The following is a 117,770-nucleotide window of genomic DNA, read 5'->3' on the forward strand; positions in this document are numbered from 1 at the left end:
TGCTTTCACTAATTCTATTATTCTGCAGTCGAGGAGTCGCAAGAAGAATCTGTAATCACCCGCGCCCCCTGTCATGAGGCAGGAGAACTGTGTGCCTCACCTATACAGTTTTGATAAAAATAAAATAAAATAAACACTAGTACAGTGTTTATAATGTACAGTGACTGTACATTATATACACCACTACTACTTTATACTAAAAGCTTTTGAACACCTTAATAGCGATATGCAGAGGGACAGCAATGCGGTCTCACTGCAGAGCAAGCCAGCACAGTTAGCATAGTCATTGCGCAATCCATAGTGAGGCTCAGCCGGCTGCTGTCTCTACTTGGTATTTGAACGTAAATGTGAAAATTCAGAATTTTGAAAAAACATCCCAAAATGGTGAAGTTAAAGGACAACCGATGTCTCCGGAAAAGTTGTGTCCATAATTTGTAAAATGGCTTCAAATGACTTCTACTGAGCGTATTTTACAAAGATTCCACCGCATATAGCTATATTTTACGTTTTAAGACTCACGCTGAATATTCAGGAAGTCTTGTTTTTGAGTTGGTGACGAGTCCGTACGTGACCCCCCTTGACCGTAAAAAAGACGCATTGTAGTGGTCCTTCCATCACGTCAATGTATTTTGCTGTACTTGTTTGGTCTGGGGACCTCGTGTTGCACCCAAAAGCCGCCAGAAGAGGGCGTCCAAGCGCCATATAAGGAATTTATCAGCCTGTGTAAACGGAGGTGGCCACAGGATGTCGCCATTTTGTGCCTCTTTATTTGGGTGAGAGATTTTCCCCAATGTTGCCTCAAAATGGCACAAATAAATTCTTTATTCGATTGCAAGCATGTATGCTTTCCTCTTCAGAACTATTTGAATCATATTCATAACTGGATGTATAACAAGAAAGCATATTCTCCGAATCTGAAGCCATTGTTTTGATTCACTGGCAATGCAAGACGTCTTGGCGTGACGTCATGAACTTGCGGCGGGACTTTCTGAAAATGCCCAATTCGCAGCTCAATTTTTTGCAGATTTTGGACACTTTAAGTCATTTTTATTGGTGTTTTGCATTTGAATAAAAATATCACACTTTGTGTTTTGGGTATTTTAGATGCTGTAAAACGTTTTTCTGGTGTCAGTTAAAAAACAAAAAAGTGATGTCGGTTGTCTTTTAAATGGAAAAGAATGTTAAAGTACAAATCACTAAATAAATATAACTGTGTAATTTATTTTGTCATTTGATATTTCCATGATGACAGGTGAGGCACAGCCTCACCTGCCTCCCCTGACTGCACGTCACTGCACCATACCTGCTGAGAACGATTTTAACACCTTTGAATAAGGATGTGTTTTGCAAGTACACAAAATTAAGTATGTCATCAAGCACGTTCGTTCAACAACTGTCAACAGTTCTTGTGGAAATCAGCAGCTGGCTGGAATCCATCACGTGCACTTCAATTCATTCAAGACCAGGGAGTATGTGCAGTCTTGCTTATTTTCCACTCCACACAATTGTGGATGGGGTGGCAATGTGGTCGACAGGTTAGCACGTTCGCCTCACGGTGTAGAGGTCATGGGTTTGTATCCGGCCCTGGCATATGTTTTCCTCATGCCTGCATGGGTTTTTCCGGTACTCTGTTTTTTTCCCACATTCCAAAAACATGCTTGGCAGTCTGATTGAACACGTTAAATTGTCCCTAGGTGTGAGTGTGAATACCAATGGTTGTTCGTCACTGTTTTGTTCTGCGATTGGCTTGCAACTGGTGCTGGGTGTCCCCCTCCTACTGCCTGAAGATAATTGGGATAGGCTCCAGTAGGCTCCATGACCCATGTGAGGATGATGTGGATCAGAAAATGGTGGATATATAAAACCCTTTTATGTACGTTGACTGGCATTTAGCCTTTTGCATAAATATTTTTAAATGGATACTCCTAGAAGAGTAAAGTGCCTCACTTTTTTATTCCAAATTAGTGTCTTTTTACTTTCCTTTGTTGTCTTTATCTTACTTACATTGGGTGAAATTATGAGTATTGCTTAAGCTTTGATCAGGCATCTATGTTGTGGTGATTTGGAGTGGACGACTTAGATGATCGAGGTTTTGAGAAGGTTGGCTTCTTGTGACTAACTGAGCAATGAGGCCTTTGCATGCGAAGGTGGAGAAGTAGAGATATGGGGGAGCTGCAGCCAAAACAAACACAAGGCTCTCGGATTTTCGTTCTGGCCCCAGTTACTGATTGCTTCCAGCAAGTGTGAAAGAATGCTACTGTTGAGAAGCCAGCAGTTATGTCCCCCACCTCCCCAAGTCATACCCCTCCTCTGGTGAACTTGCCTACCTCATTATCCCTCAAGAGTCACGACACCACCTCAATCGTCTCAATGTGCCTTCTCTCCTCCCTCTTAGGTGAAAGGACCCAAGGTTGCTCACTCATGTTATGATAATAAAAAAAGGACTCACAGGAAAATGAGATTTATGTTCACTTTTTTCCCTTTCTGGGAAACTTGAAGCCAAGAAGCATTTGTCGACATTTTATTGAAATATCTCTCTTTTGTCCATGCAAAAAAAAAGTCTCTCTTTCACTTATCCTTTCTCATGTTAATTTTCTTGCCACTTCCCAAGTTTGTCAGCTACTTTTATCATCACTCACACCACCTCCGTGAGCCAAAAGTGCATCCCCTCTTGGTGAAATTATGGTGTTCTCCCTTGCTTTTGTGTCACAAGGAAGGAATGCAAATCTGGACATCTTGTGGACTGCAGAGGTTGTTGTTTTTTTGCCATTTTCCACTGCTCAGTACTTTCCATGTGGAACTGCTCCAAAGTGGCCACCATAAAGAAGGAATTCCCAACCAAGGGCGTTAAGGTGTTGACAGATTCCAGATTGCTCATCTGATCGCACTGCCTCAGTTTTAGATCATAAATTGATGGGATCATCACAGATCAAGGTTTTAGCTATTACAGTAGTTAATGTTACCATACTCACACATTTGAACTGCTTGGTCACGTAACATGTTTTTTCAAATTTGAAAACAATAAAAGTGTAAACCGCTGTGTACAGTAGTCTGCATCAGTCTTGATTGAAGTGCTGACTCGAGTGCTCGGAAAAGAACAAACCAGACAACACGGGCGATTTCTTAAGATTTTCAATGCCCCTGCCTTTGTCAGTTTGAATCAGATGTCATTTAAGATTAGTTGTGTCACTGCTTGTTAACCAACCAACCTCTGACATTTAGTACAGTGTACCTTCGATTTTGCGAGACCTTATTACCATGAAGCACAGAGGGACCCAACTGATTGAAAGTGAACTGTCGCGCCCCAATTTTATTTTTTCAAGAAACATTAGTTCCCAATTGGTATGTGTTATGTTAACTCACCAGGTGTGTGGGTGGGAGTTGCCATCTCAGTGTGCAGCAGGTCTGACAATGACCATACATAAAACTGTAGACCGGTTGAGTCGTATAATTTATTTGATGAAAGACCCTCTCAGATTAGACTATGCATCCCAATAGCTTTTGGAAACAATAATTTATGATATTTTAGGGATCAACTCTAACTGTAAAGCGTAGTACTAAAGAGAGTGAGATTTCAAGTTCTTGCCTAATTACTCTCTGCATACATGATTGCTCATACAGCCCGTTGTCACCAGTCTTTAGTTTGATTTAATAAAACACACACAAATCCCCCGCCCCTACCACTAGCACCACACCACATTTATCTGAAAAAAAAAGTTTATTTTTCCTTTTAAAAGCTTGAAGCGCAGCATATTTGCCCCCATGCTTACACGCGCTTCATGTCACATCCTTAAAAGTGCAATGCGCAAAATGGTACCTAATGCAATGACCCAATTTTGAAGTGCATGGATTATCAAACGTGCACTATTGTGCCTTGGAGTGACATCACGAATTAATATTAGTATTCCCTCCTTTTAGTTGCGAAGTAACGTATTGGTACTCGGGCTATAGTTTTTTTGATGCAGCAATTTTGTGATTTGCTGATTGCCTTTACATTATTATTATTATTATTATTATTATTATTATTATTATTATTATTATTATTATTATTATTATTATTATTATTAATTACAGTGAGACCTCAGCTTACGAAGACCTTATCTTATGAACTTTTTGTCTTACGAACGTCAAATTTATGAAAATTAAACCTTGAAATACGCACGACTTTTCGCGATACGCACCCACCAGGGCTGGCGGAGTGCTCTTCGGATCTTACGGAGTGCTCTTCGGATCTGGCGAAGTGATCTTCGGCGGAAGCAGACGACCGAACAGCGCTGCAGCCGGCGCTACTTTCCACACCCCCTCTCTCTGAATTCACACGTCGATCACCTCTGAGGAACTTTTTGCAGATAATTTTACCATTATGGGACCGAAAAAAAACCACCACAGGCTCGTGTTCAGCCGGCGAAGACACAAAAAATAAAATCACCGCCAAGGAGAAGGAGATCATTGAGAAACACGAACGAGGTGTGCCTTTCGATGAGAAGGTTTCTTCAGCCGTCATCTGTACAAATTTGAAGGTTTCGGACGTTTCGCCTCCTATCCAAGAGGCTTTGTCAGCGAACTAAAGTCTGACTGGTCGTATCGGCCCTGTTTATATATCCGTAATGTCACATTAGAGGTGTGCCTTTGTAGCGTCACATGCTCACACCGCGGCTGTCATGTGAATAATAATAATAATAATAATAATAATAATAATAATAATAATAATAATAATACATTTTATTTCAAGCGCCTTTCAAAACACCCAAGGACACTTTACAATAAAAACAGTAAAACAAAGCACATAACAATAAAACCATAAGTAAAATGATACATACTAAAATAGCAGATAGAACTAAACATTGAAAGCAATTTTAAACAAGTGGGTTTTGAGGTGAGCCTTGAAAATAGGGAGGGAGTCAATATTGCGGATGTTGGGTGGAAGAGAATTCCAGAGTTTGGGAGCAGAGCGGCTGAAAGCTCTGCTTCCCATCGTGGTGAGACGGGCAGAGGGCACATAGAGGTGAAGGGAGGACGAGGATCTGAGGGACCGAGAGGGAACAGAGATTTGAAGCAGGTCAGAAAGATAGGGAGGGGCAAGGTTATGGATGGCTTTGTATGTAAACAGAAGTATTTTGAATTCGATACGATGTTTAACAGGTAGCCAAATCTCAGCCTGACACATCTCTCACTGGCACCCTGTGTGTCACTTCCCTGAGAGTAACATTCTCCATTTCCACCATTACCACCATCCTTTGCCTAAAATCTTTACAGTGTAAAGCTTCAGCGACTCGTTGAAATGAAATGAAATTGAAGTGTCGCGAGCGGCGGCGCTGCCCCAGCTGTCAACTCGCACGTGACAATTTCGGTGTCATTAGTCACGTGAAAGCATCGATTAAATAACGCCTTTGTGTAAATTTTACACAACACTGTAAAGCTTTTAGGCGAAGGATGGTGGCAATGGTGGAAATGAAGAATGTTACTCTCAAGGAAGTGACACACAGCGTGAGAGATGTGTCAGGCTGAGATTCACATGACAGCCACGGTGTGCAAATTTGACGCCACAAACGCATACCTCGTTCATGTTTCTCACATCGACTAAATAACGCCTTTGTGTAAAACGTCTGTGTAAGCTCTCAGTCGTACAGGAGTGGTCCATCGATGAGAAGGTTTCTTCAGCCGTCATCTGTACAATTTTGAAGGTTTCGGACGTTTCGCCTCCTATCCAAGAGGCTTCGTCAGCGAACTAAAGTCGTATCGGCCCTATTTATATATCCTTAATGTCCAGGCATGGCGGCGCCGGACACAGCTATGATAGGTCACTACTCTCAGGTTGGGGGGAGCAGAGGACCCCTCCCTGTTGCCCCACTGATTGTTCCTACATTCCTGACTAACGACTGGCCTATTTCCCCCACTCCCACCGGTATCACCTCATCAGCATAATGAATGTTGCCTAACCTGTTTTGCCTAAGCAGGCTATTTTATGAACGATCCAAATTGAACCTCACCCCACCAGACCGGTTTAAAGAAGAATTTTGTTGTTGCCTTCACATTATTATTATTATTATTATTATTATTATTATTATTATTATTATTATTATTATTATTATTATTATTAATTAGAATCGCTTCTTTTACCCCCCTTTCAAACCATCTATGTTCAATAGGACATTTATTATACATAGAATACTGTATGCTGTGTGTAGTTTTAAAGCTTATTTAGTTGAAAAGTATATTTTATGGAAACCTGGGAATGGATTATTCCCATTTTAATGGTTACCTTTGGGAAAAAAAATGTTTGTGTACACACTTTTTTGGCTTACACACTGTCTGGGAACCAATTAAGTTCGTAAGCTGAGGTCTCACTGTATTATTATTATATATCTGGAACAGAAATATGGCAGTGAAACATTTCGGCCTCCTGTTGCTTGCAACCCGTGTAATATAATTTGCATAATGAATGGGATTTATCACTTATGTTTGTCTATCTTGGCCCGTTGATTGTTACACAAATGAATGAATGCATTCATTTTGTTTGGAGGGGTATTTCAATGCCAGGTGGCGCAATTACTTGATGTTGTAGAGCACAGAGAAGAAGGAAGCGGAAGATGAAGATAGAGGGAAAGAGATTGGGGAAGACATCTGTCAAACGAGAATTCCCGAACCCAGTAAAAAATAAATAATTACATTAAATTTACTACAATCCTGGCTGTCCTCCAGCGCTACGCCCTTTTCCTAAAAAGTATACCTCATCAACCCACTTTGCAGTCTCTGGGGCCATCGTGCCATACAAAAATCATTAAAGCACTGTTTTAGCTTAGCTCATCACAATCGAAGTAATTCAATTTACCCTTTCCTCTTGCCTGAGGATATGCATTTATAGACAGCAAGGCAATGTTAACAAAGCTTTAAAACTTTCTTTGTTTATTAGGTTTAGGCTATGTCGAATAAACACGCCTAAATGGGTTTTACGTTGTTTGCATTTTGGAATCCGATTTGTTCTGCAGCGCAGAACAGATTTTTATTTTTATGCATCTTTTTAGAAAGTAACCATATATTTTGAACAATCCAAAGGCTGTTCAAATGGGAACCTGAACAAAGTGGGGGTGCAGGTTACTGCTTGCAACTTGCATGAAGCAGCTGCTTCCTGACATCGCTGATTCACTTGCTAATGGAGACTTTGATTCTCTACTCTTTCGTCTCAAACCGCTTCGAACAAAAAGGCATATGTGCGAATGATCAAAGTAAGATTTCAATGTTAACAGTCAAACTTTATTTTCCATTTGTGTTGACATTAACATTAACACAGGGCAAAAACACTTTTGATTCGTGATGACATGTTAGGTTTATTGCTTTAGTAATCGGGGAGTGTTAATTTGTTTTTACACTTGCATCATTAAGAATGTTACTAAGAGTTAAAGATTTTATGAATGTGAAAGTTTGACCCTGGAATTGATACATTTGGTTTTCATTATTTTGTGAGGTTGGGGGAAATTCCAGCATCCCAGAATGGAATGTTCAATGTTAAAGAAAACACAGTTTGACCATAGTCACTGCCATTCATCTCACTTTGGACATATTCATCAGTCCATACCACTAGAAAGTCGGGATGTAATGATAACAGCAACATTGTGATGTTAAAACTGCCACAATACCGTCTGCATCATGTCATGACCTTTAAAAATAACACAAATAAGAGCTCATAGTATTTAAATGACTTGCCAATCTTTTTCTTTGTCACTTGCTGTTATTTATTTTGAAAACACTTTTTTTCTCTCAATATGAGTTTTTTCCCCACAATATTAAGATTTTTATACAGCAACTTTTACTCCAGTGTATCACCGGGCTTGCCCCCTGTAGAGGGTTCACAGATACAAAATTATACCGGTGTCACTCCTGAAAAAAAGCTTAAACCAGAGCAAATTTAATCCTGCTCAGGAGGTGGTTTAAAAATTTACTCCCCAGATGAAAGAAGAGAGTCTAAGGTTTCCTTCACTGCATTGAAAGTTTGTCTTCTTTTCCTTTCGGCTTTTCCCCTCAGGGGTCGCCACAGCGAATCAATGTCCTCCATCTATCCCGGTTTTGTGCATCCTCTTCTCTCACACCAGCTACCTTCATGTCCTCTTTGACCACATCCATAAACCTCCTCTTCGGTCTTCCTCTCGGTCTCCTGCCTGGCAGTTCAAGACTCAGCATCCTTCTTCCGATATAGTCCCCCTCTCTCCTCTGGACATGTCCAAACCATCTCAGTCTGGCATTGAAAGTTTATGTAGTCCTAAAACTCAATATTCTGTGGGCCCTGCAACTTCAAAGAAAAAGACAAAATCCCTGGCACTGGAGTGGATATATATTGTATTCGCACATTATCTGGCAGTGAATGAGTTAAAATGAAAGAGAGACATTTTATGATAAGGTCAGGTAACATAGTTTTAACACAAAATTGCCCCTGCCATTGTGAATGCCACATGCAGTGTAGAAAATTGATAGACCGTCAATGGATTTTGTGTGAAGGAGACTAACACTAACCTATGAAAGGCCTTTTGTGCTTACACGCGGACCACTAAACAACTCAAAATTGGGTTTGTTTCAGTTTACTATATTTTATCATGACACCAGTAGTAGTAGTAGCAGGAACCTACTCCAAATTGTCCCGAGGTGTGAGTGTAAGAGTGAATGTTGTACGTCTTTGTGTGCCCTACGATTGGCTGGCAACCAATTCAGGGTGTCCCCCGCCTCATGCCCGAAGACGGCTGGGATAGGCTCCAGCAGCCCCCGTGACCCTTATGAGGAATAAGAGGTATGGAAAATGGATGGATGGATGGATGGATGGATGGATGGATGGATGGATGGATGGATGGATGGATGGATGGATGGATGGATGGACCAGAAGTAGGTATTGTTAGGAATGTTTTGTGTGTGTGTGTGTGTGTGTGTGTGTGTGTGTGTGTGTGTGTGTGTGTGCGTGCGTGCGTGCGTGCGTGCGTGCGTGCGTGCGTGTGTGTGCGTGTGTGCGTGTGAGCGTGTGTGCGTGTGTGCGTGTGTGTGTGTGTGCGTACGTGCGTGCGTGCGTCCGTACTGCTGCGTGACCACAATCATCCACTGATACATTTACCTGCGATTGGAATAGCAGCTGCTAGCATTCACTGAAGGAAAGAGGCCCGCTGACTCGAGGACTTGCGGGGGCTGCCATTTTTTTCTATGTTTTGGGCACATGCTGCTAAAGTACTCAGGGTGACTGAAAGTCTTTCAATTTATTGAACCGTGTGAGCCTATATTTGACACGGTTCAAATCACTGTTCCCAGAAAAAACCTTTACGAAACCGTGAGCAGGAAACCACTTCTGGATAAACGCTAACCCCTCCAATCACAATATGCCCCTCCCGAGCCTTGCTTGTTTTGAAGAGGGATCACAGAAGTTTTGTCCTATTAACATGATTAAATCATGAAGTCCGGCAATGATTTTTTTCCGCTGCTTCTCTTTTCCAGTTCACAAATGTCTACTGCCTGATAGTCAAAGCATGGAACCTGATCACTGCAGAAAATCGAATTTGATGTATCTTATTGTTTCCAATCTATGCACCCGACACTCACACTGATTCAATTTGGGCCTTTCAGAGGGTTTCGACATCACAGAGACATTGCCACTTCTTTGAAGTTGAAACAACTACCGTGAGTAGACGCCATGTGTTGGCCCACATCCAACATACATATTATTCTAACTTTCTCTTGCCATTTGACTGTGGCTCCTCTGTGCTTTGAGAGTCTGAAGATGGGGCTCCAGCTCATTCACATCGACCATCATTTTAACTCTTGTCCCAGCTGAGCAGCCAATAAAAAGGGCTCTTTATTAAACATTGATTTTACTTTGGGCCCATTGCGCAATATGCTACCATGACAGAGAGGAGGGGGTACAATTTGACCATCCTTAAGATTGCAATAGCAGCTAATGTATGTTCTGTACACAGTTCTTGCAATCTGTTTAGGTATGTTTGAGTAAAGTACAAAAATCTCCACTACTCCATAGAGAAAAAAAAAGTATACCCGGCACTAAGTGTTCTCCTCCTGCATCTGCTTGCCATTTTAACAAATGTGATGGATCTACTGCAAGCAACAACTTTGCCATATACTGAATAATATGTGCAAAATTAATTAGTTTTTTTAAATACAGAATGTGCTTTCTGTGGGCGGCTCGGTAGGCGAGTAGTTAGCAAATTAACTTCACAGTGCAGTGGTACCAGGTTCAATTTCAGCTCCAGCCTCCCTGTTGTGAGTTTGCATGTTCCCGGGGCTTTCTCCGGGTCCTTCAGTTTCCTCCCACATTCCAAAAACATGCATGGCAGGCTAATTGAATACACCAAATTTACCATAGGTCTGAGTGTGAGCGCCACTAGTTGCTCTTTCTGTGCCCTGTGATTGGTTTGCAACCATTTCAGGGTGTCCCCAACAGGTGCCCAAAGCCAGTTGGGATTGGCTCCGGCACCCTCCGCGACTATTAAGCGTTTCAGATAATGAAGGATGTGGCTTCTGTTTTGCTATCGTTTTCCATAATTTCTGCAAAACACAAGGCCAGCGGTTATGAACACCAATGGCTGGACAAGTTCACCTGGTTCAGACTTATTGAGGAAGGAATCCTTTGTAATAAAAGATGCCAGATCCATTGTGGCCCAATGCAGGAGAGCTGCTACTCTAGTGAGAAAGCTAGCTGCAAACTAAATATAATCATCGCGATCATGGCATATACATGACTAGTATTAACTCATTTTTAAATGGTTAATTGGTATAGGATTCAACCCCCAGCCTAAAGTAAAAAAAAACATGAAGTAGGACTCCCCTGACCCCTTCACAGACAGGACAAAAGGTTTGTGTTGGTGGCTTCACAGGTGGCTGTCACTTGACTCGAAGTTTTCGAGGCACTGACAGTGTAGCTGAGGTTTTTAATTGGAGAAAAACATGATGATGGTTAGCGCCAAGACGTTAATCTTCTCTTGTTATTCGTCTTTTTTTTTTAAAGCAAAGTGAATAAAACTGAGCAAGCTGACAGTTTCGGTTGTCATTTCAGCCTTCGCCTGAGCTGTCAGTGCTTCCTTGTGATAGCTCTAAAATCAGGCTGACTGGGTCAGGAAACCTTCAAAATAAGGCTCCCATGTCAACGCTGCGAACCAAGTACCTGTCACCACGATTCAAACAATGTGTCCCTGTTAATGGTCTATGAAGAGAGGGCTGACACATTCATACAAAACTGGAATGAATTGCTTCTACGACGGCAAATGATTGAAACGCAACTTAACGAAACAAAAAAAAGTTATTGCTTAGACAAATTAAGTGATTTCAAACACAACATTAAGATACAAAACCAACAGACTGGCAATGATTCCCAGCCAATCAGATCATGGGATAAACCGGCTAATACTCTCATTACTAACAATGATAGCAACTGATTTGGCCCAAATTACATATTTGTGAGTGAATTGAGACCTCATTATGATGTCACTATATTTCACAACGTACATTTTAGCCTGGTGGTGTGATTTTTAATCATAGAAATATTCCTTCATTCAATAAAGGTTAGGAAACATTGCTCTTTGCCCGTCCGTCTGTTTTTCCCATCAAGCCTGTTAAAGAAATCGACTCCTGTTTATTTTCACCCAAACCCAAATTTCATTTCTTTAACGAGACAGAATGTGAAGAGCAGGTCAGTGACCCATTCTTCCATTGTGATGAAAATTCTACACGTGTACACACCCCGCCTTTATAGTGGGTCACTTTAAGCATTTCTAAAGGCGAACATGGAACAGCAAGCCACTTCTTATTTGAAGATGTTTTTGTCTTTGACCAAAAGTGGTCATCTGACAAAGGAAAAGGGTGGGTGGCTTGACCCATGATCGTCTGCTTGTCTGACTCCGAGGTACTCTTAAACCACAACAGGGTGACTTATGCCCACTGAGGCTTGTCATGATGCTTTGGCTGAATAGTAGGAACATTTATACATAGTGCATGTACCATTGGAAAGCACGTCGAAGTCATTTGTCGACATTTGAAGAGAGACATATGACAGCATTGACGATCGCTTCTGGTGTTTGCCACGAACCATGAAAGAGTCTGTCCCACAAGCTGTCATTGAAAACAAAGTTTGCTGACGCTGATCATTTTTCTTCAATTAAAAAGATAAGATGACATCACCATAGGCTTAGGAGACACATGACGGCCGATGGTCAGTCGATGAGCGTGTATAGACCGGATGCAGTAGTAAAAAATGTGTGCAGCTGCGAAATGACAGAACACTTTTCACACTCTTTTCTTTGAGCCCTGTATTCCATCGTGTTTGTTTCCATACCATCTCGTCTATATCTCTTCTTTTCCTTTTGGCTTTTCCCTTCAGAGGTCGCCACAGCGAATCAGTGTCCAATTGTGTAATTCCTTGATTGATCAAATACATTATTAAAGGCCGTCATCCAAGAAGTTGAAAAAGAATGCACTTGAAAAAAAACATACTTGTTTCTTTGACACTGAATGGTTTATGTACAAATATGAAACACTTAAAAAAAGGAGTCTTGTTAAGTCACTCCAAATACAACCATAAAATGTAGACATTGGCAATGCGTTGTATCATGTTTACTCTCAACACTTAAAAAACTAAATTTTCTAAATCATTCGGATAGGGATTTAAACATTCACAGAAATCACTGAGGGTAGGACCTATTGAGTTTAATGTCACTAAAGCCACGGAAATAAGTACACCCATAAAAATGACAAGTGGGAAAAGGTATCTTTTGGCCCCACCCATAACCTTTTTAACATAGCAAGAACTACCACTTGTGGTACGAATTTGATGGTATTTTGGCGGCACCTCATGAACTTGTTTATTTGTCGTTGGTTCTCGAAGGCAGTCATCCGAGAGATCATCTTCAGTTGATGTCACGATGAGAGCCGGATTCACAAGATCCCCCCCAGTCTCTGTGAGAGCCACATCAACAGGATTGTCCACAATGGCTGTCTCAATGAGGCCCTTTTCAAGATGAGCCACCTCCATTGTTGGCTTTTCAAGATAATCTTCAAAATAAGCCTCCACCTTAGGTGGCTCTATATGGCCCATATCAACAAGGACCGCATAAGTAGACTCTTCCATTTCAGGCTCTAAAAGACCCTCAAGAACAGGATCCTCTTCCGTTTTGGTCCCTAGAAAACCCTCAACAAAGGAATACTTGTCAGTTTTGGGCTCTGGAAGGCCCTCCTCAGCAGGATCCTTCTCAGTCGCTGGCGCAGGATGGACTCTATCAAGAGAATCCTTATTTTCAGTCCCAGGAGGGTCCACATCAACAAGATCCTCCTCTTTTCTTGGCTCTAATACAACTGCATCAACAGAGTCCTTCTCGGTGTCTGTCTTCAGAAGGCCCTCACACACACCATTCTCCTTGGTTTCTATCTCCAGTGGGCCATCATCAAGAGAATCACTTTTAGTTCTTGGGTCGAGAAGGATAGCATCGACAGACTCCTCCTCACTTTCTGTGTACAGGAGTCGCTCATCAACAGAATCCTTTTCAGCACCTGGCTCTAGAAGACAGTCATCAACAGAATTCTCCTCAGTTTCTGGCTCTTTGAGTGCCTCATAAATAGAATCCTCTTCAGTTCTTAGCCCTAGAATTCCCTCATCAACAGGCTCCTTCTCAGTTTGCGGCTTGAGAAGCCCCTCACCAACAGAATCCTCCTCAGTTCCTGGCTCCAGGAAGCCATCATCAACAGGATCCTCTTCAGTTTCTGGCTCCAGAAGTCCCTCATCAACAGAATAGTCTTCAGTTCCTGACTCCAGGAAGCCATCATCAACATAATGCTCTTCAGTTCGTGGCTTCGGGGAGCCATCATCAACAGGATCCTCCTCAGTACTTGGCTCTCCAAGGAACCAGTTAACATGATCATATGGAATCTTCCTCCAAGCTGCAGCAAACATTACATCCTTGATACTTGCCCCCAATTGTCCTGCAAGAGCAAAATTTGATTGCGTCAACCGAATCATGAGATGTGTCATTTCTGTGATCTCGTGTTGGGAAACGTGTTCCCTTTTTTGCTCACCTTCACAGTCGTGTTGATATTGTTCTTCGTCAATAGGAAACGTTGGGTCTTTGATGACTATCTTTGGGTCAGAAAACGGCTGCTCTCGAAGGCATGTGTTTTGTTCATAAAAGCCAAGTAATTTATTTCTGGACCTTTCATTCTCTGTTTGTGTTTTTTCCATGAAGGACTTGCTGTCGTGCATACTACTTGAGAGGTCCTGACATTCTTGTAATGCAGAATTGAGGTTCTGCGCTTCTGTTGGAAGATGACAGCTGTCTGTATTATAAAGGGCCTCTTGAAATTTTCTGCATACCAAACTGTCGTTGGAGGTCTGTGTCGTTTCATATCTGTTTCTGCTCTTTTCATTTTCTGCGCTCAATCCTGCCTCCGTCTTTACATCCCAACATTTTACACTCTTGCTTTCTTGTATGTTCAGGTCTTCATCATCTGCATCCATTTTCAATTTCAGACAAGGTTCAATCTGAGTGCCTTTGTGTCGTTGAGGATTATTAATTTGTGCCCTCAAGTTTTTATTGTCATTTTTCATTTTTGCTTCCAACTGCCCTTTGTCAAAGTTTTCCGTTTCATATGTTTTCTCAAAGCGACGTAATTCTTGGTGGATGTTTTGTGTCAATGTAGTATTGGAAGTGTCAATGTCCTCTGAGACTTTTTGTTGATCAATTATTTCCCACTCAGACGGGATTAAAACGTCATCACTGCTCAACTCGGGATCTCGAGAAGACGTTTTTAGATTCTGTTGATTTTGGGCAGTTTTATATTCTTCGAGCTCTTCTCTAAACATGACATTCTCTTTTAAGAGGTTGCTCTTTTCCAGGCCATGTAGCTCATTGCACAACTTCTCATTTTCTGCCCATCCCTTCCCTTCGTCGTCTACCCCCCATGTGATTTCATTTTGATCATTCAATTCGGGTTTGAGGCGCTGAACCTCCATTCTCATACAATATATTTCTCTTTGGTTCGTGTCTTTCTGCGATTCAGCATGTGACGAGTCAGCAAGCCAAGTCCCCCGGCTCTTGTTTTTCATGTCATTTTTTGTGAGCATGTTCTCTTGAGTTGCAGATGTCTCATTTTGTTTGTCGATCCTTACATTCTGGGTTTCAACATCAGCCAGCACATCTGGGAATGTTTTCAGATACTTAATTTTATCCATGAAGCTGTTCTTTGTGACTTCGAGACCTTTAATGTGTGCCTTCACATCTTCGTTCTCTGTCTCCATCTTCAAATTCGGTGATTCATACAGCACTGTAGTCAAATTGAAAAGTCTGTTCTGCTCACTCAGAATGTCATGCTGAGGATCTTTCATTTGTTCTTTAAAGTCCATCCCCTCGATGATGTTCGGTTCAAGTTTACATTTATCGCTATCAAAGGGTTCCCCTATGGATGTTTTTTTCAATAAACACTCGTATTTTTTTGTAACAAATAACTCTTCCATCTCCTCCAGCTGATGTTGAAGATCCCGTTTTCTTTGTCTCAAACTCTTGATGAGGGTATGAAGCTCCTCTGTGACTTCTCGTTGATCAGCTATCTCCCGTTTTTGCTTTGCGATCATGTGATCTTTATTGTAGACGAGAAACTGAACTTGCTCGCTGGAGAGTTCGTGGTCTTTTAAAGCTGACCTGAGATGTGCAATTTGCTGACTCTGTTGACTTTGAAGTGATTTGTTTTTTTCCAACTCATCTCTGATAATCTCGTTCTGCTTTTTTAAAAAGGTATTGTTCTCATCAAGGTCAATCAGTTTGTTGCTCAAATTTTTGTTTTCCACAAATCCATTCTTCATGAGAGTTTCAGCTTCATCAATCCTTCTGATTAAGTCGTCTTGATCTTGTAGCATGTACCGAACTGTCTGCAACTCTGTTTTCAGACGATGAATTTCTGTTTGATTTTGGTCACTCTGAGTCTCAATTTGATACAAGTCGGAAATTAGATTCTCTGTGCTTTCAATAATGGTGACAACATTCTTTTTCAAAACTTTTGCTACCGCACAAAGATTTTCATTTTGTTTTCCAATCCTCACACTCTGATTTTGCAGACATGCAGATGCATGATGGAAAAATGCATTCTCCTTCAAAAGACCGTGATTGTTTTCTTGAAAATACTTGACTTGTTCCTCCAGATGTCCATTCTCTGTATCCATCTTCAATTTCTGGCATTCCAGCAGTGCTTCATTGAGGAACCCGTTTTGCTCATCGAGAACACTCTTGATTTCTTCAAGAACTTGAAGTTGTCCCTTCAGGTCTATTTTCCCCTTTTCCATCGTCATGCCATATAATTGAAGACAGGGTAGCTCCTTCCTGAGAAATCTATTCTTTTCAGTTGCCATGGCCTTATCTCCTCACCCTCTAACTTTTTTTTGCCCACTATCGTCTCTGTTGCGGTTCAATCTTGATTGCCTTGCTTAAACCAGGATCTATTACTTGCGCATCTAATTGTCCGGTCGCTGTTCCCCATCTTGAATCCGTCTGTGATCCAAATAGCACAGAATTCTGATCAAATTATTTCTCCCCAGAGTATTCTGAGTAAATCCGCAATGTGACAAGGCATAGTTTAAAGGTGGTCTTTATGATGTCATCAGAGATAATGTGTGACTTTGGTCTATGGTGTCATCAAACTGACAAGTGAAATACAATGTGTATTGTTACTTCATGATCATTGAAAAATGGGCGAGGAACCCAAAAGTGCTTTCACAACTTTCTTCTTATTCACATCCTGACCACTGCATTGGAAGCAACTGGTGTTGAGCTCCTTAAATCCACAAGGGCTTAGGGTCAAGGCCCACGCGATCATCTGGTTCGGAGATGACCACTCCACCACTTGGTCACGCCACCCTTCATGTTGATGCAGGACCTGTACACCACTCTTTACCAACCTGTACGAGCTTGACAGAAAGTCAATAAATACTAATTCTGAAGAAATGAAACGTTGCAAGGCAGCGTCAACTTCTGCTACAACCACCACCACCACACTGCATCTAAAATTGAGGCGGGTCTACAATGGTAAATCAATATGAATTTGAAATTTTAAATGCACTTTGTCAGAGCCACAATATTCCAGAATTAATTGTGAACCTCAGTCTTAGAGACAGCAATTGAAAAGGTCATTAAAATTTGGATAGCAAATTCAGATTTTGACCCTTACTGAAACGGAAAACAGTTATTTTCAGAACACAATTGTAAATATGGGATTAAATAGACTTCTTTGGGTAGTCAAACAAGACCAGGTTTTTCATCAAAATCCTGCTTTTTTTAAGTGTACAAATAGATCTGGTGTACAGTACTCAGTCTTTACGAGCACTGTCATGTAGCATGCCGCATACACGAAGAATGCTCCAAAGCTTGTTCCCATATAGGTTGGCAACATTTTTCTTCAAGTCCAGAAAATTGCCTACATAATTGGCACTTATTTCCTAATCTTAATTGCATGTCCCAAATCTGAAGGACGATTCTACAGAGCCCTAAGGCTAGAATGTCAAACTCATTTCTAGCTGCGGGCCACATTGTAGTTGTTTTCCTCTTGAGGGCCGTTATGAACTCAAATGTTTCATAACCTCCACATATTACATACAGAGAGCACAACAAATTGATGAATGGCTAGTTTTCAAATCAGAAGTCAAGAATAATTACTGTTGTTGTGGTTTACATATGAGAAATTGAAATTTTGGTTCGTACTTTAGCAAACATCAGGGAACTTGACTTGCTTTCGGGGGCCGAATAATGTGGCGGGCCAGATTTGGCCCCCGGGCCTTGACTTTCACACCAGTGCCCTAAGGGATCATGGAAGGAAAAAAAATGCATTGAAAGGCAATTTTTTTCCCCTTCCATGTCCCCTAGGGACAGTCGCTGGCGACAGGAATATTTCACAACATACCTGCCGCTTTCTTGGGGCCAGAATAATACATGACTTTGGGAAAACAATGTCATTGAGAAGTTTGGAAATAAAAAACTTGTACGGACAAAATTAACATCTCCGGTCAACCTTGTCCCTCCTTCTATTAACATAATCGGAACAAAAGTCCTTATTTTTTTAATTCATCCTCAATTCTTCAGAACACTGATAAAACTTCCTTCGCAACAATTTGTAACTGGTCAAATGTTATAATTCATTATCTTCAATGACAGATTTCATCAATTTGAATTCCCAGTGATTATTTGGAATTCATTATTAGGAAGGCCAATGCATTCATTGATTCCTTTACAAAGATAGAGACTTGAAGTTCAAGTAATCAGTCATGTGCATACATGTTTTATTTTTAAAATGATATATTTTATTTATAAGTGGCTTTCAAAACTCTCAAGGACACTTCAGTCACCAGATAAGTTTTTTATGTGAGTGAGCAGAGGCAGCCAGACGCACCAGCATAATCAGTCATGTACATACATGTTGCTGCAAATAACAATCCACAAAGAAGTTAAACTCATTGAAATTTTTATTCACATTTTTACATCTGTAGTCTGAATTTTTGAAGTTTGTTTCAATGTGACAGGTTGAATCATTCTGGCAACATCCAACATTTTTAATGTATTCCACAATATCAAATCTTGTTTCATTGATAATGTAACAGAGCCAATGTGTGGCGAGGTGCAAACATGAAAAGTGGTGCTGAATCAAACACATGGCTCTATTTTTATAATTTACCAACCCAGAATTTGTCGTGAAAAAGACACACGTCCGAATAGATGGCATTTGCAACCAGCCCTTGACAAGAGTGACGTACTTACCTGGTCTAGACTGCCCACTAGTGTATACAAGTTAAATGGCAGTCTCTTGAGAGGAACCAATTAAAATTTGACACACATGGTCTCTGTATTATTTAGTAAATATTACATTTCTGTAATATACATATTATGAGTAATTTGTAGTTACGTTGATCCAAAATGTTTTATTCATGATACTTTGATTTTTTTTATCTTCTATGTGACCTTGAACAAAAGGACAGTGATATTAATCAAAACATTTACAATCCCATTTTGGGTGTCTCTTTTTTGCAATCATATCGGAGATGGGGGTGGAACCCTCAGTAGGCATATAGAGAGACGTCTGCACCATAAAAGCAGTTTAAAGTCAGTGGTGCAGCAATGGTGCATTTGAGTGTGTTGGATAGATTGGCCTGCAAATGGTGCGCACAAGCTCCCCATGAAAAACATGTGCCAATCCAGAAAGCTCAAAAATAGCCTGGGAAGAGACACTGGAGGAGCAGGACAATTCCCACCGCCACCAGTCCACAGAAGAACATCACCAACCAGATGGGAAATGTTCCTTAAGAGAATAAGACAGTTAAGTCCATATGGAAACATGTCTAATTTGAAAAACTCAAATAATACATGGCCAGTTCTAATGAAGTTGGAACTTTGTGTTGAATATAAAGAAAAAAAGGATACATTGATTTCCAAATCACTTTCAACTTACATTCAATTGAATACACAACAAAGACAAGATCATGTTATGTTCAAAATGATTAACTTGAGTGTTTAGCAAAAATTCATGACCTTTGAATTTTATGGTTGCTACACGTTCCAAAAAAGCTGGGTCGAGGTCATGTATACCAGTGTTTGATCACCTTTCCTTTTACAATACAAAATAAGAATTTGGGAAGGGAGGACACGAATCGTTGAAGCTTTGCAGGAATTCTTTAAGATTTCTTCTTGATGTAGAGTTGAAGATGCTCAACAGACGAGGTTCTCCGTCATATTTTCCACACATTTTCAATTGGTCTGGACTGCAGGCAGGCCAGTCTCATATATGCACTGTTTTAATGCAAAACTAGAGTGATGTGACGCATGCATAAGGTGGTTTGGCATTCTTACTGAAATAAGCAGATGAGTCCATGAAAAAGACCTACATTTGTCCAAAACCTGGATGAATCTTTCTACATTAATGGTGCCTTCACAGATGTGTAAATTACCCATTCCAGTAGCATGAATATGGCGCCAGACCATCACATATTCTGCTAAATGAACTCTGCGTGATGTCAGTTTTTGATGTAACGGCCTGATTGATTGAAAAGTCACGAGCATTCAATTTATACATGCAGTGATTTTGTCCATATTCTCTTAACCTTTTCATATTATTGGTTGGAGATGATGAAATCCCCAAATTCTTGAAAGTGTACGTTGAGGAACACTGTCCTTCAATTAACTGGCTATTTTCTCATGCAATTGTTTACAAAGTCACGAACATCACTCCATCTTTCCTTGTGAAAGACCGAGAAATTCAAGCAAGCTCTTTAAAGCCTGTCTTGGTGCCACCCGGCTAGCCTGTTCATCTGCGGAGTGTTCCAAACAGGTGTTTGATTCCTCAACTTTCTGTGTCTTTTTGCGTTTTGGCCACTTGGCCCAGCTTATTTGGAACTGGTTGCAGCCAGTTTATTATTTGCAGGAAAAAAAATCTTCATTAGTTTGAACATGACTTAATCTTGCCTGTCCTTTGCACTGTGTTCAATATTGGATGCACATGATGTATGTTTTATTTATGTTTAACACAACAGGCCAACTTCATCTGAACTGGGCTTGTAAAATTGATGGGAGTGCAGGACATACTTCTGTTGTGGACAGCATGTAGCTGACAGCGGCTGTCGACAGCCACACTAAACATGACAGTTTCATTGTTTCCTTTGATATTTTGGCCCTTGAATGCGTCGGGAAGGAATGCCAGATCTGTCACAACAATTGCATGGGATTCCTTCACATAATACATTCTCTGCACATACATATACACACAAAAGACAAAGTCACCAAGAGAGAGCAGAGCAGTTCTAATCGTTCAAGTCTTTCAACAACGCGACAGACTACCTGAAGGGAGAAAGCAATGTAGATTCCTACTGATCCTGTTACGGTCCCCAGTCCAAGAAATGTTCCAGAGTCACTGTTGGGAGACACAATCGGTTGAACCGGACCATCTGGAACAGATGCCACGACCCAAGGGCACTCCGAACACTGCGTGGAATTCAACCTTACCTGACAGCAAGGCTTGAGATGACCTCTGCCCCGCAGGGAGCTGTCAACATGGGCAGGAAGCTTTTGCCGTCCCACTTAGTGAGGTAACACGGTGGAGGTTTTCGGTCTCGTTTATGCGGGATTTGAACTGTGTAAAGCCTCAGTGCATCTTTTTGGTCTTCTACCTTTCCAAATCTGGAATACACAACACATTCATGTTGACTTCATTGGCGTACATATGCCAATCATATCAGCGTACCTGATATGAACAAGATGGTGATGATGAATAGAAAAATGTTTTTTTTTTACCTGCAAGCCATATACCGATATGTCTTTTTAGCTATCTGAGGCATGGTTTCATGCCATTTAAGACCCATAACTTGTTGGTTGTTGCGCCATACACTGCAAGCAAAATCCCTGCCAACAGTTACCAGGTGCTGCATGGAAACAATAGATATTGTAACAAAGAACTAAACCTGATTTTTTTTGTCACATTGCTACAATATGACAAAGAGGCTTTTGTGCACAACCTTGTTTCCTGAGCTCAGATCCAGGTCTTCTATCTCCTCTTCATGCGCTTTGAAGTCAAGCTTTTTCTTTAGGGATGGAAACTGGTTGGGAAATATGTTTTGGATTTAACTGATTTCATCAACTTCAAGCAATTGGATACAGAAAATTGACATCTACTGAAGTTATCCCGAAATGATGACGACATTGTAATCATTACCTCCCAAACTCTGATGTGTCCATCTGTGCCTCCTGTCAGGAGCAAGCTCAGGTCATGACTAAATCTGACCACCTTTTGGAGCGGGTCCACAGGGTTCAGATCTGACTGCAATTCAGCCAGTTCTGTCACAGAGATGTGCGTTGTCTCATCCTTGGTATCAGACCCAGAGACAGCAGCCGTGTCCTTTCCATCTTGGTTTCTCTTCCCACCTCGTTGCCTGACATTAGCTTGTTGCGCGTTGTTTTCTACATAGAAGACACATATTTTGCAGGATGTAGGTATTTTGCACAGATAAGTACAAGACTCATACAAACTGCAGGATAATGAACGAATAGCCTTTACATATTTCAGTTAAAGATTTTGAGAAGGATGTCACCAAAGAGTTTTGCGTCAGAATTCTGAGATAAACTATTGCCCTTTCTGGAATAGAAGTAGAGGGCCAGATCAAAGTTGCACAACGTACCATCGTTAGCCACAGCCTTGCCTTCACTTTTCTTTGTGCAGTCATCAAATTTCATCAAAGAGCATGTTCCATCTTGACCTGCAGCTATCACCCCATCACCTAACGCCAAATTCATGGTAGCACGTGTGTCAGTGTCATGTGAGTGAAGCAGGCTGGCACTGTAGTGGTTTTCTCCAACCAACTGCAGCTCCAGGAAATGCTGCAATACAGTCATAAATCACGTGGGCACAAGACATGTAAGTTGATTAACATGCATGCATAACTTGCACTATGCTTACCAAACTATTCTTGATGCCAGTATTGGAAGGCCCCCCTCCACCGGCTATCACCACTAGTCCTGCTTTAGGGTCAACTTTTATGGAGTACAGAGGAAATGGGGCTCTGTAGAGGTCGGGCACCTTGCGTTTGCCCATTGCTGGCCTACAATTCACTCACAGTTCTTCATAAAAGTTCTACATTCAAGGCCACCTCTAGTAAAACATATGAGCGATGGTTTCTTTTTGCCCACCCACCACCTCTGCCTTTTTTATTTGTGAGCAGAGCCTCAAATGTGTCACCTAGTGGATGGTGTGCTTTGAAAGGTCTGGAAAATAATACAGAAAATGAAGTAAATGATAGACATATGTTTGGCATTATTTCAAAACGATTTACCAAAACAAACCATTCCGCACAAGGGGAGGAAGAGACATTGTTTTTATTTATAACATGACTGTTTCATAAAGTAGAATAATACAATTGGTTTAACATTACTCATGTCATAATAGAGCTGCACAACAGGAACTGTATGATAATGGTAACATAACTTCATGGTGTCTACCACATTTATTAACATTGGATAGTTTATCAACAGAAACATTTCTATTATTGTGGTGCTGATAAGAATTGTTCAATACTTTCACAAAACATGTATTACTGGTTTTCACCATACTTTTACTTGAGTATATTTGTATATGGGTTTGCTGTGTTTATCAGTTTAATTCGGACGTAAGGTGTTTGAGTCTGACACATGGTTTTCGCTATTCAGTGAACCCTCGTTTATCGCGGGAGATACGTCCCAAAAATAGCCCGCGATAGGTGAAATCTGCAAAGTACAATGTAGTCAGCTTTTTTTGTAATTTTATTTTACAATGCAAAACTGTACATACTGCAGAATGAAACAAAAAATAAAACCTCTTTTCGAATAGTTTAAAGAACGGTGTTGTAAAACAATATTTTGCTGCTGCGCCTATTCGCCCTGACTCCGCTGCGCTGTAGGCTCTTTTTCTACTGAAGGAGTCTTTCTCCGAGAGAAGAACATTGTCATCGGTAGTTGTTGGCACTCTCTTTTTTTTTGTCTTTCTTTTTTTTAGAATAGAGAACAGCTCATGGAGCAGAATGCTCTTCAAAGCCAGTGTGTTTGATTTTATTCTGCTTTGTTTGTAGTGTTGTTTATTTTACTTTGTTTGTTTGCAGATTTGCAAGCCATTAATAAAATAACATTAAAAAAAAAACGTTTTCCCCTGAAAAAAAATCCGCGATGCACTGAACCTGCGATAAGTGAACCACAAAGTAGCGAGGGGTCACTGTATTGGCAGTGAGGCAGATATTCTTCAGCGCAGTTCACGCGAGATATTTTCATTTTTCATTTTGTGAAGTTGTTGTGATATCTTTTGGGGATATAGGTCGATATTTTGTTTCGTTTTCACAAACGTGCTCAAGGTGACGTAAATGTTTGAAAGTTATCAAGGATGTGTCATTTTGCCTTGTAAGCAAAAATGGTTCAGTCCTCTCAAAGCGCCAGCGCAAAATAAACAGTATCACCTGTGTCGCGTAATACGGGATTGTTGATTTGTATTTTTTTCCATTGGCAATAGTTAGAGGCTTGTTTTACGCAGTTAATGTAACACGATGACGTTCGCGTGAATATAATTGTTACATGTCAATTGGTGCAATTACACAATTCCCGATCGAAACATCCATTTATTTTTAAACACTTGAAACGGCTAATTTTTGGAATGACAGTACATTAGTCTCATTTATACGTCGGTGTAGAGTGATATACAAATAAGCACAACACTTCACTGGGAAGCATTATTTGAAGAAGAGTGAATGAACTGTTATGTCACCAATTGTGCATTTTCGTTCAATAGCTAAAGGTTAGCACAACTCGTTGCAAGGACGCCGTCATGTTTGAGTATTACATTTGAGGTTGCCTACCTGTGCAAATGGTTCCGTAACCCTCTTGTGAACATTTAATCGGGGGTTACAAGCCGATTATTTCATTATAACTACTTTGGATCACAGGCTTGTGATGTGTAAAATGGCCGACACCTCCATGATGCAACGCGAAGTGACGACACGTTGAGATAGCACAATCCACTTCCCGAACACGTCAGCAGCCACCGCCGACGTACACTACGCCTTGACGTTGCCACAATATCGCTCATATTTTTTAACGCTACAAATACATATCATTTTAAAAATAAACAGTTATTTGCGTTGTGTATGCCAAATTATAGCTTCACGTGATGGCAAATGAAAAATAATCATGAAAAGAATTAGTGTCATGAATGAAACTGCTTGTTTTACCTTGGATATGTGCAATAAAGCCTGAGCTAATCCTTAAAGAACAACCGACGTCTCCGGACAAATTGTGTCCATATTGTAAAATGACTTCAAATGACTTCTACTGAGCGTATTTTAAAAAGATTCCACCGCGTATAGCTATATTTTATGTTTTAAGACTCGCGCTGAATATTCAGGAAGTCTTATTTTTGAGTTGGTGACGAGTCCGTACGTGACGTCACTAAAGGAACGCCCCACACCGAAAAAAAAAGACACATTGTAGCAGTCCTTCCATCAAGTCAATGTATTTTGCTGTATTGTTTGGTCTGAAAACCTTGTGTGTTGCATCCAAAAGCCTCCAGAAGAGGGTGTCCAAGCTCCATATAAGGAATTTATCAGCCTGTGGAAACGGAGGTGGCCACAGGACGTCGCCATTTTGTGCCTCTTTTCTGGTGATCGTTTCTCCCCAATGTTGCCTCAAAATGGCATGGAATAAATTCTTTAATCGATTGCAAACATGTATGCTTTCCTCTTCAGAACTACTTGAATCATATTCATAACTGGAGGTGTAACAAGAAATCGATGAGAAGGTTTCTTCAGCCGTCATCTGTACAAATTTGAAGGTTTTGGACGTTTCGCCTCCTATCCAAGAGGCTTCGTCAGCGAACTAAAGTCTGACTGGTCGTATCGGCCTTATTTATATATCCCTAATGTCCAGCCATGGCGGCGCCGGACACAGCTATGATAGGTCCCTACTCTCAGGTTGGGGGGAGCAGAGGACCACTCCCTGTGGCCCCACTGATTGTACCTACATTCCTGACTAACGATTGGCCCATTTCCCCCACTCCCACTGGTATCACCTCATTAGCATTACGAATGTTGCCTAACCTGTTTTGCCTCAGCAGGCTATTCTATGAGCGATCCAAATTGAACCTCACCCCACCAGACCGGTTTAATGAAGGATTTTGTTGTTTTATAAGAATCGCTTCTTTTACCCCCCTTTCAAACCATCTATGTTTTTTCGCTAATATTTTGGATTGGATTGGATTGGATTGGATATGCCTTTATTAGTCTCACAGTGGAGAAATTTACATTTCACAGCAGCAAAGTGATGAAAGGAATGAAAGTAGAAAAACGAAATACATGAGCTGCTGGAAAGGCAGCCACTCTCGCGGCGCCGTCTTGAAGTCAAAAGAACAAAAAAAAAAAAAACTAAATAACAAATAATATGACAGCATAGAGACAATATGACAAAACAAAGACACAGAGAGACATTCATTCTTCAGGACTTGCTGTACCCTCTTTGTGATGACATGAAACAGTTCTAGATGAAAGAGGAGAGGATCAAAGCGTCTTTCCACCAGTGGATCAGGGACATCATGGTGGAATGTGCACGTCGACTACAAGCTAAATGTTGAAAGCAAACACGCAGCTGTAGCATCCATTGACGAAAAGAGATTGTCTCACATCTCCTGTTCCACATAAATCTGCTTCAATTCCAAGCCGCAACAGTTCCACATACGCATCGGCGCTCTGCGCTGACGCTCCTTTCTTCTTATTGCGGGTTCCTCCAGCCATGCATCCATCCAGCCGCAGACCGTCCAACGGCACTGACCTTTCCGCTAAACAAAGCGGGGCTGTGAAGATGCTGCCCATTACGGGCGCAAAAAAAGCACAATGGCCCCTTTGGTGTCCAGCGATGGCAGTCGAATGGCTCCGACATTCCTCCCATTCAAAAACAGTACTGGCATATTCATGCTGCCGAAAAGGCGCAACCGCTCAGCACAGTCTCCTCCTTGATGAATGTCGTGGTCAAAAATGCTGAAAAACAATCTGTATCCGTTCCACACGATGTACAACAACACAAAGTGACAAAAGAAAACACAAGACAAGACAAAAACAACCAAAAAAAGCAAGGCTCATGAGAGCACTTGCTGAGGCTGCCTACTCGGGCGCCATCTTGGACTTCAACCTCATTGTCGTCAAATGAGTGGTTGCTAGCTTTTAGCTGCAAATGTACTGCCGATTGAGGCCCACTTGTATTATCCCTGCGATGTTGATAAAGTCTTTTTTTGAGAATTTGTTGAGTCTCCCCAATGTACTGCTCTTTACAATTTTCATTCTTACAATGTATGGAATAAACTACATTACTTTGTTTTTCATTTGGTAGCCTATCTTTTGGATGCACTAATTTTTGCCTTAACGTGTTTATCGGTTTGAAATAAGTAGGAATTTTGTGTTGCCAAAGGACTCGTTCGTCTGTGTAAGCTCTCAGTCGTACAGGAGTGGTCCATCGATGAGAAGGTTTCTTCAGCCGTCATCTGTACAAAAGTGAAGGTAGGAACAATCAGTGGGGCCACAGGGGGGGGTCCCGCCTCCCCCAACCTGAGAGTAGGGACCTATCATAGCTGTGTCCGGCGCCACCAGGTCTGGACATTAGGGATATATAAATGGGGCCGATACGACCAGTCAGACTTTAGTTCGCTGACGAAGCCTCTTGGATAGGAGGCGAAACGTCCGAAACCTTCACTTTTGTACAGATGACGGCTGAAGAAACCTTCTCATCAAAGGACTCGTTGTAATTTTTCAAAAACTCCTGCAATGTAAGGTACTGCTACTCCTCTCCTTTTTGTATCTTGAGAATTATTGGAGAGGTGAGGAGTAGCAGTAGTAGTATAAGGAGAGGAGTAGCCTTTTGTTGCGCCCGAAGAGGGCGTCCAAGCTCCATGTGAGGAATTTATCAGCCTGTGGAAACGGGCTGATTCATTCCTCACAACAGCTCGGTGGCTATCTTGTGCATTTTCTGGGACGCTACATTGCAGTCCTGACAGCCCGAATTGATACACAAGTACTTCTTTAATCAATTGCAAACATATATGCTTTCCTCTTCAGAACTATTTGAATCATATTCATAACTGGATGTGTAACAAGAAAGCATAGTCTCCGAATCTGAAGTCATTGTTTTGATTCTCCAGCAATGCGTGACGTCACGAACTGGGGGTGGGACTTTCTGAAAATGCCCAGTTCACAGCTCAATTTTTTGCAGATTTTGGACACTAAGTCATTTTCATTGGTGTATTGCATTTGAATAAAAATATCATACTGTGTGTTTTGGGTATTTTAGATGCTATAAAACGTTTTTCTGATGTCAGTTAGCAAATAAAAATGTGATGTCAGTTGTCCTTTAAAATAATGAACCTTCGGCCGTATGCGATATGGAAATAGTGGTGTAAAATTGCAAGTTAGCTGTGCCCATGTTTGTGGTGCCTGGACAAACCGACGACATAATTGTTAGCTGCAATGCCATGAAGAAAATCCTTCACCTGATGCAGAAGACTGAAGGCTACTGGCGGCTCATGTCATAGCCCGGTAGTACTATTGATGATGACTCTAACCACTTTTTCTCACTGCTTTCCAACACAGAGAAATGGAGGGGTGGAACTATACCTGACAAAGTCGGCACGCTGAAGTTGCGGCAGTGTGTGATGTTGCAACTAGAGAGTGAACATCTTGTTTGGGCTATGCTTCCCGCCTCCGCACCGATGTCAGTTGGCAGCACAGTCGCAGTTGAATCAACCCAAGCAAGGTGCAGATCCAGGAAGATTCTGGTTGGCAGGATTATCACACCAATGTGGGCCGATGGATGGCTCCCAGTGAGGGTCCCCTCGACTCAAAAAGTGGTGTTCAGAAGAAACACAAAGCTGGCAGATGTATTTCGCTGCATGGCTGCAGAAGACTTGTCTGAACCTCACAACATCCAAATTTTGTCCCAATCTGATAAGAATGCCACCGCAAGGCCAAGGTCCAAAGAAGACATCAAAATAGCACTGGACAAGCTTGGGCGACATGATCTGGATTTGGATGCATGTGCTGTCTCCGATATGTGGAGGGACAGACTTTTCCAAATCATTGAGAGGTATGAAGAAGTGTTTTCACGGAACAGGATGGACTGCGGAGAGGCCTCTGAATTTGTACACAAGATACACCTCGTGGACGAGAGACCTGAGTAGGCAGCCATCAGCGAGTGCTCTCACGAGCCTTGCTTTTTGTTGTTGTTTTTGTCTTGTTATTGTGTTTTCTTTTGTCACTTTATGTTGTTGTGCGTCACGTGGAACGGATACAGATTATTTTTCAGCATTTTTGGCCACGACAATCATCAAGGAGGAGACTGTGCTGAGCGGTTGCGCCTTTCGGCAGCATTAATATGCCAGTACTGTTTTTGAATGGGAGGAATGTCGGAGCCATTTGACTGCCATCGCTGGACAGCTCTGGGGCCACTTTTTTTGCGCCTGTAATGGGCAGCACCTTCACAGCCCCGCTTTATTCAGCGGATAGGTCAGTGCTGTTGGAAAGTCTGCGGTTGGATGGATGCATGGCTTGAGGAGCCCGTTATAAGAAGAAAGCAGCGTCAGCGCAGAGCGCCGATGCGTATGTGGAACTGTCGCGGCTTGGAATTGAAGAGGATTTATGTGGGACAGTAAATGTGAGATAATGTCTTTTCGTCAATGGATGCTACAGCTTCGTGTTTGCTTTCAACATTTAGCTTGTAGTAGACGTACAAATTCCACCATGACGTCCCTGATCCACTGCTGACATGGATGCTTTGATCCTCTCCTCTTTCAACTCGAACTGCTTCATGTCATCACAAAGAGGGTACAGCAAGTCCTGAAGAATGAATGACTGTGTCTTTGTGTTGTCATATTTGTTATTTTTAAAAATTTTTTTACCAAGATGGCGTCGCGTGAACGCGCAGCGGCTCCCCTCTCCCGGCAAATTGGCGTTTTCATGATTATGTTTGTTAAAGTAATTATAAGTGCCTTGCATGCTGGGTCAGAGAGGACAGTAATTTCATCTGTGCTGTATGTCATGCATATTAGCATATTTGACAATAAAGCTGACTTTGACTTTTGATAGATAGACAGATAGATGGATGGATGGATGGATGGTTGGATAGATAGATAGATAGATAGATAGATAGATAGATAGATAGATAGATAGATAGATAGATAGATAGATAGATAGATAGATAGATAGATAGATAGATAGATAGATAGATAGATAGATAGATAGATAGATAGATAGATAGATAGATAGATAGATAGATGAATATGTCCAGAATTTTAAAAAAGCAGGATGGGGGCTGCTATCTACAGAACAGCACTTCGGTGATTTCGTTCAGGGGCGGATACAGAAAATGTGCAGAGTGTAAAGAGAAATGTAGTATTAGGGCGGCCACTAGGACCAGGCATCTCACCCAGCAGGTGCAGGGGAGGGGGGAGTTCATGTTGCATGTATTGCACTGCTTTTGCTGTTCAGTTGGGATCCACTTGTTAGCCGTTGGAATAAACACGTCTCCACATTTAGTCGTGTGTGCTCATTCCTCAACGGCTACCAGTATCATTATGGAAGTGAAGTAGCTTTCCCTTCAAAACAAGAGCTAACTTTGTTTTCATCGCCGATGGCAGATGTTTCAATTTAATTCCCTAAAAATACTCAAAAGGAACAATCTTTCATCCGTTTATTTTATGAATGAATGTGTTTCCTGTTTTTTGCTTTAATTGTGGTTATGATAATTGTATGTTTAAATTTTATGTTAGGTTCTGGACTGTAAACCCATTTTTTAAAATTGAAAAAGAAAACCCTGCAGTTACGCTTCTCACACACCACTGCACCTAATCATCTGAACATCAAACGTTTCACTTTGGAAACAACTTTAAAACAACCTACCAGTATGATTACTTTTCACCATTTTGTACGTGTACTGTTGTTGCTGAAATAATTTCTTCAATGTGTAATTTATGTCCTCATAAATTTGAGTTTTAACACGTTTTATTTCACCATGAAGTACCGGAAATTCTCCTCGATGTGTTTACAGCTCACGACAAAACGGTGTAGTCCGCGGAAAACCCCTAAGCAGCGGAAAACACACGCACACGTAGCAAACCAGGCTAATTTTTCTACTTCTTTACCATCTGCAAACTGGGACTCAAAATATCAATGCTGTTGTGATTCCTTCAAGTGACAACCGTGTCTGTATTTCAGGAGTAATGATAGCCCACGAAATCTGGTTCCACGTTCAGGTAGGTAAATGCATCAGTGAACAATTTCACATCTGGGAGAATGGTCCCATCATATCAGCTTTCCGCGTTTCAAGGAAATAAAATTAGCTAATTAAATCACTAACTCGGGATAGCAAAGTGCAACGTATACATTGCCATCATATACAAATAGTCTATACATTCTCGATCCCCCAAATGCTAAAACATCAACGGAAATATGATTTCTATTAACCAAAGATAGATTCCGTCCCTGGTAAGACTTGATTAAAATCAGTTACACGTACATTATTGTGGCGATGCTCAATGTTTGAACAACGTGTAGAAAGTAAAAGTGTTTTTATGAACTGTCCATCCATGTGGCTCCACGCAACACGTAGTCGGCCAGTCAGTCAGGTAGGCCCGCAGCACAGGGCCTGGACTTCAAATGATGACAAAACGACCGATGATTTACTCTTCTGTTTTGCCGTTGGTACAGAGCCGAAAATGATCCAAAACACCAACTAAACTAAAATGTTCATAATCAGTTGTATCAATACATATCCAGCAACAGCTTATTTAACAGCGTGGCCTGTCTTGACAAGAACCATCATGGTCATACTAAGATCACACATCCATCGCAATCCTCATGACTGTGACAACTTGTAGTATTTAATTGTGACTCTCCTCTGTCTTGCCCTTCATTTAGGATATATGAGTTATGACACTACAGGGCCAACATGCAAAATACAGTCCATGCCTGTGGAATGATGGCGATTGGAGCTTGTGCAAACATTTGCCAAAGGGATGTCAACTTCAGTTCAGCCACTCAGACTGTGTGTATTACTGTGGAGAGCCTCAATGGAAATGAGACCGTAAAGCAGTCATATTACTGATGCTGAATGAGAAAAAAAGACAATCTCTGCATCATGTTGCTGAGGAGGCGTGCCCAGTTTGTGGATCGGACACAGGACTGAGCCAAACGACGGCATTTGATGGAGTGAGCACATATGCAGCGATGTAAGCGGATGCCTGTCTTGTGTCAGTCCTACAAGACAATCAACACACGGAAGGGATTTAATACACACGTGTGGATTCAGAGGGGAAGGAGGGGCAATCTGGGGAAGCATTCAATAACTTGATCATCTGTGTGAAAAGCATCGGGTCTCAAGTTAAAGAGGAGACAACAGAGCAGACAGGAAGCTAAAACACTCAATGCCCATTATGCCTCGGAATCGAGCGTTTTCAGAGCCCGAGTACTCTGCTGAGTATTCCGCAGACTGTTCCGTGACTCTGCCCTCTGACCCTGGGCAGGCTGTTGGGCGAACACACGAGGTCACAGTGAGGAGCTCGGGATGCTGCCTTTGCCTACCTCGTTTCATGCGCCTCGCCTTTGCGCCAGAGTCCCTGGAGAACCTCTACCAGACCTACTTCAGGCGTCAAAGACACGAAACCTTACTGGTGCTGGTTGTGTTTGCGGCTCTCTTTGATAGCTACATCATTGTCATGTGTGCGGTGGTCTACACCAGTGACAAGCTGCCATCTGTCCTGGTGGCGTCTGTGGGTCTGCTAGCAGACATCCTCCTATACCTGCTGTGCCGCTTCGGGCTGCTGCCAGATCGCATCTCAAGGCGGGTGGTGCCCTACACCCTGTGGGTGCTTATAGCGGCCCAAATATTCTGCTACCTGGGTTTGAATTATGCCCGCTTCCACCAGGCCAGCGACACAGTGGGCTGGCAGGCTTTCTTCAGCTTCTCCTTTTTCCTTACACTGCCTTTGAGGTTGACTCCCATCGTGCTTATCACAACTGTCACCTGCGGAGTTCACACCCTGGTTCTGGGTGTCACCATCGCCCAGCAGCAACAGGAGGAGATCCAGGGAGCAGCACTTGGCAGGCAGGTGAGACTTGGCAAGGGAAGAAAAATATGAATCATGCTACTCTTGGAATACTTAGAGCAATATGTTTAATACTTATTCAAAACAAACAGATTGGTAAGACTGGCATATTTAAACGAAAAATATCTTTTATGTCCACTGCCGATTGGATTAGCCTTTATTGGTTTTGCAGTGGAGAGATTTACATTTCACAGCTTTATTCTGTACATTTACTCGAATAAGAGTTTTGCCCAATGCACCACCACAATAGAACTACAGTCAAACCTCGGTTTTCGAACGTCTCGGTTCTCATCCCATTCTGTTTTTAACCAAAAATGTCATATTTTTTATACCCCTGTATGCAACCGAAATTTGGTTCTCAACCAAACAGAGATTTTTTACATTGATTTTAATGGAAAGTGCTGTTTCGGTTTTTGAACAAATCGGTTTTCGAACAGGTTTCTGAAACGGATTATGGTCGAAAACCGAGGTATCACTGTAGTTGAAATACAACAGTTAGGATGTCATTGACTCTGTTTAAAAAAACAACAAGAACAAAAAAAAGGCACAAATACAATCTCGATATACCTACAATATGTGTGTCTCCGGCTTCTTTTTACAAGAGGCTAATAAACAAACATGTTGATTTCACTACTCTTTCTTTTGGCAATATGGAAACCTAATAGGCATTTCCTTGCAATGTTTCTTTAGAAATGTTTTGACTCCACGGTCATGCTGACTTTTCAGCAATGTTGACTTGATGTTGTCATCATTGAACGAGTCAGTTGAAGAAATAACTCATCACACATTTTATTGTCTTCTAAATGATAATTATTCATTGATGTCTCATATTTATTGATATTTCAACATAAAATTAATATATATATACAGTAAAGTCTCGTTATATCGATATTCAAGGGAGTCCGAAAAAATATCGATATAACCGGGACTATCGATATATCCGACCCTGTTTGCATGTAATTTTCTCCGTGCGTGCATAGAAATAGTATCGATATAACCGGGACTATCGATATAGCCGATATCGATATAACGAGACTTTACTGTATTTCCAATGATACTTGTTTTTTAAAACAGAAGTCTCAAACAAATTCTGACACAATCACAAGTTAAATGTTTTTAGTCAATTGAGTTTTTTGTTGATATTTATAAGGTAGACCCACATAGTGCATCAATAACTAATGCATTAAGTAAGGAAAGAGGATACACCTAGTACGATCAAACCAACTGCACTTGATTACGTAAATGTGATCATTTTATTTGCAATGCCATCATTGAAAAGTAAAATTAGATTATATACTACATTGCTCCTTCTTTTCTATATAATACAACAGCGTCACTGCACTTTATTTTGTTGTTGTTTTTTCCTGCACAACTGTGGGCATATAAAAAAAACAGTGAGCTGATGATGCAAGTAATGACACGGCAAACAAATGTTGTAGATATATTTTTTGTCTTGTAATGCATTATATATATATATATATATATATATATATATATATATATATATATATATATATATATACACACACACACACACACACACACACACACACACACACACACACACACACACACACAACCACTTATAATGTGAGTTCTTCACATGCACATTTTCAGCTTGTTCGTACTAGGGTTGAGGCATCTGGATTTTTTTATCAAGACTCATGCCGATATTTGTCAGAAAAAAAATAATATAACAGATTAAATGGCTGATAAATTTAGAAAGTACAGAATGAATCAAATGCCTTTGTTTAAGGGCTAAAAGAACAGCAATTTGAATTATAGGGAAAATATCTGTTTTATAATAATTTTTCCTTAAGCTTTGACTGATTAATACATACCATTTAAACTAGCAGTGGCTTCTGGAGGAGTCAAAAACAATTGTTTCATGAAGCAACATTTAAGATTGATTTTACCATCATTACAAGTCTTTCTTGATTGTCAGTTCAACACCTGTAAACAAGTCACCAACTCAACAAGCATTCACCGTCATCCAACCCTTTTTGCCCAGTCCCGGGAGCTATTGGAAGTGGAAAAACTGGTTGTGTTGTTTACCTTACGCCAGTCTGGTCCCATGTTGTGACAGTGGAAATATGCTGCTAGAAAAGCTCAATTTGTGTCGGATCAAGTAGGATTACAATTTCCATGTTCTTTGACACAGAAACGGGAATAATGTCGCATTGAAAAGTTGGTCTGTCGCAATTCTGTTTCTTTGAGTGTAATTCTTTGACTTGTGTAAGGTAATCTCAAAGCTACAAGTACAGTACAGCCAGTGAGTTGAATGTTCAATCAGGGCGGTGTTATTTTTAGAACATGCCGTTGGCCAATAATGATAATGGAAAAAAAAAAAAATAGGCGGATGGCTCGATGGCCTGTCAATAAACCTTCGTCAGAGGCCTGTTACAGAAAAACATTCATGCAAACTGTGTCCTTGTTGTTGTTGTTGTTGTTGTTTTGTTTTGTTTTTTCAGCTCCTGGCCAACATTGTGATCTATGTTTGTGCTATTACTGTGGGCGTCATGTCATACTACATGGCAGACCGGAAGCACAGAAAGGCATTTCTTGAGGCAAGACAATCACTCGAGGTCAAACTCAACCTGGAGGAACAAAGCCAGCAACAGGTCAGAGGTTATATAATACAACATGTCTGTGTTTGAAGGCAACTTTATTATATCAACTAACTTTAAGTAACAGTCAAAAGGCATTTGAAGCCTTTTCGACGCGATTGTCGCTGCTCGAATGTAACGCGGTGCTCTCAAGACATGGACAACTCAGCTGCCATCTCTTGGTTTGATTTGTAAGACTTTGTGAATATTCAACCTTGCTCCTTCTGATTGGTCCGAACGGTGAAGAATGAAAAACAACAATTGTTTCTACACGCGTTTCAATCAGGAATGTGCTCACCAATTATCCTCCATATCATGTTGATGTGTCAAATTGTTGTCAGCCATAATGCTTCGAAATACGACTCGAAAATGAAATACGAAAATGTGCCTGACTGAGACTCGAGACATTTCAAGGGATCTTTGTTCTCTCAACTTGTATCAGGCTTAATTGCAGTACGGCATCTTCAGAATGGGATGCTTAGACTGCTGGCAGATGAGCGTCACCAACCAATCAAGGATGGAGTATGTTGTACTCTCTGTTATCATGACAATTAGCCTCCAAAAGTGATATATGTCTAATCACAAAGTCAACCCGCTCATTTGATTGTTCCTTGTCCGCCACACTATGAAATTTGGATTAATATTCAGAGCGCCCCCACGTAACACTTAATATCCCTCACTTCCTCCCCATGTACTTCAGTTGTACTTGTGCAGGCTCAATTGTGCATTAACATAGGCAACATTCTGAACGACAGGAGGTGTGCTCAAAAAGTTCCGGGATTGTTGTCTCGCAACAAACTACAAACTAAATTGCTCCTTTTGTTTGGATTTCAAATATTAGTCAATAAGTCCCAAAACTACTCTGACACACCTTGTGTTCCTTGTCTGTGTCCAATTTAGTGGATTTTTTTGGGCGGGTCACCGCAAACTGCTTTCGGATTAAATTCTCAAATTACATTCCACTGTTGACTGAGACCCCTCTTTTGAATTTTCTTTGCTGAATGAGCAATTGCCCAATGAGACAAGTCCGTTTATGAAGAGTTCTCTTTTTTCCTCTTTTGTTAAACATTGACAATAAGCATTGAGTCATTTCTTCGTCTGAGCGGATGGTTCATGCAGAAATTAGGGTGTACATCTTAATCATGCTGATTCTTTCCTGAAGAGTTGATTTTTTTCATTCCCAAATTATGAACAAAATGTTGATCTGATGAACCAGCACTGTCCATTCTAATCACGTTTGAAATCCGTATGATTCCTCTGAAGGAGAGTTCATGGCTTGTTTCTTCTTTAGGAACGCCTGCTGCTGTCCATCCTTCCCAAACACATAGCGGACGAGATGCTGCAAGACATGAAAAAGGAGCCCAGTCAGAAAGAAATGCAACAGTTTAACACCATGTACATGTACAGACATGAAAATGTCAGGTAATGTAGCTGCTAATGTTCAATGTACGAAAGACGCCAGAAAGTCATTTTCATTGAAAATACAAAAAAAAAAAAAATGTTTGAAGTGATGTAAACATGCCAAGAATTTCAATTCTCCTCTTTCAAGCTGCATTGTAAAATTTGCATGGCTCACTGACGTTTACAATAGTTCATTAACCTTCAAATGAATGCGTCATTATACTAATGCTTTGCTTTGTCTCGATCTGTTGTGCAGTATTTTGTTTGCAGACATTGTGGGCTTTACCCAGCTGTCATCATCATGCAGCGCTCAGGAGCTGGTCAAGCTGCTCAACGAACTCTTTGCTCGGTTTGACAAACTAGCTGCAGTGAGTCTGAGTATTAAGCAATCTGGTTGTAAATGTGCATTTACAGTCTTTTTGGACCTTTTGGACCTTTTTGGATTTCAGACACTTTTTGGCAGTGTCTGAAACAACGTCTGCCCGGAGGGCGTACAATTACTGACGGGTGGTACAACTTTCAAAACGTCTTGGCCCGGGTGGCCGACAGCTTCTTTAAGAAGAAAAAAAAAACAAAAACAAAACAATTATTTTCAAATCAAACGTTTGTTTTATTCAATAAAGCATAAGCTACAAACAAACCGCAACAAGCCACGTGGACTCTCTAGTACACTTTACAGTCACGATATAGTCCGAATTTGAAAGGCGCTTAGAAAGAGGAGGCCACGTGGCTTTGAGCAGACAACGCAACGCAAACATTGCATCGTGCACCATGACGACAAACGACAACTGGAGCAAAATCTTCAGCAAGGGATATTCACCATAAATTAAGCAAGACAGCATTTGTGGTAGGTACTTCCTTAATTTAAAAAATCCTTTATACTTAGTTTTTTTTCTTTGCGATTAGTCGTCTTATTGTGTTTCAAGTTGTGAAAAATGGTCCAGGTAACTATGGCTGGGCAGGCAACTTTTCAAAGTTGTCTGCACGGGTGTCCGCTAACTTTTTGTCATGAGTTTCAGACACTGCATTGGGTGATCATTTTTTTACAGCACAGATTTGTGGTGCGGATAACCAACAACAATAGACATACATGTACAATATCCTGCTTTTATTTTAAGTTTCTGTTTCTGAAAGCTGTGAACATTCTTATGCAATATCAGTGTCTGAAACTCATGACAAAAAGTTCGCGGACAGCGGTGCAGACAACTCTGAAAAGTTGCCTGCCCAGCCATAAAGTTGCCTGCCCCATTTTTCACAAGACGACTAATCGCAAAAAAAACATTGTTGCGCAGTATAAAGGATTTTTTTTTTTAATTAAGGAAGTACCTACCACAAATGATCCGTTGCTTAATTTATGGTAAATATCGCTTGCTGAAGATTTTGCTCCAGTTGTTGTTTGTCGTCATGATGCACAATCTAATGATTGCGTTGCGTTGTCTGCTAAAAGCCACGTGAACCGCTCTTTCTAAGCACCTTTCACCTTCTGAAAGGCGCTTAGAAAGAGGGGTCCACGTAGCTTGTAGCAGTTTGCTTGTAGCTTTTGCTTTATTGAATAAAACAAACGTTTGATTTTATTTTTTTTCCTTTTTCTTGAAGAAGTTGTCGGCCACCCGGGCCCAGATGTTTTGAAAGTTGTATGCCCGACGTAAAAGTTGTACATCCCTGGCCACGGCGCAGACATTATTTCAAACCCTGCCATTCGTCTGTGTAAGCTCTCAGTCGTACAGGAGTGGTCCATCGATGAGAAGGTTTCTTCAGCCGTCATCTACAAAAGTGAAGGTTTCGGACGTTTCGCCTCCTATCCAAGAGGCTTCGTCAGCGAACTAAAGTCTGACTGGTCGTATCGGCCCCATTTATATATCCCTAATGTCCAGACCTGGTGGCGCCGGACACAGCTATGATAGGTCCCTACTCTCAGGTTGGGGGGGGGGCGCGGGACCCCCCCCCTGTGGCCCCACTGATTGTTCCTACATTCCTGACTAACGATTGGCCTATTACACCCACTCCCCCCGGTATCACCTCATCAGCATAACGACCCTCATCAGCATTGCGAAAGTTGCCTAACCTGTTTTGCCTGAGCAGGCTATTGTATGAACGATCCAAATTGAACCTCACACCACCAGACCGGTTTAATGAAGGATTTTGTTGTTTTATAAGAATCGCCTCTTTCACCCCCCTTTCAAACCATCTATGTTCTTTCGCTAAGATTTTAACCTCATTGTCGTCAAATGAGTGGTTGCTAGCTTTTAGGTGCAAATGTACTGCCGATTGAGGCCCACTAGTATTATCCCTGCGATGTTGATAAAGTCTTTTTTTGAGAATTTGTTGAGTCTCCCCAATGTACTACTCTTTACAATTTTCATTCTTACAATGTATGGAATAAACTACATTACTTTGTTTTTCATTTGGTAGCCTATCTTTTGGATGCACTAATTTTTGCCTTAACGTGTTTATCGGTTTGAAATAAGTAGGAATTTTATGTTGCCAAAGGACTCTTTGTAATTTTTCAGAAACTCCTGTAATGTACGGTACTGCTACTCCTCTCCTTTTAGAATCTTGAGAATTATTGGTTTCGTTCGCTATTCTTTCTTTCTGACATTTGTTGAATGACCACTGAGGGTACCCACAGTTAGTGAGTGCTCTCCTGATATGTTTTGACTCCTTTTCTCTACCTTCAGTGCTAGTTGGTATTAGTTTAGCCCTATGCTGGAGGGTTCTGATAACTCCTAGTTTATGTTGTAAAGGGTGGTTAGAGTCAAAAAGTAAGTATTGGTCAGTGTGCGTAGCCTTCCTAAAGACTTCTGTTTTTAGCGCTCTGTCCTCTTTTATAATTACTTTACAATCCAAGAAGGCTAGTTGGTTCTCTTGAATGTCCTCACGAGTAAATTTAATGTTGAAGTCTACAGAGTTGAGATGATCTGTGAAGGATTGAATTTCTTGTTTCTTAATTATGACAAAAGTATCGTCCACATATCTAAACCAGTGTCTAGGTTTTGTCCCTGGGAAGGATGTGAGGGCCTGTTTCTCCATCTCTTCCATGTAAAGATTAGCCACTATGGGTGAAACTGGTGAGCCCATAGCACAACCATGGATTTGTTTATAAAATTTTTCCCGAAATTGAAAATACGTAGTATTAAGGCAGATTTCTAATAATTGGCAGATGTGATCCGGTTTCAGTTTGGTTCTTTCATGCAGAGAAACATCCGCCAGCAGCCTCGTCCTCACCACTGAGACTGCTGCTGGGGTTGGGACAGATGTAAAGAGAGAAGTCACATCGTATGATGCCAAAGTTTCCTCAGGTTCCAATATGAGGTCTTTGATCCTCTCTACAAACCCTGTGGTGTTCTCTACGTGGTATTCTGTGTTACCAACCAACGGAGCTAAAATAGTTTTTAAATATTTGGCTACATTGTATGTAGAGGAGTCAATGCTACAAACAATGGGTCGGAGGGGGAACCCTTCTTTATGTATTTTTGGCAGGCCATAGATACATGGCGTGGCCTCTCCCGGGTATAATCTAAAATACATCTGTTTATCTATATGTTTTCCTTTCTCTAGCTTTTGGAGACAGTCAATCATTTCTTTCTTGTATCTATTGGAAGGGTCCCTTTTTAGTTGCTCATACGTGTTAGAATCACTGATTAACCTATTTATTTTGTCTTCATAATCCAATGTGTTGAGCAGCACTGTGCATCTGCCCTTGTCTGCTGGCAAAATAGTAATATTTTTGTCTTTTTGTAGAGTAGTTAACGCCTTTCTCTCTTCTAATGTTATGTTGGACGGAGGAAGTTTGGCACTACTGAGAAGAGCTGATATTTTAATGCTGTGGGTACCCTCAGTGGTCATTCAACAAATGTCAGAAAGAAAGAATAGCGAACGAAACCAATAATTCTCAAGATTCTAAAAGGAGAGGAGTAGCAGTACCGTACATTACAGGAGTTTCTGAAAAATTACAAAGAGTCCTTTGGCAACATAAAATTCCTACTTATTTCAAACCGATAAACACGTTAAGGCAAAAATTAGTGCATCCAAAAGATAGGCTACCAAATGAAAAACAAAGTAATGTAGTTTATCCCATACATTGTAAGAATGAAAATTGTAAAGAGCAGTACATTGGGGAGACTCAACAAATTCTCAAAAAAAGACTATCAACATCGCAGGGATAATACTAGTGGGCCTCAATCGGCAGTACATTTGCACCTAAAAGCTAGCAACCACTCATTTGACGACAATGAGGTTAAAATCTTAGCGAAAGAACATAGATGGTTTGAAAGGGGGGTGAAAGAGGCGATTCTTATAAAACAACAAAATCCTTCATTAAACCGGTCTGGTGGTGTGAGGTTCAATTTGGATCGTTCATACAATAGCCTGCTCAGGCAAAACAGGTTAGGCAACTTTCGCAATGCTGATGAGGGTCGTTATGCTGATGAGGTGATACCGGGGGGAGTGGGTGTAATAGGCCAATCGTTAGTCAGGAATGTAGGAACAATCAGTGGGGCCACAGGGGGGGGTCCCGCGCCCCCCCCCAACCTGAGAGTAGGGACCTATCATAGCTGTGTCCGGCGCCACCAGGTCTGGACATTAGGGATATATAAATGGGGCCGATACGACCAGTCAGACTTTAGTTCGCTGACGAAGCCTCTTGGATAGGAGGCGAAACGTCCGAAACCTTCACTTTTGTACAGATGACGGCTGAAGAAACCTTCTCATCGATGGACCACTCCTGTACGACTGAGAGCTTACACAGACGTATTGCTGCCAACTTTGGGAGAGACATCCTTCTGCTGGTACGTAACTTAGAAAAGGCCACCTTTAAATTAGCTGATTTAAAGAACCACCTCAGATTCAATCTTAGATGTAGACAGAGCCGGTTAATTCCTAAATGCTTGAAGCAAGCACCCCTGGAACCTGGATACTTAGCCGATAAAATGCAACAAAATTATACTAGGAAAATTCTAAATTTGCGAATTAGGAGACTTAACATAGAGATAAAAAACAAACAGTCAGAAATAGAAACTTATTATCAGCGTTTACAAACTAATCTTACCCACAAAATCTATCAGGAAGTGTGTGAATTTACTAAATCCGGTTATATGAGGCACCACAGCAAAACCAAAGAGAGACAAAAGGGTAAATTTCAAAAATTACTTTTACTGAAACAATCTCAGCTACTGGTAAACACGCGTAAAATTAGGTATGAACAGTTTGCAAGGGAGAATTGGATCAAAAATTTGTCAGACAGAGATCTCTCAGAGACAGAAAAGGCGGTACTTACCAAAGGTTTAAATTTCTCAGTGACTCCTAAAACTATACCTACAATAGATTATATCACAGCTACTGAATCGGCTATTAAAAATAACAAACTTTCGTATGCAGAGGCAGATGATCTACGCATTAAAATATCAGCTCTTCTCAGTAGTGCCAAACTTCCTCCGTCCAACATAACATTAGAAGAGAGAAAGGCGTTAACTACTCTACAAAAAGACAAAAATATTACTATTTTGCCAGCAGACAAGGGCAGATGCACAGTGCTGCTCAACACATTGGATTATGAAGACAAAATAAATAGGTTAATCAGTGATTCTAACACGTATGAGCAACTAAAAAGGGACCCTTCCAATAGATACAAGAAAGAAATGATTGACTGTCTCCAAAAGCTAGAGAAAGGAAAACATATAGATAAACAGATGTATTTTAGATTATACCCGGGAGAGGCCACGCCATGTATCTATGGCCTGCCAAAAATACATAAAGAAGGGTTCCCCCTCCGACCCATTGTTTGTAGCATTGACTCCTCTACATACAATGTAGCCAAATATTTAAAAACTATTTTAGCTCCGTTGGTTGGTAACACAGAATACCACGTAGAGAACACCACAGGGTTTGTAGAGAGGATCAAAGACCTCATATTGGAACCTGAGGAAACTTTGGCATCATACGATGTGACTTCTCTCTTTACATCTGTCCCAACCCCAGCAGCAGTCTCAGTGGTGAGGACGAGGCTGCTGGCGGATGTTTCTCTGCATGAAAGAACCAAACTGAAACCGGATCACATCTGCCAATTATTAGAAATCTGCCTTAATACTACGTATTTTCAATTTCGGGAAAAATTTTATAAACAAATCCATGGTTGTGCTATGGGCTCACCAGTTTCACCCATAGTGGCTAATCTTTACATGGAAGAGATGGAGAAACAGGCCCTCACATCCTTCCCAGGGACAAAACCTAGACACTGGTTTAGATATGTGGACGATACTTTTGTCATAATTAAGAAACAAGAAATTCAATCCTTCACAGATCATCTCAACTCTGTAGACTTCAACATTAAATTTACTCGTGAGGACATTCAAGAGAACCAACTAGCCTTCTTGGATTGTAAAGTAATTATAAAAGAGGACAGAGCGCTAAAAACAGAAGTCTTTAGGAAGGCTACGCACACTGACCAATACTTACTTTTTGACTCTAACCACCCTTTACAACATAAACTAGGAGTTATCAGAACCCTCCAGCATAGGGCTAAACTAATACCAACTAGCACTGAAGGTAGAGAAAAGGAGTCAAAACATATCAGGAGAGCACTCACTAACTGTGGGTACCCTCAGTGGTCATTCAACAAATGTCAGAAAGAAAGAATAGCGAACGAAACCAATAATTCTCAAGATTCTAAAAGGAGAGGAGTAGCAGTACCGTACATTACAGGAGTTTCTGAAAAATTACAAAGAGTCCTTTGGCAACATAAAATTCCTACTTATTTCAAACCGATAAACACGTTAAGGCAAAAATTAGTGCATCCAAAAGATAGGCTACCAAATGAAAAACAAAGTAATGTAGTTTATTCCATACATTGTAAGAATGAAAATTGTAAAGAGCAGTACATTGGGGAGACTCAACAAATTCTCAAAAAAAGACTTTATCAACATCGCAGGGATAATACTAGTGGGCCTCAATCGGCAGTACATTTGCACCTAAAAGCTAGCAACCACTCATTTGACGACAATGAGGTTAAAATCTTAGCGAAAGAACATAGATGGTTTGAAAGGGGGGTGAAAGAGGCGATTCTTATAAAACAACAAAATCCTTCATTAAACCGGTCTGGTGGTGTGAGGTTCAATTTGGATCGTTCATACAATAGCCTGCTCAGGCAAAACAGGTTAGGCAACTTTCGCAATGCTGATGAGGGTCGTTATGCTGATGAGGTGATACCGGGGGGAGTGGGTGTAATAGGCCAATCGTTAGTCAGGAATGTAGGAACAATCAGTGGGGCCACAGGGGGGGGGGTCCCGCGCCCCCCCCCCAACCTGAGAGTAGGGACCTATCATAGCTGTGTCCGGCGCCACCAGGTCTGGACATTAGGGATATATAAATGGGGCCGATACGACCAGTCAGACTTTAGTTCGCTGACGAAGCCTCTTGGATAGGAGGCGAAACGTCCGAAACCTTCACTTTTGTACAGATGACGGCTGAAGAAACCTTCTCATCGATAAACCCTGCCATTGTAACAACGCTAAGCCTGTGAGTTTTATTTCCTTCCAATTGCACCAATTATAAAAAATGTCCAGTGTTTTTATTATTATTATTTTTTTTAATGCAGCATTTGCATTCCCTTTTTAAAAATGTGTACAACTGTTTTCTTTTAGTACAGTTCATCAGAGTAAAACTCAATAGCCAACACAAATTTGCCTTTGAAAAAATAATTTCTTTAAAAGCATGCAAAATACGTACAGTACATCATTGGTCTGACTAAATTGTCAACCACCTTTTCAGAAATATCATCAGCTGAGAATCAAGATCCTCGGAGATTGTTACTACTGTATTTGTGGGCTGCCAGACTACAGGGAGGACCATGCAGCCTGTTCCATCATGATGGGCCTCGCCATGGTTGAGGCCATCTCGTGAGTGTACAGTCGAGCTGTGTATTTCAAATTCCCAGAAGTCAATCACCTCATTTGCTTGTGATGCATGCTTGTCTGTCACATGCTCAATGGAAAATTGATCACTTTGACAGACCAAAGGATTTTTTTATGTGTGGGCGTGAAAGAAAGTGCATTAGTTGAGAGATTGTTCCTCATGAATGCGTGTTGGATTGTTTTAATTGCTAGCGCGGTGACAGTATTTTTAACATTGCATCGATTTGGTTCTATGTATCTGTAAACAAACACTAGGTATGTCCGTGAGAAAACCCAAACAGATGTTGACATGCGAGTGGGAGTGCACAGCGGCACAGTTTTGGGGGGAGTGCTTGGTCAGAAACGATGGCAATATGACGTGTGGTCCACTGATGTCACTGTTGCCAACAAGATGGAGGCTGGAGGCATACCAGGGTAAGAACACACTGTAGTTGCTTTTTAAAATCTTGAAAACTACTCTGAAGACAAATGGCCTATGCCCAACACTCGTAAAATGATGCCACCCTATACAACTTTCTATACATTTGTGAAACTGAATTGCATCGGTATTTACTTTTCGAACTCAGCCACCAAGAATAGTGAAATTGGTTCCCCAGACCGGGATTTTCATAATGTCAACATATTCGCGGGTTCTGCTTTTACTGTTGTCATCTACTGCAAGGATGGGCATCTGGCGGCCTGTGGGCTGATAAACATTCAAAAAACATTTTCCGTGATGAGAGAATGGAGGGAAATTCACGGCAAAACTGGAATGAAGCTAAAATATGGGGAAAGAAATATCTAAATCTACAGGTGCTGAATAGTGAATTTGCAAGGGAGACTAATTTTAAGTCAGTACTTCTCGTTTGTTTTCTAAAAATTAAGTACTTGTAATTGGAATACTACTCAAGGGCTCTGGCAAGGCTTCATGTCTGAATTGCTGTTGTGGTGAACGTACAGTATTAGGCGTGCCCAAGTTCCCTACAAAGAAGCGTGGTAAGATTCTTGTCATAGTTCAGAAATGTAAGTATAATTTCAGCTCAGGGCAAACCACAAAAACCCTGAGTGGTGGCTGGATTTGATTCAGGAGTGTGTGCCTGTCTATCGAGTTGTCTACCTCAGCAGCAAGTGTTCTCCTTTTCACGGTGGTTCACAAGTGCAACAATCAACTGTAATGGCTGATCTTTTAAGACCTCCAACTGCCTTCTGAAGTGCCTGACCCCTGACCCCCTCCATATACAGTGAGACCTCAACTTACAAACACCTTAAATTACAACTTTTCGTCTTACAAACGTCAAATTTATGAAAATTAAACCTTATAATAAGCACTATTTTCATAATACACACCCACCACGGCTGGCGGAGTGATCTTCGGCGGAAGCACACGACCGAACAGCACCAGAGGTTAAGTTACCAACAGTCCTTATGGAAGGTGACTCTCCTTCCATAAGCCATCAACGACCATCAAAAAGGTAAATAAAACTTAAATTTGACAGCATAGTTTATTTCTTTAATTACAGTCCTCATGTAATGCACCTCTCTTTCCAAACAGCAATTCCCTTTGACCTTCGACCTCCAACGCCATTTCATCAAGCCATAAATGACCATCACAAATGTAAATAAAGTGACTTTATGATACAATTCAGTGTATTTCTTTCATTACAATACAATAGCACATTTATTATACATAGAATAAGGTATGTTGTGTGTAGTTTTAAGGCTTATTTAGTTGAAAAGTATATTTTATGGAAACCCGGGAACGGATTATTCCCATTTTAATGGGTTCCTATGGGAATTTTTTTTTTTTTTTTTAGATACACACTTTTCGCCTTACACACTCTGTCTGGGAACCAATTAAGTTTGTAAGTTGAGGTCTCACTGTACTGTATTGACGCAATTGACTTTTGTTACCAATTTGCTTTTTTTTATGACAGTGCTTTTGCTGTTGCAATTTTGATTTCTATTTCCTATCTTTTGCTGTGGATTAGCCGTGTCCACATCTCACAGACCACCTTGGAATGTCTTCATGGGGAATTTGAAGTTGAGCCAGGGAATGGAGGTGAGCGCTGTGACTACCTGAGGGAGAGAGGACTCGAGACCTTCCTAGTAGTTGTTTCCAAAGGATCTGTGGGAAAAAACGGCATCAACAGTGTAGTGAGTATATTAGATGTCGCACAAACCTTAGTTGTTTGCCTACAAATAATTGTTCATTCTATTTTGTTTTTACTTAATTCCCATTAGAAATTGTCTGTAACTTCATCCAATGGAAACTCCCCTCTGTTGATCAACACCACAGAGTGTAATGGTAGCGTGAACACAGCATGCAACACACCAGAAGAACCTGAAGAACTGGACACCAGGGTAAACAGACATAATCTCTCAAAACGACATCAGATGACACTGTTAAACAAAACAAACAACATTTGGCCTCTATCCTGGCAAAAGCCATATTGGTACATTACTCACTCATTAATTTTCTCCACAGCGGGAGTGCTCCAACGCAATCTCCTTGAGAAGGGAGGGACATTCAGTTGATTGGCTGATGTGGCAATTTGCGGCAACCAAACTTTTGTTTTCACCTAATCGCGGCAATGAGTAAAAATATCACTGGCATGCGTCTTATGTGACCGGTTGAGTCCCCTTGTCTCAATTGGCACAAATAGCATTTTGGTGTTGCCTGGTAGTGGACAAAATCTGTCTTAAAGTAACACAAGTTGATTTTTGAATCAAGTCGATTGTCAACCGAGGAAAGTTTTTGTCAAAGCTGCATATCCCAACTCCAAACATGTTGCTTTGTGATTTATCTGCACTGCCAGTGTTGCGGCTTGGTGTAAATCAGCAGCTACGGCACAAGATAAATTCACAGGGTTTTGTGAACTCACAAATATGAAAGTCAAAGCAGCTTTATTGTCAAATGTGCTAATATGCATGACATGCAGCTCAGATGAAATTACTGTCCTCTCGAACCCAGCGTGCAAGACACTATAATGTGAGGATTCAACTCTGGCAAAGTTATTGGTCCTTAGCTAGGGATCCTGTACACCTGTCCGTCAACAGACTTAAATTAAAAAAAAACTAGATTTTGAGAAAAAAAGGATTAATTGAAAAACATCTACTATGGAGCCTTATATCATCCTGCATAAAAACATTTATTCTAACTTTTGTGACATGATCAGATTGTTCAGATTTTGTCCTGGTCTTATTTTTCTTCTTGAGAAATGAGTTAGAAAGAAAAATGACATGACCTTGACAATGACAGCAATTTGGTGACCCACAGGTCGTAAACCCCTCTTTCCCAAATCCTCGCCGAAGGCTAAGGCTGCGAGATCTGGCTGAAAGGGTGATTGATGCCCAAGAGAACGAACAGGAGCTCAACAAATTGCTAAATGAAGCTCTGCTGGAGCGAGAAACTGTCCAAGCGTGAGTCCATTTTCCCCCTCTATTTAAAGGTTATATCTGTTCGCTTATTAGGGGAACCAAATCCAAAATACAATGTAAAAAAAGTATTTACGATTGTCGCCTAATTCAGTAGGGCACCGAAAGAAAATGTCTTCATGCTTTGAAAAATAAAATGCCAAAACTGTAACAGCATTAGGTGTGGGCAAAAATCAAATCTAGCAGATGACGTTTTGATTTATTGCGATGTCCGTCCATTTCGTGCTTCAGACTATACCGTGACTGTAAAGTGTACTTGAGAGTTTTGAAAGGCGCTTAGAAAGAGCAGTCCACGTGTCTTTTAGCAGACAACGCAACGCAAACATTGCATTGTGCACCATGATGACAAACGACAACTGCAGTAAATTCTTCGGCAAGGGATATTTACCATAAATTAAGCAAGGGGGCATTTGTGGTAGGTACTTCCTTAATTTAAAAAAAAATCCTTTATACTTCGCAACAATGTTTTTTTTGCAATTAGTCGTCTTATTGTGTTTCAAGTTGTGAAAAATGGGGCAGGCAACTTTTCAGAGTTGTCTGCCCTGGTGTCCGCTAACTTTTTGTCATGAGTTTCAGACACTGCCATCTGACTCAGTTATGTCCAACAGTACGTTTGAGTGTCTACTATTTCACTTAACAATGTCAAATACCTGTACATCTTATTTTTTTTTTCAAGATGGCGGCGCGTGCACACGCAGCGGCTCCTCTCTCTCCCGGCAAATTGTTTTTTTTTTGGTGTTTATTATGTTTGTCTCACTCGTGTAAATGTTCGTCTCCGTCTACCTCGCTACAACCGCGGCGTACGTATTCCCGTGAGGTTCTGCTCGACATCGGCAGTTCATTTTTAAAACCAAATCCAGCTGAAAGAGAAGTGCTACGCAAGTATGGATTGCTCAGGGAGTCGGCTTGTCCTCCTGCACTCAACACAGAGTGGAGGCGCCACAAGCGCTATATGAGGAAACAGAAGAGGGGGAAGCGTGGAGGTATCCGCACAAGGCTTGCGGCTAGCCCCCACAGGCCGACCATTTCTACCATCACGCTGGCCAATGTACGCTCGCTGGACAATAAAATGGACTACATCAGACTTCTCCGCTCAACTTCCAAGACCGTGGGTGAGTGTTGTGCCCTTGTGTATGGCATGGCTGAACGACAGCATACCGGACAGTGCCATCCAGCTAGCCCAGCTAACTAGCTTCCGGGCAGACAGAGTGCTCGTCGAGGAGGGGAAGACTCGCGGCGGGGGACTCTGTGTTTACATCAGTGATGCCTGGTTCCGGAACGCTGTGGTGGTATGCAAACACTGCTCACCACTGATGGAGCTTATGGTCATAAAATGTCGGCCAAATCTACCTGCCGAGGGAATTTAGTGCCATACTGATGGTAGCAGTTTACATCCCCCCGTGCTCAATTAACAACAGGAGCGCGGCATTAAATGAACTCTACCAGCACATCAGCGAGCAACAGACAGCCCACCCAGATGCTTTCCTTATCCTGGCTGGCGATTTCAACCATGCCACACACAAAGGAGCCTACAAAGCATACCCCCTCCCCCCACGTAGGAGCTTCGGACCATTCCACTATCGTGTTAATGCCCGCATACATGCCACTTGTCAAAGTCGTCAAACCAGTCAAGAAGCAGATAGGGGTGTGGCCTGATGAGTCGTCAGAGGCACTCAAAGACTGCTTCTCCAACACTGACTGGAACATGTTCAGACAAGCGGCCACCTCCAACAACACCGACCTCCAAGAGTACACAGACTGTTACCTCCTACATGAGGAAGTGCATGGATGACGTGACTTTCACCAGATCTGTCACCATCCGGGCCAACCAGAAGCCATGGCTGACAGGTGAAGTCCACAGGCTCCTTAGGGCTAGGAACGCTGCCTACAAAGCTGGCGATGAGCTGGGCCTGAGGACAGCCAGGGCCAACCTGTCATGTGGCATCAGGATGGCCAAGAGACAGCACTCCAGGAGGATCGCCAAACACTTCAGATACAGCAGAGACACCAGAAACATGTGGCGTGGGGTACAGACCATCACAGACTACAAGCCCTCTCCACAGATCTGCGAGAACTCCACCACTCTGCTGAATCAACTGAATGACTTCTTCGCCCGCTTCGAGGCAGACAACAGCACTCCAGCACAGAAGACCCCACCAACTCCTGGCGACCAGGTGCTGACACTGTCCCAGGACAGTGTGAGGTGATCCCTCAGAGGGACCAACACACGCAAAGCCCCGGGTTCCGACGGCATTCCTGGCCGTGTACTGAGAGACTGCGCGGATGAGCTCACAGATGTCTTCAAAGACATCTTCAACACCTCTCTGAGCCAGGCTGTTGTGCCCACGTGCCTCAAAGCCACCACCATCATCCCGGTCCCAAAGAAGTCGTCCCCCACCTGCCACAACGGCTGCCGCCCAGTCGCACTCACTCCCATCCTCATGAAGTGCTTCGAGCGGCTAGTTATGAACCACATCAAGGCTGCCCTCCCCCCCAACCATGACCCTTTCCAGTTTGCATATCGGCCCAACCGCTCGACCGATGATGCCATCGCTACTGCTCTCCACACAGCGCTCACCCACCTGGTGACCAGAGACTCTTACATCAGAATGCTGTTCGACTTCAGCTCAGCATTCAACACCATCATCCCCCAACAGCTCACCGACAAACTGAGCAAACTGGGGATCAGCACCTCCCTGTGCAATTGGCTGTTGGACTTCCTGACGGGGAGACCACAGGCAGTCAAAGTTGGAAACAACACCTTCAGCACCATCACGCTGAACACAGGGGGCCCCCAGGGGTGTGTTCTGAGCCCCCTCCTCTTCACTCTGCTCACACATGACTGTTCACCATCATCACCCAGCTCCACCCACTTCATAAAGTTTGCGGATGACACAACTGTGGTGGGCCTCATCAACAACGATGAGGAGACAGCCTACAGGGACGAGGTCAGCCGCCTTGCCACGTGGTGCAAGGACAACAATCTCCGTCTGAATGTGGAGAAGACGAAGGAGATTGCTGTGGACTTTAGGAGAGTGCACCCTCAGCATGCCCCACTAACCATTGACGGTGCTGCAGTGGAGAGAGTGAGCAGCACCAAGTTCCTGGGAGTGCACATATCCGAAGACCTGTCCTGGAGCTACAACACGTCATCACTGGCCAAGAAATCCCACCAGCGCCTGTACTTCCTCCGCAAACTCAAAAGAGTTGGAGCCCCGACCCCCATCAAGACCACCTTCTACCGCGGTACCATCGAGAGCATCCTGACCAGCTGTATCACCGTGTGGTACGGCGCCTGCACCATGTCCTGCCGTAAGACTCTGCAGCGCATCGTGAGGACAGCTGAGAAGATCATCGGTGTCTCTCTCCCCCCCCTTCAGGACATTTATAACACCCGCCTCACCCGCAGAGCCATCAGGATCGCTGGCGATCCCACCCACCCCTCCCACAGCCTCTTCAGCCTGCTGCCATCGGGTAGGAGACTGCAGAGTCTCCGAGCCAAGACCAGCAGGCTCAAGGTCAGTTTCTGCCACGAGGCAGTCCGGAGACTCAACTCCCTCCCAGCCCTGCCCACCCTGCCCATTCCCACTGCCACACTCACCGAACTCTGAGAACATGCTACACGCTGTACTATCATCCTGAACTCTATTTTTTGTTCTTTCTCATTTTTTTTCTGCAAGACGTCACTTCAACCACTTCAACCCTTTCTTCTTGTTTGTTTTTGCATTACTACATTACATCACTTTATATATGTCACTATCTCACTTTACATACTTCACTACCTCACTTTACATTCAGAACTTACATGTATAGTCTGTTGTCAATTGTATGTCTTTTTTAGCCACGTTAGCCAACTATTAGTGTCTTGCATGCTGGGTCCGAGAGGACATTAATTTCATCTGTGCTGTATGTCATGCATATTAGCATATTTGACAATAAAGCTGACTTTGATCTTTGTGAAGTAATAGTCCATTTGAAAAATGATTTTATGGATTAATGTGATTTTTGCTCCAGTGTCACAGCAAAGACACAAAGAGCCTCGAGAGAAGGATGAAAGAGCCTCAGGTTGGCTATCCCTGATCAGTCGGATATTTAATAATATAAAATCGCAATAACGCTGTACGTAAGTAATGAATCAATGATATGCGAAAGCGTGATATCAATAAAGATGTATTGTATTGTATGTGCTGGTGTCAATCACACTGGTCAACAGCACATTTTAATTGGGGGTAGCTTTTTGTGTTGTTAAATGTTTTTTGGCACTGATTTAAAAAATGCCTTTAGTCTTTTCCCCTGCAATTAATTGGCTGGCAACAAATTCAGGGTGTCCCCCACCTAGTGCCTGAAGATGTCTGGGATAGGCTCCAGTACTCCCCGCGACCCGAATGAGGATAAAGCTGTTTGGAAAATAGATGCATGGATAGTCTATTCCTGTCACCACAATTTTTAGGGATATTTTCTTTTTTGTTTGTTTTGAAGTTCTCACGTAGTAAAGCGTATGAAATAGTAAATCTTATGTGCAATTTATAGCCATGGCGTTTCAGGAAAAAAATGCATGAAATATTTGATCTAAGTACCGATATTTGGGCTTTCTTTTACCCTTCAGTTTGAAAGGGAAACACACAAACCGTCTCTCCCTGAGGTTTGTTGACCCCGACCTGGAGACTCGCTATTCGGTGGAGAAGGAGAAGCAGAGTGGAGCTGCCTTCTGCTGCTCCTGCATGGTTCTGCTCTTTACTGCTGCCATGGAGGCTCTCATTGATCCCAGGTTAGTTCTTGAGTCTGGAGGTTTCCGAGAGAAAAATGTTTTTCCACCAATAATGCAAAAAATGCTGAATAGGAGGCGTTCTGTGTAAGCTTTCAGTCGTACAGGAGTGGTCCATCGATGAGAAGGTTTCTTCAGCCGTTATCTGTACAAATTTGCAGGTTTCGGACGTTTCGCCTCTGACGAAGCCTCTTGGATAGGAGGCGAAACATCCGAAACCTTCAAATTTGTACAGATGACGGCTGAAGAAACCTTCTCATCGATGCTGAATAGGAGCAATATCCAATTACTGATTACCCAAGCAAGCCCTTACTAATTGTGCTGTTTTCCAGTTAAATTATTGAACTTTATTTCTAAATTACATTTTCTGAACCTTCTACTTTGTTGTTGTTTCTTGACTGTGAACACATTTCGCCATTGTGAAATGTGTTTTTATTAAAGGCTTTCTGATTCTGATTCTGAACTTATGATAAGATTTTTGTCTCTTTAACAGGTTGATTGCAAATTATATCACTTTTGCAGTGGGAGAAGTCCTACTCCTAATCTTGACAATCTGTTCAATGGCTGCCATCTTTCCCAGGGTGAGTTGAAGGGGTTTTATGATTTGATTTGAGGGTCGTTTTGTCAAATTTTCATCACTGTAGTGTGTGCCTCCCCAGTAGATGAAAATCTGCGACATTGGGTGTGTGCCCAACCCGGTGCCCTGGTGTTTTCATTCATCGAAGCATTTTCTGGACTGCTTATCCTTAGTAGAGTTTTCATCTGTTTCATAAAAAGACATTTATTATTATTATTAATTATTTTTTTGGGCAAGGTTTTTCCGAAGAAGCTCCTTGGTTTCTCAACTTGGATTGATCACACTCGCTGGGCTCGGAACACCTGGGCCATGGCAGCCATATTCATACTTACCATGGCTGACATTGTTGACATGGTAAGCTTTGTTCCATATCCACAAAAGCTACATCTGAGTGGAGAGCAGTCGAGTTGCATGTCAATCATTGGATGCATTGATCTGAAACGGAAAGTTCCTGAGCTCATTACTCACTTCTGTCCATCTTCTAGCTGAGTTGTTTGCCTCAAGGTCCTTTCTCAGTCAGCATCTGGGTGCCATCCCCATCCTCCTGGTCGAGCTCTGACGGTTGTCTGAACAATCCCAAATATTACAGCTTCATTGCTGTACTAGCACTGATGGCCACCACCATGCTGGTTCAAGTTAGTCACATGGTCAAACTCGCGCTGATGCTGCTTATAACAGTGGCTACTGGTGTAGTTAATATATACAGCTGGAGGGACATCTTTGACAACTACGACATGGCCCGCTTTCAGGATTACAGGTGAATGTTCATGCGTGGATTTTAGTACATTTTGATTCCTTTACCCATCAAACTTCTCTGCAGCATACAAACATCTTTCTTCTTTCTAGGTCATACTTGGTGCCATCCAAATTGACTATGACAATTATGATCTTCACTATGATGGTCAGCTTTTACTATTTCTCCCGACATGTAAGTTCACAATAAATGTCAATGTAAGTAGCTTATTGTGCGTTTGCATCTGCATTTGTGTTTGTTTTGTGTGCAGTTTAATGTGTATACATAAGGTACACTATATTTAAAATTCGATGAAACTCTCTCCTCTGGACATGTCCAAACCATCTCAGTCTGGCCTCTCTGACTTTCTCTTCAAAGCCTCTAATATGAGTTGTCCCTCTAATGTACTCATTCCTGATTCTATCCAACCCGGTCACTCCCAAAGAAAACCTCATCTTCAGCTCTGCTACCTCCAGCTCTGCTTCCTGTCTTTTCTTCAGTGGCACTGTCTCCAGTCCAAACATCATGGCTGGTCTCACCACTGTTTTATACACTTTTCCTTTCATCCTAGCTGAAACCCTTCTATCACACATCACACCTGACATTTTTCTCCAGCCGCTCCAGCCTGCCTGGACACGCTTCTTCACCTCTTTTCCACACTCTCCATTGCTCTGGACAGTTGACCCCAAGTACTTAAAATCACGTCATGGCTGTAGCTCATCACGCCGTGTGTGTCGACATACTGTATGTGCAAGTGCACAATTGTGCAATGTGTGGTAACTGGTCTGTTGTGGGAAGTTTTTTGATTGGAAAGTCTTTGGTCAAAAAGGTTGGAGAACCTCTACCATTCAGTATTATACAAAAGCAGTTTTTCTGATATGAGAATTTTGGTCTCTGTGTTGACATTTTAGACAATAGAAAGGTCTATGTAATTCCATTCCAAACAGAGGACTCCGGTTCTTTGTACTGATGGTTAATTCTTTAATGTGACTTCACACCACCTCCACCGCCACCACCACCACGTAGAACACTTTCTGCTTTCTGTCCGAAATAGAGGTTTTTGGTCTTTGTCCTTTTGTCTTTTCCTTGCTAAACAGTACTGTGATAAAGCATGTCGATCCTCGCCGTCTTCTCAGTAAAATGAAACTTAAATAACGAAGAGCGGAAAGTAAATCTGTACCAGAAGTCACAACAGCCCAACGCAATGTTAAGAAAATAAAGCACAGCCTTGAAGCTTGTCAACTATGGGATAGCAGTCATAAACAAATGCATCAGCAGCAGTTACAGTCTATGTTGACAGTGATCAAAGCTTGTGATGATTGCTGTTGTTATTCTTTAGGTGGAGAAGCTTGCACGCACCCTATTCCTGTGGAAGCTTGAGGTTCATGAGCAAAAAGAGAAGGTATATGAGATGAGACGATGGAATGAAGCGTTGGTGACCAACATGCTTCCTGAACATGTTGCTCGACATTTCCTGGGCTCCAAGAAAAGAGATGAGGTGACAATAACTGATAGTCATTATTAATCATTGCTCTCCCGGCAAATTGCCGTTTTCATGTTTATGTTTGTTAAAGTAATTATAAGTGCCTTGCATGCTGGGTCCGAGAGGACAGTAATTTCATCTGTGCTGTATGTCATGCATATTAGCATATTTGACAGTAAAGCTGACTTTGACTTTAATGAAGCAGGAATCAAGTAAAAACAAAAAGGTTCCTTAATTTGGGGACGGCACAAATTGTGACCCCCCCACTACACAGAAGGGCACGCAGGGGGAAAAAGCCAAGAGGAAAAGAGACAGATAGGGCGTGTTGGGAGAGCTTTTATAAAGACGGCCAGGATGTGACGTCATGTAAAGGCGGGCAGGATGTGACATCATGTAAAGGCGGACAGGATGTGACGTCATATATAATCCACATACCAGAACCCTCCTTTCTTCGCGTTATTTTACCATTTTTTTTTCTTTCGTTTCTTCTAATACTATCTCTGCCGCCATCAAACAACACAGGCCGTTTTATTTTCAATCGACGTAACACAGCCCCAGTTTGAAAACAGTGTGATGTGCCAAACGGCTTTCCTGGCCAAGGAAACCCTACCGTAAGGATGCTAAGCCTTTGGTTTTTCCGAAACACGAAACAGTGTTGAGTGATGTACCTTATTTTTGGCCTGCTTCAATTGCCGTCCTGGTTTGAAATAGTCATTCGGCGAGTCGTCTTTCTTGGATCTCTCGTGTTGCCTTCAGGCAAAAACTGGAAAGTGGACTTGCGGTTTTAGGGACTTCCCGGGTTTTGGCACCAAATGATAAAGTAATGAAGCAGGAATCAAGTACAAACAAAAAGGTTCTTTAATTTGGGGATGGCACAAATTGTGACCCCCCCCCCCCCCCCACTACCCTGAAGGGCACGCAGGGGGGAAAAGCCAAAAGGAAAAGAGAGAGACAGGGCGTGTTGGAAGAGCTTTTAGAAAGACGGACAGGATGTGACGTCATGTAAAGGTGGGCAGGACGTGACATGTCAGGAAGTCCAAGAAAACAAAATGGCGCAAAAGGAAGCAGAAAAGATGTTCAAAAATGTTCGTATAGCGAATTCCCCAACATGAACAGATTACTACTCTTTGCCCCCCCCCCCCCCCGCCCCAAATGTTCCTTCACTTGTACAGTATATAATTTATTGGGTCCTGAAGATATTGATCATGACCGATATTCTCCTGTTATCTTGCTGTTTTCCAGGAGTTGTACAGTCAGTCGTATGATGAGATCGGAGTGATGTTTGCATCCATCCCAAACTTCTCAGACTTCTACACAGAGGAGAGCATCAATAATGGAGGCATTGAATGCTTACGCTTCCTCAACGAGATCATCTCAGACTTTGACAGTGTAAGTTGGTTTACCAAAAGTACCCCCCTTCTGTTTTAGTTATTTGACACCGTAAGAAACAACTACAAGCGTATGGACTGTGGAAATGAACCCTTCCCATATTCTCAATTCATCTCATTCTTTTGCACATGAATGTCCCTTAAATTCGCAAACCATCCAAAATTATAAGCACCCCCTCTCTTCACGAACGGTGGATAATGTTTCTTCTTGTCATCATGGGAATTCAAAAAGGGAAAAAAGGGTTTTTGCTTGAGGTCACAGAATTAATTTGAATTTGGGTGCAAAGAACACTGATCGTGAAGTAAAGTAGCTGTGTTGTTGTGTGCTGTAAAATAGTATGCCACCTCTTCCTCCTTTCTGTGTTCTTTGCATATTTATCATATACAGTGGGACCTTGGCTTACGAACTTAATTGCTTCCCAGACAGAGTGTGTAAGGCGAAAAGTGTGTATCCCAAAAAATAATTTCCCATAGGAAACCATTAAAATGAGAATAATCCGTTCCCAGGTCCCCATAAAACATAATTTTCTACTTTCTAATTTTCTAAGCCTTAAAACTACACATAATGTACCTTATTTTATGTATAATAAATGTGCTATAGTATTATGATTAAAGAAATAAACTGTACTGTACAATAAAGTCATTTTATTTACCTTTGTGGTGGTCGTTGATGGCTTGATGGAATGGAGTGGCCAGTTTCATAAGCATTAAACACTTGATGAGGAGCGTAGCCTTCTTCTTTCACCCTCTTGACGAATGATACCTTGTAGGTGCTTTCTGTGATAATTGTATCTAGTTCATCAATTGTGATCTGTTTAGCTGGGTTAATAGCTTTTTGAGTCAAGTGTACAGATGACTTGTGCGGGTTATTTGTGGAGCCTGATTGATGGGATATTTAACCTTCCAGTCTACACTCTGCTTTTGAATCAAAGTTGAAATGGGTCCAAATTTCACTGTTTTCTATCAATTTTCTCACCATTTTACTTGTTTTTTCCCTTTTCTTTTTTTTGTTTCAAGCTCTGTCCTCTCCCTTTCGTGTGTGTGTGTGTGTGTTTTTCTCTCTCTCTCTCTCTCTCTCTCTCTCTCTCTCTCTCTCTCTCTCTCTCTCTCTCTCTCTCTCTCTCTCTCTCTCTCTCTCTCTCTCTCTCTCTCTCTGCCTGTCTCTTTAATGTTTAATCCCCCCATCACACTTCTGGGCCAATCACGTGGCTTTAACCAAAGACGCCATTTTGTTTTTTGGAGAACGGCCTAACTCTCTCACTGTCTGTAACCCGATACCCCGGGGGCGGGGAATAGAGGACAAAAAAAAGTCAGCTGCCATTTCCTTGTTTGGAGAACGGGCTCATTCACGAACGATACATCTCTCATTGTGGCAGCCCCGTGTGTATCCCGAAAAATAGTTTGTATGCCAAGTTAAATTTTTCATAAATGTTCATAAACCGAAAAGTTCGTAAGCCAAGGGGTTCGTAAACCGAGGTCCGACTGTACAAAGGTTTAACTTCATAAATTCATTTTTGTATTACACAGAGACTACTAAAATGCAATTTCTAAATGCCAATTTAATTTATTAACGCACAAAAAATCCATTGCAGTTGCTGGATGAGCCTCAGTTTCGCTACATTACAAAAATCAAGACCATTGGAAGCACCTACATGGCCGCATCAGGTGTTACACCTGATGTCAACAATGGGTACGCCTGTACCAAGGTCAGTATATTCACTCAACATTGTTATTTGTCTGTGCTAATGTTCAAGTTGCCCCAAAAACATGTTCATCCTTATTTGGATATTGTTTGATAGAAGGAGGAGCAGTCGGACAAAGAGCGCTGGCAGCACCTGGCGGACTTGGCAGACTTTGCACTGGCTATGAAGGTTACGCTCATGAACATAAACTACCAGTCCTTCAACAACTTCATGCTACGAATTGGTACGTCTTCACAGTTTAACTGACTTTATGTGTGTATTTGATTATAACGTGGATACCCACAGTTTGGTATCCACAAATGACCATTTGTTTCTCTCTTTTTTGGTGGTGTATTATGATTATAGCAGTGACCCCCCCCCCCCTCCCAAAAAATTATTTCCAGTGTTTTCAAGGGAAATGTATATTGAATCATTCATTCTCTGTTTTTTGGGGACTATTTATTTTCTATCTGAGCTGTTATTGGGCAGTAAGCGGTGTACACTCACAACTGATAGCCAGGCAATCTCATGGCACACAGAAACAAACAACCACCCATGCTCATATGCACACCCAGGGACAATTCTTAATGTTCCGTTAGCCTGCCATGCATGTTTTGAGGATGTGAGAGGAAACCAGAGTACCCAGAGAAAACCAACACAGGCACAGGGAGAACTTGTAAACTCCACACAGGAAGGCTGGAGCGGGAATCACACCAACGCCTCTACACTATTATTCATTTCACAGGAAAAAACAAAAAACAAGATTCATTTGTAATGGACCCGGCTGACCAAATACTTGCTTTTAACCCATAATCTATCTCTTCATGGAAATTTCTCTTTGCCAAATTGATTTGTGAACATAACTTTTTGCGTGAAATAAACCATCTAAATAAACCACGTCCCTTTTTGAGGGCTCTCCGGTAAATCCAGAGTGATACAGGACTTAAAGGACAACCGACGTCTCCGGACAAGTTGTGTCCATAATGTGTAAAATGGCTTCAAATGACTTCTACGGAGAGTATTTTAATAAGATTCCACCGCATATAGCTATATTTTAAGACTCGCGCTGAATATTCAGGAAGTCTTGTTTTTGAGTTGGTGACGAGTCCGTACGTGACGTCACTAAAGGAACGCCCCTGACTGAAAAAAAGACACATTGTAGCAGTCCTTCCATCACGTCAATGTATTTTGCTGTACTTGTTTAGTCTGAAAACCTCGTGTTGCGCCCAAAAGTTGCCAGAAGAGGGCGTCCAAGCTCCATGGAAGGAATTTATCAGCCTGTGGAAACGGGCTGATTAATTCCTTACATGGAGATCTGCCGCCATCATCTGCATTTTCTGTGAAACCACACGTCAGTCTTGAGCCATTAAAACGACCCAGAAAACCTTCTTTAATCGATAGCAAACATGTGTGCTTGCCTCTTCAGAACTATTTGAATCATATTCATAACTGGATGTGTAACAAGAAAGCATATTCTCTAAATCTGAAGCCATTGTTTTGATTCTCCAGCAATGCAAGACGTCTTGGCGTGACATCACGAACTGGGGGCGGGACTTTCTGAAAATGCCCAATTCGCAGCTCAATTTTTTGCAGATTTTGGACACTTTAAGTCATTTTTATTGGTGTTTTGCATTTGAATAAAAATATACAGTAAAGTCTCGTTATATCGATATTCAAGGGAGTCCGAAAAAATATCGATATAACCGGGACTATCGATATATCCGATCCTGCGCCGAACTGCATTAAACAAAAGCCGCCAAAAGAGGGCAGCCAAGCGCCATATAAGAAACGGAGCTGGCCATGAGCTCCCCTTTTTTTTTGGGTAAGAGATGTTCCCCCAATGTTGCCTCAAAATGGCACATATAATTCTTTAATGATTGTAAACATGTATGCTTTAATCTTCAGAACTACAGTGTATTTGAAACATATTCATAACTGGATGTGTAACAAGAAAGCATATTATCCGAATCTGAAGCCATTGTTTGGATTCACAAGCAATGCAAGACGTCTTGGCGTGAAGTCATTTTTATTTGCATTTGAATAAAAAGTGACATCGGCTGTCCTTTAATACACAGTATGGAATGTTAATAATTTTCAAAATCATCGCGCTTCAGCAGACAAAACAAGAAACATTGTTGCAAAAAACGATTGCATTCATATACAGTACAGTGGGCATGTACATAACACAACAGGGAAACTGCAACGCTTACATCTTACTGTATTATGTATACAATTTAAAAAAGTCATCAATCTTCTTCTGCTTCCCATTTTTACCTTTTAACACAAACACTTCAATCTCGTCTGCTACACACGAGCTAGCGTCTGAAAATGAAAATGGCTCTGCTACACGGGTGCTGGGCACGTAACCAAGTCACCTGACCAAGTCGACCAATGGCGCGACTGATGGCGTGACACGTAACCAAGACACGTGACCAAGTTGACCAATGGCGCGACCGATGGCGTGTCACGTGACAAAGTCACACGGCCAAGTCGACCAATAGCGCGACCGATGGCGGCTCATGTGACCAAGTCGACCAATGGCGCGACCGATGGCGGCTCACGTAACAAGACACGTGACCAAGTTGACCAATGGCGCGACGGATATATCGATATAAACAACAAAAATGGCCGGCGGGGGATGAAAAGGAGCACCGTAATAACCGGATTATCATAATAACCGGGTATCATACTAAACGGTACTAATTCTACATAAAAAGACTAGAAATGTGCAAGGGAAACGAAAATAGTATCGTAATAAGCGGTACTATCGCTATAACCGATATCGATATAACGAGACTTTACTGTAATACTGCGTGTTTTGGGTATTTTAGATGCTATAAAATGTTTTTCTGATGTCAGTTAAGAAACAAAAAAGTGACGTCGGTTGTCCTTTAAATTTATAAAGTATATAAATTCCTCATGCATTGTTAATGTATATTTGAGTTATGTCACTCCAAAATATATTCCTTGAATGCAGTCCTCAATTTAAATACAGTAAAGTCTCGTTATGTCGATATTCTCGGGAGTCGGAAAAATGTCGATATAACCATACTATTGATATATCTGTCCTGCGCCGAACTGCATTAAAAGGGGGTGGGGGATACGTAAATGGGGGATCTTTGATCTTCTTCTTTTCTTTTCGGCTTTTCCCTTCAAGGGGTCGCCACATCGAATCAGTAACCTCCATCTTCAGAGGTATGATACGCATGTTTGTTTTGGCCCAGCTTTTACGTCGGATGCCCTTCCTGACACAACCCTCTGTATTTATCCGGGCTTGAGACCTGCACAAGAAGACTTATGTCCCTTTGTGGCTACAGAACAAGCAACTCGCTCAGTAAAAGGTTCCGAAACACAAAATGGTCAAAAGCACAGCAACAATCAAAAAAGGAAAACTAACTCACCATTTGATGACAATGCTCTGATCTTACCATGAAATGGGCATGTCTTTCCCTATATTACATCACAAACAGGACTTCAAAGTCTACGTTACAGCTCATTGATGGCATGTAATTTTATCATTGGGTTCATGGATTGTGTATCCAGCATGCTTTTTGTACAGTAGTGAAGTGAAAAATAAACTTGTGCATACAATAAAAACATCTTTCCACTTTTTTAATGACTATTTCCTTCCTTGCGTGTCAAAACACGGAAGCCGGTTACGTGACTGGGGGATCTTTAATACAGTATGGCATGTACAGTAATTTTCAAAATCATCACGCTTCAGCAGACAACACAATAAACATTGTTGCAAAAAACGATTGCATTCATGTACAGTACAGTACACATGTACATACACTGCAACGCTTACATCTTATTATGCAATTAAAAAAAATATTCAATCTTCTTCTGCTTCCCATTTTCACCTTTTAACGCAAACGATTCAATCTTGTTTAACATTTCCAAAAAAACCTGATGCATTTTCTCTGGATTCTAAGTAAGATCGTACGTCCGTAGCACCTTGCAGCGCTTATGTCTTTGTTGCAATAGGTGTGTATTCAGTTGGTTCTTCATCCTCATCATCCTCGTCATTATCGGAATCTTCTGGGTCACGTGCCCAAGTCGCGTGCCCGAGTCACGTGCCCGAGTCGCGTGCCCGAGTCGCGTGCCCGAGTCGTGTGACCGAGTCGCGTGACCAAGTCAGCTAATGGCGCGACCGATACAGATTTCGATAATAGTGGTACTGTATAGAAACCCCTAAACAAATATTGATTCACCTTAAGTATCTTTTGTATCGATATAAACATAGCAAAATGGCCGGCGGGAGATGAAAAAGAGCACCGTAGTAACCGGATTATCGGAATAACCATGAATCGTACTAAATGGAACTAATTATACATAAAAAGACTAGAAATGTGCACGGGAAATGAAAATAGTATCGTAATAAGCAGTATTAGCAATAGAACCGATATCGATATAACGATACTTTACTGGAGTACAATGTACCATAAACAAAACACCAAAAAAAAAGGCTGTCTGATGAGCCAAATACAAATATGGCACATGAACCAACTATGCTTTCAGGTCCGCACTGATGAACGAAACCCTGAAGGGGAAAAAAACAAAGGAAGGAAAATATTCATTCAAGTATGATTCTCAGTCACTTGTAATTTCCAACCAATTTTTATTGCTTCTTTGTTTTTATCCATGCCTGCCATCAGGTCTGAATAAAGGAGGAGTTTTAGCAGGTGTGATTGGGGCCCGCAAACCTCACTATGACATCTGGGGAAACACAGTGAACGTTGCCAGTCGTATGGAATCCACAGGGGTGATGGGAAACATTCAGGTATGGTCACAGTTTGTGCCTTATTATCAAAATAACATACAGTGATACCTTGGCTTACAAACTTAATTGATTCCCAGACAGAGTGTGTAAGGCGAAAAGTGTGTATCCCAAAAATTAATTCCCCATAGGAAACCATTAAAATGAGAATAATCCGTTCCCTGGGCCGAGTATGCAAAATTTCATTTGCATACTCGGCACCGGGAGCCAATCAAAAGCCTGTTATGTGCTTCGGACTGATTGGCTGCCGGTGCCGAGTATGCAAAATTTCATTTGCTTACTCGGCACCGGCAGCCAATCAGAAGCCTGTTTCGTGCTTTGGACTACACTATGACTGAAAAGTGTACTTGAGAGTTTTGAAAACCGCTTAGAAAGAGGAGTCCACTTGGCTTGTAGCGGTTTATATATATATATATATATATATAAAATTGCTTTATTCACGCTGTCGCCGGCTAGCTGCTTTTCGTTAATCCAAATTAACAGAAGTTTCTCAACCTCTTCTATTGCCCGAGGCTGTTGCTTTGACAGCACGGAAACATCTTTAGCGACACATATACAGTGAGACCTCAACTTACAAACACCTCAACTTACAAACTTTTTGTCTTACAAACGTCAAATTTATGAAAATTAAACCTTATAATAAGAACTATTTTCATAATACACACCCACCACGGCTGGCGGAGTGATCTTCGGCGGAAGCACACGACCGAACAGCACCAGAGGTTAAGTTACCAACAGTCATTATGGAAGGTGACTCTCCTTCCATAAGCCATCAACGACCATCAAAAAGGTAAATAAAACTTTATTTTACAGCACAGTTTATTTCTTTAATTACAGTCGTCATGTAATGCGCCTCTCTTTGCAAACAGCAATTCCCTTTGACCTTCGACCTGCAACGCCAAGTGACTTTTTGATACAATGCAGTGTATTTCTTTCATTACAATACAATAGCACATTTATTATACATAGAATAAGGTATGTTGTGTGTAGTTTTAAGGCTTATGTAGTTGAAAAGTACAGTAAAGTCTCGTTATATCGATATCGGTTATATCGATGGTCCCGCTTATTACGATACTATTTCTATGCACGCACGGAGAAAATTACATGCGCGCAGGGTCGGATATATCGATAGTCCCGGTTATATCGATATTTTTCGGACTCCCTAGAATATCGATATTTTTCAGACTCCCTAGAATATCGATATAACGAGACTTTACTGTATATTTTATGGAAAACCGGGAATGGATTATGCCCATTTTAATGGTTTACTATGGGAATTATTTTTTTGAGATACACACTTTTCGCCTTACACACTCTGTCTGGGAACCAATTAAGTTCGTAAGTTGAGGTCTCACTGTACCTTTAATAGCTTCTTTGTTGCGAAGGATGGTAGCAATGGTGAACTTAGCATATTGGTACTGGGCCGTGAAGTCAAACAAATGCACACCTCATTCGTGTTTTGGCAATGATCTCCTTCTCCTCGACTGTAATTTTGTTTTGCGTCTTCTTCAGCTGAACACAAGCCTATTGTGGGGTCTTTTTCGGTACCATAACTGCAAAAGTATATGTGATAAATCCTTGAAGACGAACGACAAGTGCACTCAGAGAAAGGGGGTGAAGGTAGGCCGGCTGTGGCGCTGTTTGGTCGTGTGGTTTGGTGTTCTTCCGCCGAGAATTACTCCGCCAGCCGTGGTGGGGCGCCGCTCCGTGTGTATCCCGAAAAGTAGTGCGTATGCCAAGGTTTCATTTTCATAAATTTAACGTTCGTAAACCGAAAAGTTCGTAAGGCAAGGTGTTCGTAAACCGAGGTCCCACTGTACTTAAGACGGGGGGGAATCACATGGTTTTAACAATAATATTTGGGAAAACTGGAAGCTAATAATAAGTATCGCTGTAGCTAAATCTGGATAATTGTATTCTGTTGTGTTTGTTTCCCCCAGGTGGTGGAGGATTGCTTCAACATTCTCAAAGAGTATGGCTTCCGCTTTGTGAGGAGGGGGCCTATCTTTGTGAAAGGAAAGGGGGAGCTGCTGACTTATTTTCTCAAGGGAAGGGATAAACAAGGTTCCTTTCTCAATGGCTCCTCTGTCACTCTTCCCCATCAAGTTGTGGACAGCTAAACTCAAGCATAAAAGAATAATACCAAAAGTATGGTTAATTCAGAGAAGTAGTGGAAAGAACTTTAGAATTCAAAGTAATTTGCCTTGAAACCATGAAATGCCCTCATACTCTTCAAACAATGCCTACACTCTGTGTAGCCAAATCCTTTTGCAGACTCTGCTGAAGACAAAATTGACAGCAACAAGTTTTATGAATTACTGCGGACATGCTTGAACAGCCGTCTGTCAACAAGCCGCTCTTTACTGACGATGTCTTCACCTCGATGGGAAGCAATTCCCTTTTTAATGCCACTAGAGAATGTACTCTTAATTCAATGCCATAGTTGAATCGTTTGTAATGGGCACACTACTCAATTGGAGTTCTGGCTTTACTTCTGTGTGAAAGTGTAACACAATTATGTGCAAGTAGTATAAACAGGTGACACGTCATTCAAAGGATTGCACAATTTGAATTTGCAGACAGAAATGAATGGGGGAAACCGCATTTTTGAAAAATTAATCGCAGACTGGAATCACACTGTGACTTCAACATCCAACTACGTATCTACATGTATATTTGCAATCCCCAAAAATTTGACCGGAAGCGAGCTGTCCTGTGGAGCAGGGGCGTTCATAGGTGTGTGTGTGTGTGTGTGTGTGTGTGTGTGTCACACTGTGACTTCAACATCCAACTACGTATCTACATGTATATTTGCAATCCCCAAAAATTTGACCGGAAGCGAGCTGTCCTGTGGAGCAGGGGCGTTCATAGGTAGGTGTGTGTGTGCGTGTGCGTGTGCGTGTGTGTGTGTGTGTGTGTGTGTGTGTGTGTGTGTGTGTGTGTGTGTGTGTGTGTGTCTGTCTGTCTGTCTGTCTGTCTGTGCACTGCTGAATGTCCTCAGTTAATGTATTGCTATTAGCCGGGCAATAGGTTAATTCCGTTAGTATTGTCCTGTCCTCCCTCGTCTGTTTCATGAAATCTCGAAAGCACACTTAAACTGCTGGCCTGGGCCATCGATATGAGTAATCGGTAAAGCAGTGCATGTTTTTGGACAGAGACAAGATTGCAGCCACAGAGCAGATCGCGTTTCTGTTACTTGTTGATAGATAGAAGTGCCTATCACTGACGTGATTACCAAATTTTAGATGAAGGATTCCACCATCTCAAGTCCACTGTTACTGTCCATTGACTGTGCTTTTAAACGACAATGACAGTTTATTGTGACAACTTTATTTTATTTTTCTTGCCATTTTATGATAAGATATTCACAGTGAACTTCTGAAACTATTGTTGGCCGAGCAATATCAAAAGTAGGCGAGACTAAATGTCTAACTAAACTTATAGCCAATCAAACTACATTATTATAATGCCGAATTATCTCTGTCATCTCATTTTCCGTACCGCTTATTCCTCATTAGGGTGGCGGGGGTTGATGGAGCCTATCTCAGCTGTCTTCGGGCACGAGGCGGGGGACACCCTGAATGGTTGCCAGCCAATCGCAGGGCACACAAAGACGTACAACAGTCACTCTCACACTCACACCTAGGGACAATTTGGAGTGGTCAATCTGCCTGCCATGCATGTTTTTGGACTGTGGGAGGAAACCGGAGGACCCGGAGAAAACCCACGCGGTTTGCATGTTCTCCCCGAACATGCAAACTCCACACAGGGAGGCCGGACCAGGACGCGAACCGGCGACCTCTGCACTGTGAAGCCGGTGTGCTAACCACTCGACTACCGGGCCGCCCGCCGAATTATTCTTCCAATTATTTTTTTTCCATTCATACAAACACAAATTCATTGATAATATGTGAGGTTTTTGGCTATTATTTGACCTCTTGTGTTCATATCAGGGGTCATCGGTTTAAAAAGGACCAGTTTAGGAAATTACATTCAGTTATTTTTTTCTCACTGAACTAGAACAAGTAGAACTTTTCTCAAATGCATTTGAAATATTGCTCAGGACAGGACACCCAAAAATTCTTAACTAGGAAATGAACCAAATACAGTCCATATGAAAGAAACAAAGACCAAGTTTTGAATGTCCGAGAAGAAACGAAGTTGCTACATTTGGTTTTAAAATACTTTTTCATAAGCAACATGAAATAATATTAACAAAGCTTGTTTTGGAGTGTCACGTTATCTGTTGACCCAGTGACCCTCACTATGTTTCTACCACACCGAAAAAACAGTTGCAGCACTCGCCACTTTGATGAAGCCATTTCATTTGCAGAGTTGTTACATTGGAAGAAGCATCACGCACACAACATGTGCATTTCTGCTGTCTAGACACTAAACTCTATGATCATAAAAGATACCAGAAATCTTCACAGGACAAAATAGAGACCCCAAAGTCGGACGAGTTAAATTTATCAAAGTATTCATCAAAATTTGGCTCCACATAGAAAGACCACCTGGGTCTGGATCGGGACTGTAGTCTGCCAATTGATCATCTCTGTTTTGTTTTGCTTTTCCTTTACGGGACCAAGATCTGTTATTTTGGGGGTTTAACAAATAAGAGCCACACAGTAATAAAATGTCGAAAAATCGACAGTAATTTAATTCAAAGTTGGGACCAAATTAGTCAAGTGAATGTGTTTATTTATTTATTTATTTATTTTGTATGGTGGACTGCTGATGTTGGGCTTGCATCCAAGTTAATAACAGGTTGAAATCAGAACTCATCTATTCTAAATACCTTTGTGTAAGCTCTCAGTCGTACAGGAGTGGTCCATCGACTGGTCCATCACTTTTGTACCGATGACGGCTGAAGAAACCTTCTCATCTAAATACCTTTACATATACAATACAGCCTATGTTTCCTTTTGGTTTTGATCAGTGATGGAAATAACTACACTACTTGAAAGCTTCAACAACTGGCAAACAAACCAGTGATGGAAGGAATTGTTCTAACAAGGGTACAATTTTGAGGCACCTGCACTTTACTTCAGTCTTTAAATGTGTTTGTGCCATTAATCTGCTTTCGATTCCCGACATAAATTTAACAGCTTTAGTTACTTCTCAGGTCAAAATTGTATACAAAAACATGAATTGTACACACTGCCATTTTTGCCTCTCTCTGTCCTGTTTGGAAGAATGTTTGTTGTTTCTGTCATTTCTAACTGATTGGGGTGTTCTGTCATAATGATATTTACATGCTTTATTTTGTGATTAAGAATTTCACACTATAATGACAACCAATCAAGTAAACAATTGTTTTCATGAAGTATAGTACTCCAAAATTTATTTTTTAGCCTAAAATACTCTTTGGAATAATTTTATGCAAAACCAGCACCGTTAGGGTATACAAACCACCAGTCCATTTGTATTGCTTCTTCAAAGGAAGCAAAAATTCTAAGTCCAGTTACTTTTATCAATGTTAACATCATAGGACTGTTGCAGAGCCGTTTCATGTTGGGCTGTCCATTTCTGGTAAAATGTGTAGGAAAATTTGATCATTTCAGCACCTTTAAATTGAAAAGTGGAGTCAGCAGCACATTGTTTCAAGGCATTGGCAGAGATGACAGCATCCTTCTGCATAAAGTTGCCATTTTAGATGTGCAAGGTGCCTCCCGGGACACACAGGAGTCAACATGACATGGGTTTTGATTCAGTGCATTTAGGAAACCTCTGCTGTATAACCAGATCAAAGTGCAATAGTTTCCTCTGAAAACCTTGACGTGCTGTTTTAAGAAAATGATAAGTCATTCATTTTTATAGTATAATGTAAAATTGTATTCCATAAAAAAGATGCTATTGTACATAAGAGTCAAAACAGTATTTCTAGGTGAGAGGAATTAATTGCAAACACCTGGAACATTTTTACACGTACATGTGAAAGTGCCAATCCTCATGAAATGATTAATTGTTCAACCCAAAACATGGTTTTGAGATTGTTTCCTTGTTTGTATTTTCCAAGAATCCGGGGTAACAAGATAGCACTTTAAATAATGTGTTAATTCCATGTATTACATTGTTAAATCACTTCTACAAGTCCACCGAAAAGCACCAAAAGACTGCATAGATTTCTCCATGTGGTACTCATCCCCCTCAATGCCCCAATTTTCTTTGACTCTTCAATAGATGATAATGAGCCCACCGCTTTTGCCCACTTGATTTATACTGTATTGTAGAGGTCTACTGTATCACTTTTGAACATTTGATGCCGAGAATGCTTTTTCATTTTAAATACCTATAAGTCGATGTTACGTTGTTCATTTCAATTGTCATAATAAAGTGAATTGTTTTTTGTTCTTTTTCTTATGTCAACCAGTCATTTTTATGACCATTATTTTCAACTGCAATCAGCAATATCTCTCCCTTAAGGTCCGTCTGTTGGTAGGCCAGTATTCTTTGTCGTCTCTGTTGTGAGGACTTCATGCCACTATAATATAAAGCTGCACTAGTTGACATCTGCATGTTCATAGCACAACAGTCCTCGTGAAGCACCACATATAAACTCGTAGCATTTTGTCAGTGATAGTAGAGTTTACTCTGTGCAATTTTGCCTCACGAGTAACCAGTACTTGCCTTACTGGTAAGCAAAGCGTTTTTCAATTATCCTGCTAAAATGCTGAAGAATGCTGCTGCTCGCCTCTTGACTGGTACTCGTAGAAGAGGGCACGTATCTCCTACTCTGGCTTCCCTTCAATGTTCTCTAAACATTTTAGTTATTTTCAAGATACTATTATCGCCAAGAGGAAGCTGAAAGAACTGCACGGGCTGTCTCTCTTGCCAAGCAGGGACAATGGATGAGGTGGGAAGGCCTGGAGAAGAGAAGGCTCAGCTGGAAGGATCTCTGGGAAATGGAGGCAAGCAACATCAGCTTCATCATCAGAGCTATCAATGACGTGCTCCCATCTCCAAAAAACGTCCACCAATGGTATGGCGAAGATCCAACCTGTGACCTCTGTCGAACGCCAGGAACTCTCAAACACATCCTGACCGATGTTAAGCAGATTCCTTACTTACAGACAGTGTATTGTAGGTGTTCAAATACCTGACATGTTTCGGCGACTACTTCCGCCTTCGTCAGAGTGTCACGGATGTTACTGTGACGCGCCATTTTCAGCTGGTGTTGCTATGAGGGCGTGACCTACCTGTCAGAACTGACAGGCAAGCCACGCCCCCCGCTGTCCGCTCATCCCTCCAGGATGCTGCTCCAGGTAGTAGAGAGCATGTAAGCTCCCTCATCCCTGTTGATGGTCCTTGGTCCTCGCTTTCGGATTTCAATGGCCTCCCTGATCCAGCGCTGATGTTTGTTGTCTTCGGTGCGGATGACTCTGGCCTTCTCCCAGTCCATGATGTGGTTCTCTCTTTTGCAGTGGTCCGTGATGGCTGATTTATGGTGCTCCTGTTGTGCTTGTTCTTTTATTGCTCTTGTTTGGATTGTTGCCGTCTCCTTCTCGCACTCGTTCTTGTGCTCTTTTTTTCTTGTATTGAAACTCCTTCCTGTCTCCCCGATGTATGATTTATTGCATGACTTGCATGGGATTTCATATATTGAGTTACATTTGTTTTCCGGGAGTATTTTGTCCTTTGGGTGTACCAAGATTTGACGGAGAGTTGTGTGTGGTTTGACCGGTGTGTTTATGTTGTGTTTCCTCAGTGCCCTTTGTATGCGTTCTGTGATTCCTCTTATGTACGGTAGTGTTACCATTGCTCTGTGTTCTTGTTTGTTTGTTTGCTTTTTCTTTCTTCCCTGTCTTGTGTTGTTTTTGTTTTTGACCTGCTCTGCCCCTTTAGTTATTGCCCACTGGGGATATTGGCATTTTTTCAGTGCGTGTTGTATATGTTTTTCCTCCTGTGTTTTGTCTTCCGGGTCCGTGATTATTGTGGTGCGTTCATGTAATGTTCTGACGACTGACAACTTATGAATAGTGGGGTGTTCAGATGTCCAAAGGAGATATTGGTCAGTATGTGTAGGTTTCCTGTGTACTTTTATTTTGATGTCCCCGTTGTCCGTGTGGTGTATGTTCAAGTCCAAGAAGGCGATGGAGTGGTTTGTTTCTTCTTCATGGGTGAACTTGATACTGCCTGTGGTGTCTATGGAGTTGGGTGTTCAGTAAGCTGTTGCGTATGTCCTGTTTTGATTTTTTCCAAGATGTCGTCCACATACCGTTTCCATAGTGTTGGTTTGTATATTTCCGGGGCTGTTGAAAGTGCTTTCTGTTCCAGGTCCTCCATGAAGAATCCACACATGCTGGCAGAGAGTGGGTCCCCCATGGCGAACCCTTCTTTTTGTCTGTATATGGTGTATCTGTATTGGAAATATGTGGATGTGGCTATGAATTGAAGTAGCTGGGTTATGTCTTGTGCTGTAAGATTTGTGCGTTTTTTGAGTGTCCTGTCTGTTTTGAGTCTGTCCTGTACTATCTGAATGGTGGCTTTGGTGGGTGTTTTTGTGAAAAGTGAGGTGACGTCATGTGATATGAACATTTCGTCTTTCTGTAATTTTATGGTGGCGAGTTCTGTGGCGAGTTGCTTTGAGTTCTCGCAGTGTTGGTCCGTGTGTCCCAATAGCGGTTTTATTATTTCCGATAGTGCTTTGGAGAGGTTGTATGTGACTGATCCGATGCTGTCTACTATGGGGCGGAGGGGTGCATCGGGTTTATGTATTTTTGGCGTGCCGTAAATCCTGGGGATGATGTTTGCTGTAGGTACCAGGTGGTTGTACGACTCTTTGTTTATTTTATTTTCGTTTAATAGGGGTTTGAGTAGTGCTTTAAGTTTGTTTTTCTTTTCTTCTGTTGGGTCTTTCTTTAATATTTCATAGGCGTCGTCCTGTAATAACTGCTGCATCTGTTTTTCGTATTTTTCTGTGTCCATAATAACTGTTGTTCTGCCTTTGTCTGCGGGGAGTATTGTGATGTCTTTGTTTTTTGATAGTGTTATCATGGCTCTTGCTTCCTCTTTAGTAATATTGCTGGGTGGTGGTTTGGCCGTTTTTAAAATGCCTGCTATTTCATTGCGTAGTGCTGCTTTTTGTCCTGGGTTCTGTATTTTTTCACACGCTAATTCCGTTGCGAGAATGAAATCGTCGTATGGTATTTTTTTGGGGGTGACTGCGTAGTTGAGACCTTTTGATAATATGCTGCGTTCTGCTTGTGTGAGGTTGTGGCGTGACATTTTATGTATCCATTTGTCGTTTGTCTGAAATGTGTTTGATTCGGCCTTTTTCTTTTGCGTGATGAGTTTGTCTAATTTCCGGATGTGTCGGTTTTTGGTCGCGGTGAATTCCTGTTCGTGTATGTTGTGAAGTTGTCCGTGTAGCGTTGTTTTTGTGTAATTGTCCAGGGGGAACCGGAGTTCGAATTGCTCCGTTTGCCGCTGTAGATCACTGCTAATGTTATTGAGTTTGTTTGCTGTGCATCGTATTCGTTCTTTTATCAGAGTCATCCGCACCTTTTTGATGATTCTTTCCGCGTTCCTGGTTGGGATCGGGTTTTTAATCCTCAGACTGGCCGGAACGACTTCTTCGTCCCGGCAGCGCAGGTTGAATCTCAGGTGGTTTCGATAGCGAGCCCGTTTCCTTGACAGCTTTTCGAGGAGGCGAAACTCCTTGACGCATGTCTCTCCAAAACTTTCCCGTAATCGTTGTACTAAATTCATCCTGTCTACTTGATAACTAATGTTAAGCAGATTCCTTACTTACAGACAGTGTATTGTAGGTGTTCAAATACCTGACATGTTTCGGCGACTACTTCCGCCATCGTCAGAGTGTCACGGATGTTGCTGTGACGCGCCATTTTCAGCTGGTGTTGCTATGAGGGCGTGACCTACCTGTCAGAAACGACTACCTCTCTACTACCTGGAGCAGCATCCTGGAGGGACGAGCGGACAGCGGGGGGCGTGGCTTGCCTGTCAGTTCAGGTATTTGAACACCTACAATACACTGTCTGTAAGTAAGGAATCTGCTTAACATTAGTTATCAAGTAGACAGGATGAATTTAGTACAACGAACATCCTGACCGGTTGTAAGACCAGCCTCACACAAGGCCGCTACACCTGGAGGCACAACCAGGTCCTAAAGAGTTTGGCAGTTGTCCTTGAGAGCAAGAGGAATACCATCAACTCCTTGCCAATGCGAGCCACCACGTCCAGCACAGCACCATTGACTTTCATCCGAGAGGACAGGAAAAGCCCAACCATCCTACTGCTAAACCAGAAGTTGGACAGCTATCCGGGGCCCGCGATTGGGAGATGCGGGTTGACATTGGCCAGCAATTGGTTTTCCCAGCGGAGATTGCAGCCACCACCCTCAGACCAGACTTGGTGCTCTGGTCCTCGTCACTCAAGGCTGTCTACATCGCAGAACTCACAGTCCCGTGGGAAAACTCTGTTGAAGAGGCCTATGAGCGCAAGAAGCTGCGCTACACAGAACTCGCAGTGGAGGCACAACAGCGGGGATGGAAAACCAAAGTATATCCAATTGAAGTTGGATGCAGAGGGTTTGTGGCTTCCTCCACCATCAGGCTGCTAAAAGACCTGGGTATCCATGGACAGGCTCTGCGGCACACAGTTAAGTCACTCTCTGAAGCGGCAGAAAGAAGCAGCCACTGGCTCTGGATGAAGCGGAAGGACCCTTGTTGGGCTCATAGGTCAGCAACCTAAGACCCCCCCCCCTACCAGCTTCTGAACATCTGATTGGGCATGGGACACAAGCGCAGGCGTGATCAACCTATCTGTCTATCTAACTTTCTATCTGTCTATCCAGTCTATCTGTCTGACTCTATCTCTATCTATCTCTATCTCTCTACCTCTACCCTCTCTATCTCTACCTCTCTCTAAATCTCTCTCTATTTCTATCTCTCTATCTCTATCTCTAAATCTATCTCCCTATCTCTATCTCTACCTCTACCCTCTCTATCTCTACCTCTATCTCTACATCTCTCTCTCTCTCTATCTCTACCTACCTCTCGATCGCTCTATCTCTATCTCTCTATCCCTAGATTCTCTCTATCTATCTTTACATCTCTCTCTATATCGCTCTCACTACTGACGATGGCACACTACAGACGATGTGTGTCATCTATGATGTCCCAAATTCACAACCTCCCATCCCTGAGGCACAGCTCCCACACCACTCTCAACATCAAGGCTAATCTCATGTGAGGACCATCCATTGGCACAAATGGACAGAATAACATCACGTCCAGTGTTTCATGATTCTTCTTCTTTGTTTTCAAATCTTTAAATGACCTTGTGCCACCTTGCCTCTCCCAAGCTCATCCGCCCCAAAACACCTTACCGGCGCCTCGGGTCATCTGACCAGCCATTATTAGAAGTACCGAGAACTAAACGGAAGCTCTGGGGGGGATCGAGCCTTTTCCGTTGATGGTCCGTCTTCCTGGAATGACCTGCCACCTTCCATTCGGCAAGCCTCCTCGCTTGCCCATCTTCAAAAGTCGCCTCAAAAACCACTTTGGCAAATGACTCAGGATGACTCATACTCCTTTGTGGTTGAAATACAGTCTGATTTCTATTTGTGTTCAGCATTACAGCTACATCCCACTTAATCACATTTATTTTGAACTCTTGGCTCCACTAATTGACCCAAGTGAAATGTAAATTACTCCACTGTGAGACTAATAAAGGCAAATCCAATCCAATCCAAGTTTGCACATCTCACAGCCCAATCGGATTTATGTTAAATCAGCATTTCTTTAATGTACAATATTCACCACCCAAACCTTCAATCATTTTATTGGTCAGTAGCGGAATTAAAAAAAATACTGCTTATCGGAAGCCTCATGTAGAGCCTTTCGGACTGGAATGTGTACATGAACCATCAAAGTGGCAAACAAATACACCCAATAGTTGTAGTAGTGATAGTTTGAAACACAACTCGAAATTAATACTTATCTGTTCAAACTGTCCCACATTGAGTTTTTTCTATGGCTCTGGCTCCCCTTGAACTGTCCTCTGATCGCACATGCATCCAGTGATGTTGTAATTGGTGGTGGTGCGGATTAATGGACGTGGAGGGATCAGGCACGCGTGCGCCCCTAGCGGTGACGCCGCACGTACAAAAAAGACATGAAGGAATTTCCGCCGACGTCACTGCGTAAATCCATAACAGGGCTGCAGCTGTCTGAGAGCAACAATAACAAGCCTTAATAACCAGTAACTTTATCGCGACCGAAGCGCTAAATGACAGCACCAAATATTTCGAAATCCCGCAAAATGTGGCGATAGGAATAATTGCCGACTTCGTCTCTTCGTCCTCCGAGTCGAACTGTTATCTTTTTTTGTCGCAGCAACCGCCGCGTATTACTCGGCCGCGAGGGAACGAGACAGTTGGGGGGGCTGCATCTGGGTCAGTGGGCCTGTCGGCTGCTTTGCCGGTGGTTTCGTTGCCCCCCTGCGTCTTTCGAGCTTTTATTTGACCTCGCCAAACAAAGTGTGCTAACATGCAGGCTAACGGGGCAGTACCGGACCGTGACTCTGAAGTGTCCAGCCTAAACGGTACCCAGAACGGCGACTTGTCCGCCGCTGGAGCAGCTCACTCCAATGGACTTGTGTCAGCCACCAACAATGGAAACCCAGTGAGTAACAACAACGGAGTGTCAACCCAGCCCGCGACCAACAACATCAACAACAACAGCTCGGGCGACATCAACTGTGGCGTCAAGAAAAAGAAGCGCCTGTCTCAGTCTGAGGAAGACGTCATCAGGCTCATTGGGCAACATTTACACGATTTGGGTCTCAAGTAAGTGAAATGGAGTGGACTTTGCAATGTACCCAGCATCAACATGGGACGCGCATATGTTACATTTGACAACTATTTGGGGAGAAATTGGTGTGAGTTCTGTCTTCTATGACGACAAAGCGCTTACCTGCGTCAGGGAATAGCAACGCCATCAAACGTGAATTCCGAAATTTAAGTGTGCCATTCGCAATACACAGTGGTGGGCCGTCAGGGCCAGCGAGGCCTTCTCTGCTGGCCTAACATAATCAGATATCATTATCATAATTATAATAAAAGTCAATTTCATTAAAAAAGTATTTTTTCTAAATATATATATAATTATTCTACATACTGTTTTCTTGATGTTATATTATATCCATTTGGTTATGCTCCTTTCAGTGTTGTAGTTTTAGGTCAGAGTTTTTAATCCAATCAAAATTCAGCTAGTTTGTGTCGCCAGGCTGTATGAAATCTGACCTACGCCTTCAGAATCAACAGTGAGGGCGTCTGTGCACTGTACATGAACGGGCACATGTAGTTGATATACAGTTGCGATAGCCAATCAGATCACGAGTTGGCACAGTAAGGCCAGCTCGAGGGCCTCGCGTTGAACATGACGTACGCGTCCTGTGATTGGATACTCACTTTACCTCAGCCCTCAGGGGAGGCAGCGCTATGCAAATCAACCAAGCTGACAACAGATCAGACCTGGAAACTTTAGCAGAAAAAACAAGTATATCTACTCGCTTTTTTAACCCACAATGGCTGAAGGAGAGGACAACTCGCTGTCACATGTAGGTAAGCCTATTCTCAAGAACAAATGAAAAAGATTTGTTTACTTTTATTTTCAACAAATAGTTCGTTTTGTGAACGTCTTGTTGTTTTTCTTATATTAAACTGACATTTTGTAATTTAGCGTAAAATCTTGTTAAAGATTGCATATTCTTGGTGGACTTCATAAAACTTTGTGGACAAATGATTTTAAATTTCCTTTTATTTTTAAGTGTTTGCGGTATCACGTATAGTGACAAGTTCTAATTGCTGATGCAGATTTATTGATGTGTAATTGCTCCGGAAAATAGCCTGTGTTGTAGACGATTAAGGTGATGCCACGCCCAGTATTGCGTGTGTGTGCTTTTGTAAATGATATCTCCAGCCGTTGTGTCATAAATTATGGTATTACGAGGGATATTTGTTCAAGTCTGACTAAGCAGAACTTCACTGAAGGCCTAGGTGTGAAATGCACGGACCGCCACTGGCAATACATATTTGCAACCTCGTCTTCAATGAATAGTTTCTTGTCACATAAAATCGGGACATTGACCACGCTGTTGAAACTAAAGCCTGTGTCACATTGTGGGCCCGCCACATTGACCCGTTGATGAGTGACTGACTGCCTTGACTTCTAAAGGACAGACAGTATTATCACCGCAGTTAGTATGACATATTTTTTAAATGATCATTTCTTTATATATAATCAACGAGAATATAGTTCAGGTCTGTTGCGCTAGTCATTCTGGCAGCGGTCTTAGCGTTTTAACAGTAACCAAAATGGTAACTTTTTGTAGAAATGATGCACAGCAGTGTCAATCATTGGTCTGGGAACTCGACAAACATTTTATTCTGCGCAGGCTCTTAAAAAGGCTTCACAATTTCCGGGTATCACATGATCAGCTCGTTTCGCGGGTGATATCAATCATGAAATTTCCACAATCGCGTCTTTGCCTCACACACACATCCACACACGCACACTCAACACTCCCACTCAAAGACATGTTCACAATTTCATGCAGCAAACAAAAAGAAAAACACGAAAAACATGACCTTTTCATTTTCGGATTCTCTGCAGTAAACACACTGATCAGCATGATTTTGTATAAAACCATTCTTTATGAGGTGATTGTTTAGTAACATGTTCCAGTTACGCCCTGACTGCTTTAAGCCATACAGTGATTTGTTGAGCTTACATACCAAACGTTCTCCTGTTTGTGATGTGATCTCAAAACCTTCAGGTTGCTCCACATATAAATCACAGTCCATTGGGGCATGGAGATATGCAGTCTTCACATCCATTTGGTGTAGGGTGAGATCTTCTTGCACAGCCACCTGCATCAGTGCTCGAATGGAATTCATATTAGCTGTCGGCGAAAATGTTTCTCAGTCGTCAATTCCTTCCACTTGACCAAATCACTTTGCCACAAATCTGGCTTTACAAGTCTCAGATCCATCTGGGTTTTCTTTCACCGTATACACCCAGCGACCTCCCACTGCTTGTTTGCCCTTTGCTACTGGGGTCAGAGTGAAAGTCTCATTTTCTTTCAGGGATTCCATCTCCTCTTCCATTGCAGTAGCCCACATTTTTGACATTTCAGATAGCATAGCCTCTTTAAAAGTCCTAGGTACACCGTATGTTACTTTGTAGAAATAGTCAATATTTTCAGCTTTGTCATCATCACACTTAGTTTTACATATGTACTCCTTTAAATATTCTGGAGCCCTTTTTTGTCTTTTAGGAAACCTCCTTCCCTGTTCAGTCTGAATATTGCCTGTTTCTACTGTCTCTTCAGCACTCGAATCTTTGCTTTTCGCTGGTTGATCTTGACTCTGTTTGATTTCCTTTAGGGGTACTTTACTGTAGGTCTGAATATAGTCCCACAAGTCACAACCCGTTTGACTTTGACCATCTGTGTTTTTCATTAAAACTTTCACCAGTCTATGTTTCAGGACTTTCCTTGTCTCGTTCCTTGTAGTACACATTATAGGCTGGACTATATTTATACTAATATCTATCGGACGGAGAAGATGTTTTGTGGAAATGCTGGGATGTAGAGTGCTTGCTTGAGTCTCGTCTTCACGCGTTGTCCCTTGCTGTCCAGCAAGTAGACCTCAGCCTCGCCTCTCATCTTTGCCATTCAGCTGACCTTGGTTCCGTCTGCAAGCTCAATAATGTGGTCCTCGGGTTTGAAGCTCTTGTCGACTGTTTTGAAGTTCGTGACGTCGTTGACCATATGTGCTGTGGCGCCACTGTTGACCATAAAGCCTTTCTTGTTTCCACTTGTCGGATGGTCATTTAGATTGAAGAAGAATGTGTGCTCTGACTCGATCTCGTCAGCAGCTCCCTTCATGACGTCGCAGCCTCGTCCTCGACCGCGTCGGCCTTGATGTGGCGTGTCCCACCTTCTTTCCTCTCTTCTCGGCTGGAAAGTGTGAGGACATGTCCTGGCCATGTGCCCTCTCTTACCGCAGGTGTAGCACTCGATACTATTATAGGCTGGACTATACTTATCAGAGCCTACGAAAATCCCCTTTTCACATCTGAAATCTAACTTCTTTTTGTCCTGTTTATACACGTAACATTCACAGCCAAATATTTGCATGTTAGAAAGGTTGGGTACCTTTCCTGTAAAAGCCTATTAAGGTGTCTGCTGTAGCCGCTAATTGTAGCATCTGTTGCGAATTTGAGCAGCCGTTTGTACAGCATATGTCCATAATTGCTTGGGAAGGTTACTTTCCAACAGCATGCATCTAGACATCTCAAATAGTGTTCGCCAACCTCTCTCGGCAGTACCGTTTTGATGGGGCGAGTAGGGTGCACTCGTCTCATGCCTTATCCCGTTCTTTCTTAGTAAAGATTGAAACTCTTGCCTAGTGAACTCTGTGCCGTTGTCGGATCGGATGCATTTTATTTTTCCATATGGAGCTACATCGGCTATGAATTTTTCTGTAGCCTTTGTCGTGTCAGCCTTTGCCTTAATAACATATGGAAAAATCATTCCACTGTGGTCATCAGTGAATGCTATCAAGTACCTGTAGCCGTTTCTATCTGTCGGTTCTATAGGACCCCACAGGTCTGTGTGCACTAGCTGTAGCACAGTTGCAGCTTTAGCATCTGCATGTCTGTTCCTGCTAAGTGTAAGCTTGCCCTGTGTGCATATTTCACAGTTTTGATTAGGCTCGTGTTTCCCTCTAATAGACATTCCTTTAACCACTTTTTCTAATTTAGCAACATCTTTGAAGTTACAATGACCCAGTATTTTGTTCCAAGTTTGGATATCATAACAACCATATGCTTCATCGACATTTTTCTCTTCTATTGTGTTTAGGTAATACATTCTACCAAATACCTCCATTTTGAATTTTGTCCCATCCCTGTGGACTAACCAGTCATCACCATCTTTGAAGCGGACCTCTACTCCACTTGCTGTTGCTGCTTTGACGGAGAAGATGTTCTGCGGAAATGCTGGGATGTAGAGTGCTTGCTTGAGTCTCGTCTTCACGCGTCGTCCCTTGCTGTCCAGCAAGTAGACCTCAGCCTCGCCTCTCATCTTTGCCATTCCGCTCACCTTGGTTCCGTCTGCGAGCTCAATAATGTGGTCCTCGGGTTTGAAGCTCTTTCGACTGTTTTGAAGTTCGTGACGTCGTTGACCATATGTGCTGTGGCGCCACTGTTGACCATAAAGCCTTTCTTGTTTCCACTTGTCGGATGGTCATTTAGATTGAAGAAGAATGTGTGCTCTGACTCGATCTCGTCAGCAGCTCCCTTCATGTGGCGTGTCCCACCTTCTTTCCTCTCTTCTCGACTGGGAAGTGCGAGACATGTCCTGGCCATGTGCCCTCTCTTACCGCAGGTGTAGCACTCAGTATCAGCCAGGTCAATTTTCCTTCCTCTCCCTCTCCCATGCGGTTTTGTAGTCCCGCTGGTTTTCATTACATTGTCTTTGTTGGCACTCTGGTCACCTTTTCCATACTTTTCGGTATTCTCAAAACTTATTAGCTTAGTTTTGAATTCGCCGAAGGTCATTCTGTCATTAGATTGATTGGGTGACGTGCACAACGAACGGTTTGTAAGAGTCAGGAAGCCCTTTTCGCACCATGGCTATCTGAAGCCTGTCGCTAATGTGCTCTTCTACTCTTCTTAATGAGGTGAATAGAGTCTCTGCTCGGATGACGTAGTCTGTGACTGTCTCATAGCTGCCTTTTCAGAGTGAGGAAAGTTCGCAATACAAACTCACCACCCGTGTTTTGTCCTTTCCAGCATAATGCTCACGGAGAATCTCCAGTGCTCTTCTCCTGTCACGTTTTGCGTCTCTCATGACCAGCGATAGGCTCTTATTGTCCAGACAACATTTTATTCAGCACATGCTCTTAAAAAGGCTTCACAATTTCCGGGTATCACATGATCAGCTCGTTTCGCAGGTGATATCAATCATGAAATTTCCTCAATCGTGTCTTTGCCTCACACATACATCCACACACGCACACTCAACAAGGTCTGATCTGGTAACCCAGATAGGGTTTACAGTATCCATCTCACTTCATCATACACCTTCATACGGAGGACAAACAAACATGAAAATAAACTAAGTACATTGAGGGCATACGAAAGAAAAACAATCGGGAATATAAATAACGTAACTTGAAATGTGTTTTTTTTTCACGATTCCATACAGAGAACCAATTTCAATAGACAACCAATTTCAATAGTTCTCTCTTCACTATTTGAAATTACAATGTTTTTAAAGGTAAGCATAAAGGTATAAAGTTAAGCAGGTTTGGGAGTTTACTTTTAAAATGTATTATCATACATACCAGTTAGCTGTTTAAACATGTAGTGGGCAACACAAACAATTACAATAATAATGAAATGTAACTTGAAATGGTTTAATTGCTTTTGCATTACTCTCATGCCAAATATGGTGGTGAAGGTAAAAATAAATGTTGCTACATAACTTGGCTGTTGGATAATGTAAATTTCTCCACTGGGAGACTAATAAAGGCCAATCTAATAATTTATTATTATTATTATTATTATTATTATTATTATTATTATTATTATTATTATTATGTCAGGAAGGGCATCCGACGTAAAAGCTTGGCCAAAACAAACATGCGACATGCGGACACTGATTCGCTGTGGCGAACCCTTGAAGGGAAAAGCCGATGGGAAAAGATTATTATTATTATTACACATTTGTAGACAGTGGCCTCCTTTTATGCACAGTAAACGCCATCATCATAAAGGACGTCATCGAAAAGATGAATGGCACTTTTCTTGTATTGTCAATACGCTCGATCTTTTCACCATATTGCCATGCACTGTCGAGTTGCAAAACATCAAGCAATATCTGATTGCACCACTCATAAACACTGACATGTCATTTGACTTAGGCAACGTGCTTGAGAAAACTCGATAAATGAATAGAATGATTTCAGCTCGCTTCTCTACCACTGTGGTAGAATTGTAAAGGTTGTAGTTTTGGACATATTTTTAATTCAATTAGTTTTTAGAGCAAGTGGGCTTTTTAGCTTTTATATTTTGGTGATCCTTTTGTTTGGTTTTTATGTTTTGTTTTGTTTTGTTTCTAAGTATTTATAGGCAGCTGGGTTGCACATTGGCCTCACAGTGCAGAGGTGCAGTGACTTTATGTGTGGAGTTTACATGTTCTGCCCGTGCCTACGGAGGTTCTCTGAATACTATGGGTTCCTCCCACATTCCTAAACATGCATGGCAGTCTAATGGGGCACTCGGAATTGTCCTTAGGTGTGACTGTGAGCGCGAATGATTGCTTGCTTCTGTGTGCCCAGCGATTGGCTGGCAATCAGTTCAAGGTGCACACCGCCCACTGCCAGAAGACAGCTGGGATAGGCTCCGGCATCCCGCCAGCAACTTTAGTGAGGATTAAGTGGTTCAGATAATGGATGGACATCTATTTATATCAGAATCAGAATGCCTTTAATCGTGCCACATCTGTGTGTATGGTAGTAGCTCCACCTAACACAAAAAGTTACATCTAATAATGTACTACCAGGTCAATGATGTGAATTGATTTTGTCCTCTGTGATATGTTGTTAACAGTCAGACGGTGGACCTCCTAATGCAAGAATCTGGGTGCAGACTAGAGCATCCCTCTGCCACAAAGTTTCGCAATCATGTCATGGAAGGAGAGTGGGACAAGGTTAAATCAAGTTATTTACTTCTCTGTCATATCCCCATGAACATGTATCTGATTTAATTTGTCATTTGGAATAGTTAAATGAATTTGCTTTACCTTCCTAATTTAGGCAGAGAGTGACCTAAATGAGTTGAAGACACTGATGCATTCTCCAACTGCGATAGTGGTGAGTGTCCACAGACCGCCAGCACAACTAAACATTTTTTGGGGGTTATGCATATTCATGAATGAAGGACAGATTGAGTATGTGGTGTGTTGGAGCTCCATCATGCGTTAATGAGAAGGACAACTGGCTGTATGTGCACCATGAACCCGAAAACCGTGTTAGCTGTGCCATTGCACTTTAACATGCTCATTTGCAGACTTTGAAGCACATAGAAGCACCTATTCATTTGTAATGTTGAAATTTGACCTGTACCAAGCATGCGTTCCTATGCCCGCCTCTCAGCCGGAGATCAGCCCTTTGTCCTTCACAATTTTTTTAGTAGCACAATTACTTATCAATTTAGCATCATTTGCTATGATTGCCATGGTAGCTAAAAAAACGCAGATAAGACTGTTCCATTTGAAAACAGGTCCAAGTCTTGAATTCTTGGGATTGGATTGGATTGGATTGGATTTGCCTTTATTAGTCTCGCAGTGGAGAAATTTACATTTCACATCGGGATGTCCCGAATATGTTTTATTTTTGGCACATGAGTCTGAGTTTTTGGTTTTAAGTGTCTGTTGATACAAAGTCCCAATACAATACATTCTTGTGGTAGGTATTTTACATTGTCAAACTTAATACAGAGGGTTTTACTGACAGGGTTGATCACTGCTTGATTAAAGTGTCTAATGTGTTATACATATCATGTGGGATTCACATTGCTATTTTTTTTCTCTGCTTTCTGAACATTAAACTGTCCAGCGCATGAAGTTCCTCCTGCTGCAGCAGAAGTATTTGGAGTATCTCGAGGATGGTAAAGTTTTGGAGGCTCTGCAGGTTCTCAGAGCCGAACTCACACCTCTCAAGTACAACACAGAGCGCATCCATATTCTCAGCGGGTGAGTATACTAAACCTTGACATCAGTAATCCCCAAAAATAAAATAATCCTGATTAATTTTGGTTGAAACAGTATGATTGTGTTTTTCCCCTCTTCTTCAATGAATACAGGTTTAAGGGTTCTCACTAGGACTATTTTATATATTAGGCAACATAGGCATATGCTCAGGGCACAGTAGCCTTTAGGGCAGGGATGGGCAAACGTTTTGACTCGCGGGCCACAATAGGGTCTAAAATTTGACAGAGGGGCTGAGCCAGGAGCATTTGGAGGGAGTGTTTGGGCCAGATATACTAAACCGAAAGCATTAAATGTAGTGTGTGCAAACCTCATAGCACAGTAAGAACACTAAAACCCAATTTATTAACTGTTTTTCCAATGTGAAAAATAGCCCTTATCAGTTATCCGTCTGTGTAAGCTCTCAGTCGTACAGGAGTGGTCCATCGATGAGAAGGTTTCTTCAGCCGTCATCTGTACAAAAGTGAAGGTTTCGGACGTTTCGCCTCCTATCCAGGAGGCGCCTCCTATCTTCGTCAGCGTATCAGTTAATAAATTTGTCTCAAGGAATATGCAAGATATGGATGGCATTTACATACTATTTTGCAGATACTGGGAGGAGGAAATGGAAATAGATTAAAATAACATACGCACCAGTGACGTGCGGTGAGGTTCATGGCTGGTGAGCCACTGACGTCATCACAGTCAGATTTACAAACATATGAACTCCACAGAGTAGCTTATTAAAGTCAAAGTCAGCTTTATTGTCAAATATGCTAATATGCATGACATACAGCACAGATGAAATTACTGTCCTCTCGGACCCAGCATTGGCAACAGTTAACGTGTTTTGTTTAAAATGTCATGTCAGCATTCTTTACATACTGTATACAAACTGTAGCATAGAAAAAAAGAATTAAAAAACCGTTAATATGATGTTACCTTTACTTATAAATGAAGTCCAAGTCTCTCTGTTTCAATGGAGATCATTGCGAGTGAAGAAAGTCGTCCTTGATCAGTCCTGTTCCGACTGTATGTTTTCAGTCTTTTGTGCTGAGAATGACCGCTCCGCTGATGCAGTAGTAGCTGGAACAGTGAGCACGAGCTGGAGAAACTTTGTCGCTTCAGGAATAGTTTCAATGAGCCAAAAAGCTGAGAAGCTGTCCAGGAGATTTACAGTCATCCCTCGCCGTTTGTGAGCTATACAGTCCGTTGTTGGTCTTCCTTTAATTATTATCTCCTGCTTCGATTCAATTTAGATATGTAATCCACCATTCTGAAAATAAGGCCAAGCAACACGAAAAAAGGACTGGATGGTTGCACTTAACTTGCTATTTACTGTAGCTTGCTCTCACTAATTCTATTATTCTGCAGTCGAGGAGTCGCAAGAAGATTCTCTAATCACCAGCGCCCCCCGTCATGAGGCAGGTGAACTGTGTGCCTCACCTATGCACACTGTTTTGATAAAAATAAAATAAAATAAACACTGTCGTACAGTGTTTATAATGTACAGTGACTGTACATTATATACACCAGCTAAACTGTAGAAATTTAGTTCATATACTAAAAGCTTTTGAACACTTTAAGAGTGATATGCAGAGGATAGCAATGCGGTCTCACTGCAGAGCAAGCCAACAGTTAGCATAGTGATTGCGCAATCCGTGGTGAGGCTCACCCGGCTGCTGCCTCACTGCTCGTCTCCACTTAGTATTTGAACGGTAAATGTGAAAATTCAGCGATTTTGAAAAAAAATCCAAAGATGGTGACGTTAAATGGAAAAGAACGTTAAAGTACAAATCATTAAATAAATATAACTTTAATTTATTTTGTCATTTGATATTTCCATGATGACAGGTGAGGCACAGCCTCACCTGCCTCCCCTGACTGCACGTCACTGATACGCACTGTGATTTATCAAGATTGCGTCTGTTTTTAATAAGTTTCAATCGAAGGTGCAAAGTTAAAGAAATCAACATTTATTGAAAAAAGGAATCACTTTCAATATGCGAATCAAACCTATGAATCCCATACCGGATTGGTCAAGGCCCGGGTTAACAACGGCCGCCATTGGTACTGTTGACCTTCAGGGTACCAGTGGAAAATGGACTACTGTTGGTCGAAGAAGGAGAGGAGGGAGTTGAGGAAAAGAAGGAAGGAGGAAAAGAGAGAGATGGAATGCCAAGAGTATAGAACTAAGAGTAGGGACTTTGAATATAGGAACAACGACAGGTAAAGGTAGAGAGCTGGTTGACATGATGCAGAGAAGGAAGGTAGACATACTGTGTGTCCAGGAGACCAGGTGGAAAGGGAGCAAGGCTAGAAGCTTAGGGTCGGGGTTTAAGTTGTTATATCATGGTGAAGACAGAAAGAGAAATGGAGTTGGGGTTATCTTAAAAGAGGAGTTTGTTAGGAATGTCTTAGAAGTAAAAAGATTATCAGAATGATGAGTCTGAAGCTAGAAATTGAAGGTGTGATGTTCAATGTTGTTTGTGGGTATGCCCCACAAGTAGGATGTGAGCTGGCAGAGAAGGAGGAATTTTGGTTGGACTTTGATGAAGTCATACAGAACATCCCGAGAAGTGAGAGGGTTGTAATTGGTGGAGACTTCAATGGACATGTTGGTGCAGGAAACAAAGATGATGAGGAGGTGATGGGTAGGTTTGGACTCCAGATGAGGAACGCTGAAGGACAGATGGTGGTTGACTTTGCTAAGAGAATGCAAATGGCTATTGTGAATACTTTCTTTCAGAAGAGACAGGAACATAGGGTGACCTATAAGAGTGGAGGCAGAAGTACACAGGTGGACTACATTTTGTGTCAACGGCGCCATCTAAAGGAAATCAGTGACTGCAAAGTAGTGGTTGGTGAGAGTGTAGCCAGACAGCATAGGTTGGTGGTGTGTAGGATGACGCTGGCAGTGAGGAAGATGAAGAAACCAAAGGCTGAAGTGAGGACAAAATGGTGGAAGTTGAAAAAGGAAGAGTGTTGCATGACATTTAGGAAGGAGGTAAGACAAGCACTGGGTGGGCAAGAGGTCCTTCCAGATGACTGGCAAACTTCAGCAAACATAATCAGAGACACAGGTCGGAAAGTACTTGGTGTATCAAGTGGAAGAAAGGTAGATAAGGAGACTTGGTGGTGGAATGGGGAGGTGCAGGAGTGTATACAGAGAAAGTGGTTAGCAAAGAATAAGTGGGACACTGAGAGGACGGACGAGAGTAGACAGCAGTACAAGGAGATGCAGCGCACGGTTAAAGTAAAGGTGGCAAAGGCCAAACAAGAGGCCTATGATGACTTGTATGCTCGGCTGGACAGCAAGGAAGGTGAGACTGATCTTTACAGGCTGGCGAGACAGAGAGACAAAGATGGTAAGGACCTGCAGCAGGTTCGGGTGATTAAGGATAGAGATGGCAATGTATTAACAGGTGCCAGTAGTGTGATGGCAAGATGGAAAGAGTACTTTGAAGTATTGATGAATGAGGAAAATGAGAAGGAACAAAGAGTAGAAGACGTGAATGTTGTGGACCAAGACGTAGCAAGCATTTGCAAGGATGAAGTGAGGAGGGCGCTGAAGAGGATGAAGGGGGGAAAGGCACTCGGCCCTGATGATTTACCAATCGAGGTATGGAAGTGTCTTGGAGAGGTGGCGGTGGTGTTCCTGAAGAATGGAGACGAAGTGTACTCGTGCCCATTTTTAAGAACAAAGGAGATGTGCAGAGTTGTACTAATTACAGAGGAATAAAGTTGATGAGCCATACAATGAAACTCTGGGAAAGAGTAGTTGAAGCTAGACTAAGACTAATTGCTGCTGTGGACTGCAAATTTCCCCATTGCGGGACGAATAAAGGTATTCTGATTCTGATTCTGATTCTAAGAGCAGAAGTGAACATTCGTGAGCAGCAGTATGGCTTCATGCCAAAAAAGAGTACGACAGATGCAATGTTTGCTCTAAGAATGCTGATAGAGAAGTACAGAAGGAATTGCATTGTGTCTTTCTAGATCTGGAGAAAGCGTATGACAGGGTGCCCAGAGAAGAGCTGTGGCATTGCATGAGGGAGTCTGGAGTGACGGAAAAGTATGTTAGAGCAGTACAAGACGTGTATCATGACTGTAAGACAGTTGTGAGGTGTGCTGTCGGTATGACTGAGGAATTGAAGGTGGAGGTGGGACTCCACCAAGGGTCAGCTCTGAACCCCTTCTTGTTTGCTATGGTGATGGACAGGCTGACAGACGATATTAGACAAGAATCTCCTTGGACCATGATGTTTGCAGATGACATTGTGATCTGTAGCGAGAACAGGGAACCGGTGGCGGAGAAACTAGAGCTGTGGAGATATGCCCTGGAAAGGAGAGGAATGAAGATCAGTCGCAGCAAGACGGAATATATGTGTGTGAATGAGAGGGATCCAAGTGCAAGAGTGGTGCTACAGGGAGAAGAGATAAAGTAGGTGGAGGATTTTAAGTACTTGGGGTCAACTGTCCAGAGCAATGGAGAGTGTGCAAAAGAGGTGAAGAAGCGTGTCCAGGCAGGCTGGAGCGGCTGGAGAAAAATGTGTGATGTGTGATAGAAGGGTTTCAGCTAGGATGAAAGGAAAAGTGTATAAAACCGTGGTGAGACCAGCCATGATGTTTGGACTGTAGACAGTGCCACTGAAGAAAAGACAGGAAGCAGAGCTGGAGGTAGCAGAGCTGAAGATGTTGAGGTTTTCTTTGGGAGTGACCAGGTTGGGTAGGATCAGGAATGAGTACATTAGAGGGACAACTCATATTAGAGGCTTTGGAGAGAAAGTCAGAGAGGCCAGACTGAGATGGTTTGGACATGTCCAGAGGAGAGAGAGTGACTATATCGGGAGAAGGATGCTGAGTCTTGAACTGCCAGGCAGGAGACCGCGAGGAAGACCGAAGAGGAGGTTTATGGATGTGGTCAAAGAGGACATGAAGGTAGCTGGTGTGAGAGAAGAGGATGCACAAAACCGGGATAGATGGAGGACATTGATTCGCTGTGGCGACCCCTGAGGGGAAAAGCCGAAAGGAAAAGAAGAAGAAGACACAACAAAATACTCAAGCTCAATAATATCTACTTGTGTTAAACTCCACGAAATCATGGATGGATTGTCCTGACCGCACGCTCTACAAATTCGCCACGGACGCCCTCGCCTTCCCGCGCAAACAGTCCACGTGTATCGTTGCCAAGCACACAGACATAGGCTACCTGCAGGTGAAATTTGTATACTCGGCACGGCAGCCAATCAGAAGTCTGCTTCGTGCTTCGGACTTTGAGTTTTGAAAGGCACTTAGAAATTAAATGTATTATTATTATTATTATTATTATTATTATTATTTCCCAAGCGTTATAAGGCTGTGCATTTGCATATCATTTTCCACAATAGAGGCACAGAACCTCAGCCCAGAAGAAAGATTCAAAAGAAGCTAAGAAAATTTGTGACGCTACAAAAAGTAAATGCACATTATGCCGTGACTGTAAAGTGTACTTGAGAGTTATGAAGGGGGCTCAGTGGCTTGTAGCAGACAACACAACACAAAGAATGCATTGTGCACCATGACGGCAAACAACAACTGGAGCAAAATCTTCAGCCACGGATGTTTACCGTGAATTAAGAAAGGTAGCATTTGTGGTAGATACACCCTTAATTAAAAAAAAAAAAAACTTTACACCTTGCGACAATGTTTTTTTTGGGGGGGGGGCGATTTCACATCTTTCTTTATGGCCGGGCAGGCAACTTTTCAGAGTTGTCTGCCCTGTTGTCCGCTAATTTTTTGTCATGACTTTCAGACACTGTTTTAAACTATAATTTGGACAAGTTCGGCGGGCCGAATTAAACCGCGGGCCGTTGTTTGCCCATGTCTGCTTTAGGGGGTGTCCAAAAATCAGGAAAAACAACGTACATTCATATTACTGGAAATATGTGAAAACAAGTTATTGTTAAAAACTCCTAAAATAGATATGCTAACATTCATATGTAACCCAATGGCCTGGATATAAGGGTCCTTCCAGAACCGCTGGATATTTTGGCTTCAAACGTTTTGAAAAAATTAACCTTCATTTTCATCAATAGGTAATAAACTATCAAAGGCTTGATTAGCCCATTTTAGATTGGAATAGTGTAACTCCATATTAGGCTTCTTGATTACCAGGATTTTGGGAGTCAATCACAGATTGCTGATCAGGGATTTAAAAAAAAATGTAAATAAAAACATTAAAAATGATGACTGATGAGTCAGTTGTAGTTGCAATATGAAGTGAAATGTCTGTTAAATAGCGTGTTGTTGACTACACATGTAAATGATCCAATTACTTGTTTTATTTATTATTATATAATTATTATTATTTATTTTATTAGCATATTTGACAATAAAGCTGACTTTGACTTTTTTTTTTTTAAAGAGGCAGTGTATATGAATGAGCAAATGGGATATGAGGATAGTCAGTTTGAATTGGGTTGTAAATAGTAATCTTTCATTTCTTTTCTAAGTTTTTATAAATTGCTGATGGAGGAGGCACCAAAAAAGATCTTACTCAAGCATGACACTGAGATTTTTTGAAGAGAGTTGGAGCCGTGATTTTCGCAACAGTCATATATCAACTCACTGTCTTTGACACTAGTTAAGGAGCTTGATTGTGTGATTTGAAGGTACCTGATGTGCAGTCACGCGGAGGACCTGCGAGTCAAAGCGGACTGGGAAGGCAAAGGCACTTTATCCCGATCAAAGCTGCTGGACAAACTCCAGAGTGAGTGCAGCCTGACTCATCCACACCAAGTGTACTGTACACAGTGTATTGTACATTTTGGGTGACTGATCCTCGTGCCTTGACTGAAATCCTGCAGCTCCTTTTCTACAATTTACCTCGTTTCTGGTGTAATCAACCAGATTGCCTGATACAATTGATGAGATTATTACACACTTAAAAGGTCATGTATTTTCTATGATTTCGTTTAAGTCATCAAATTATCTCTTCACAATAATTTAGTGTGATGATCATTGTAGGCAGTGTTAAACCACTGTAATCTATTTTTACCACCCTTATAATTTTTCATAGAATACATCCTATGATTTTAATTAGTCATAGTTGCATGTCTGATTCTTTTTTTCTTTCAGTTGCTTTAAAAAACTCATTCAAGTAGTTTTTCCCCCATTTGTATTTTACAATTCCCACAATATCGACTGTGACAGTCACCATATCCGTAGCAAGACTATTCGTTGTGTCACTACGGATTGGTTGATGTGGATCTATGTCACATCAACCCCTTTCCATGTGTGATTGTTGCCTGGCAGAACTAAATAAAAATATATTGTCAGTTGATGAAAAGTTATTTGAGCAAAGACTTTTTCTGTGCATAATGCAATGTGATCTTTCTGTGTGTGTGCAGCCTACCTGCCTCCATCAGTGATGCTGCCTCCTCGCAGACTGCAGACTTTGCTAAAACAAGCGGTGGAACTACAGCGTGAGCGCTGCCTTTACCACAATACTAAGCTGGACAGTGGGTTGGACTCTGTCTCCTTGCTGCTTGACCACAGCTGCAGCCGGTAAGCCGCAGTGTTTTGAAAGCCTTTGTGATTTCCTTGTCATTCAAAATTATTGACAGTTTTTACTAGAGCTTGGCTATTTGATGATATATAATGTGACCACGTGGTATGTAATTGTGTTTAATGAATATGACTGCTTTGGGGAAAAATATACTAATAATGTATATCCTCTGCCTGTGCCTGCATGGGTTTCTTCCGGATACTCTGGTTTCGTCCCACGTTCCAAAAAAATGCTTGGCAGGTTAAAAGAATTCTCTAAATTGTCCCATGGTATGAGTGTGAGCATGAATAGTTGTTCATCTCGGTGTACCATGCACTCGGTTGGCATCCGTTTCAGGGTGTATCCCACTGACTGGCAGTGCTTGGGTGATGGAGTACACTTCACAGATTTTTTGCTGGAACTGCATGCAAGCAAAATAACGGACAATTCTAAAGGTCTCTGGAGAGAAAATTAATTATATATTAATATTAATTAATATATATATTAATATCATATTAATTAATATGAAATAAAGCTAGGTTCACAGCAAACAGGAAATGGTCCATGTCCCTCATATTTCAACCATCAGTGCATCTACAAAAGTGAACAAAAAAGTTTTGTTTTCCCATTATTCACGTGGTCTTTCAAATACAAAGAAAATATGCTGTGTTTAATCGTTATTGGCGCGAATGGCTGCTGCTGCTCACCTGCAGAAAAAAAAGTTCTTATCCTGTAACTCTAATGTGTCCTTGAGAGTTTTGAAATAAAATGTATTATTATTATTATTATTATTATGTGTATGTGTGTGTATATATATATATATATATATATATGAGGAATATATATAATGAGGAATAAGCGGTACGGAAAATGAGATGAGATTGAGATATATACAGTAAAGTCTCGTTATATCGATATTCAAGGGAGTCCGAAAAAATATCGATATAACCGGGACTATCGATATATCCGACCCTGTTTGCATGTAATTTTCTCCGTGCGTGCATAGAAATAGTATCGATATAACCGGGACTATTGATATATCCGATATCGATATAACGAGACTTTACTGTATATACACATATATATATATATATATATATATATATATATATATATATATATATATATATATATATATATATATATATATATATGACAGAACAGTCGCTCAAGACTGCAGGTCCCGACATACCAACCTGTGCACAGCCTGGATTGATTACAAGAAAGCATATGACTCGATGCCACACACATGGATCACTGAATGCTTGGAGTTGTATAAGGTCAACAGGACCCTGAGAGCCTTCGTTGCAAACTCGATGAGGATGTGGAAAACCACACTTGAAGCAAATGGCAAGCCACTAACGCAAGTGTCCATCAAATGTGGCATATACCAAGGTGATGCACTCTCCCCACTGCTGTTCTGCATAGGACTGAACCCCCTCAGCCAGATAATCGCCAAGACAGGCTATGGATACCGCCTCAGAAATGGAGCTACGATCAGTCACCTCCTCTACATGGATGACATAAAGCTGTATGTTAAGAGCGAAAGGGACATAGACTCCCTGATCCACACAACCAGGATCTACAGCAGTGATATCGGAATGTCATTCGGGCTGGAGAAATGTAGTCGGATGGTGACTAAGAGGGGCAAGGTAGTTCACACTGAAGGGGTCTCACTCCCTGAAGGAACAATAGCAGACATTGAAAACAGCTACAAGTACCTCGGTATACCACAGGCCAATGGCAACCTCGAACTAGCAACAAGGAAAGCGGCTACGACCAAATACCTCCAGAGGCAAGTCCTCAGAAGCCAGCTCAATGGCAAGAACAAGACCCGGGCAATAAACAGCTATGCCCTGCCAGTGATCAGATACCCTGCAGGAATAATAATAAGGTGGCCAAAGGAAGAGATTCAGACCACGGATGTTAAGACCCGAAAACTCCTCACCATGCACGGAGGGTTCCATCCCAAGTCCAGCACCCTGAGACTGTACACAAGCCGTAAGGAAGGAGGCCGGGGACTAGTGAGTGTGAGAGCCACTGTCCAGGATGAAACATCCAAGCTCCATGAATACATCAAAGAGAAGGCTCCAACGGATGATGTACTCAGAGAATGTCTCAGTCAATGGGGAACAGAGGATGAGGTGCTGGAAGAGGGACAATCATGGGAGGAAAAGCCCCTACACGGGATGTACCACCGAACCATAGCAGAAGTGGCTGATCTCAAGAAGTCCTATCAGTGGCTAGAGAGGGCTGGCCTAAAGGACAGCACAGAGGCACTCATCCTGGCTGCCCAAGAGCAGGCCCTGAACACCAGAGCCATAGAGGCAGGGATATACCACACCAGACAAGACCCAAGGTGTAGGTTGTGCAAAGAGGCACCTGAGACAATCCAACACGTAACTGCAGGGTGTAAGATGCTGGCAGGGAAAGCCTACATGGAGCGCCATAACCAGGTGGCTGGCATAGTCTACCGAAACATCTGTGCGCAGTATGGACTGGAAACCCCAAGGTCAAAATGGGAAACACCTCCCAAGGTGGTGGAGAATGACCGAGCAAAAATCCTGTGGGACTTCCAGATACAGACTGACAAGATGGTAATGGCCAACCAACCAGATATCGTGGTCATAGATAAAGGGGAAAGGAAAGCCGTTTATATATATATATATATATATATATATATATATATATATATATATATGTATATATATATAATGTATATATATATATGTGTGTATATATATATGTATATATATATATATATATATATATATATATATATATATATATATATATGCTAAGGCCTACCTCATACAATGATGAGAGACAATAAATGGAATGACATGCCGGCTCAGACGTCGCCCGGCCAAACAAGGTCTGCGTCAGGTGCTGGGGAACCAGAGCACCCTGATGAAAAATGGGCTACTGGAACAAAGCGGAGATGGACGAGATGCGATAACATGGCTCTGTTGGAATGCTACTACTCAAGCAACCCTAGTCAGAGGGGTTACATGCGGAGAATGGGGGCTGAATGGTTACTTCGAAACCCACAGTCACGGTTGACCACGAAACAACTAGTAGCTCAGTGTTCCAATATCCACAAACGGCAATTGCTATCACAACTTGAGATTGATGAGGTACAACACAAATTCCGAGGTGAAGGGCCCCAGGCTGCCACATCACAGGAAGAGGTTCAACCAGAGATTGGGAGGCAAGCCCCAATGAATAATGAGATTGGGAAGCCAGCCCCAATAAATGAAATGCTGAGCGAGGCAGCAAATGACCTGAGAGATAAGATCATGGCAAGAATGAAAACTGGGCAACGAAGGCACCGATTACAACAGCTATGTGAAGTACCACCTGAAAGTCTCATGGAAACTGTGAATGCAGCACTGAGAACGATCCCGACCGGAACGATCACGGAAACCAATGAGCTGATATACACCTCAGCATCAGTGATCCTAGACATGCTTGGCTACAAGAGCAACCATGAGAGCCACGAGATTCATTACCCATCATGGAAAAGACGGTTAGAGGCCAAGATCAAGGCGGCTCGGAAAGATGTGAGTCAATTGACGGAGACCCAGAGAGGTGTGAATAAAAGGCCAATACCCAAGAGGTACATGCAGATAACCATACCTGAAGCACTCGAAACTGCCAAACAAAGGCTCCAGGCCTTGGCCAGTCGCCTAAAGAGGTACACGAAAGAGAATGAGGCCAGAAGAATAAACAGGCTGTTCGCAACACAACCCTTAAATTCGGTTAATCGAAAGGGGAATTATATTTCAATGCTCAAGCTTGATACGGACAATTGATTGATAGATCATTCCATAAGGAATTGAATTCAGATTTGGGATTCAACTCAATTTCTGTCAAAGAATAAGCAACGTTTTCAATAACTTAGGAATGCACATTGGAATTGTTGTGGCCAATAATATGATTTGGAATCCAGCGGAACTACAGGACTTGGATGGAGCCTCAATACTGGGAATATTCATGGCAGTGATATGTTTTGGGAGAAGGACGACCTTCCTCGCTTTGAACCACCAGCGATGTGTAAACTTTGAATGCGGAACTGGAACAGAAGTCATCGCAAAGCCATTGTCCTATACACTTCACAAGCTCTTTTCTGGTTTGGCATAAAGCCTGCATCTTTTTTGATCAGACCCATCATTAAAGATGATAATGAATTAAGGGTTTTGGAAAGAATTTCAATTATGCAGACCAATGGTTCATAGAATTAATAGTTCCAGATTGAACGTACCTGAGGTCTCTACCAAACAAAGCTCAGGGCCATTAAAAAGGCAAAAGATAATCCGTTCAGGCCCGAAAAACATAAAGTGTTCAAAGCCTTACAACCCAAAGTACAGTTGAGTTTTAATAAATGGCTCTTATTGTATGAAAAATAAACTCTGAAGATAAGTTGTTTTATTCCTTGTGATGACATGGTTGCTGATTGAAATGGATGAATTCCATGTTCAACAGTACATACCTCACAGTCCCCAAGATCTCATTAACAATAACATGAGTACAAGTCTTATTGGCCAAACCATGGTAACACAAAACCACCTTCCACACGTACAATGGCAATTTAATACTGGTATGGAGCTAAGTCCAAATGCTACCTGTTGTGATATTCTGATTCCTTTTCCCCATGTAATTTTCTTTTTCACATCGGCTTAACACTCCTTGGGGGCTTTTTCATAACAATCGTACAAACCCGTCTAGAGTGGACAATGAAAAAATAGTGAACCTCGGTATACCACAGGCCAATGGCAACCTCGAATTAGCAACAAGGAAAGCGGCTACGACCAAATACCTCCAGCGGGTGAGGCAAGTCCTCAGAAGCCAGCTCAATGGCAAGAACAAGACCCGGGCAATAAACAGCTATGCCCTGCCAGTGATCAGATACCCTGCAGGAATAATAAGGTGGCCAAAGGAAGAGATTCAGACCACGGATGTTAAGACCCGAAAACTCCTCACCATGCACGGAGGGTTCCATCCCAAGTCCAGCAACCTGAGACTGTACACAAGCCGTAAGGAAGGAGGCCCGGGACTAGTGAGTGTGAGAGCCACTGTCCAGGATGAAACATCCAAGCTCCATGACTACATCAAAGAGAAGGCTCCAACGGATGATGTACTCAGAGAATGTCTCAGTCAATGGGGAACAGAGGATGAGGTGCTGGAAGAGGGACAATCATGGAAGGAAAAGCCCCAAACCCCAAGGTCAAAATGGGAAACACCTCCCAAGGTGGTGGAGAATGACCGAGCAAAAATCCTGTGGGACTTCCAGATACAGACTGACAAGATGGTAATGGCCAACCAACCAGATATCGTGGTCATAGATAAAGGGGAAAGGAAAGCCGTTGTCGTGGATGTAGCGGTCCCGAGTGATGGGAACATCAGAAAGAAGGAACATGAGAAAATCGAGAAATACCAAGGGCTCAGAGAGGAGCTGGAGAGAGCCTGGAAGGTAAAGGTGACAGTCGTGCCTGTGGTGGTCGGAGCACTTGGGGCAGTGACCCCCAAATTCGACGAGTGGTTGCAACAGATCCCGGGAACAACATCGGATATCTCGGTCCAGAAAAGCGCAGTGCTGGGAACAGCACGGATACTGCGCAGAACCCTCAAGCTTCCTGGCCTCTGGAAGAGGACCCGAGCTGAAATGGGGACAGACACCACCCATGGTGGGTGAGACGAGCATTTTATATTTATATATATATATATATATATATATATATATATATATATATATATATATATATATATATATATATATATATATATGTATATATATATATATGTATATATGTATATATATATATATATATATATATATATATATATGTGTGTGTATATATATATATATATGTGTGTGTGTATATATATATATGTGTATATATACAGTAAAGTCTCGTTATATCGATATTCAAGGGAGTCCGAAAAAATATCGATATAACCGGGACTATCGATATATCCGACCCTGTTTGAATGTAATTTTCTCCGTGCGTGCATAGAAATAGTATCGATATAACCGGGACTATCGATATATCCGATATCGATATAACGAGACTTTACTGTATATATATATATATATATATATATATATATATATATATATATATATATATATATATATATATATATATATATATATATATATGGATGAATATAAATCCAAATAGTGCAATAATTGTACGTTGCTGTTTTTAGGAAACAGTTTCCATGCTACACTCAGCAAATACTTACCGAACACTGCAATGAAGTCTGGTTCTGTAAGTTCTCCAATGATGGTACAAAACTGGCAACTGGCTCTAAAGACACGACTGTCATTATATGGCATGTTGACACGGTAATGTTTTAACTTTTTATCATGCTACTGTATGTCGTCAATTTGAGATAAGTTGGAACTTTAGAGCTAGAACTTTGTGTTCTTTTTTTTGTTTGCTTGTTTTTAATAGGAAACAAGGCAGGTGAAGTTAATGAAGACTCTGGAGGGTCATGCATATGGAGTTTCTTACTTGGCGTGGAGCCCTGATGATACATATCTGATAGCATGTGGTCCTGATGATTGCTCTGAGTTGTGGCTGTGGAATGTACAGGTAAATTCATCTCAGCTCAATTGTAACTACATCATTATGTGACGATCTGTGCCAACAATGTTGTCCACGGGTGTGTTATTTACAAAAATGTCAATATTAAAATGGGGGGGGTGACATGATATCATTCTGCCCTGAAGGAACTGGAATTTTGTGCAACGTGTTCCCTCTCTGGTTGTTTAGACGGGAGAGTTACGAACAAAGATGAGTCAATCTCATGAAGATAGTCTCACCAACGTGGCATGGAATCCAGATGGCAAACGCTTCATCACTGGTGGGCAGAGAGGCCAGTTTTACCAATGTGTGAGTATCTTTCACAACGCACTCACAAATGCGTTTTCACAGCTCACACAAACAATCCAATTTTACTGCTGAGCAGTGGTAAATGGGTAATCACCGAGATTGCTGATAAACCTGTCCTGATTGCTCATACTAACAAATATATAAAAAAAAACGGAGAAAAAAATTATTTTGTTGTCATGTTTTTATTTTTTTAAATAAAATGCATACTGTCACAGTAGCTGAATGATTTTGCCCTCTGTATGTTAAAATTATTTCAAAACATTTCAATTACTTTGAGCATTTTTTCATTCGGGCAGCAAAAGAGTTGGGGAAAATACTTTTTTTTATTGTGTGTGTCAAAGGTCAAAATATCTAGAGCAGGGGTCGGGAACCTATGGCTCGCGGGCCATATATGGCTCTTTTGATGATTGCATATGGCTCGCCGATAAAACTAATTACATATTCTCGTTTTTTTCACCGTTCATTTCCTGTTGGGCCTGCAGTTGTCAGAAAGCACAATTTTGATTGGATGACACTGACCTAGGTTGGCGGAGAGCGCAATTTTCATTGGATGACACTGGCCGTCATGTCGAAACAGGTAAACGGCCCTTTAAATGAGCCCGACAAGCACACTCCAGCTTTGTGCAGGCTCGCTAGCAGTAACTTCGCCTATAGACCCGATCGTTTGTTGGATATTTACCAATTAACGGAATACCATTCATGTTAACGGTGAGTACTATCGCAAAGTTATTTTAAATAATACATTCTGACATTTTGTTGAAAAGTGGCCTTGCGTGTGTGCGTTTGCACGTGTGTGTGTGTACGCGCGCGCGTGTGTGTGTGTGCATGTGTGTGTGTGTGTCTGTGTGTGGCTCTCACTGAAAAACATTTCTAAATATTTTACTTTTATGGCTCTCTTAGTCAAAAAGGTTCCCGAACCCTGATCTAGAGTGTATTTTGATAGTCCCAGCAGGAAACCACGATTGCAGCATTTGAAGTGGATTTCAAAGCTCTTTATGGAAATTTGGGCATGATTCAGAATACAATATTTTATTACATGTCTTTATCAAAAAAAGAAAAAGACACAAATGGACATATGTTTAATGTTATTTTTTACAGGACATCGAAAAATAAGTGATTTTTTTTTCCACTTATTGACTGAAGCACCAGCTGCAGAAGCACTGATATAAGAGATGATTTAGGACTGTAATGTAAGACGTTGGAACCAAGCAACGGTTCTGAACCTGGCTTAAATTCTGTATTAGCTCAAGAACAGCGAAAATTATAGTTTGACAGTGATCGAGAGAGCAAGTGGTCGGTCAAATTGAATTAGATAGAAATCATTCCATGAGAGAAAAGTGAATTCAGATGGAGGAGATTTCTGCTTCAATTTCTTGTCAAATGAAATATGTCAACGTTTTCAAGTTATACTTTGTGTCTAATGTCACATTGCGAAATGTTGTGGCTCGTTCAATATGTCTTTGTAACTCCTGAAACGGAACTCACAGGACTTGGATGGAACCCTTCTGGACTCATGGGAAGGGATTCGTGTGCAGTGCCTGTGGTGTTTGGGAGACGGACGGACCGTCCTCGCTTCTGACACCCACCAGCGCATTCGTGGCTACAACTTTGAGGACCTGACGGACAGGAACATGTAAGTCACTCGCCGAAATCGCCACTCTGTGCACATAAGCGAGCTTCACACAGCTGCATTCTTCTGGATTTGGCATCATGTCGTCTGCACTCTTTTTTGTATATGGACATGTACACTTACACTTTAGTGATAATGAATGGATAAGGTTTATCAGAATCAGAATTATCTTTATTGCCAAGTACAGTGATGCCTCAGCTTACGAACTTAATTGGTTCCCAGAAAGTGTGTGAACGGAGAAAAGTGTCTCTTCCAAACATTAATCTCCCATAGGGAACCATTAAAAATGAAGAATGAAGAATAATCCGTTTCCAGGTCCCATAAAACATAAATTTCTACTAAATAAGCCTTAAAATTACCCAAAATATACCTTATTTTATGGATGATAAATGTGCTATTGTATTGTAATTAAAGAAATAAACTGTAATGTATAATAAAGTTGTTTTATTTACCTTTGTGATGGTCATTGATGTAGTTGCCTGTTGATGATATCCGAGTGAAGTTGCCATGCTTTCTCAGCGATAATACCCTCACACACTGTCCCCTGCTTTTCATTAATCCAAATCAACAGAAGTTATTCAACTTCTTCTATTGCCTAAGACCGCTGAGACAACACAGAAACACCCTTAGCCACACGTAGCAATGGTCAATTTAGCATACTGGGACTGGGACGCTAAGTCACACAAACGCACACCTCGTTCGTGTTTTTCGATGATCTCCTTCTTCCGCTCGATCGTAATTTTCTTTTGTGTTATCTTCGGCTTAACACTAGCCTGTGGTGGGGTCTTTTTCGATAACAAATCGATAACAAACCCCGTCTGCACTGAGTGCAATAAAAGAAAGTGAGTGTGGAAAAGTAGTCTGGCAGCCACGGTTTGTTGTTCTTCCGCCAAAAAGTAGTCCGCCGGCCATTGTGGCACTCCGTGTGTTTCCGGAAAACTAGTTTGTATGCCAAGATTATTTTCTCGCAAATTTAATGTTCGTAAGGCGAAAAGTTCGTTAGCTAAAGTATTCGTAAGCTGAGGTATCACTGTATGTAGAACACACAAGGAATTTGTCTTTGGTAGATCATACTAGTATCATAATAATCATATAATATTATACTACATTATACTTCTTGTTGAAACTTCTTTCATTAAAAAGAACAATGTTGATATATAACAACAGAATTAAGAGTTTATTTTCTTTTGACAGAAGTAATTTGAAGGAGTCCAAAGTCTGACTTTGTTTGCCGGTTTCTTTCAGAGTACAAGAGGACCATCCTATAATGTCCTTCACAGTCTCCAAGAACGGAAGATTAGCTCTGCTCAACGTTGCTACCCAGGTCAGTGTCTGTTCTCTAAATGCTATAAATGTGGCTCAAGGTATGGGCTCCCTCTGTAGCTTCTTGACTGTGTTGGCAGGGAGTGCACCTCTGGGACCTGCAGGATCGGGTGCTGGTGAGGAAGTACCAAGGGGTGACACAGGGCTTCTACACCATTCACTCCTGCTTTGGGGGCCACAACGAGGACTTCATTGCGAGCGGCAGTGAAGGCAAGCCGTCAGCTTTTAAAACATCTGTTCGGTTTCTTTTGTGTTTTACCATCAAGATGTTCCAGACTTTTCGACGGCATTACTGCCCACCGATATACAACTCGTGTCAGGTGCCAACTGACCAGAGTTGTCCCTTCACAGACCACAAAGTTTACATCTGGCACAGGCGCAGCGAATTGCCCATCGCAGAGCTGACTGGACACACACGCACGGTCAACTGTGTGAGTTGGAACCCCGTCCTGCCTGGTCTCCTGGCAAGCGCCTCCGATGACGGAACCATCCGAATCTGGGGACCGGCCCCCTTTATGGACATCCAAGACGCAGAGGGACTCAACGGTAAGAAAGTCAATTGATTCCCGAGTTAGGAGACAAATCTGGGATTTTTTGTGGGCATGCTCGCGGCAACTCCCAATTCGACTTTTGACTGTCCAGTAACGAAAAGTTATTTCAAGAGTTTTCAGAGATGAATTCATCAACTGATTGTATTGGTTGTCAGAGACTGCTGTCAGTCTGTCTGTCTGTTTGTTTGTTTTTTAACCCTGCTGTTCAGTCGTCGCTCCAAAATATTGATCATGGAAGCCTATTTAATGTATGACGCCCCTCCAGTCAAATATCTGTAACATGACTTTGGAAATGAGAGAACAATTTTATATACACATCCGTAAACGTCCGATGTTACTTAATTTCTACTCATTTATATTAGTCTAGTTTAGTCTAAGTTGTTATTTTATATATATGTAGTTTAGTTTATAACCTTGCGTATCTGTAGGGTGAACCATTACTTCAACATTCTTAGTTCAGTCTGATATCAACTTTCACCCTATTTTGTAGCTGATAGGCTCCTTTGAAATGATGTCATCCCCGCCATACAATACCTTGGGTGAAGAGGGGGCTGCTCTCTCTCTGGCTCCCTCTCACTCGACCGACTGACATGTCTCTACTGTCTAGATTAAAAGAATCTTTTTGTTCACCACTTTGATTCCTGCTGATTTTTATATTCAAGCAAGTGATTGCTCATCATTTAACACTGTGAAGCCCGAACCAGATCTATCAGACATTAACTAGACAGAAAGGCTTTTTTCTTTGGCATTGACAACGTCAGACTCTCACACCATTGGCGCTGGCGTTTGATTTCCGAGTTCTGCAGCGTGTTTGCTGTAGATGTTTGTTCGAATAACTTGAAGATCTCTGACTTCTCACGGCTGTTGACTTGAGCAAGCAATCTTTGGTCTCATCATCGCTGATTCTGCTGATTGCTTGACAACTTGACACTGGGGATATGTATATGAAAGGACTTGGCTGCAGACAGGGACAGACCACTGAAGGGGAAAACTGTTAGTCCCAATGTAGTTTGGGTTTGAAATAAATATTTTGTGACACCAGTGTTGCACGGTCGGTACAAATCGAGATGATGAAACAGAGTAAAGAAACAGTGGATAATTAGACAGTGACAGCATGATAGTTAGATTGAGCGACCAAGGGCGATATGAGAGAGAAATGGGCACAACGGAGATAGTCCCGTGTGGACTGCGATGGCAACGATATTGGTTCGCTCCCGTGACAGATGTCTCTGATGATCACTGCAAAGGTGCAATGACTATCGCAATAGCATGCCTGAGACATCCCCTGTGTATCAAAAAGGGAACTGTAAAGTTGATTCAATTGCAACTTGTGAAGAGAGCAGTTGTCCAAGTGAACATGTGCTGTCATCCTATCAGATTGTTGCAGCATGGACAGCTGATGATGTGCGACCGCTGTCAATGTCGCTGTGAACGCGATGAGCACTAAATGACTGGTGACACTTGATTGGGATGGACCAAGGAGAGTTTTGAACAGCTGCATCCCGGAGGCCGAAGCAGCTATTTCTGTGTATCGGAAGGTCACATCGACTCCTTGAGACCACACCTGGAAATCCGTCACCTGACACACTTTCGCCACCCACCTTCTCTTTATTTATTGTCAGAGACATAATTTATTAAGTGGCAAAACAGCCTCTGGTAGAGGGTGTGTGCGTGCATGCATGGGTGTGTGTGAGTGGATGGATGCGTTGGTTGCGTCCTTTCTTCACCTCAACATCTTGAGATTTTACCTGCAGGAACATAATGGATGTAAATGAATGATCTCCTACAGTATCTTGTCATTTTAAAAGTACAGAAGAGATTTGATGGTTTTGTTGACCTTACACTTTGTTGCTGATCTGCGTAGACAACAGAATCTTTAATCTGCATGTTGCATAAGATTTCACCAAAAAAGGTCATGTTTGATGGTCCACTTACAGTCTGTCCTCCATCTAGTAAGACTCAGACGAGTAAGAGTAACTAACATAACTTGTTGTCATACATTGGGTTTGTCAGTGTAGATTCCTTCATTTTTTATGGCTTCACTAGTTGCTTTTTTACATGAATCCTTGTTTGGTTTGTGACGATTTTCATCTCTCCTTGCAGACTTTAATCCACCTCTTTTAGTATCGTTTTATTTAGTTGGAATGTTCAAAGTTTCATTCTTCATTGGGTTTGTTCCTCATTTTAAATGGTGTTAAACATTTAAAGGTAGACTTCCCGTTTGTTTTTGTTTTTTTACTTTTTTTAGCCGAAACTAAGTATTTATACATCAAAACACAACCGTGTCTGGCTCTTGAAAGTTTGATTTTATTCAATATTTTTCTCTTACTGAAAAAAAAGCCAGAAAAGTTGTAATTTATCCCCAAAAAACGTTGGCAAATATTACATAGCGATTTAAAATAAAACAAAATAATCTCCTAAAACATTGCCATTGTTAATCTTTTTTCATATAACTTTTGAAAGCTTCTTTCAATGCCAGTACTTTAAGTCAGGATTTCTGGCTGTGAGATGGATTCACATCGATTTGTGTGTAGTCAGGAATGTCACCAAATGCACCGTCGTCCAGAGGGTGTTGGGATTCAGGTATGCACATGTGTTGATCGTGAACGTATATTCACATTGCGTGCGCAGAAGTTTAAATTTGTATAAATGGCTACTGAAGTAATTAATGTTTTACAATGAGCTATTCACTTCCTTCCCACGCTGTAAAAAAAAACAAACAAACAAAATCTCACCAACTTGTACAAAGTGTTTCCTTTCAAAGACTTGAGTGAACAATCTGGTTTTTGGTGTTCTGTGTGCTGTATATTTGTGTTGGCATGTTTGATGAGGCTGTGTAGAAAGACAGGATATAAAATATGCCACAGGGTTCCTGCATTTTTATTTGACACCCCACCCCCCATGTAAAAAAAAATAACTTTCCGAGCGCCTTTCCCATGAGATACAAGACTGTCATATAATTGACATCAGATTGCACTGAAAACTAAATCAACAATTTTGGATGTACAATTCACAACAGTTTCATTTCACCATAACGTTTCTAAAATGCTTTTATAAAATGTTTAGTAAAAAGGGAAATCTGTCAAGCCAGTGAAGAAGATACAGTGCACTTGCCCTGATTATGGGAACCCTGCTTTTGTGTAAACATCATCTTCACTTAACACACACACACACATTTAGGTCAGTCAAAACTGTGGTGATCAAGTCTGTTCTGCTATGGTTTCTTTTGATTCTGTGGTTCAGACTTCTCTTGCTGTAAAATGACAAAAGTAGGAACTTCCTTTGCTTGCAGGTAGTTTCAGCCAGATGTGTGTTATTACAAAAGTGATTGTACCGTTCTGTATTGTTCTGTATACAAATTTTAAATAAAGAGTCAGGGTTTTAAAATCCCTTGTCCAGTTTTAGAAGTTAAAAGCGTTGCAACGTTTCAAAGTAAGCTGAGGCTTGAGATGTCTGCTCAAATCTCAGATACAGTAAAGTCTCGTTATATCGATATTCAAGGGAGTCCGAAAAAATATCGATATAACCGGGACTATCGATATATCCGACCCTGTTTGCATGTAATTTTCTCCGTGCGTGCATAGAAATAGTATCGATATAACCGGGACTATCGATATATCCGATATCGATATAACGAGACTTTACTGTACTTGCAACCAGTGATGTGCAGTCAGGGGAGGCAGGTGAGGATGTGCCTCACCTGTCATCATGGAAATATCAAATGGCAAAATAAATTAAACAGTTATATTTATTTTGTGATTTGTACTTTAACGTTCTTTTCCATTTAACTTCACCATTTTGGGATTTTTTTTTGAAAATCGCTGAATTTTCACATTTATCGTTCAATACGTCTGTGTAAGCTCTCAGTCGTACAGGAGTGGTCCATCGATGAGAAGGTTTCTTCAGCCGTCATCTGTACAAAAGTGAAGGTTTCGGACGTTTCGCCTCCTATCCAAGAGGCTTCGTCAGCGAACTAAAGTCTGACTGGTCGTATCGGCCCCATTTATATATCCCTAATGTCCAGACATGGTGATAGGTCCCTACTCTCAGGTCCCTACTCTGAGAGTAGCCGATACGACCATTCAGACTTTAGTTCGCTGACGAAGCCTCTTGGATAGGAGGCGAAAAGTCCGAAACCTTCACTTTTGTACAGATGACGGCTGAAGAAACCTTCTCATCGATTTATCGTTCAAGTAGAGACAAGCCTCACCATGGATTGAGCAATCACTATGCTAATTGTGCTGGCTTGCTCTGCCTTGAGACCACATTGCTGTCCCTCAGCATATCGCTATTAAAGTGTTCAAGAGCTTGAACTAAATTTCTACAGTTTAGCTGGTGTATATAATACAGTCACTGTTTATTTTATTTTTATCAAAACTGCATAGGTGAGGCACACAGTTCTCCTGCCTCAAGACAGGCGGCGCTGGTGATTACAGAGGTACTTCCGACTCCACGTCTGCAGAATAATAGAATTCGAGACAGAAATCTACAGTTAGCAAGTAAAGTGCAACCCTGCAGTCATTTTTTCGTGTTGCTTGGTCTCACTTTCAGAATGGAGGATTACATATCTAAATTGAAAGAATTTTCTAAACTGGACTTTCAATCAAAGCAGGAGGTAATAATTAAAGGAAGACCAACACCGGAGCTCAAAGGCTTGCTTCAGACAACGGGACACAATACTCGCTCTTTTCAGGCGGACTGGTACACACGAAAAGGCCGGCTGTATGGATGTCCGCCTTTTTTGCTTTTCCTGCCTTCTGTTCTCAACTTGTGACAATGTCACAGTTAGCAAGTTAAGTGCAAGCATCCAGTCATTTTTTCCGTGTTGCTTGGCCTTATTTTCAGAATGGTGGATTACATATCTAAATTGAAAGAATTTTCTAAACTGTACTTTCAATCGAAGCAGGAGATAATTAAAGGAAGACCAACACCGGACTGTAAAGCTCACAAACGGTGAGGGATGAATGTAAATCTCCTGGACAGCTTCTCAGCTTTTTGGCCAAGAAGGATCTCATTGAAACTTCCTGAAGCGACAAAGTTGCTCCAGCTCGTGCTCACTTTTCCAGCTACTACAGCATCAGTGGAGCGGTCATTCTCAGCACAAAAGACTGAAAACATACAGTCGTAACAGGACTGATCAAGGACGACTTTTTTCACTGGCAGTGATCTCCATTGAGACAGAGAGACTTGAACTTCATTTCTAAGTAAAGGTAACACGATAATAACGTTTTTTAATTATTTTTTTCAATGCTACAGTTTGTATACAGTATATAAAGAATGCTGACATGACATTTTAAACAAAACACGTTAACTGTTGCCAATCAAATGGCGAATACGCTACTCTGGAGTTCATGTGTTTGTAAATCTGACTGATGACGTCAGTGCCTCACCAGCCACGAATCTCACCGCAGGAAAGTGCTTGAAACGGCACATGGGCACATTAACAATCGAAATTGGGAATGGGCAACTTCAATCCTGGAGACGTCCACCATTTTTCAAGATATCTGCTATCGAGTGGTCATTGGTGATACTGTATTGCATTTGTTCGCAGATTTGTTCAGATTTTGAATCTTTATTTTTGGTCTGCTTCTAATAGGTCGTCTCATTTTTTTCTCACATAGGAACTGATATTGACATTTGAAGAAGATATACAAATGAACATTGTCTGTAACTTTGTTTTATTTATGAAATTCAAATGCTCAAGAAAAAATAACTGCTTCAGATTCTTTACTTACAGACAGTGTATTGTAGGTGTTTCAAATACCTGACATGTTTCGGCGTCTACCTCCACCTTCGTCATAATAATACAACGAATAAAAGTAAGAAGTAGGCATTAAGCTCACCAGCAGTCATGTCAGTCAACATACTGAGGACAGAAGTGAACACATGCCTCGGAGTCATTTCGAAACATACTGCAGTCTTTCAAAATACAGTTGACATGACTGCACAAATGCAGCATACAAATAACAAACGACACACAAGATGGCTGAAACCTTGAAATGAAGGAATGTCTGATTTACCATCAACAGTCATTACTGTCATTATTCGGACAGAACTACACATTTGTTTATTTAGCGCACAGGCGTCAAACTCCGGTCCTTGAAGGCTGCTGTCTATGTCTCCCTGTTGCAACACACCTGATTCAAACGAGCAGGTTAAAATGTCAGGCTTCAGCAGAGCTTGCTGGAAATATGATCATTTGAATCGTTTGTGTTGCAACAGAGAGACTTGGAAAATGTGCAGGACAGCGGCCTTCCAGGATCAGAGTTAAGTTGCTCTAAATCACAGGTGTCAAAGTCAAGGCCCGCGGGCCAAATCCGGCCCGCCACATCATTTTTTTCGGCCCGCGAAAGCAAATCAAACTTGTTAAATTCCATGATGATTGCTAAAATCTGAGCCAAAATTTCATATTTTTGGATGTCAACCACAATAAAAGTCATTATTCTTGACTTCAAATTTGAAAACGAGTTATTCATTAATTTGCTGTGTCCTCTATATGTAATATTTGAAGGGATTTAAACATTCTAATGGGTTCCCCAAATTCATAACGGCCCTCGAGAGGAAACCATAACTACAATGTGGCCCGCGGCAAAAAATGACTTTGACACCCCTGCTCTAAATGTTAGCGCATTGAAACCAGAGTGGATGTCTGATGAGCAACATGTTCATATATAAGGTGGGAGACTCAAAGGCTGAGTGAATAGACACAATGTTCAACTTGTGCGCACTTAACATATCTGCACTCACTTTTTAATTTTTTTTGTAAGAGGAGCGTTGGGTGCTTATGACAGATTCAGTGCAAAATAGCAATCCCCCGCCCCTCCCAACTTTAATGACTAAAAGAACGAAGTCACATTTGAAGAATCGACTGTTTCCTGCATCAAGATGAGTACAGTCGAGGATCTTGTTATGTTATTTTATTCACATAGTTTCTTGCACCATTATATGACAATACATTTGTAGTTATTTGACTGTTTTTAGTGAGGGGTGGGGGGGGGCTCTGATACCTTTGTATCAGAAGCTCAGCATTTTATTTCAAGAGTATGCCTTTGGCACACGATGCAACTTGTCAAGAGAGCAGTTGGGAACAAGTTTAGGCAACCAGCACAGGATGGGAGGAGGGAAATGTTAGATCCAGGAGTGCCAAGATACATGGCAGAGGTCCCGCTGTGCGAGTAAGTGACCTCAGTCGTTGATCAGAGCCAGAATCATGCTGTTCAAAACAGAGGCAAACATATGAGTTAACAATGTAAGGCAACATGAGGACTGGTTTCAACCTGTCATTGTGTTGCGTCATCATCTACCTGTACAAATAAATGAAGAAGCAAAGCAGGTGGTATCCCAGTTTGATCATGGCCTCCTTCATGTGTGACTTGAGCTGCCCCCGGTTGTGGATCTCTGTGGGGTCAAAGATGCCCATGTTGCCCATCGGGACCTTCACGTATCTGCATCAAAAGAGAGATGATATCAACATAGATGATCAGAACTTGTCATTCTATGGTCAGCGTGTAAGACTTAATACTAATTGGATTGGATTTGCCTTTATTGGTCTCGCAATACATTTCATTTATAAGCGCCTTTCAAAACTCTCAAGGACACATAACATCCGAGTTACGATGGGTTCCGTTCCGACAAAACGGTCGTAAGTCAAACGGTCCTAAGTCGAAATGCATTCAAGATGGCCGACGCGGGGTATATACGACAGAATAGTATACAATGTCAATCTGTTGTTTTCTATTGAATACTATTATATACCAAACTGCCTTCAGTTCAATTATGAATCTTATAACTTTTAGTGTCATTTTTATCATTTTATATTTCGTATCATCGATTTTTATTACTGTGTCGTTCTGCTGACCCAAATACGCACAGCTTCCCACACATGCGCGCTGTTGAAAAATCGCTCTCCCTGTTAACGGAGAAGCCATAAGAGGTCGCCCAACACACACGCTCTGAGGAAAAAAAAGTCTCAAAGAAGCGGTGGCGGCGTGCGCCGACACGGCGTTCTTGTCGCGCCGATCCCGTTCGTCCGAGCGGCGACGCCCACCCGCCTCGGCGCCGGTGGACACTCCTAAGATAAATGAGGCATGCTGAATGTTGAGCGGATTTGGCAATGCGGCCACAACGCTACATATGGTCCTTTGACAGCGATAAAATACTTCTTATACAATGCTGAGAGAAGCGGTTGCTCCCTGTGCTCCGGCAAATAACCATCCTACTTGTTCAATCTAAACAAGAAGGACCATCTCGAGTCTTTATTCGAACAAACATCTACAGCAAACACGCTGCAGATCTCGACAGCGTTGCTGGGCTGTCACCGTAGCGGTCCCAGCGTAGAATAAAAAAAAAGGGTCTGCCGGTCATGGTCGTTAAGTGCAGGTGGCAGTAACTCGCACCGGTCGTAAATCGGACGTTAGCTGTAATTTGTGCTTTTATTTCCGAGAGTAGTGCTTTGCTGAAACAAGGTATTTGATAATCTATAAATCTAATGGGTAACTAGCAAACAATAGATCTAATAATGTAATTTGTTTTCACGTTACAGCCCTAAGTTATCACACTGATTTTTGCTGTCCGCACAATAAGCATTTGTGCAAAAATATTTAGCCGACTGTGCTTCTGTTTGCGATTGATAATTTTTTAAAGCAGCACTACCTGATGAATTCCTCATTTCACACAAATCTGCTTAATGTCACGTCAAAATAAAGTGAGAAAAGGTGCTTACCTTTTCAGAGTGTTTTTCATAGCATTGCTGAATGGGCTACATCCTGATTGACGATTTTTGTTCAATATTCAGCAGCTCCAATCATGAAAAAATAGAAAAATTAGTTACCGATAAATGTCCCAGGCTGCTACGGGCAGGTTGAGGAAGAAGATGAACCAGTGTGTGGAGACCAGCATCAGCACAGTGGACAAACACTGACCAACCATCTCTGGTATTACCCACTGAACACACAATATCCCAAACACAAGATGAATAACATAAGGATACTGACCCAAATTAAGTCAAAGTAAACAAATACATGACCATTAAAAACAACAAGCGGTCACTACTGCTCATTGACACAACACATGCTAAAATTCTAATTTGGTAAGTATGAGGCAAATGTGTGTGTTCATAGCCATTGTTTTGTTTATTTATAACACACCAGCTATGTGCAGTGTATGAAACTTTATTGTAATTAAAGACGATAAAAAAATAATGCCACTTTAGTTACTATACAAAAAATATTGCTTATTGATACGCAATATGTTGACAGCACATAATGAGATAAGATATCCTTGATTCGTCTAAATGGTACTCTTACATGAAGTTTGTCCCAAAAGAAACAATGCACTTACTTTATTGAGTTTGGAGCAGCATGCTCTGGCATTGATGAAATCACATTCTAAATCAGACAAGGTAATAATCTGACCTTTGGGTCAAGGTAGGGCAAAACAACATAAATTCAGATGAGTAAAACTACTACCCGACAACTAAATTAAACAAATATTAAATCAGCGCAAATTGAGTTTGGCTTGAGCATAGCCGTACCAACGGAAACAAAATGTTGTCCTAGTGACGAACATGGTGTTTCTGTTGCATTTACCAAGAACACTGCCTCGGAAATGATAGCAACATGGCTAAGGTGTTAACATGGTAGTTGGGTTTTTCACCGATTTTACTATTCAAGAAGACAAAAGTAACAAACGTTTCCAACTCCGTACAACCTTCGACAAACATCCTCTCAATACAAACAAGGAAATATACTCGGTAAAGGATACAAAATAGACCGCGAGGAAAATCAGTGCACAACAGTCGATCAGCGAGAGTATAAACACGGCCGCGTCCATTTTTTTTTGTGACCGGGGCAGTACGGTATAGTGCCACCGTGTGGCTGGGGGTGGTAGCTTGCTAGAACTCTACCATCTTTTCCTTTCGGGTTTTCCCTACAGGGGTCACCACAGCGAATCAGTTTCCTCCAGAACTCAACAATACAATATTGATGGGAATTCCGGCTTCTTTTGGCTTGGCTCACTAAAAAGAGCCGGCTTTTTCGGCTCCAAAATGACTCGTCTTTTTTGTTGCTCAAATTAATTTACTACCAAAAATAATATACAATTCCATGTAAAAAGTATTACTAAGGTAAATGGTGTGCAATATATCATTTTTAAAAATGTATATGGCTTCATTTATATTCTGTACATACTCAACATGTAGTACAACATGGAGTGCGACAAAAAAATAAATATAAAGTACAAAAACAAAGACCCAGCTCAAAACAAGGTCAACAAAAAAATTCCCATCTCTGATTGTGCATATTTATCAGCTTTCAACTATCCACAGTAAAACAACATAAGCTTTGATTGCGAATCTTTATATATATCCATCCATCCATCCATTATGCGTACCGCTTATTCCGCCTTAGGGTCACGGGTCTGGAGCATATCCCAGCCGTCTTCGGGCACTAGGCGGGCGACACCCTGAATTGGTTGCCCGCCAATCGCAGGGCACACACACATACATATATATATATATATATATATATATATATATATATATATATATATATATATATATATATATATATATATATATATATATATATATATATATATAGCTCTCCTATATATGTGTGTTTGTGTGTGTGTATACTGTACTGTATATATTACTTTTTGTTACTCATGAAGGGTTCAGTGAATATTAATTATACATATTAAATGGTTCGGTGCCTCTAAAAAGGCGAAGAGAAGAAGAAGAAGGTTAAGAAAAGAATCTGTTTTAAATTAGGCTAAGAACCATTCGTCTCAGAGGTCAAAAGCACTGAATCTTTCAATCGCTTGTTAATCGGTTTGCCAAAAATCACCAAAATCGCAGAACAAAGTTGCTCTAATAGTAGGAGTATGTCTGTGTAAGCTCTCAGTCGTACAGGAGTGGGTTATCGATGAGAAGATTTCTTCATCTGTCCGTCATCTGTAGTTCTTTGAAGGTGTCAGATGTTTTGCTTCTTATCCAAGAGGCTTTGTCAGCGAACTAAAATTTGCTGGTAGTTTTGGCCCTATATTTATCCCTACTGTCCAGACGTGGCGGTGCCAGACTCTGCTATGATAGGTCCCTGCTCTCAGGTTGGGGGGAGCAGAGGACTATTCCCTGAGGCTACACTGATTACTTCTATTGTCCTGTCTGATTATGGGGTCTACTACTGGCCTGATTGCCCCATTTGCTCTGGTATCACCTCATCAGCATAACTAAGCCCATGTGTTCTAAGACGTCTGTTGTAAGAACGATCCAATAGTAGGAGCCATTTCAAACTGTTCCACAAGCTCTGCACCTATGTGAATCTTTTTATCACCACTTAATTGGGTACTAATGTGATAATGCTACTGTTTTTTACCCTCATGCTATGCCTGACAATTTTGAAAATTTGATACATTCGATGAATAAAAAGCCTAATAAGATTTCAAATATTTTGTCTTTGGGAGGCCCGGTAGTCGAGTGGTTAGCACACCGGCTTCACAGTGCAGAGGTCGCCGGTTCGCGTCCCGGTCCGGCCTCCCTGTGTGGAGTTTGCATGTTCTCCCCGGACCCGCGTGGGTTTTCTCCGGGTCCTCCGGTTTCCTCCCACACTCCAAAAACATGCATGGCAGGCAGATTGACCACTCCAAATTGTCCCTAGGTGCGAGTGTGAGAGTGACTTTTGTACGTCTTTGTGTGCCCTGCGATTGGCTGGCAACCAATTCAGGGTGTCCCCCGCCTCGTGCCTGAAGACAGCTGAGATAGGCACCAGCGGTATGGAAAATGGATGGATGGATAATGATGGAATACCATTATTTTTTTTACTTGCGCACATAGCATTTTACATTGCCACTCTGAACATTTGAACTCCTCTAGACCTTAAAGCATCATTTTTTAGTTCACTCCATTTTGTGTGCCTCGGAATGGGGGCGGTGGGTGCTTACTAGTGGCAGTGCAGGGTCCCTATCTTCCACTTGTAGCAGAGACCACTGCATCAATTTTACTGATGAATGGAATACCTAACCTTAACATTTTTCATACTGTACTCTGAAAGAGCGAATACATGGATTTACAAAATGTATGTTTTATCTGTTAAAAAACAACTACTGTCAACTAAGAAAATAAAACAGCAGCACCATTTTCAATACATCATGGTCACTATTCTGTTCAGATGCTATTGTAACTGTGATACGATTACGTCAATGAACTCTGTCAATTATAAAATATAATTGCTATATGAGACTCTTATGTTCACTGTTAAAGAAAAGTGTGGTTTTCCAGTGTAGGTGGTGTTATATGTGAGGTTGACAAATTCTGACAAACATTTTTATAACAATCGTTTTTGGATTTTTTTTAAGGAAGGTCAAATATAGCTCATGAAAGAAGTGGCTTAGTTAAGGTTGAATGAAGGCTGACATCAGGAATCTGTTCTGGACCAGCATCGTGCCAGATCAGGTGATTGAATGTGGCTCTGTTACGGGCCTTATGCGGTACGCATTGTGGTTGCCGGACCAGGGCCACTTCAGGACCGTCATTCATTGCGATATCTGGGCCGAGTGCGCTGCCGTGTGTGGGCCAGAGCTGGGCCAGACCAATTTTACTGACTGGGTGATGGATGCCATCAAACAGAGTTGAAGTCCCATAGTTTTGTCAGTAGAGTTAAAATAGCTATATAATACCCAGGTGACCCAAAGAAGTAAGGAAACAAACATAAAACAAACTGGGAACACAGTGCACACAGCGGCACCATAAGAAGAAGCAAAGAAAAAATACTGTGCATTCCCGATTGGCTGGCAACCAATTCAGGGTGTCCCCCGCCTCGTGCCCGAAGACAGCTGAGATAGGCTCCAGCAACCCCCGTGACCCTAATGAGGAATAAGCGGTACGGAAAATGAGATGAGATGATAGATAGATAGATAGATAGATAGATAGATAGATAGATAGATAGATAGATAGATAGATAGATAGATAGATAGATAGATAGATAGATAGATAGATAGATAGATAGATAGATAGATAGATAGATAGATGTGTATATATCAGTGGCGGTCCGTGCATTTCACACCTAGGCCTTCAGTGAAGTCCTGCTTAGTCTGACTTGAACAAATATCCCTCGTAATACCATAATTTATGACACAACGGCTGGAGATATCATTTACAAAAGCACACGCACGCAGTACTGGGTGTGGCATCACCTTAATCGTCTACAACACAGGCTATTTTCCGGAGCAATTACACATCAATAAATCTGCATCAGCAATTAGAACTTGTCACTATACGTGATACTGCAAACACTTAAAAATAAAAGGACATTTAAAATCATTTGTCCAAAAAGTTTTATGAAGTCCACCAAGAATATGCAATCTTTAACAAAATTTTACGCTAAATTACAAAATGTCAGTTTAATATAAGAAAAACAACAAGACGTTCACAAAACGAACTATTTGTTGAAAATAAAAGTAAACAAATATTTTTCATTTGTTCATGAGAATACGTCTGTGTAAGCTCTCAGTCGTACAGGAGTGGTCCATCGATGAGAAGGTTTCTTCAGCCGTCATCTGTACAAAAGTGAAGGTTTCGGACGTTTCGCCTCCTATCCAAGAGACTTCGACCTTTAGTTCGCTGACGAAGCCTCTTGGATAGGAGGCGAAACGTCCGAAACCTTCACTTTTGTACAGATGACGGCTGAAGAAACCTTCTCATCGTTCATGAGAATAGGCTTACCGTGCCCGAAGACAGCTCAGGTAGGCTCCAGCAACCCCCGCGACCCTAATGAGAAATAAGCGGTACGGAAAATGAGATGAGATATTTTGTCTTTTTGGCCTCGGGTTGAAAATGCCCCTCGATCAAGACCCCTAGCTGCCCCCTCAGTGTGATTGATCTAGAACCGCCACTCGTTCAAGATGGATGGCTGTATATTCATGAAGCTATTTAATCTAATTATCACAAACAGTGAGAGTCACCCCAATCTTAGAAAGGTTCGACCCAACCAGGGTGGTTGAATGAAACATTGCCAGCATATGCTTCTCAAAAACCAGCATTTACCTTTGAGCAATATATCAATGTCGCTTTCTCAGATGTATAAAATACCCTAACACAGACCCACACCTTGATAGATGCTGTCTTTGGAATAACGTAACGGTTTGGATGCTTCTTTTCCTCTTTAAAAGAAATAATGTCTACAATTTCCAAAATTGTTACATTTTTGCCTTGTCAGACCACCGAACTCTTTCCACTTTGCATCAGTTTATCTTACATAATCTTGGGCCCAGAGAAACAGGTGTTGTTTCAATTTTTTGGTGATAAAGGCTTTTGTTTTGCAGAGTAGAGTTTTAAGTTACACTTAACATTGGTCTTCTGAAATGTTCCCGAGCCCATGTGGTGATATCCATCACACACGGGTGTTGGTTTTTGAAGCAGGCCAGTTGGTTGGTTTTCGGCTTTGACGCTTGCATGCAGTGATTTGTCCAGTTTCTCTGAACCTAATTCCTAAATTCATATATCCTAAACTGTTCAACTCACACAGTTGTTCACAAAGAGACAAATCTCATCTCATCCTTACTTGCAAATGACTGAGCAATTCAACATTATCCCCAATAATGGCACCACCTGTTCCCAGTTAGCCTCTTCACCTGTGAAATCTTTCCAAAGGCAAATTACATGTTGACATTTTGTGCTTCTTTCTTGAATGAGAGCGTAGCAGTTGTTGTAAAAGCAGCGGTACACAAAGCCGGTCACTAATTTAAGTGCGCCATGGCTCATATCTGCGAATGTGTTGGACACGTGTCTTTTCACGAGACCTGGGATCAATTCAACGTTGTGACTTTGATGGAGAATAAGAAGTTATCGTGTTTAAAAGTGCCGGGCCAACTAAACAACAAACAACAATAGGCCCACAGTCAAAGCGCAGATGGCCACAGTAAATCTGAGTGAAACAGACACGGCAAGGTGACCTGTCGGCTCCATCTAGAAGGTCCGGTCTTGCACAGAATTTCGGGCTTGGGATACTCTTTTATCATCGAAGTTATTTACGGCTTGAACATCCTGCACAAGCGCCAGGTTACAAACTTATCAGTTCATGGAAAAGACAACCAATTAAAATATCTATGTTTTACTGCTTGCAGCTGTTGGTCCTCAGAACGTCCAGAGGCGTGGAATTCTAGAAAACTATGTTTTACTAATGTATCACTGTAATTTACATATACTCTCAATAAATAGCTTGGCAGAGGGGCGCAGAATTCAGACGTATGTCATGATGACTGCGTCTCCTACCGGCAGTGGGGACAATCTTTCTGGTTCAGAGTCTCGGTCCACGATGTCTGACTGTCATATCTCTGACAGACTTCAATTACACTGAAAAGTTGCTTTCTTGTAGATGCCTGTGTTTGCATGAGGTTCCCTCCACAAATCCTGGTCGCTCAAAGGACACTAAATTAAGTCTCTAAATTAGTTAGCAAGACACATAGCTCCCGCTCAGGCCATTCGCTACGTGCACGGAATCTACACCGAACAAGATTGAGTCACTGTAAACTCGATGCAGAGTTCTTACACATTCAGTTGCAGTGTGCCTGCACTAAGTGACCACAATCTGGTAACCAGTGTGTTATGTGGTGTGTGGCCCCCAATTGTTTTTTGTCATGAAATAACGCACTGCATTTGAGTTGCACATGGATACCA

At 41.7% G+C, this 117,770-nt stretch overlaps 4 protein-coding genes across 6 annotated transcripts; 2 read left to right on the forward strand and 2 right to left on the reverse strand.

Moving 5' to 3' along the window:
• Positions 1–18,457: 18,457 nt before the first annotated feature.
• Positions 18,458–24,509, reverse strand: preb (prolactin regulatory element binding). 2 transcript variants are annotated; one of them, XM_088999365.1, is made up of 10 exons: positions 24,368–24,509; positions 22,450–22,754; positions 22,172–22,370; positions 21,709–21,953; positions 21,512–21,592; positions 21,291–21,418; positions 21,003–21,176; positions 20,838–20,910; positions 20,586–20,702; positions 18,458–19,305 (listed from the first exon to the last, which is right to left on the reverse strand). In XM_088999365.1, the coding sequence occupies exons 2-10, from the start codon at positions 22,582–22,584 to the stop codon at positions 19,282–19,284; spliced, it is 1,176 nt and encodes a 391-aa protein (XP_088855491.1). In that variant the 5' UTR covers positions 22,585–22,754; positions 24,368–24,509; the 3' UTR covers positions 18,458–19,281. The 2 variants fall into 2 exon arrangements, with proteins under 2 accessions (XP_088855491.1, XP_088855490.1); XM_088999364.1 differs by having other exon boundaries at positions 20,586–20,745.
• A 6,101-nt stretch (positions 24,510–30,610) lies between these two features.
• adcy3a (adenylate cyclase 3a) lies at positions 30,611–69,751 on the forward strand. Of its 2 annotated transcripts, XM_088998021.1 has the most exons (21): positions 30,611–30,795; positions 31,460–32,649; positions 35,118–35,267; positions 36,544–36,674; positions 36,910–37,021; positions 44,418–44,545; positions 44,816–44,974; positions 46,528–46,693; positions 46,781–46,900; positions 47,817–47,959; positions 52,581–52,742; positions 53,233–53,320; positions 53,554–53,670; positions 53,802–54,073; positions 54,163–54,244; positions 55,389–55,547; positions 56,775–56,921; positions 58,513–58,626; positions 58,720–58,846; positions 63,261–63,385; positions 65,323–69,751. In XM_088998021.1, the coding sequence occupies exons 2-21, from the start codon at positions 31,966–31,968 to the stop codon at positions 65,500–65,502; spliced, it is 3,366 nt and encodes a 1,121-aa protein (XP_088854147.1). In that variant the 5' UTR covers positions 30,611–30,795; positions 31,460–31,965; the 3' UTR covers positions 65,503–69,751. The 2 variants fall into 2 exon arrangements, with proteins under 2 accessions (XP_088854147.1, XP_088854148.1); XM_088998022.1 differs by lacking the exons at positions 63,261–63,385; positions 65,323–69,751 and adding an exon at positions 61,760–62,195.
• Positions 69,752–75,538: 5,787 nt separating this feature from the next.
• On the forward strand, positions 75,539–106,052 carry wdr26a (WD repeat domain 26a). Its single transcript, XM_088998458.1, has 14 exons — positions 75,539–76,193; positions 83,029–83,128; positions 83,235–83,291; positions 84,036–84,172; positions 90,820–90,917; positions 91,558–91,714; positions 97,908–98,046; positions 98,156–98,296; positions 98,477–98,596; positions 100,084–100,229; positions 101,472–101,550; positions 101,630–101,759; positions 101,901–102,095; positions 103,478–106,052. Exons 1-14 carry the CDS (start codon positions 75,895–75,897, stop codon positions 103,498–103,500), a joined length of 1,821 nt encoding a protein of 606 aa, XP_088854584.1. The 5' UTR covers positions 75,539–75,894; the 3' UTR covers positions 103,501–106,052.
• Positions 106,053–109,002: 2,950 nt separating this feature from the next.
• cnih4 (cornichon family member 4) lies at positions 109,003–111,956 on the reverse strand. Its single transcript, XM_088998459.1, has 5 exons — positions 111,863–111,956; positions 111,440–111,508; positions 110,931–111,043; positions 109,405–109,545; positions 109,003–109,313 (listed from the first exon to the last, which is right to left on the reverse strand). The coding sequence occupies exons 1-5, from the start codon at positions 111,929–111,931 to the stop codon at positions 109,286–109,288; spliced, it is 420 nt and encodes a 139-aa protein (XP_088854585.1). The 5' UTR covers positions 111,932–111,956; the 3' UTR covers positions 109,003–109,285.
• Between the last annotated feature and the right edge of the window lie 5,814 nt (positions 111,957–117,770).

The sequence above is a fragment of the Hippocampus bargibanti genome, linkage group LG06 (assembly GCF_051943395.1).
Source record: "Hippocampus bargibanti isolate YZ-2025 linkage group LG06, ASM5194339v1, whole genome shotgun sequence".
NCBI classification, from domain to species: Eukaryota; Metazoa; Chordata; class Actinopteri; order Syngnathiformes; family Syngnathidae; genus Hippocampus; species Hippocampus bargibanti.

Coding starts and splice junctions, on each gene's coding strand:
- preb (XM_088999364.1), bottom strand. CDS start 22,584: ATGGGCAAACGCAAGGTGCCCGACCTCTACAGAGCCCCATTTCCTCTG. Junction 22,371..22,449: donor CTGGCATCAAGAATAGTTTG/GTAAGCATAGTG, acceptor ACTGTATTGCAG/CATTTCCTGGAGCTGCAGTT. Junction 20,746..20,837: donor ACATTGCTTTCTCCCTTCAG/GTAGTCTGTCGC, acceptor ATGTATGTGCAG/AGAATGTATTATGTGAAGGA.
- adcy3a (XM_088998021.1), top strand. CDS start 31,966: ATGCCCATTATGCCTCGGAATCGAGCGTTTTCAGAGCCCGAGTACTCT. Junction 32,650..35,117: donor GAGCAGCACTTGGCAGGCAG/GTGAGACTTGGC, acceptor TTGTTTTTTCAG/CTCCTGGCCAACATTGTGAT. Junction 52,743..53,232: donor GAGGCTCTCATTGATCCCAG/GTTAGTTCTTGA, acceptor TCTCTTTAACAG/GTTGATTGCAAATTATATCA.
- wdr26a (XM_088998458.1), top strand. CDS start 75,895: ATGCAGGCTAACGGGGCAGTACCGGACCGTGACTCTGAAGTGTCCAGC. Junction 83,129..83,234: donor TGGAAGGAGAGTGGGACAAG/GTTAAATCAAGT, acceptor TTCCTAATTTAG/GCAGAGAGTGACCTAAATGA. Junction 98,597..100,083: donor GAGGCCAGTTTTACCAATGT/GTGAGTATCTTT, acceptor CGGAACTCACAG/GACTTGGATGGAACCCTTCT.
- cnih4 (XM_088998459.1), bottom strand. CDS start 111,931: ATGGACGCGGCCGTGTTTATACTCTCGCTGATCGACTGTTGTGCACTG. Junction 109,546..110,930: donor GCAGCCTGGGACATTTATCG/GTAACTAATTTT, acceptor CTTTTGATGCAG/ATACGTGAAGGTCCCGATGG. Junction 109,314..109,404: donor TTCTTCATTTATTTGTACAG/GTAGATGATGAC, acceptor TGTTTTGAACAG/CATGATTCTGGCTCTGATCA.